The 144,179-nt window shown below is 42.0% G+C and overlaps 1 protein-coding gene across 1 annotated transcript; it reads left to right on the top strand.

Annotated features, from left to right (window-relative positions):
• The first annotated feature begins 57,705 nt into the window (after positions 1-57,705).
• Positions 57,706-140,287, top strand: LOC126278881 (putative carbonic anhydrase 3). Its single transcript, XM_049979156.1, has 4 exons — positions 57,706-57,898; positions 88,792-89,024; positions 114,384-114,608; positions 140,156-140,287. Exons 1-4 carry the CDS (start codon positions 57,706-57,708, stop codon positions 140,285-140,287), a joined length of 783 nt encoding a protein of 260 aa, XP_049835113.1.
• Positions 140,288-144,179: the final 3,892 nt, after the last annotated feature.

The raw sequence follows: 144,179 nt of genomic DNA, 5'->3' as shown, positions 1-144,179 counted from the left end.
CAGAGAACCACTAAGCCTACTTACTTGAGTAAACACTTTCGAATATCCCAATTATAGATCAGCAGTGTAGAACCTCATCAACTCACCCATTCACATTTCTCAACAGTTCCTTAAAACCCAAGCTTTTTGTACAATTCTAATTTATTTCTTGAAAATAGGCCTATAAGGGAGCTTCCTATGGCAAGGATGGGCGCGGCGTAATATCATTCTGAATCAGTGATGCGGGCAGCTGCATGATTTCTGCATGGCATCGAAAATATTCACGCCATCGCCAACGTTAATTCGTTATGTGTATCCCGGTGGCATAAATACTTGATACACTATGCTATGTGAAATTATGAATTACCAGGATCAGGGAAATGGCATGGAAGGACTAGGTCCCTTTAATTAACGTAATTTATCCATGAACAACAACATTTATTTTTATATATTGTTTTGCAACATATAGTTTTCTGTAACAACTATACAGGTTCGTTTGAAAAAAAGTTGAGACAACTAAAGCTGATTTTACATCACGGACATGAGGAAGTTCAAAGTGGTGAATGAGACAGCAGATGAATTACATTAATAACAACCAAGTCAAACCAATTCAAGAAAGGACGCCTTCACAATATTGGTCTTTTTAAAAATTTTAAATTAAACATTTGAAACGAACCATGCAATTAAAATAATTGAAAGAGTTTTAGATAAACTTCATCAAAACATTAGGCACGTCACCAATAAACTTAGAACAAGGATACGATATGTATTAATCGTCAAAGGGAAAACCTTTTGTTCGAAGCCAGTTAAACAAATGTCTCTTGGACGACAATAGAATTCCATTTACAGTGCAAGTCAGGTAATATAAGATACAGCACATACAGTTAGGGCGCGCGACTTCAAATAAACAGCAAGACCTGCCAATAAACTGTCGAGAATCGTGCAAATTGCCGCAAGTAAGCAAAGCTAACGCAGCGAGAAGCTTCCGACACGGAACGCTCTCCCAGTAACTTAGTAAGTGCTGTTAACAACAAGAAAGATAAATGTCTCTGTTGGATATACTGCAACTAATGTTATGGTTTAACCGTGATTATACCTGTAAAGCCTTTCAAATAAGTTGATGCGCCCTAGGAAACAACTTCGCTAACAGAGAACGACAGAAAGGGAGCTGTAATTTTTTTCAGGAAGGAATATAATAACCAAACCAACTCATTTGGTCTTACCATTAACTGGAGCTCATAACATGCTTCAAAGGGATGGAACAGGAGTGATACCACATGCCTCCAGATTCGAAAACATGTGAAAACAAATATTAAAACTTAGAAACAGTTGGTTTTCTTGCATTAGAATTTCAAATTAAGAACCAAAAAATTTTTCAGAATGCTAGATAAGGAGTAGGCCCCTGATAGAGCTATGCGTGATAAATGGGCACATTACATAACCATAACAACATTAATCATGACAAATTTCTTAGCCAGCCTCGGTGGCCGAGCGGTTCTAGGCGCTTCAGTCCAGAGAGGCGCCACTGATACGATCGCAGGTTCGAAACCTGCCTCGGGCATGGATGTGTGTGATCTCCTTAGGTTAGTTAGGTTTAAGTAGGTCTATGTTGTGGGGGACTGATGACTTCAGATCTTAAGGCCCATAGTAATCATAGCCATGTGAACCATTTTCTGAACAAATTTCTTGAACGATAACATTGGCCAGCAGATTTAAGACAAGTTACTTAAAAATCACACAGAGCAGACAGGACGATGCACTATTCCCAGATCACAGAACCAAATAAAAAGACGTCATGACGACTAAATGAATATTCATGTACATCTACATGGATACTCTGCAGACCACATAAGTGACTGGGAGATGGTTCATCGAAACACCTTCACAATTCTCTATTTTCCCAATCTTGTATATCGTGCAGAAAGAACGAACATCTACATCTTTCTGTAGGACCTCGGATTTTCCTTGTTTTCTCGTGGTAATCGTGTCTTCCTGTGTGGGTCGGTGTCAAAAAAATATTTTCGCACTGAGAGGAGAAAGTTGGTGATTGGAATTTCGTGAGAAGATTCCGTCACAACTAAAAACGCCTTTGTTTTATTGATGTCTAGCCCAAATCCTTTATCATTTCAGTGACACTCTCTCCCATATTTCGAGATAATACAAAAAGTACTGCCCTTCTTTGAACTTTTTGTATCTACTCCGTCAATCCTATCTGCTAAGAATCCCACACCGCGCAGCAGTATTGTCAAAGAGGACGTACAAGCGTAGTGTAGGCAGTCTCCTCAGTACATCTGTTACATTTTCTAAGTGTTCTGCCAATAAAACGCAATCTTTGGTTAGCCTTACAAACAACATTTTCTATATGTGCCTTTCAATTCAAGTTTTCCTAATTGTAATTTCTAGGGATTTGCTTCAATTTACGGCCTTTAGGTATGACTGATTTATCCTGCAACCGAATTTTAACGAATTCCTTTTAGCACTCATGTGTATGACCTCACATGTTCTGTCATTTAGCGTCAACTGCCAATTTTCGCACCATTCAGATACTTTTCTAAATCGTTTTGCAATTTGTTTCTATGTTCTGATAAATTTATTAGTCAATAAACGACATCATCATCGGCAAGCAACCTAAGACGGCTGCTCAGATTGTCCCCCAAATCGTTAATATATAGATAAGGAACAGCAAAGGGCCTATAACATTACCTTGGGGAATGCCAGAAATCGCTTCTGTTTTTCTCGGTTACTATCCGTCACTTACTACAAAGTGTGACCTCTCTGACAGAAAATCACAAATCCTATCACATAACGGAGACGACATTCCATAAGCACGCAATTTCGCTACAAGCCGCTTGTGTGGTACAGTGTCCAAAGCCTTCCAGAAATCCAGAAATACAGAATCAATTTGGAATCCCTTGTCAATAGCCCTCGCCACTTCATGCGATAAAGCGCTAGTTGTGTTTCACAGGAATGATGTTTCCTAAACCAATGTTGACTGTATGTCGGGGTAACTCATAATGTTCGAACACAATATATGTTCCAAAATCCTGTTGCATATCAACGTTAAATGGATTATTCCTACTACCTTTCTTGAATATTCATATACACATGAGCAATTGCTCAAAGAGCTTGTCGGCTGTTGGAGCCGAGCGGTTCTAGGCGCTTCAGTCCGGAACCACGCTGGTGCTACGTTCGCAGGTTCGAATCCTGCCTCGGGCATGGATGTGTGTGATGTCCTTAGGTTAGTTAGGTTTAAGTAGTTCTAACTCTATGGGACTGATGACCTCAGATGATAAGTCCCATAGTGCTCAGAGCCGTTTGAACCATTTTCAAAGAATGAGATTTTCACTCTGCAGCGGAGTGTGCGCTGATATGAAATTTCCTGGCAGATTAAAACTGTGTGCTGGACCGATACTCAAACTAGGGACCTTTGCCTTTTGCGGGCAAGTGCTCCATGTGCTTTATGTGCTCTATGTGAAAATCGCATTCTGCAAACGTCCCCCAGGCTGTGGCTAAGCCATATCTCCGCAATATCCTTTCTTTCAGGAGTGCTAGTTCTGCAAGGTTCGCAGGAGAGTTTCTGCAAAGTTTGGAAGGTAGGAGACGAGGTACTGGCAGAAGCAAAGCTGTGAGGTCGGGGCGTGAGTCTTGCTTGAGTAGCTCAGCTGGTAGAGCACTTGCCCGCGAAAGGCAAAGGTCCCGAGTTCGAGTCTCGGTCTGGCACACAGTTTTAATCTGCCAGGACGTTTCATTTTCAAATAGCTTTCGGGGTGCAAAATCGGTGCACAGAGCTGAACAACTAGTTCCGCAAAACAGAACCGAACCAGACCTCTGTCTTCTGCCCAATCCTGGTGAAGAAGAGTGATCGGTCATACGGAAAAGTCATCTTGCTAATCTCACCACGTGTCCGTTGCTCCCGGCGCTCATTGCTGCTGTCCGTTGCTCCAGACTGTACGAAAACTACCCGTCAACTGCCTGTGCAGCGCTTTTCGGAGCCCCCCTCCCCCCCTCTCTGTCTAGGCACGTGTCTAGGGGCCGCGTTTGAAGACAAGGCGATGCAGCTATAATCGCACAAGGGAGTAATACACACCCGCTGGAGAGACGCCAGCTAACAGTTGTCCATAGTGAAATCAGCCTCCACGTCTCACTGTGAGCAGTCTGAGACAATATTGTTGGCTTATTTTCTTTACAACTGTGATAAGCTATATGTGAGCAAACATGGACGTGTTGATCTTGACAGTGTCGCAAAGCGACACTAGCATACTGCTCTCCTTGACGTCATCTGAAAGAAAGTTTTGAAGCTACAGTTCTTACAACCAAATAAATAACCTATTTTGTCATTAATAATTTGGCATATTTGAAGAAGGTATTTGTAAGAGAACTGTGAAACTGACAGTTTACTTAGTACATACTACAGTTTTGCGGTATTAAGTAACTCTACTCGCAATAAAACGCGTCGAGTTTTGATAACAGTGTTTCTAAGAGGCTGGGTAGCATTTCATTTCAAATGATGTTCAGGAAACAGTAAATATGAAAATTTAACTGTAATATATTAATGTTTTGAAAGTATTTAAATTATGGTTCACTTCACTTACCAGCTCTTCACAGGGAGAGATGCTAATACACCATGTTAAATACTAGAACAGATATATTTTGAGATGTCTGGCGAATGCATGTTTCTATTCTGCTTTCATTAGGATCCGTTTTAGACGTGGTTTCTATGGTGGTGGAAAACTGAACTGTTATTATGTGTCCTTTTTTAAAAGTTTGTCAGTCATGGGTCATTTCACTTTCTACCTTTTCACCAGAGAAGATGATAACGCCTCATGACCTACAACAGAGAAACGCTACTTGTATGTCATATATGTGTTGTTGTTCCTCTTTCCATACTTGTGACTGTGAGGGACCTTGTAATGTTTGTAAACTTTCTGCAAAAATGTATCTATAAATGAAAACATTGAATATTTTTTCGTCAAAAACTTTCTACTCGTATAACTTTTTCTGTTGGTATCATATGCATGTGCTGAGCAGTACTGACTGTTGGTTGGCCCTGTGTTGTACGAGTGAACAGTATCGTGAAACAAAACTTAAGAATTAATGAGGTAAGGAATTTAAAATAATGGGAACTACCCTAATTAAATGTCAAAAATAACTAACCGTGTAATCAGTGAAAACTATTTAACTGAAACTCAATATTGAAGTACATTATGGATGTTGAGTGACATGAAGTCCTATTCCTGACTTGAGATGTTAACACAAATTAAATTTTGCTCTACTCAGAAGAAAAATAACTGTTTGAAATTATCTACACTGTTCCCTGTAAATTAATCTGATTTCTTATTATAATACCTGATAATTCTGACTATGAGCTGTTTACTCTTATTTGCGAACATCAGATCTCCTCTAAAATCTCAGCTGCTCGTTACTATGCCTCCAGTAAGAATGCACCAGCGCTGCGCAATTGACTGGTGACCGAATGCACCTCCCATTACATTCAAGCACCTTATCGGCCACTCATGCAGTGCGCTCACTCATCTTTGTTGCAGTGCAGTGAAGAGGAATTAATTACAGTGGCAGAAAATATGAGAATACAACAGGTTGAACATCATATTACAACCTTTCGACGCGACATTACTGACTTATTTTTGCTAGGTTTTCTGTTTTAGTTATAGCTGTTGACAGCAATACGAGCCCAAAAATAGACGTGTTCAACCTGTATGTTTCGCAGACATACGCGAACATAATACTCTAGTTGGCTTTCTTTCGTATTCTAACGTTCTGCGAGATGCAATTTTGAAGTTATGACCATTTCCGCATCTATTTGTTGAAAGTGACGCTTTATATCAAGCCATCTGTGAGCAAAATATAAAATTGTTTATTTTCTTACTATATACAAGAGTTTTGTGGTGTTAATATATTCTGACGAAAAGATTCCCAGTTACGCTGATAGTGTGGTCTGTAATAAGTAACGGCGTGTGGCATTGGAGATAATGTTCAAGAGAACTTGAGTAGAGGAAACGATCTTTCGTCACCTGACAATTTAGGATGTTTTTCAGGAAGATACACTCACTAACCACTACTTCCGGGGAAGAGTCGATAATACATTTGTACTACAGTAGGAAAATGTATCTGCCTCATGTAACCATTTAATATACACTCATGGTTTTGATTTGAGGCTCAGTGCAGGCTGTGTTACACTGGGGCAAATAACATTTGTTCTTATCGACATGAAAAATATGACTGAATTATCGACTCAGGAGAAATGGTAATAAATGTTGACAATAATATTCCTAACTGACAAGCATATCCATCGCAAACAAGATGGCCTTCGTCCAACAATACAGCACACGAAACTATTTGAAAACCAACAAAAAATGTTATTAACATTTTTTGATTCCGGATATGCTATCTGTGACAGGGAAGGTGTTGGAGGTTGAGGAAGGAAGGCATTGGGCATTGTCATGTCACAGGGGCTTTGTTGTTATGGTATGTATTCACAGTCTGTAAGGAGAGAAGTCGAGATTGTTGAACTTGTGAGGTCATAGGGAGGGTGTTAAGAACATTACATAATCACACTTAGTCAGTGAGATCTCGAACACGTCGAGACTCACTGAAGAGCTCCAACTTCCCATGCCACATGTTGAACACAATATTTCCCTTTATTCGAAAATCTATTACCATGAAACCCACGTTTCTTAAAACTCTTCGTTTTGGCGTCATTATTTACTTTTGAGGGATTTACCAATCTATTCGTCACTTTTCCTTGGGAAAATTTAATACTTCAACGTACAACGCATGTTTATACTATGAAACCATACGATACTCTTTTTGACAGTGCTACCAATACAAACACATAATTTAACCTTTATAACACAGCAGTTCACAGCCTTCCACATCAAAAATTACCGATTTTACTAGATCTTGAAATAATACAGGTAAAAATTTTAAAATTTTCAACCAGCGTAGATTATATCAAAAGAAATAAAATAAAATGCTTCCCATGTGAATTTATAAGTGATATACATATCATTTTATTCGGACAATAACAAATTTTATAGTGAGATAAAAATCCAAAAATGTGCCAAAAATCTCCGTTCTAACTCCCCTTAAGAGATGAAATAGTGATGGCAGTAAAGAATAAAGTAGGTAAAGAGACTGAACGATTGAGGATCTTTGGACACAAGAGATACTGAATAAAACTGATGGATTAAGAAAATATAAAAGTACTGCAAGTGAACCAGGCGAAAGGGAACAGAAACATTAAAGAAAATGGGATTTATACGAAGTGCAAAGCAATTAAGCATAAATGGCTAGAGGACGAATGTAAGGATTTGGCATACATTCTTGGGGTAAAGACAGGCTGCCTACAAGAAAATTAAAGAGGCCTTTGGGAAATCAAAAGCAGTTGTATGAATATCAAGAGACCAGATGAAAAACCAATCCAAAGCAAAGACGAGAAAGCTGAAAGTTGGAAGGCGTTCACAGAGGGCCTATCCAAGGGAGATAAACTTGAAGACAATATTATAGAAAGTGAACTGGATATAGATGCAGATGAGATATTATACATGATAAATCGAGAAGAATTTGACAGAGCTCTTAAAGATCTAAGTCGAAACAAGGCACCAAGTTCAGACGATACTCCATTAGAATTATTGATAGCCTTGGGAGAGACAGCCATGACAAAACACTTCCATCTGATATGCAGGGTATATGAGAAAATGGGAAATACCATCACATTTTAAGAAGAATGTAATAATACTCAATCCAAAGAAGCAGTTGGTGGCAGATGTGAAAATTCCGGAACTATCAGTTTAATAAGTCATGGATCTAATATACTAACATATTTTCTTTACAGAAGAATGGGAAAAAAGACAGAAGCTGATCTCGGTGAAGATCAGTTTGGATTTCGGAGAAATATAGGAACACGCGAGATAATGCTGACCATACGACATATCGTCAAAAATAGGTTAAAGAAAGGCAAACCTACGTTCATAGCAGTTGTAGACTTAGAGAAAGATTTTAACAATGTTGACGGGAATGCTCTCTTTCAAATTCTGAACGTAGCAGTTGTAAAATGCAGGGACCGAATGGCCGTTTACAACTTGCACAGAACCAGCCGGCAGTTACAAGAGTGGAGGTGTATGAAAGAGAAACAGTATTGGAGAATGGAGTGAGACAGAGTTGTAGCCTACCCCAGATGTTATTCAGTATGTATTTTGAACACGGATTAATGGAGGCCAAAGAAAAGTTAGGAGTAAGAATCAAAGTTCAAGGAGAAGAAATACAAATATTTGAGTTTTGCCGATGACATTGTAACTGCATCAGAGACAGCAAAGGCGCTGGAAGAGCAGTTAACCGGTATGGACATTATGTCGAAAGGAGGGTATAGAATGAACATCAATAAAAGCAAAACAAGGATCATGAAATTTAGTCAAATTACTTCAGATGATGGTGAAGGAATTACATCAGGAAAAAAAAAATGGAAATTTGTGGTAAAGCGTTATGGGACCAAACTGCTGAGGTTATCGGTCCCTAAGCTTAGGCACTACTTAATCTAACCTACGCTAAGGACAACATACACACCCAGGACTGAGGGAGGACTCGAATCTCCGACGGGGATAACCGCCCGGACCGTGACAAGACGCCCTAGACTGCACGGCTGCCCGGCGCGGCAATTACATTAGGGAATGAGACACTTTTAAGTAGTAGATGAGTTGTGCTATTTGGGCAGTAAAATAACTAACGATGGCAGATAAAGAAGATATAAAAAACAGACACGTAAATGGCAAGAAAATAATTTCTGAAGAACTAAATTTTGTTAACATCATATATAGATTTAAGTGTCAGTACGTATTTGTCTGGAGTATAGTAATGTAGGAGATCCGTTCAAAAAATTCCTGAACTTTCTCCACAACATGTTTTTTCGCTTACCTTTTACTTATTGTGCATGTCCTCCTTGGAAATACTCTCCTCCACGATTGATACACCGCTCCCAACACTATTTCCACTTCCGGAAGCAGCCTTGGTAAGCCTCTAGCTACATATCGCAAAGCGCCGTCTGCGAATTTTCTTTTATCTCGTATATCCTTGTAAATATTCGTCCTTCCACATGGGTTTTCAAATTTGGAAATAAAAAAAGTCCACAGGGGCCAGGTCTGGAGAGTACGGAGGATGAAGCAACACAGTGATTTCGTTTTTTGTGCAATAGCCACGCATCAACATGGATTGATGTACGAGTGCGTTACCGTGATGCAAGAGGCATGAATTGTCTCGCCACATTTCAGGCCGTTGACGTCTCACAATTTCTCGCAGGCACTGCAACACGTCGTCTCTAGAGTATCAATAATTAACAGTTAGTACCCGCACCACGAATTCATGTTTAACTAGTCCTCCAAAGTCAAAGAAAACCATCCGCATAGCTATGACATTTGACCTGACCTGGCGAGCTTCTTTTGGTCTGGGAGAACTTTTGCTGACCCACTGTGAACAATGAACTTTAATCTGAATATCATAACCGCATACCAACGTCTATGATTCTGTTAAGGAACATATCGTTCTCGTTTGCGCGATCCAAAAGCTCGTCACAGATTGTGAGGCGAAGGTCTTCCTGGCCTTGACTCATGAGCCGTGGGACGAACTTGGCGGCAACAACATGCATTACAAGATGCTGTTTCAGGATTTCATGAAATGATTCAACTGAAATTTTGCTCTCTTCTGCATTCTCTCGGACAGTCAGTTTTCGACTGGCACGCACAATTTCGTCGACGTTCCTGGCATGAGCGTCGTCGTTAGACGTCGAAGGGCGTCCTGAACGAGGGTAATCTTTAACTTCCGTCCGGTCATTTTCAAACCGTGTGAACCATTAGTAACACCGAGTACGGCTTGAACACTCATAACCGTTGGTTTCCTGCATCATTTTGTTGTCTCTGCAAATGTTTTCTTGAGTTTCACGGAAATTTTAATGCAGACGCGTTGCTCCTCTTTCTCTGCTGTCTCGAATTCGTAATCTTTGAGTCAAAACGTTCTATTCAATACAATTCTGAACAATAACTAACAAAACTACAACAATGAAACTTCCAGCAGTTACACATTAAACACAGGCGCGTGCAAGGATGCCAGCCACATTTCGGTCTAGCACACTATCGGCGTGAAATTACGAATGCTCCAGAATTTTTTGAAGATGCGTCGTATGGAACCGAAACATAGACAATTAACAGTTTAGACAAGAAAAGAATAGAAGCTCTTGAAAGGAGGTGCTACAGTATAATGCTGAAGATTATGTGAGAATATCGTGTAACTAATGAGGAGGTACTGAATAGAACTGTTGAGACAAGATATTAGGAGTACAGCTTGACTAAAAGGAGGCGTCATAGGACACGTTCTGAGACATCAAGGGATCACCAGTTGAGCTTGGGTAGGGGGAGGGGGGGGGGAGCGTAAAAATCGCTGTTGGAGACAAAGAGATGAATACCGTAAGAAGATTCAGAGAGATGTAGGCTGCATTAGTTACTCTGAGATGAAGAGGCTTGTACAGAATATAGCAGCACGGAACGCTACATGAAACTAGGCTCCGTACTGAAGACCGAAAAAACAATGTTAATGGGGTTTGGGTTTTATTTGTGGGAAGAGACCAAACAGCAAGATCATCGGTCTCATCGGGTTAGGTAAGGATGGGGAAGGAAGTCGACCGTGCCCTGCCAAAGGAACCATCCCGGAATTTGCCTGGGCGATTTAGGGAAATCACGCAAAAACCTGAATCAGGATATTCGGAGGTTGGATTAAACCGTCGTCCTCCCGAATGCGAGTGCAGTGTGCTAACCATTGCGCCACCTCGGTGGGTCAATGACAACTGGATGAATCAGAACTCTGCCGACAAACTATCAGAGGTGGTAGTGTGGAAGTATACAAACACAAATGTCTGCTAAACATGGGCTCTAAAGTGGTACCTTTAGGCCTACGAATGCTTGTTCATCTTCGATTCTGTGAAACTCATTTCTTCTATTGTAAGCTCTTTATTTTCTGTACGTTGGGATGAGACCATATGGGCCAAATCAATAAAAACATGTCCAGCGAATGTGAACTCCAAAATGCATACATTAAGAGCTAAGAGTACTTGTTCAGTAGAAAAGTTCTGTTTAACAATAGCGAAAATGAGCAACTGCTAATATGTCTTAAAAATGGACATTAGAGTCCATGTCTGACGTTTTTTTCATTTGTTTGGTCCATAGGAGCACCACTTAAGGTTTTTTGTTACAGTTATGTGGTCAACCCGTTTACTGGCTAAAAGTAAGGAAATAAAAACGTAAATTGAAGGAAAATTTGTAGACAGGAATAATTAAACAGTTATAGGCATTTTAATCATGGTTCAAAATAAGAACGAACGAGAGAAATAGAGGGAATATCACTACATCTACATCTACATCTACATGACTACTCTGCAATTCACATTTAAGTGCTTGGCAGAGGGTTCATCGAACCACAATCATACTATCTCTCTCCTGTTCCACTCCCGAACAGCGAGCGGGAAAAACGAACACCTAAACCTTTCTGTTCGAGCTCTGATTTCTCTTATTTTATTTTGATGATCATTCCTACCTATGTACGTTGGGCTCAACAAAATATTTTCGCATTCGGAAGAGAAAGTTGGTGACTGAAATTTCGTAAAAAGGTTTGCTGTAATGACATCCATCCCAACTCGTGTATCATATCTGCCACACTCTCTCCCCTATAACGTGATAATACAAAACGAGCTGCCCTTTTTTGCACCCTTTCGATGTCCTCCGTCAATCCCACCTGGTAAGGATCCCACACCGCGCAGCAATATTCTAACAGAGGACGAACGAGTGTAGTGTAAGCTGTCTCTTTAGTGGACTTGTTGCATCTTGTAAGTGTCCTGCCAATGAAACGCAACCTTTGGCTCGTCTTCCCGACAATATTATCTATGTGGTCCTTCCAACTGAAGTTGTTCGTAATTTTAACACCCAGGTACTTAGTTGAATTGACAGCCTTGATAATTGTACTATTTATCGAGTAATCGAATTCCAACGGATTTCTTTTGGAACTCATGTGGATCATCTCACACTTTTCGTTATTTAGCGTCAACTGCCACCTGACACACCATACAGCAATCTTTTCTAAATCGCTTTGCAACTGATACTGGTCTTCAGATGACCTTACTAGACGGTAAATTACAGCATCATCTGCGAACAGTCTAAGAGAACTGCTCAGATTGTCACCCAGGTCATTTATATAGATCAGGAACAGTAGAGGTCCCAGGACGCTTCCCTGGGGAACACCTGATATCACTTTAGTTTTACTCGATGATTTGCCGTCTATTACTACGAACTGCGACCTTCCTGACAGGAAATCACGAATCCAGTCGCACAACTGAGACGATACCCCATAGCTCCGCAGCTTGATTAGAAGTCGCTTGTGAGGAACGGTGTCAAAAGCTTTCCGGAAATCTAGAAATACGGAATCAACTTGAGATCCCCTGTCGATAGCGGCCATTACTTCGTGCGAATAAAGAGCTAGCTGCGTTGCACAAGAACGATGTTTTCTGAAGCCATGCTGATTACGTGTCAATAGATCGTTCCCTTCGAGATGATTCATAATGTTTGAATACAGTATATGCTCCAAAACCCTACTGCAAACCGACGTCAATGATTCAGGTCTGTAGTTAAATGGATTACTCCTACTACCCTTCTTGAACACTGGTGCGACCTGCGCAATTTTCCAATCTGTAGGTACAGATCTATCGGTGAGCGAGCGGTTGTATATGAGTGCTAAGTAGGGAGCTATAGTATCAGCGTAATCTGAAAGGAACCTAATCGGTATACAATCTCGACCTGAAGATTTGCCCGTATCAAGCGATTTGAGTTGCTTTGCAACCCCTAAGGTATCTACTTCTAAGAGACTCATGCTAGCAGATGTTCGTGTATCAAATTCTGGAATATTCCATTCGTCTTCCCAGGTGAAGGAATTTCGGAAAACTGCGTTCAATAACTCCGCTTTAGCGGCACAGTCGTCAATAACAGTACCATCGGCACTGCGCAGCGAAGGTATTGACTGCGTCTTGCCGCTTGTGTACTTTACATACGACCAGAATTTCTTCGGATTTTCTACCAAATTTCGAGACAATGTTTCATTGTGGAACCTATTAAAGGTATCTCGCATCGAAGTACGTGCCAAATTTCGCGCGTTTGTAAATTTTAGCCCATCTTTGGGATTTCGAGTTCTTTTGAACTTCGCATGCTTTTTCCGTTGCCTCTGCAACAGCGTTCGGGCCTTTTTTGTGTACCACGGGGATCCGTTCCATCTCTTACCAATTTATGAGGTATGAATCTCCCAAATGCTGTTGCTACTATATCTTTGAATTTGAGCCACATCTCGTCTACATTTGCATAGTCAGTTCGGAAGGAATAGAGATGGTCTCTTAGGAAGGCTTCTAGTGATACTCTATCCGATTTTTTAAATAAAAATATTTTGCGTTTGTTTCTGGTGGATTTGGAAGAAACGGTATTTAGCCTAGCTACAACGACCTTGTGATTACTAATCCCTGTATCAGTCATGATGCTCTCTATCAGCTCTGGATTGTTTGTGGCTAAGAGGTCAAGTGTGTTTTCGCAACCATTTATAATTCGCGTGGGTTCGTGGAATAACTGCTCGAAATAATTTTCGGAGAAAGCATTTATGACAATCTCGGAAGACGTTTTCTGCCTACCACCGGTTTTGAACAAATATTTTTGCCAACGTACCGAGGGTAGGTTGAAGTCTCCACCAACTATAACCGTATGAGTGGGGTATTTATTTGTTACGAGACTCAAACTTTCTCTGAACTGTTCCGCAACTGTCTCATCGGAGTCTGGGGGTCGGTAGAAGGAGCCAATTATTAACTTAATTCGGCTGTTAAGTATAACCTCCACCCACACCAATTCGCACGGAGTATCTACTTCGACTTCACTACAAGATAAACCACTACTGACAGACACAAACACTCCACCACCAATTCTGCCTAATCTATCTTTCCTGAACACTTCGCAAAAATTTCTGCAGAACTTATTTCAGGCTTTAGCCAGCTTTCTGTACCTATAACGATATCAGCCTCTGTGCATTCTGTTAGCGCTTGAAGCTCAGGGACTTTTCCAGCGCAACTACAACAATTTACAACTATAATTCCGACTGTTCCTTGATCCAAGCACGTCCTGTAATTGCCAAGCACCCTTTGACATTGCAGCCCATCTCGCACTTTCCCGAGGCCTTCTAACCTAAAAAACCGCCCAGTCCACGCCACACAGTCTCCGCTACCCGCGTGTAGCCGCTAGCGGAGTGTAGTGAACTCCTGACCTATTCAGCGGAACCCGAAACCCCACCACCCTATGGCGCAAGTCAAGGAATCTGCAGCCAATACGGTCGCAAAACCGTCTGAGCCTCTGATTCAGACCTTCCAACCGGCTCTGCACCAAAGGTCCGCAGTCGGTTCTGTCAACGATGCTGCAGACGGTGAGCTCTGCCTTCATCTCGTAAGCAAGACCGGCAGCCTTCACCAAATCAGATAGCCGCTGGAATCCAGAGAGAATTTCCTCAGATCCAAAGCGACACACGTCATTAGTGCCGACATGTGCCACCACCTGCAGCTGGCTGCACCCTGTGCTCTTCATGGCATCCGGAAGGACCCTTTCCACATCAGGAATGACTCCTCCCGGAATGCACACGGGGTGCACACTGGATTTCTTCCCCTCCTTAGCCGCGGTATCTCTAAGGGGCCCCATTACGCGCCTAACATTGGAACTCCCAACTACCAGTAAGCCCACCCTCTGCGATTGCCCGGACCTTGAAGGCTGAGAATGATCCTCTGAAACAGGGCAGGCAGCTGCATCTGGCTCAGCCAGAGACAGTGCCTGAAACCGGTTTGTCAGACGCACCGAGGAGGCTTTCTGATCAGCCTCCGGGGACGCCTTTCGCTGCCTGCCACGCCTTGGAACTACCTCCCAATCAACCACAGGCGAGGGCTCAGCCCCACTGCGGGCAGCAACCGGGGCAACCACAGCGGCAGACCGATCTGGGGACAGAAGTGACGAGGTTGACATCCCCGTGATACCCAAGTCCGGTTCCCCACAGTGGTGCCCTTTGGCAACAGCCTCAAGCTGCGCGACCTAAGTCAGCGCCGATTGCAGCTGTGAGCGAAGGGATGCCAAGTCAGCCCTCATCCGAACACAGCAATCGCAGTCCCTGTCCATTCTACCTTGTAATGTTATGAATTCATTTTAATAGATACATGCTCTGGAGCAGGGTCCAAACACCTTACCATTGTACCTCGGCTGTATCGATAGGTCGGTGCATTGTCTTGCTTAAGAAACCGGTCTCCTGCTGATACACTTCTCGGTACAGTAGAAGGAGAGTGAGCAGGTCCTGTAACAATACCACTGAGATACATTACCACAAGCTCTTTATTTTGTGGGTTGTCACTGTAAATGTTGTGTTGCCGGAACCAGCAGAGAGATATGTGAACAGCGGTGAATTCTATAACGGACGAAAAAGAAAAAAAGAAAGACTGGGAAGTGCACTCGAAATGAATGTATAGTGTCTTGGCTCAAATGGCTCTGAGCACTATGCGACTTAACTTCTCAGGTCATCAGTTTCCTAGAACTTAGAACTAATTAAACCTAACTAACCTACGGACATCACACACACCCGTGCCCAAGGCAGGATTCGAACCTGCGAGCGTAGCGGTCGCTCGGCCCCAGACTGTAGCGCCTAGAACTGCACGGCCACTCTTGTAACAGGTTATAAGATGAATGTCAACAGAAGTGAAAGAGATGTAAAGCAGTGTGGACTATTTACATTAGATGATTCTAAGGGATTAGGAAATGAGCAGCAAAATAATTGACAGTTGATAGAGTACAGAGGATATAAAACACAGACTGGGAATGGAAAACGAATTTCTGAAAATACGACTGACAATGTAATACATAACATAACTACTTATAATGTGGGAAGTATTTTAGGGAAGAATTTGTTTGAAGGTAAGCTTATATGGCAATGAAACTTGGACTATTAACCGCTCTGAGAGAATACATTGATCGGCCAGAACTTTATGACCACCGATTTATTGTCGATATATACCCGTCCAGGCGACGGCAGCGTCAAGTGGCGGGTAATGATTGCTCGTCAGACGCACTGACGATGACCAGTGAGCTGTTCGTGTGTTAAGTGGGGAAGGTGCGAGATATATTTGAGTGTGGCCGAGGGCACCTTGTGATGACCCGGAGTTTGGGCATAAGCATTTAGCAGATAGCACGACTTGTCGAGTGTTTGAAGAGTGCTGTGGTGAGCATCTTCAACATTACATTACATTAAAGGTATTCTCAATCGAGAATATGTACAACGACAAGCTGTAGAATAGAATGACGACACTGAAAATTTGTGCCAAACCGGGACTGGAATCCGTATTTCCCACTTATAGCGAGCAGTAGCCATACCATTCGGCAGTCTTTGCGCGACTCACGGCCAGACAAAAACTTCCGTCTGTCGTCAACCATCTGTCTACAACCTGTACACGCACATCCATTATGTGTTTATTCTCGAATGGTGAGATATTTTTCTAGAAAGTCGGTTGCTCGATGTCGGTGGGTAAATACGATATTACAGTGACTGTGTTACTCTGAATTATGGCGCAAAGTTCCTTTGGGCATGCAGGCACGTCCAAAGGGACAGGCACGGGGTCAACTAAAGACGTTATGAAATTCATTAAATGTATTCGCAGTTGGTGCACATCCAAAAGAACTTTGAGCCGTAATTCAGAATAACACAGGCACTTCTACATCATATTTATCCGCTGATACTGGTCAATCGACTTTTTAGTGAAGTGTGTCACCTATAACGGATGTACTTGTACAGGTTGTATGTAGATAGTTGACGACGTCTGGAAGTTTGGATCTGCCCGTGAGTCGTGCACCGATAGCCAAGTGGTAAGGCCATTCCAGCGATAAGCAGGATATCCGGGTTCAAGTCCCAGTCGGGCATAAGTCTTCATTGGCGCCATTCCAATCTATAGCTAATGGTTGTCCATATTTGCAAATGCGAATGCATTTCATGTATTTCATATCGGCTGCAGCCACTGAAGTGCCTGTTCCCTTGGACATGCAAGGTACTTTACATTGTAATTCAGCTCAACACAGGAACTGCAATATCGTGATGTGAAACCACGTCCAGACGTCATTGAGTTCGACGACCACCCCTCATTACTGATGCCGTACATCGTAAGCTGGGCTGACTGGTAAAACAAGACATGCGGAAGCTGTAGCGGAACTAACATCGGACTTTAATGCTGGGCAGAGAACAAGTGTGTCTGAACACACAGTGCAACGAACACTCCTAAAGATGTGCCATAGCAGCCGACAACCTATGCAGGTGCCAATGTTAACACAAGGACATCGGCAACTGCGACTGAAATGGGCACGTGACCATCAACACAACGAGTTGCTACACTAGCAGAGTGTTCGGTGGTCTTACGAATCCCGGTGCCTTCTTCATTATGCCGATGGGGGGACGCGAATCCATCCTCTTCCAAGGGAACAGCTCCTTGACACTTGATGAAGACAAGCTGGCGGTGGGTCTACAATAGTCGGGGGAACATTGATGTCGACATCCACGGATCCAGTGGATCTCGTGAAAGGCACCATGACGGCCAAGGAGTGCCGAACAGACCACATGGTTGCAGACCACATGAGGACCATGTTTCCCGAAGTCAGTGGCACTTTTCAACAAGGTAATGCGTCATGTCTCAAGGCCACAAGTGTGATGGAGTGGGTCGAGGAACACAGTAGGAGGTTCCCGTTGATGTGCTGGTCCCCAACTCGGAGATCTGAACACGGAAATTCACATCTGAGTTGTGAATGAGCGTGGTGTCAGATCTCATCACCCCTCCCCATAATTTACGGAAATTGTGTGATATGTGTGTGCCGACTGTCTCCAGCAAACTACATAGGACTTGTAGCTTCCATGCCATGACGCGTCGCCGCTGTATCCGTGACAAATGTGGACATACCGACTGTCAGTTAGGACGCCATAGTACTCTGCCTGTTCATTATGTATGAGTACGAAACCTGGTACCACAGGATAGTTTTTAAAATTGAATGCATGTGTGGAATGAAAACTTCGTAAATCAAACTGCGGAAAAAAGACAATTAGCTACAACTTGGACTAAAATAAGGGATACGCCATGAAACAACAGGGACTGAAGTGGGAATATTCCATGATTTCCTACAATATATTCTGCATTTTTCAACCCAAACTGGTTCAGAGAAATGTGTTGCATTATTTACACTACTGGCCATTAAAATTGCTACAACAAGAAGAAATGCAAAATTTGACATATATATTATACTAGAACTGACATGTGATTACATTTTCATGCAATCTGGGTGCATAGATCCTGAGAAATCAGTACCCACAAAAACCTCATCTGGCCGTAATAGGCCGGCCTATGTGGCCGAGCGGTTCTAGGCGCTTCAGTCTGGAACCGCGCGACTGCTACGGTCACAGGTTCGAATCCTGCCTCGGGCATAGATGTGTGTGGTGTACTTAGGTTAGTTAGCTTTAAGTAGTGCTAAGTGCTAGGGGAGTGATGGCCTTAGAAGTGAATTCCCATAGTGCTCAATGCCATTTGAACCATTTTTTTGGCCGTAATAACGGACTTCGTACGTCTGGCAATTGAGTCAAACACAGCTTGGATAGCGCGTATCGGTACAACTGCCCATGCAGCTTCAACACGATACAACAGTTCATCAAAAGTAGTGACTGGCGTATTGTGAGTGCCCAGTTGTTCAGCTACCATTGGGCAGACGTTTTCAGTTGGTGAGAGATTTGGATAATGTGCTGGCCATGGTAGCAGTCGAACATTTTATGTATCCAGAAAGGCTCGTACAGGACCTGCAACACACGGTCGTGCATTATCCTACTGAAATGTAGGGTTTCGCAGGGATCGAATGGAGGGTACAGCCACGGGTCGTAACACATTTGAAATTTAACGTTCACTTTTCAAAGTGCCGTCAGTGCGAACAAGAGGTTGCCATTCGTGTACCCAGGTTCGTCAGTGAGTATACCATCGCAGGCGCTCCTGTCTGTGGTGCAGCGTCAAGGGTAACCGCAGCCATGGTATCCGAGCTGATAGACCAAGGTGCTGCCAACGTCGTCGAACTGTTCGTGCAGACGTTTGTTGTCTTGCAAACGTCCCCATCTGTTGACTCAGGGATCGAGGCGTGGCTGCACGATCCGTTACAGCCATGCGGATAAGATGCCTGTCATCTTGACTCCTAGTGATACGAGGCACTGGGATCCAGCACGGCGTTCCGTATTACCCTCCTGAACCCACCGAGTGCATATTCTGCTAACAGTCATTTTAATCTCGAACAACGAGAGCAGCATTGTCGCGATACGATAAACCGCAATCGCGATAGGCTATAATTCGTCCTTTATCAAAACCGGAAACGTGATGATACGCATTTCTCCTCCTTACACGAGGCATCACAACGACGTTTCACCGGGCATCGCCGGTCAACTGCTGTTTGTGTATGAGAAATCGGTTGGAAAGTTTCCTCAAGTCAGCACGTTGTATGTGTCGCCACCGGCTCCAACTTTGTGTGACTCCTCAGGAAAGTTAATCATTTGCATATCACAGAATCTTCCTCTTGTCCGTTACATTTTGCGTCTGTAGCTTGTCATCTTCGTGGTGTAGCAATTTTAATGGCCAGTAGTGTATTAAACGCCCCTTGTAGTTCTAACAACGTCCTACGCACTTGAGGCGCCGAACTATACGGTTCGTGGCATCATGAGCGATATTTCTCCGACACATTAGTAATATCCAATACAATGGCTCATGAGTGTATAATGTATTCGTGGCTGCATAACCTTAATTGGTTAAATAATTGTGTTCGAACAGGCCTCGTAGCGTCCAACGGAACACACCTACAGCCGCTTCATCCTAATCGATAGGCATCAATGGATGCAGACAGAGAAGGGCATGTCGTCAGCAGAACGCGCTTTCTGCCTTTCTCAGTTTTCGTGACCGGAGCTGCTGCTTCACAAACAAGAAGTTCCTCAATTCGCTTCACAAGAACAAAGTGCGCCCAGCTAACCAACAGCTCTGGACGGTCACACACCCAAGTGCTAGACAACCCCGACGGCGCTTACCTTCTAAAACATATTATATGATCAAAAGTATCCGGAGCACGCCAAAAAATATAGTTTTTCATATTAGGAGCAGTGTGCTGCCACCTGCCGCCAGGTGCCACATTTTAGCGACCTTAGTAGTCATCAGACATCGTGAAAATGCAGAATGCGGCACTCCATGGAAATCACAATCATCGGACGTTGTCAGGTGATTCGTTGTCACTTGAGCCTTACGTCTGTTCTCGGTATTTCCACATCCCTGAACATCCCTAGGTCCACTGTTTCCGATGTGTTAGTGAAGTGGAGACATGAACAGACGCGTACAGCACAAAAGCATACATGCCGCCCTCGTCTCTTGACTGACAGTGATCGCCGACAGTTGAAAAGGTCGTAATTTGTAATAGGCAAACATAAATCCAGACCATCACACAGGAATTCCAAACTGCATCAGGATCCCCTGCAAGTACTATGACAAATAGGCGGCAGGTGAGAAAGCTTCGATTTCATGGTCGAACGGCTGCTCATAAGCCACACATCACGCTGGTACAAGCCAAGACACCTCGCTTTGTGTAAGGAGCGTAAACGTTGGACGACTAAATAGTGGAGAAACGCTGTGTGGAGTGCGAATAGCGGTACACAATGTGGTGATCCGATGGCAACGTGTGGGTATGGCGAATGCCCGGTAAACGTCATCTGCCAGCGTGTATAGTGCCAACAGTAAAATTCCGAGACGGTGGTGTTATGGTGTGCTAACTTTTCTCATGGAGGAGGCTTGCACCTCTTATTGTTTTACGTGCCACTGTCACAGTACAGGGCTACGTTGATGTTTTAAGCACCTTTTTGTTTCCCATTGTTGAAGAGCGGTTCGGGGATAGCGACTGCGTCGTTCAACACGATCGCTCACTTGTCATAACTCTCGGCCTGTGGCGGAGTGGTTACATGACAATAACACCCATGTAATGGACTGACGTGCACATAGTCCTGACCTTAATCCAATATAAGGCCTTTGGTATATTTTGCAACGCCGACTTCGTGCCAGCTCTCACCGATCAACATCGATTGCTCTCCTCAGTGCAGCACTCCGTGATGAATGGGCTGTCATTGCCCAAGAAACCTTCCAGCACCGGATGGAACGTATGCCTGCGAGAGTGGGAGCTGTCATCAAGACTAAGGGTGGGCCAACACCATACTGAATTCCGGCATTACCGATGGAGGGCGTCGCGAACTTGTAAGTCATTGTCAGATCTGAGTTTGGATCACATAGTGTATGACGTGAACCTATCTCACCAATACGGAAGCGCCGTTGACTCATTAATGAAATGGTTAAATAGCTACTAAATACTGTACGTACTTTTAAAATTTCCGCTAAGAATTTTGGTCAATTCACATAATCAGAGCCACTTCATTAAGATACAAAATAATTACTAAATAGATCCTATTCTAAGAACATAAACTGTAATATGGCTTGTTTATCTTTCATTACAGAATGTTGTAAACCTAATGCCACGCCAGCGCCAATTTTCAGCATATGGTCCTTTAATGATGCTGTTCTCGCCGCTTGCTGCGTGGTGATCATACGTAAGTAAATTTCCGACCTTCTATGGTATTACAGGTACAGTGAGAGGTTACAAAAGTAGCTGACTTAGCATGTCTAGCATCTCGCCTGGAAATAGCTTACTTTCCACTATCGTTACACTATTTCAAATTAGTTACTTTTCAACATTACTTATACTAACACTTCAAATCCACCAAAGTGACGAGAGTCATAGGATACCTCCTAAAATCAGTTCTCATCCCCTTTGCTCCTTCATAGTGCAGCAACTCGACGTCACATGGGCTTTGTAAGTTGCTGCAAGTCCCCTGTAAAAATACTGAGCCATGTGGCCTCAATAGGAATCCACAACTGCGAAACTGTAGCCGGTGCTGCATTTTGTACATACATTGATATCTCGAATATGTCCAAATCATTTGCTCGAATTATCTAGAATGTCCTTCAAACTAATCGCGAACAATTGTGACGCGGGGAGACGGCAGATGGTCATCCACAAGCATTCCATCCTTCTATGGGAACATGAATTCCGGCAGCCGTGGGGGCCGAGCGGTACTAGGCGCTTCAGTCTGGAACCACGCGACCGCTACAGTCGCAGGTTCGGATCCTGCCTCTGGCATGGATGTGTATGATGTCCTTAGGTTAGTTAGGTTAAAGTAGTTCTAAGTTCTAGGGGACTGATGACCTCAGATGTTAAGCCTCATAGTGCTCAGAGCCATTTGAACCATTTTTTTGAACATGAATTCCTTAAGTGGCTCAGATAGCCCCCAAGTAGCCGAACATAGCCATTTCCAGTCAATGATTGGTTCAGTAGGACCAGATGACCCAGTCCACTCATTGCAAGCACGGTCCGCACTACTATACCTTCACCACCAGCTTGCACAGTGCCTTGTTGACAACTTGGGTCCATGGCTTCGTGGGGTCTGCGCCACACTCGAACCCTACTATTAGCTCTTGCAAACTGGAATAGGGACTCATCTGACAAGATCACAGTTCTCCAGTCCTCTAGGGTCCAAACGATATGGTCACGAGCCCGGTAGACGTGCCACAGGCGATTTCGTATTGTTAGCAAAGGGACTCACGGCGGCCGTCTACTGCCATAGTCCATTAACGCCAAATTGCTCCTCACTGTCCTTACGGATCCGTTCGTCACACGTCCCACACTTATTTCTGCAGTTATTTCGAACAGTGCTGCTTGTCTGTTAGCACTGACAGTTCTACGGAAACGCCACTCTTCTCTGTCGTTTCGCATGTGGTGAGAGGTAATTCCTGAAATTTGGTGTTCTCGGAGCACTTTTGACACTGTGCATCTGAGTATATTGATTTCCTTACCCAATTCCGAAGTGGTATGTCCCACGCATCTAGCACCAGCTACCATGCCTCATTCAATGTCTGTTAACTCCAATCGTGCATTCAGAATGACGTCGGAAACCTTTTCACATGAATCACATGAGTAGAAATGACAGATCCACCAATGCACTCCACTTTTATAAAAAATGGTTCAAATGGCTCTGAGCACTATGGGACTTAACATCTGTGGTCATCAGTCCCCTAGAACTTAGAACTACTTAAACCTAACTAACCTAAGAACATCACACACATCCATGCCCGAGGCAGGATTCGAACCTGCGACCGTAGCAGTCCCGCGGTTCCGGACTGAGCGCCTGAACTCCACTTTTATACCTCGAGCGCGCGATACTATAGGTATCAGTACACATACACCTCGCTATACTGTGACTACTGTCACTTCCGAGTATAAACACAATTTGTGTATACTGACTGTAGAACCAGAACTACACTCATTAAGTTTCTACGGTTCTTCAACGACACTTTCTGAATATTTAGGAATAACTGATATGTGGGCTCTGGTGGGGGTGGTAATTTAACTTCATTTGATCTCTCACATGAATTTTTGTTGAGTGTATAACATTTATAAACTGAACTAAACTATGACCGAACAGGCCATGGAAGGCCCAACGGTACCGACCGGCCGCCGCGTCATCGTCACCATAGGCGTCATTGGATGTGGATACGGAGGGGTCAGCACACCACTCCCCCGGCCGTATATCAGTTTACTGGACTGGAGCCGCCACGTCTTTATCGAGTAGTTCCTCAGTTTGCCTCACAAGGGCTGAGTGCATCCCACTGCCGACACCGCTCGGCAGACCCGTCCTAGTGCAAGCCTACCCCGACAGCACTTAACTTCGCTGATCTGACGGGAACCGGTGTTACCACTGCAGCAAGGCCGTTCCAAAATGCAGAGGAAGAGCAGGAGACGACTCTATACTGAGCCTTCTCCACAGCGATGGCAGTCACATCATAGTAATCTTGCGTCTGAGCGTTATTGCATTATTTGGTGTTTCCTGCTGTACATTTTTGCTATTGGATAATGAAGGCTGTCTCTGTGGTATAGCTTACCGTTCCCCCTCCATAGGTGTCACAGTTGACATGAAAATGCAGGTTTCCGTCTGACACCGATTGCAATTGCGCCGTATCTGGCACACACAATAGTGAGCTCCCACTGAGCCACACCTCCAAGGACTCTGTACCACGAGCGTCCCCTGACACCGCGATGTAGGACAGACCATGGCAGTGACCCAGCCTACTCGCAATTTCAACATCTTGGCCACGAAACGATTGTCCATGATTAGATTAGTTCACCCTTGTTGATACTGTGAAAGTGGGACTGCGTTTCTTGCTATATTATTTGTAATGAACCATTGCACACTTTGAGAGACGCATCTTAAGTGTATCTTTTGTCTGTTTTGTTTATTTGTTCGCTAATTATTTCTTCTCCTCTCCAGTTTTCCTACAACGACAGTTGCTGCACCTCTATGTAGCCCACCTCCTCTTAGAATTACATACAAAGTCATACACACTCTCTCAATGATGCGGAGATATTTTCACAGAAGCAACGATAACTGAAGTAACAATAGAATTAATCCTAATGAATTTCTAATGAGCCACTGGAAACTATTTTTCCAGTACACCAAAATACTCTGAAACATTCACCACCGACTTCTAAAACTTTATCTACGGAAATCGGGTCCACCCTGCAAACAGATACAAATACAAATTTAAATGTTGTGAAGTATTATTCTCAAAACATTTCTCTTGGGTTTAGCCTTATATATAAAATGAAAGATGAATTACCAGTTCAGACGAGCGGAGAATTAAAACTTCTGCAGTAGAATGCTGAGGTTTATATGTATAGATCGAGTAAGAAACAGGTACTGCTCCAAATTACAGAGAGAAGAGGTTTATGTCGAATTTGACTAAAAGAGGACGTACAATGAAAACCCACAGCACTGCGATTTCAAGACCAAGTCAGTTTCAAGCGATTATTTTGCTATTGTTTATAACGAACTTGAACAACTCTCACTTGATGCTGAGACCTCGAATGAAGAGATCTACACACAGCTGAGGTAGTAGTAAAGGGTTGATAAAGTGGGGTTTGGGAGTTCAAATATTTCTGGGTTTCCGCGATTTTATCGTGCTCTCATTGACTGAGTGAAATGTGACAGTTTTCCCACCATTTTAAAGTGCTCGGAGAAAGAGAGAGATACAGATAGGAGCGCTTTCCTGCCATTTCATTGTAGTCTCATTATTCCAGGGGTGTCCCACCCATTTTATGTCGTATGACCACTGTAGACTTATCTGTCCACTTGATGAAGGCATGTGGCTAGGGCCACGTGATCGGTAACCAACTATGCCATGATCTTGAGTACAACTCGCACAATCGCATACGGTGTATGAGGTTCCCTGGATCACTTTAATCAAGTACTGGTGGTTCCCTGGGGGAGGGGGGGGGGGGGGGGGAGTAAGAGAAGAGTGAGGGTGACCTTGAATATAAGTTAGCCAAGTGTGTGACCTCACACTAGATGTTTTACCTGACAATCAATGTCCGAAGTGCATAGTCTCGGCCTTTATGCATAAGAGATAACTAATCTTGCAGAGTTTACGGTGGTGCCTTTACGTATGACTTTCAAATGGATCACACTTTGAACGTCTCAGAGCACTGTAAACATGATTTTGCCTGCTTATGGCAAGGTTTTGGACATTTTTAGTGTTCGTGAACTTTGGTGTGGGAACTTCATTTGTGCTTTCATGTATCTAGGCTTAAATTGTGAACCCAGCTTTGATCACCTTTCACAGTGTTGTTAAAGAAACTTTCACCGTCATTCTCGAAAGGCAAAAGAAATTATTGTCGGTAATCAATGTCCTCTGATTCATGAGACGCCTGAATATTCTAGGCAAGCATTCCACACGTAAATTTAGTGTACTGTAGTTCTGAAATGAAGGGCTGTAAGTGCACCCATTAATTGCCACACTTACTTGAGAGTGTGTCTGATGACTTTCTCTGATGAGTCCATCTACACGATTCCGGTGAGTCTCGTCTTTCGCTGTACGCGGTCGTCGACTTAGAGCTCTGTCACATACGTTCACATCAGAACAACAATGCCCTTCATTTACAGCATGAACAACACTACGTTGGCCATTGCGGACGTCGATACAATCCTCAATGCAGACAGCGTTTCTCACACACCGACCAATTTACGTTCTGTAGTGCAATATTACACGCTACAATTGGGAGCTGGTAGTAACTTCTGTCACTATAGCGGGAAAGGCGAACGAGTTATATGCATGGCACGTAATACTTGAAACGATTTTGAGAAAAGAATAAAAAATTTAGGAGGCATTAGTTCTCAGTACGATTTCACAGATCATGCGTGTGACTTACTGGCAGCCGTTTAGTATTAAAGGTGCCTATCTAGAAGTCAATAATGTCAACATAGGTAGGCAGTTATCGTACATCCGTGGCATGACGATGGTCTCACACCGTGCAAACTTCTCTTCTTAGTGTTATTTACATGATGTTAATATGGGCTAAGAGCTTATTGTCGTTTTGGATCTGACGCCGAAAGAAAAATTAAGGTGTCGGGTTTAGTGATTCACATGTTTAACTCAGTCTCCCGCGTCTTGAGTACAAGGCACAGATAGTTCATAGAAGCATGCGATACTGTCACAAAAGTTTTTCTTTGAGACGTTGTTCAAATCACATGTCACATTCCCGCCTTCCCTTGAATATAAGTTAGCCAAGTGTGTGACCTCACACTAGATGTTTTACCTGACAATCAATGTCCGAAGTGCATAGTCTCGGCCTTTATGCATAAGAGATAACTAATCTTGCAGAGTTTACGGTGGTGCCTTTACGTATGACTTTCAAATGGATCACACTTTGAATGTCTCAGAGCACTGTAAACATGATTTTGCCTGCTTATGGCAAGGTTTTGGACATTTTTAGTGTTCGTGAACTTTGGTGTGGGAACTTCATTTGTGCTTTCATGTATCTAGGCTTAAATTGTGAACCCAGCTTTGATCACCTTTCACAGTGTTGTTAAAGAAACTTTCACCGTCATTCTCGAAAGGCAAAAGAAATTATTGTCGGTAATCAATGTCCTCTGATTCATGAGACGCCTGAATATTCTAGGCAAGCATTCCACACGTAAATTTAGTGTACTGTAGTTCTGAAATGAAGGGCTGTAAGTGCACCCATTAATTGCCACACTTACTTGAGAGTGTGTCTGATGACTTTCTCTGATGAGTCCATCTACACGATTCCGGTGAGTCTCGTCTTTCGCTGTACGCGGTCGTCGACTTAGAGCTCTGTCACATACGTTCACATCAGAACAACAATGCCCTTCATTTACAGCATGAACAACACTACGTTGGCCATTGCGGACGTCGATACAATCCTCAATGCAGACAGCGTTTCTCACACACCGACCAATTTACGTTCTGTAGTGCAATATTACACGCTACAATTGGGAGCTGGTAGTAACTTCTGTCACTATAGCGGGAAAGGCGAACGAGTTATATGCATGGCACGTAATACTTGAAACGATTTTGAGAAAAGAATAAAAAATTTAGGAGGCATTAGTTCTCAGTACGATTTCACAGATCATGCGTGTGACTTACTGGCAGCCGTTTAGTATTAAAGGTGCCTATCTAGAAGTCAATAATGTCAACATAGGTAGGCAGTTATCGTACATCCGTGGCATGACGATGGTCTCACACCGTGCAAACTTCTCTTCTTAGTGTTATTTACATGATGTTAATATGGGCTAAGAGCTTATTGTCGTTTTGGATCTGACGCCGAAAGAAAAATTAAGGTGTCGGGTTTAGTGATTCACATGTTTAACTCAGTCTCCCGCGTCTTGAGTACAAGGCACAGATAGTTCATAGAAGCATACGATACTGTCACAAAAGTTTTTCTTTGAGACGTTGTTCAAATCACATGTCACATTCCCGCCTTCTTCAATCTTGCAGAACGATCAGAAGCCCATTCTAGACTCCATCGTTTTTGGGTAGGTTCGTATTGATGACATCAGATCCCATCATGACGATAGCTTCTTGCGGAATACCAGTTTCTTGCTAGTTGAATGACAAATTCAATGTCTTTCTGCACAGATAATGTGATGATTTAGCGATTTCGATGACAAATTTACTGCTGGATTATTTTATGTAGCCTACCTTTCTATTTCTTGATGATCGGAAGTTCTAAAACTCTCGGAATTCTTTACCAGATCCTGTAGTAGTAGCTAGTTTTCTCAGATGTGCTATTCCTTAAGTAAATACCACACTTCTCCAATTAAACATTTCTTCAAAAGAAACATACAATAGTATTTGAAGTCTTCGCCTCAATATGGAATATCAAACTGACGGCTCGAGATATCAAATCATCGTACACGGTTAGTGATAGATTCCTCTAAATGTCTTTTTTTGTCTGTGACATCACTAGCATAATCACGGTGCTCTTCTTTACTCGACGGTGCACCAAGCTTCTTTAGACTGGGACGTCGAAGCATAAAACAAACGCTTTGCCCGGCAGTGCAGCTCGTGGTAAACTGTAATAGCGTCGCCCCATCTTGAAGATGTGCGGCGTCCATATGTATTTGTTCACAAGCACAAACACTCAAATCTAACTTCAAACACCTTGCGACTCTAAACTACTTAACTAATAAAAAAAGCTTTCAACAGGCCCGTTGGGAATGTACACGTGGGGAAACAAATCACTTTAACGAAGTGATATGTTACCCCATGCCCATCGTATTAGCCACCCGTACCCATACCTCTAATATATGCATGAACAGTGTGATGTTTTCAACTGGAATGCATCGTCTCATCTGGTTTCCGATTGTAGCCGTGACCTGCCATTTGCGTGTACTGTTATTCATCAGTCAAGGCGACATTTATTGGGCGTCTAATAGCAGTGTTCCTGTGATCGATCTAATTTATGTCCTCTGTGACATACTGTACACACGAGAAGCTGTCATACGCTTATAGAGCGATGGCTCCTGTTACCCGTAGTAATGAGGTAACTCGGATGATATGGTTGTTTGCGAAGACACTAGACTGAGGTGCCCCACTAATCTTCATTCTTCCACTGACATAAACGTTTTCCCCCCTTATTTCTGGTGTCTTTAGATACGTGATAAGTAAACTGTGTAATAGTGACATCTCCATTTCACATCTGTTATGTTACTTTACCTAATTCATTATAAGGAAGAAGAGAATCACATTGAAATGGGATTTTTCTGTATTTTTATATTTATCCTTCGTGAAGTTCAGTTCTACTTGTTGTATCAGTTTATTATTGAGAACTGCTCTCGTTCGCACTGGGTGAATACGTGAAAAGGCCACGTCCTGTCCTGTATGACACCTTGATCAACGAAAAAACATCGTGTTTATATTTTTTATTCCTACCAATATTTATGCCTGATGGAGTCTTATCTCCTTCCCATTCCCTGATCATGTCATTTGTATAGATGTTGAATGATGTTAGTGACTAGCTACACTCTTGTTTTACTCCTTTAGTTATTTTTATCTCAGGTATAATATCTTTACCAGTGTCAATTCCACTTCTGGAGTTCATATATAGGCTTTTCGGTGTTGGATCAGATGGTTAGGGGATCCTCTTTTCTCCATCACTGCCATAACTAGTTTCTGTGAATTCAGTCAAATGATTTCTCATAATCCACAAATGCTAGGTGAGTTCCCAGATCACATTGCCGTTTATTTTCAATTATCTGTTTCATTCCAAAAACATTATCTATGCATGATCTTCAACCGGCTTGTTCCTCCATTAATTTACATCCGAGATGTTTCATAGTCTCCCTTTTATTATTTTGCTGTAGATTTTACAAGAAATATTCTGAATACTTATGCCTCTGTAGTTACATGTATCACCTCTTTTGCCTTTTTATATAATGAAATTACCTTAGCTATTTTTCAGTCCTATGATATTTCATATTTTATCCAGCACATGTTAAAGAGGTGCAGCACTCTCAATTGTAAGATAATTTCTCCGTGTTTAATCAGCTTCGTATTCATTCCATCTAGTGCTGGCCATTTTTCAGGTTTTTAACTGTCTTTAACTCCATCATTTCACTGTTCTTTGTACCATCCTTCTTCGATATATGTAAACCAGTTAGATGGTAGTATTCAGAATTTATGATTGCAGCGACAACTGGAATCTTATGTGCGACTGTTAATTGTAAATAAAAAGACATGCATTTTTCATAACAAAATCTATTAGACGTCTGTTACTTCGCATATATTAAATGAATCTTATATTTAAACGAGGTAGGCATTCCAACTGTACGAAACAAAAACGAAAAAGAACGACACGAGACTCCAATCAGCTATTAACAGTTTAGAATGCTACTGATTTATTCCCACCTTTATGTGTTTTAAACTTCGCGGAATTATTAGAGAAAATCAAAATTTATTTAAAAAATCGCATGAGTTGGGAATTGACACTAAAACCCCCACTGCGCTGGCGACCTCTCTGCACGAAGCCACGTGGCCCATCGAAAAATACTGACGTTGATCCAGCACATTATCGACGGTAGAAAAACTTAAAAGTAGATTTTGTGACGAATTTTTGAGAATTTCATTCAACAGTTTTGTGGGATTGATATGTAAGTTCCGAACCTGCTCTAACACAAACACAGAAAAAATTACAAAATATGATTGGAGAGTGATCACCTTCTAAGTAATTAACATGCCACTGACATTAACAGGTCATTTTATTCTAAGATATTTTCAACACTGCGGGAAAGCACAAGGTAGGGGCACTTCTTCAGGGTGACATACCTTGTTTGAAAAATAAAGGCGTAATATTTGAAAAGTTATTGGTATCTGAAAGTGATCTAGAGTGTTCGAGTACATAAATGCTATTCTTCCAACGATTCAGTGAAGTAGTATTGTTGCCCCGATTTCTGAATCCGAAAATGTGTCATTTCACCAACATAGCATGTTGGTTTATGATTATTGAAATTAGCAAATTCAGTTTCCCAAAACAGTTTTCGCCGGCTCTTTTGGTCAAATTATACATTCAGAATTACACCCTTAGATATTATGGTACGAGCAGTTTTTCCCATTTTCGCATTATATATTCTTTAGTTATTCGAATAGCTGCAATCTCTAATGCACATTTGTGTTACTTATTTTTCATATCTTTTATATTCGTATTGAAAGTTATAATTTGAATTTTTACAATAATTGCCAACTTGAGTAAACACAGGATGTCTCAGAAATATTGTGACAAGCTTCTAGGGGAGATGGAAGACGTCATAAGGATTGGTAACTGTGTAGCAACCCATGGTTGCAAGCCTCAGGGGTAAGCAGTTACAGAGGTCCGTTATTCGAAAGGTAATCGATTCCTTTCAAACATTTATTGTATACAATGAGTACACATGGTGTACAGCGTGAATACAGCTCCAGTGTTATATTATATCCTCTAAGTTTGCTTCATCAGAAGTCACCCATTCATTACGCCGACCGAACATCGACACCGTCCATGTACAATACACACACAAGGCCAGAGGCATTCGACGTTTAACAATAATAGTTACAATGTGGGTCCGAGTTTTGGATATAATGAAGACAGTCACTATTACGATTTTTAACTGCCACTTGCATAATTCTTAGGCTATGTGAAGTCTATATAAGATTATAACCTGGTGGCAAAAGCCTTGCATATTTAAAAGCATACACAAACCGATAGTTGTAAATAAGCTTTAGATACACTAAATTTAAATGGGATAAAACTTAAATGCGGCTGCGTTGTTGCAAGTTAGTTAGTAAGCATAAAGATCATTTACTTACAATGCTTACCAGGCATCGGAAAAGAAACAGGTCAGCAACCTATAACGTTCAGCAGTTGTTCATTTGAATTAACGAGCGGTTTGCTACACTGAGTTCCATGGCATCAACGTTCCAATTCTAAACATTGAGCAGGGTCCCCTCATAACAGCATATTGCTGCCCAAAGCAGCTTCCTAGAGCCTGGATGTTCCCCGTGTTCACAATACCCAATATACGTTCTTAACACGGTGGCATGTGAGATGCTCAGTACATACACAGGTGTCCCACGTACTGATCTCCCAAAAAGTGACCACTGCTAAGAGGAGAGATTAGCGATCGACCGCCACGCTGACGGGCTGTACCAGTTGCGATATGATGACGTTACACTCAGGCTCTCTTTGATTTTCTTCATGCTTAATAGAACTTGGAGGTCAGTGCCTGGGTATAAATTTCCTAAGCCTTACGATGTCATTATAAAACTTCGAATACATCCAGGTTGAAGATTAGGAGATTTAGAAGCATAGCTCATCAAAGTTACCACCGGTAACCGATCTCAGTAAAAGATTTAGTGAATAGAAAACAAGTGCACAGCTTACAGAGCTCATAAACTTAGTAGTGTTCGTCTGAAACAGAGCTGTTGCATTTTCATTTTTAGTTAAATCTTACATTTATTTTCAAAGCGAAACGTTAACTAACAAATATTGAGTCATATTTTAACTAAAAATAACATTTTTTTAAAATTTTTAATGACTCGTCATATGAAAATAAATTAAAATTTTATATTTGTTTATCCGACATCACTAACACTGATAGTTAGTTCACCCTGTTGACGTAGCAACGTCTAGACATGATTATAATGAGTCGTGGACAAAAGCAGTGAATATTTCTATGATTTAGCCCAGATGGTGCGAGCAGCGACCACTCCATTTCGTTACACCACTCACTACCGCCAGTTGCGCACAAGAAGTCACCCCGATAGGGGGGCACTAAGTGCGACACATGTTACCGCCTGGAATACCAGAATAATCTGATTTATAACGCACGACCCTGCGAGTCAGTGACAGTCTGTCAGCGACGTTCGTAGGCACAGTTCATTGGAAGGACAGCAGAGTTCATCATCAATAGAGCCAAACATTCAAGATTCCTCAACAACCAGCAGTTTATCATGGGCAGCCGGGATTCGCCTTCAGAGGTTCTCTGTCGGAAGGCATCAGTTACACATTTCACACTAGCAGTGATCAAAAGAGAGCTGCCACCAACCAGGAAACTGCCATCTTCATTGAAGAGTGTCGAAGACAGAAACTGCCAATGTATCAGCTGCGACATCGTACCTGACCTTGTCTCTGCATGGTTGTTTACTTCTGGAAGTGAATGTCTACGGGTCTTAGTTCTCATTCTGAACAGACTAGTATGTGTTTTATCCGACCTGGAGGTACGTCTAGCGAAGCGATGCAATAAACAAGATATGTTAATCAATTTGTTCTAACTGTTTTTATATAGTATGTTGAGAACACATACAGCAGATACACATTCGAAATTCTTTACTGTTAACTGAAAAACATGATACACATCAACTACACTATTTAGACCTTTTAAATAACAAAGTATTTTACTGTCTGTTAGAGATTCCTTATTTGCGCTCTAACTGTTAGCATTTTTGTGCGGTTAGTACCTACAAATAAAAGTATATTATATGATTTAAAATTTGTTAACCAGCATTTCCATTTCAGTAAAAACGTGATATAAATGTAAGTATACACAAATTGCTCTTAAAGAGTTCCCAAACGAAGACATCATAATTGGATGGCTTCCACACTTCACATTTCCTTTGCAGCAATAGGAGACAGCGTTAATGAGGTAATGAGTACTAAATAACAACCATAAATCTTAATTTTTTGAGTAGTGACTTGTTCCCATTCGTCTTCTAGTTATGTCGTGTAGCTTTAGGTAACTAATGTCAGGGCACTCAAATCGAAATGCTCTATAAATGAAGAAAATTGAAGAGGGCTAGTACATAACGTCGTCTAGTGAGGTCGATGAGATCAACATAAGGTTAAATTTCTCATTGGCCCTTCGATATGGAGCTTACTACTTGGATAATGAACGGGGGGAAGCGGCAGTGGATTTTAAGGTGAATAATTTTAAACAGCTGACATGATTGTATAATTGTAACACACAGAGAGTTTCTGAATGTGGTTCGAGATTATTTTAATTAAATAGGATGAAAATCAGTTAGCAGCTAGGACTTAAATAGGGTAATAATTTCTTTCTATAAGAGACCTGTGTGCCCTGTACAAAGAAATATTTTTGAAAATTTGCAGAACTTGCTAATTAGTAATATTTCCCTGATTAAATATTGTCTAATCTTATTCGTAAACTGAGATGTAGAATGGTCTATGAGAATACATTTTGCAATCCAAGCGTCCCTCCCTCCATGAACCATGGACCTTGCCGTTGGTGGGGAGGCTTGCGTGCCTCAGCGATACAGATGGCCGTACCGTAGGTGCAACCACAACGGAGGGGTATCTGTTGAGAGGCCAGACAAACGTGTGGTTCCTGAAGAGGGGCAGCAGCCTTTTCAGTAGTTGCAGGGGCAACAGTCTGGATGATTGACTGATCTGGCCTTGCAACATTAACCAAAACAGCCTTGCTGTGCTGGTACTGCGAACGGCTGAAAGCAAGGGGAAACTACAGCCGTAATTTTTCCCGAGGACATGCAGCTTTACTGTATGATTAAATGATGATGGCATCCTCTTGGGTAAAATATTCCGGAGGTAAAATAGTCCCCCATTCGGATCTCCGGGCGGGGACTACTCAGGAGGATGTCGTTATCAGGAGAAAGAAAACTGGCGTTCTACGGATCGGAGCGTGGAATGTCAGATCCCTTAATCGGGCAGGTAGGTTAGAAAATTTAAAAAGGGAAATGGATAGGTTAAAGTTAGATATAGTGGGAATTAGTGAAGTTCGGTGGCAGGAGGAACAAGACTTCTGGTCAGGTGACTACAGGGTTATAAACACAAAATCAAATAGGGGTAATGCAGGAGTAGGTTTAATAATGAATAGGAAAATAGGAATGCGGGTAAGCTACTACAAACAGTATAGTGAACGCATTATTGTGGCCAAGATAGATACGAAGCCCACACCTACTACAGTAGTACAAGTTTATATGCCAACTAGCTCTGCAGATGATGAAGAAATTGAAGAAATGTACGATGAAATAAAAGAAATTATTCAGATAGTGAAGGGAGACGAAAATTTAATAGTAATGGGTGACTGGAATTCGAGTGTAGGAAAAGGGAGAGAAGGAAACATAGTAGGTGAATATGGATTGGGGCTAAGAAATGAAAGAGGAAGCCGCCTAGTAGAATTTTGCACAGAGCACAACTTAATCATAGCTAACACTTGGTTTAAGAATCATGAAAGAAGGTTGTATACGTGGAAGAACCCTGGAGATACTAAAAGGTATCAGATAGATTATATAATGGTAAGACAGAGATTTAGGAACCAGGTTTTAAGTTGTAAGACATTTCCAGGGGCAGATGTGGACTCTGACCACAATCTATTGGTTATGACCTGTAGATTAAAACTGAAGAAACTGCAAAAATGTGAGAAATTAAGGAGATGGGACCTGGATAAACTGAAAGAACCAGAGGTTGTACAGAGTTTCAGAGAGAGCATAAGGGAACAATTGACAGGAATAGGGGAAAGAAATACAGTAGAAGAAGAATGGGTAGCTCTGAGGGATGTAGTAGTGAAGGCAGCAGAGGATAAAGTAGGTACAAAGACGAGGGCTGCTAGAAATCCTTGGGTAACAGAAGAAATATTGAATTTAATTGATGAAAGGAGAAAATATAAAAATGCAGTAAATGAAGCAGGCAAAAAGGAATACAAACGTCTCAAAAATGAGATCGACAGGAAGTGCAAAATGGCTAAACAGGGATGGCTAGAGGACAAATGTAAGGATGTAGAGGCTTATCTCACTAGGGGTAAGATAGATACTGCCTACAGGAAAATTAAAGAGACCTTTGGAGAGAAGAGAACCACGTGTATGAATATCAAGAGCTCAGATGGCAGCCCAGTTCTAAGCAAAGAAGGGAAGGCAGAAAGGTGGATGGAGTATATAGAAGGTTTATACAAGGGCGATGTACTTGAGGACAATATTATGGAAATAGAAGAGGATGTAGATGAAGACGAAATGGGAGATACGATACTGCGTGAAGAGTTTGACAGAGCACTGAAAGACCTGAGTCGAAACAAGGCCCCCGGAGTAGACAACATTCCATTAGAACTACTGACGGCCTTGGGAGAGCCAGTCATGACAAAACTCTACCAGCTGGTGAGCAAGATGTATGAGACAGGCGAAATACCCTCAGACTTCAAGAAGAATATAATAATTCCAATCCCAAAGAAAGCAGGTGCTGACAGATGTGAAAATTACCGAACTATCAGTTTAATAAGCCACGGCTGCAAAATACTAACGCGAATTCTTTACAGACGAATGGAAAAACTGGTAGATGCAGACCTCGGGGAGGATCAGTTTGGATTCCGTCGAAATGTTGGAACACGTGAGGCAACACTGACTTTACGACTTATCTTAGAAGAAAGATTAAGAAAAGGCAAACCTACGTTTCTAGCATTTGTAGACTTAGAGAAAGCTTTTGACAATGTTGACTGGAATACTCTTTTTCAAATTCTAAAGGTGGCAGGGGTAAAATACAGGGAGCGAAAGGCTATTTATAATTTGTACAGAAACCAGATGGCAGTAATAAGAGTCGAGGGGCATGAAAGGGAAGCAGTGGTTGGGAAAGGAGTGAGACAGGGTTGTAGCCTCTCCCCGATGTTATTCAATCTATATATTGAGCAAGCAGTAAAGGAAACAAAAGAAAAATTTGGAGTAGGTATTAAAATTCATGGAGACGAAGTAAAAACTTTGAGGTTCGCCGATGACATTGTAATTCTGTCAGAGAAGGCAAAGGACTTGGAAGAGCAGTTGAACGGAATGGACAGTGTCTTGAAAGGAGGATATAAGATGAACATTAACAAAAGCAAAACGAGGATAATGGAATGTAGTCAAATTAAATCGGGTGATGCTGAGGGAATTAGATTAGGAAATGAGACACTTAAAGTAGTAAAGGAGTTTTGCTATTTAGGAAGTAAAATAACTGATGATGGTCGAAGTAGAGAGGATATAAAATGTAGACTGGCAATGGCAAGGAAAGCGTTTCTGAAGAAGAGAAATTTGTTAACATCGAATATAGATCTATGTATCAGGAAGTCGTTTCTGAAAGTATTTGTTTGGAGTGTAGCCATGTATGGAAGTGAAACATGGACGATTACTAGTTTGGACAAGAAGAGAATAGAAGCTTTCGAAATGTGGTGCTACAGAAGAATACTGAAGATAAGGTGGATAGATCACGTAACTAATGAGGAGGTATTGAATAGGATTGGGGAGAAGAGAAGTTTGTGGCACAACTTGACTAGAAGAAGGGATCGGTTGGTAGGACATGTTTTGAGGCATCAAGGGATCACAAATTTAGCATTGGAGGGCAGCGTGGAGGGTAAAAATCGTAGAGGGAGACCGAGAGATGAGTACACTAAGCAGATTCAGAAGGATGTAGGTTGCAGTAGGTACTGGGAGATGAAGCAGCTTGCACAGGATAGAGTAGCATGGAGAGCTGCATCAAACCAGTCTCAGGACTGAAGACAACAACAACAACAACATCCAAGCGTCTAATAGAGGCATATATTACAGTTTCCAGAAACAGGGTAAAATAAGTAGTGCAATAAATAAAAGCAATAAATATCAGTACCAGTACTTTAATTCTGAGTGGTCCTGACAACAACGTGCTAAAAATACGCTGTGATAGTGGTGCAATGCATTATATATGAAGAGAATGATGTTAATAATTTACTTGAGATATTATAACAAGTGGGAGGTTTTACTTTTGGAAAAACAGCTAAAATGTATAATTTCTTTGGTAGAGGATAGAATAACGGACATTATTGTATGTATCCATCACTGATTTTTACGTGTATTCGAAGTTGAGGGAATTACATCGCAACATATATTAAATTCCGCACAAAGTACAAAGTAAAACGTATCCAGGCTGTAAGTTGTTTCCATTATGATTTCTTCCATGTTTTCATCGTCCATCGAATTAGCTAGGCCTCACACAACCTAAGGCATGCAGAAGACGCTCGTGGTCCAGCATCTACATTTACATCTACATGATTACTCCGCAATTTACATTTAAGCGCTTGGCAGAGCGATCATCTAACCACAATCATACTATCTCTTCACCATTCCCCTCCCGAACAGCGAGAGGGAAAAACGAGCACCTAAACCTTTCTGTTCGAGCTCTGATTTCTCTCATTTTATTTTGATGATCATTTCTACCTATGTAGGTTGGGCTCAACAAAATGTTTTCGCATTCGGCAGAGAAAGTTGGCGACTGAAATTTCGTCAATAGATCTCGCCGCGACGAGAAACGTCTTTCCTTTAATGACTTCCATCCCAACTCGGGTATCATATCTGCCACACTCTGTCCCCTATTACGTGATAATACAAAACGAGTTGCCCTTTTTTGCACCCTTTCGATGTCCTCCGTCAATCCCACCTGGTACGGATCCCACACGGGGCAGCAATATTCTAACAGAGGACGAGTCAGTGTAGTGTATGTAAGCTGTCTCTTTAGTGGACTTGTTACATCTTCTAAGTATCCTGGCAATGAAACGCAACCTTTAGCTCGGCTTCCCCACAATATTATCTGTGTGGTCTTTTCAACTGAAGTTGTTCGCAATTTTAACACCCAGGTGCTTAGTTGAATTGACAGCCTTTAGAATTGTACTATTTATCGAGAAATCGAATTCCAACGGATTTCTTTTGGAACTCATGTGGATCACGTCACACTTTTCGTTATTTATCGTCGACTGCCACCTGCCACACCATACAGCAATCTCTTCTAAATCGCTTTTAAACTGATACTGGTCTTCGGAGGGCCTTACTAGATGGTAAATTACAGCATCATCTGCGAACAACCTAAGAGAACTGCTCAGATTGTCACCCAGATCATTTATATAGATCAGGAACAGCAGAGGTCCCCGGACGCTTCCCTGGGGAACACCTGATATCACTTCAGTTTTACTCGATGATTTTCCGTCTATTACTAGGAACTGTGACCTTCCTGACAGGAAATGACGAATCCCGTCGCACAACTGAGACGATACCCCATATTGCAAACCGACGTCAATGATATAAGTCTGTAGTTCGATGGATTACTCTACTACCCTTCTTAAACACTACTGTGACCTGTGCAATTTTCCAATCTGTAGGTACAGATCTATCGGTGAACGAGCGATTGTGTATGATTGCTAAGTAGGGAGCTATTGTATCAGCGTAATCTGAAAGGAACCTAATCGGTATACAATCTCGACCTGAAGACTTACCCATATCAAGCGATTTGAGTTGCTTCGCCACCCCTAAGGTATCTGCTTTTAAGAAACTCATGCTAGCACCTGTTCGTGTTTCAAATTCTGGAATATTCCATTCGTCTTCCCTGGTGAAGGAATTTCGGAAAACTGCGTTCAATAACTCCGCTTTAGCGGTACAGTCGTCGGTAACAGTACCATCAGCACTGCGCAGCGAAGGTATTGACTGCGTCTTGCCGCTTGTGTACTTTATATACGACCAGAATTTCTTCGGATTTTCTACTAAATTTCGAGACAATGTTTCGTTGTGGAAACTATTAAAGGCATCTCGCATTGAAGTCCGTGCCAAATTTCGCGCGTCTGTAAATTTTAGCCAATCTTCGGGATTTCGCGTTCTTCTGAACTTCGCATGCTTTTTCCGTTGCCTCTGCAACAGCGTTCGGATCTGTTTTGTGTACCATGGGGGATCAGTCCCATCTCTTACCAATTTATGAGGTTTGAATCTCCCAAATGCTGTTGCTACTATATCTTTGAATTTGAGCCACATCTCGTCTACATTTGCATAGTCAGTTCGGAAGGAATGGAGATTGTCTCTTAGGAAGGCTTCTAGTGGCACTTTATCCGCTTTTTTAAATAAAATTATTTTGCGTTTGTTTCTGATGGATTTGGAAGAAACGGTATTGAGCCTAGCTACAATGACCTTGTGATCACTAATCCCTGTATCAGTCATGATGCTCTCTATCAGCTCTGGATTGTTTGTGGCCAAGAGGTCAAGTGTGTTTTGGCAACCATTTACAATTCGCGTGGGTTCGTGGACTAACTGCTCGAAATAATTTTCGGAGAATGCATTTAGGACAATCTCGGAAGACGTTTTCTGCCTACAACCGGTTTTGAACAAGTATTTTTGCCAACATACCGAGGGTAGGTTGAAGTCCCCACCAACTATAACCGTATGAATGGGGTATTTATTTGTTACCAGACTCAAACTTTCTCTCAACTATTCCGCAACTATATCATCGGTGTCAGTGGGTCGGTACAAGGAGCCAATTATTAACTTAGTTCAGCTGTTAAGTATAACCTGCACCCATACCATTTCGCACTGAGTATCTACTTCGACTTCACTACAAGATAAACCACTACTGACAGACACAAACACTCCACCACCAATTCTACCTAATCTATCTTTCCTGAACACCGTCTGAGACTTCATAAAAATTTCTGCAGAACTTATTTCAGGCTTTAGGCAGCTTTCTGTACCTATAACGATTTCAGCTTCTGTGCTTTCTATTAGCGCTTGAAGCTAAGGGACTTTCCCAGCACAGCTACAACAATTTACAACTACAATTCCGACTGTTCCTTGTTCCAAGCACGTCCTGTATTTGCCATGCACCTTTTGAGACTGCAGCCCACCCCGTACTTTCCCAAGGCCTCCTAACCTAAAGAACCGCCCAGTCCACGCCACACAGCCTCCGAGAACCGTGTAGCCGCCAGATGAGTGTAGTGAACTCCTGACCCATTCAGCGGAACCCGAAACCCCACCACCCTACGGAGCAAGTCAAGGAATCTGCAGCCAACACTGTCGCAAAACCGTCTGAACCTCTGATTCAGACCCTCCACCCTTCTCTACACCAAAAGTCCGCAGTCGGTTCTGTCAACGATGCTGCAGATGGTGAGATCTGCCTTCATCTCGTAAGCAGGACCGGCAGCCTTCCCCAAATCAGATAGCCGCTGGAATCCAGAGGGAATTTCCTGAGATCAAAAGCGACATACTTCTTTTGTGCCGACATGTGCCACCACCTGCAGCTGGCTGCACCATGTGCTCTTCATAGCATCCGGAAGGACCCTTTTCACATCAGGAATGACTCCACCCGGAATGCAGACGGAGTGCACACTGGATTTCTTCCCCTCCTTAGCCGCCATATCCCTAAGGGGCCCCATTACGCTCCTAATGTCTGATGGAAACGGAAATGATCGTATGGCAATTGCATCATATGCTACGAAGGAGAGAGGAGGTTCATAAATTGGAAGTAGAGTTTCCAGATATACTTCTGACGTAATCAAGTGATTTTGATAATACATTAGTACTGTCTATACAATATCTTTTTATTACAGCTCTGAATGTTGGGTGAAGAGATGTAATACATAACATGGAAATAGTTAAGTGTGCTATTTGCAAACATTGAAACTCCTATCATTGAAGACGCGAACTAAAAATAAAGAAATAATTCTACTTCTTTCTCCACAGTGTACCTGACAAAAGAAGTACTGGATATTGACAACGTCTTCCCATGGATGTTTTACAATCGGATTAAGAAATTTGGATATTCTTATTGTGATGGTAAGTAGCCAAAATAAAGTTATTTTATGCTTCATTATGAAATTTTAGGAAGCAAATCTGAATACGTACTTAAAAATATAAAACTCGCTTAGATCTCGAAATAACCATAGCAAGTGGTCCTTCACATGTAGTGGACGATGGGACTCCTGAGACTGTGATATGACTCGTGCCCCTCCTAGCAACTAATGTTCGGGTTATTTAACTGCTGTTGATCACGTTTAAAAATGGCTGCCATAACACGGAGCCTTGTAGTATCACAACGTTTGTTATAACGGTGAAAATTAAATTTATCAACCATCTTAATATTTTTTCCTAGTTAATTTTACTGGTTGTTGTAGAATAATATGTTATATATTTGAGAGTAAAACTAACCTCAGTATAAACACAGGTACGATTAACTTTCGTCAACAAGTTACTACGTAGCGAAATGATTTTGATTTCCCCAGCGCATGGAGCTCACCGAAACATGAAACAACGGGGAACAGTCAGCTATTTTAGTACACCCCACAATAAAAAAAAGTAAGTGGAATTACGTCTGTTCTATATTACACTACGACCACTAACGTTTTCTTAAAAAAAAATGTGGTAAATGGTTTGTCATTCTGGAGGGATCACAGATACAGATTCATTCCAAAATATTCAGTCAAAGAAGACATCAAACTAGTTGACAGTGAAATGAGGCTTCGTAAAGTACGAAAATGATAGGAATGAAGGATCCAACCATCTTCAGATATATCTAAAAAGTATAAGTGTCTCGTGACGAGCATGTTCATTATGGGTGCACGATGATCCCCAATATGCAGCAGGAGAAGAAGCTAACAAATTACATTTTACAAAATTTAACAGTAATTTGTGGCTTCTCAGTTTAAAAATATTAGAAGGTAGCATATGAGACCGTGGCTGTTAATCAAATACTTCATTCTTTAAATTGGAATGAGCAGAAAAATCCAGGGATTGAGTAATTTAGAGACTTTACGGCAAGGAACTCAAGATTCTTTACTCTAAGAATTGAGAGTGCTATTATGACCGATAACGTTTGTAACTTGTTCTTATGTAAATATTACGGAATTATGAGGTCATTATAGCTAAACATTACTTGCGTCATTGTGCTTCATTAATGGTCTTAGTATACCCCATTTGTGTGGCACGCTGAACTGGCACATTTAGAATAGAAACAAAAGTACAGTTAGTGAAAGTAATTTATAAGCTATGTAAACAGTCTTCCATGATCTGTTACGAACTGCTTAGTTTAACTATATAGTGGCACAATACTACAATTTTTAGTTTCACTGTGCTCCAGTCTCTCCTACAACACAGAGGGGAAGACTTTGGAGTTTCAGAGGCTGCTACTAATGAAATACAGAAATAAACCCATAAATAAGGGAACGAATATACAACGAGGAAGGGACGTAATGAACGAAGACGAAAAGAGCTGCATAAGAGGGTTACCCAGATATCGCAGTCCTAGCACGCAGCAATCCACGTGCAACACTACCTCTAGATGACCGGAAATCAAATGAGGCAGCCCGTTGATTAAGCAGACTATTGTGTAGTAACCTGGTTTTCTGTATTTAAAGGGAAATTTCGCTGTAACATTACATGCCGGATTATGGGAAGGGATAGGGCAACAATGCACCATCACGTGCCACAGTGGTCCCGCAGACGCTTCCTGCGTGGTCAGACAAGTTTGAATGACGAAGAAGAGAGCGACAGATCAGTAAAGAATAGGAATTCGCCAAAGAAGTGTTTGTGTTAGAAAAAGCAAATAAGTAGTTCTTAGCATCTCACTTAGATAATGAAATGCAGTCATTTAGTTCCAGATGGACATAGAGGAATTATAGGGAAAGTTTAAACAGATGTAAATCCTGCTACAGACAAGTACGTGCCTAGCAAGTGCATTAAAAACAGTAAAGACCCATCATGGTTTAATAACGAAAACTCATAGGAAGCAAAGGCTGCTGCACTATCGGTTCAAAAGCTGACGCACAAATAACGGCAGGCAAAGACTAGTAGAGATTCGTGTCTCTGTGAAAAGATCTATGCACGAAGAATACAGCAGTTACCTTGACTAAAGATCTGGCGGATAACTGGAAAAAATTATGGTCCTACTTAAAACCTCTGGGGAGGTTAAGGGCTTCCATCCATTCGTTCGATGATCAGTTTGGTTTGGCAGCAGGGGATAGCAAAAGGAAGACCAAAGTTTTAAATTTCACGTTTAAGAAATCGTTCGCGCAAAAGAATGGCACAAACGTACCGTCCTTTGACCATCGCGCAGAGTACCGAATGAATGAATTACTAATGAGCATTCTTATAGTAGAGAAACAACTGAAAGAGCTGAAAAGAAATAAGTGGCCAGATCCGGATGGAATCTCAATTCGCTTTTAAAAAGAATACTATACTTCATTGGCCTCTTAATTAGTTTTCATTTATCGCGAATCTTTCAATCAGTGAAAAGTGTCAAGCGACTGGAAAAAGCGCAGGTGACTCCTGTATGTAAGAAGGGTAAAAAAAAAAACGCAAAATTACATACCAATCTCCTTAACATCAGTTCTCTGCAGAATTCTAAAGCATATTCTGAGATCGAATAAAATAAATTTCCTGGAGTCCGAAAAGCTCTCGTCCACGAATCAGCACAACTTTAAAAGGTATCCCTCATGGGAAACCCAGCTTGCCCTTTTATCACATCATATACTGCGAACTACGATGAGGGCAACAGGCAGATACTATATTTCTAGATTTCAGAGAACCGTTCAACAAGGTATTCCACTGCAGACCGTTATCGAGGGTACGATCATACGGAATAGGCTCCCAGATATGTGACTGGCTCGAAGGCTTCTTATGTAATAGAACCCAGTATGTTGTCGTCGACGCCGAGTGTTCATTCAAGACAGGGGTAATATCAGGGGTAACCCATTGAAATGTGTTAGGACGGTTGCTATTTTCTGTACACGTAAATGAAGTGGTCAACAGGGTCGGCAGCAATCTGCCGTTGTTCGCTGATGACGTTGCGATGGCCAGGAAGGTGTCGAAAATCAGTGAGTGTAGGATGATACAAGATGAACGAGACTAAATTTCTATTTGATGTGATGGATCGAAGCCAGCTCTAAGTGTAGAAAAATGTAAGGTGATGCGGATAAGTAGCAAAAACATAGCCGATGTTCAAAAATCTGAGCGTAACGTTGCGAAGCGATATGAAATGGAATGAACATGTGAAGATTGTGGTGGGGAAGGTGAATGGACAACTTCATTTTATAGGGAGAAGTGTGGTACAACTGTATAGCAGACCGCGTATAGGACGTTAGTGCGACCTATTCTTGAGTACTGCTAGAGTCTGCGGTATCCACACCAAGCCTAATTGAAAGAGCACATCGAAGCAGTTCAGAAGCGAGCTGTTAGATTAGTTACCGGTAGGTTCGATCAACATTTAGGTGTTACGGGTATGTTTCGAGAACTCAAGTGGGAGTCCCTGGAGTGATGAAGACATTCATTTCGAAGAACACTACTGAGAATGTTTAGAGAACCGACGTTTGAAGCTGATTTCAGAACGACCTTACTGCCGTTAACATGCATTTCGCACAGGAACCACGAAGGTAACATACGAAAATTAGAGCTCACACGAAGGCAGTCGTTTTTCCCTCGATATTTCTGCGAGTGGAACAGTAAAGGAAACTATTAGTAGTGGTAGAGCGTACCCTCCACCACGGACAGTGCGTTGGCTTGCGGAATGTCTACGTAGATGGAGATTTAGAAGTGGAGGACGTGATGCACTACAAACGGCCTATCACAATCAAACCGATATTCGAGTAACTGAAAATCAATAATGAATCAGTTTACAAAATCTCACACAACTATTAGACACTATGTGATAAAAGGTATCTGGACACACTCAAAAACATTAGTTTTTCATATTAGATGCATTTTGCTGCCACCTACTGCCAAGTACTCCATATCAGCGATCTCAGTAGTCATAAGACACCGCGAGAGAGCAGAATGAGGCGTTCCGCGGAACTCACGGACTTCGAATGTCGTCAGGTGATTAGTTGTCACTTGTGTACTACATCTGTCCACGAGATTTGCACACTCCTTAACATCCCTAGGTCCATTGTTTCCGAAGTGATAGTGAAGTGGAAACATGAAGGGACACGTACAGCACAAAAGCATACAGACTGCCCTCGTCTGTTGACTGACAGAGACCGCCGAAAGTTGAAGAGGGTCGGAATTCGTAATAGGCAGACATCAATCCAGACCGTGACACACGAATTCCAAACTGCATCAGGATCCACTGCAAGTACTATGACACTTAGGTTGGAGGTGAGAAAGCTTGGATTTCATGGTTGAGCGGCTGCTCATAAGCCACACATCACGCCGGTAAATGCCAAACGATACCTCGCTTTGTGTAAGAAGCGTAAACATTGGACAATTGAACAGTGGAAAAACGTTGTGTGGAGTGACGAATCCCCGCACACATTGTAACGATCCGATGGCAGGATGTGGGTATGGCGAATGCCCGGTTAACGTCATCTACCAGCATGTGTAATGATCAGAGTAAAATTCGGGGGCGGTGGTTTCATGATTTGGTCGTGTTTTTCATGGAGGAAGCTTGCACCCCTTTTTGTTTTGCGTAGCACTATCACAACACCGGCCTACATTGATGTTTTAAGCACCTTCTTCCCTCCCACTGTTGAAGAGTTCAACAGTATCGAGCACCTGTTCGTAATGCACGGCCTGTGGTGGAGTGGTTACACGACAATAACATCCCTGTAATGGACTGCCTGCTCAGAATCCTGAACTGAATCCTACAGAACACTTTTGGTATGTTTTGGAACGCCGATTCCGTGACAGGCCTCACCGACCGACATCGATACGTCTTCTCAGTGGAGCACTTCGTGAAGGATGGGCGGCCAATCCTCAAGAAACCTTCCAGCATCTGAATGAATGTATGCCTGCGTGAGTGGAAGCTGTCATCATGGCTAAGGGTGGGCCAACACGATACTGAATCCTACTATTAAGGACTGAGGGCGTCACAAACGTGTAAGTCATTTTCAGCAAGGTGTCCGGATACTTTTGATCACATAGTGTATGATTAAAGTATCCGCCAGCTCGGTGCTAGGACTACACAAGCCTGATGAAAATCACCGACGGATCGAACCAACAGCAGTAACGTTGTAGCTGTGTCAGTCGAATCCAGGTGTCTACCATAGCCGCCTTATCAAGAATGCTGGGTATTTAGGTATGTCCCCGAGACAGAGAAGCAAAGATAGCAGTGAGGACATCTGGCCTCACCACAGCAGAAAAGAGGAACCGTCCCAACAAGTTTTTGGTGGTGTTTATAAAACGGCCTAGTAAACACCTTCACACATTTGTTTTATGCATGATTCTCTTTCTTTCCTTAATTTTCTCACAAGACAGAAGAGTCGTGACTCAGAATACGGGAACAATGCACTATGGTGGCACCATGGACAAGACATACTTTAATTCTAAGAATTCTTACGCCACGTCGTCGTGCATGAAGTTGTAAAATAACAGATAATTATTACAAAGAGATGAACATAATTCTTCGAAGTGTGGAAAACGAATACTTCTTACAAAACGAACTAGCAGTTGTTTCGTGATAGAGAACTAATTTATCATTTTCAGATACTGTTCTGTAATGAACAGCATGAATAACGAAATCAGCTTGGTTGTGGTACTTCAGTACCTGTTGATGGATGTGTGAGCTAACTCGAGTTTAAACGACATGCACTGTTATCTGATATACTGTATGTACATTGCCGCCTTACGAGACAAAAAAAGAAGCCTTATGATTCTTATTTCAGATATCTTCGAAGTGCAACGTAATAAACACAGCTCTTTGGATATAGGAATAAAAAAGGAATATGCTATATTTCTTTTTTCTTTCTTTGAAAACCTCACTTGTTCACCCATCATTTCTTCCATCACCATTCCAGCTGCCAAATTAAATTAAATACATGAATTACTCTTTAAAATCGTAGGTCAGGAATGAGACAAGTACCCGTTACTAATTTTGTAACATTACTGCAAGCATTCAGTTATATTAGAAATACATTAATCTGAAGTTTCTGACGCCAACATTGTAAACGTGGTCTGCTACACAGTAAGCCAGCTGTTCTCAGCCTGTGTAGTGCTCCCAGCTTGTTGGCGCGGTGACCGCGGAAGGGGAGGGGAGGAGGGGGAGCCTGATAACACTGCGTAGCGGGCGCGAGCTTATCGAAAATGTACGTGAATTCAAAAATGATCAGTTTACTCCAAGAGGGCAAAGGAAAGTGCATTCTGACATGACAAAAAATTAGAATTTACGTTTACATTGATATGATGCGCATGTAAATAGGGCAGTATCAGTAACGTACATTTACAGAAAGACAGGAAGACAATAGTATCAGGCACTTTCGAAAAAAAAAATCTGTAGAAATGCAGGAAAGCGGAAAAGGTACGGCTGGAGAAGGAAACGAATAAATCCAAAAAGAGAGGTTTGTCGGAATGAGTGACTGTGCATACAGAAAATTAAAATACGCTTTCGGTGAAATTAAAAACTAAGACGAAACAGTAAGAATGCATTTCCATTGTTAAATACACAGGAGCGAACTCTTAGATAGAAACAGTATATTTAATTCAATTTGGTTTGTAGAATCTGTGTTTGGAGACATATTGTCAGTCCTTCGGGAAAATATCACCCGCACAACGCCGAAGGTAGCAAGGGCAGAAAAGTGCAAGAACTGTCGCACAATCAGTTTAACAGTTTCTGGACCGAAGTTGCTGACAAAAATAATTCAGAGGAGTAGAAAAGAAAAACTGAGGACATGTTAGCTGACCACATATTACGCTTTAGGAAAGGCAGAGGCACTAAACAGATAGCTATCAAGCCGCTCTACATATTGGAAGCAAGACTTAAGAGATGGCAAAACACGTACATAGGATCTGCCGACGTAGTGAAAGCGGCCGATAAGGTAAAATACTGTAAGAGGTAAAATATAGAGGAATATGGGTGAAAACTATTTTGAAAGACGGATAAAATAGGTCTTAGAACCAAGAGGGATAGATGTGAATCGCAGGACAATAACCAAGTACACAGATAAAAAAGTACGTATGACACGGATACATTCGTTTGCCAGTACTGTTCATTCTACTCATATACATCGAAGACGCAACAACTGATGTAAGAAATAGGTCAAGGAGCCGAATTGAACTTCAGGGTGAAGACATATCAGTGATAAGATCCACATTGCTGTTCTTAGTGACAGGGATGAAGAATTGAAAAGGAAGGAGAATGAGAGCCTAACGTTTGGTCGGTAACAGTGTCATTAGAGACGGAGTACAAGCCCAGATTATGGAAGGATGGGGAATCAAATTTGGCGTGCGTTTTCAAAAGGACCGTCCAGACATTTGCCTTGTGAGGTTTAGGAACATCACGAAACACCGGGGATTTGGTACGTCGTCCTCCCGAATGTGTGTCCAGTGCGCTAATCACTGTGTCTAAATAACAGTTAATGGACCTCTTAAATCGAATGAAATGACTAGTGAGCACACGATATGGGTTGATAATAAACCGAAAAATATCGAAAGTAACAAGGAATATTAGAAATGAGATTAGCGATGAAATTATTACCAAAATTTGGGACCACAAAGGAGATGAACAAAAATGGAATTCTGCTACCGAAGAAGCAAAACAACACATTACGGACGAATCAAAGAGGAGATAAAAGCAAACTAGCACAGGCATACGAGGCATTCCCGATTAGAAGAAACCTGTTAGCCTCTATCATATGCCTTAATTGGAGGAACAAACTTCTGAGACTCTACATTTGGAACACAGCATCGCACGAAAATGAACCTTGGACGGTGGCACAGAGGGAAGATGAGTGAATGGATGTGTTTGATGTGTTGTCCTATAGCATTAGCTAGATATCAAAGGTAAGAAATTAGGAGGTTGTCAGCAGAATATACGAGGAGAACAACATCTGTGACACACGGAGACAGGATGTAGGAAGATATGAATAAATAACTTCCATGACACTTCAGGGAACTGTAGACGGTATATTGAAATAAATCCAATCAATAAGGACGTTCAGGGCAAGTACTACTCTGAGAAGAAGTGGTTGTCACAGGAGAGGAATTCATGGTGAGCCACGTCAAACGAGTCAGAAGACTGATGACCAAGATAGTAGTAAGGCAGCGTAACGTTGTACGACACCTGAGACCATATGCTTAAGGAAGAACACTGTTTCGGTGTTGTCAGCTTTAGAAGAATGATTAAGAGGCGGAGTGCCACTGTAGAGGTAAGACCTTGTCTCTGGTAATAACAAGCCACTATCAATCACGATTTTGTAGAAAATATAAAAAATAGATGCTACGTGGCTAGAGTGAGATCAGATCCTTATATGGGACTAGTGATCTCTGGTATCTCATAACGTCGCAGTAATGTAATGTATCGATTCATTCGAAACTGTATCTTAGTCATCTCTGTATGAAAATACATTCTCAAGAGTGAAAAAATCTGTAATACAAAATCACTAAAAGGTACAGCCGAAAGTACAATGCGAAGCAGCATCCCTCAGACGGAAGTCTTTTATTATACTGTGTCGAATCAGTTCTCTCAGTGCACTGTGCACGAGATGCATATTGGCCATCTTTTCAACAGAGTCTCCGTTGACTTACAACTAACTCTGCCGGAAAATCAAAACCGAAACAAAAGCGAACGGTAGTGAACGCAGTCTTGAACACAAAGAGTAAGGCGGCCATTTCAATGGTCAAGAGCAAATAACCTCTGTGAATTGAACAAACTTTTACCGGACAAGACGTTCCAAGCACATCATCGACATTTGCACTGTTGAGCTGAATTCTTCATGGCATTCTAGAGAGAAGGATGACTGGGAAAAGCAATCTAGAGCGAGCCAACTCTACTCACGTGCACCTTATACCAAAATGCTCAGAAAATATTTCTGAACAACATCCGAAACTCTTTTGGTGAAGTTCAGCTTCACTCTTTGTAAGAAAATGCGTTAAACAATGAATCACTCTAAGATTTACTTGTACTTTATTTTAAATGGCATTAATACGTGCCCCAATAATACTGTGGATTTCCAAATCAAAAGCTCCCCAGTAGTTGCTTATTGTTCAGGATGGCAGGGCTACAGCTTCACGTGTTGTTAGTTGGGAAGAGCCCGCATCTCGTGGTCGGGCGGTAGCGTTCTCGCTTCCCACACCCGGGTTCCCGGGTGCGATTCCCGGCGGGGTCAGGGATTTTCTCTGCCTCGTGATAACTGGGTGTTGTGTGATGTCCTTAGGTTAGTTAGGTTTAAGTAGTTCTAAGTTCTAGGGGACTGATGACCATAGATGTTAAGTCTCATAGTGCTCAGAGCCATTTGAACCATTTAGTTGGGAAGAATTTAAATTCTATTAATAAGGAATAAATCATTGCAAAATTTATGTGTTATTTTGCTTCCAAAAGGGGAATGAGAAGACGAGTCAGATGCGCCCAACTATTTCACTCCATGAGCGTTGCCACCTCCAAGCAAGGCAGGAAACGTACGCTCGTCTGCAGGTAATAAAGCGTCTGCCTTCTACGCCCGGGGCAAGATTCTTACTACCACTGCTCCCACTCACCTAGTGCCGACTCTCCGCTCAGATTTCCGTTTTATTGGATTGGCTTCTGAAACCGTTCCTATGCCATACCTCAGATTTAAAGCGTGGCTTACGAATTACATTAGGTTTCGTGTAGTTTTAAGTTATATTCACTGCAATTATAACCGGAATTCAGTATATCTAAAAGATATTGAGAGTCTTTCACTAATGAAAATCGTGTTTCTAACATGAAGGCCAGTCAAATGGAAACCGAATACCCGCCACGATGGAGCCTTGGATTCGTTGCATTCAATAGTAAGCACCACAAGCGTTATGACGTCTATCGCACTGGAAGACGAGACGATCAATTCGTGTCTCACAGGACGCTGCCGGCAGCCGACTGGTCCACAACCGCATTCACTCCTCCACTTCTTCGACCGACTGATACCGACGTCGAAGTGTTTCTTAAGGTCGCCAAAGATGTGGAACTCGAGCGGTGAAAGATCCGAGCCGAGCTTTACGGAGAACATTGTAGTGTTCCCAACCAAATCGCTGGGACATAGCTTCCGTCGGATTGGCAGTTGTGGGATGGGAGTTATCGTGCAACAGGGTTATTCTGCCCAGCAGCATTCGAACCCGGGAGCAAATAGCAAGGCCAGCGGAGGAAATATCCCACATCTTCCCAGCCAAACAAATCTCAAGCCACCGTCGCAGGTGCGAGTCCTCCCTCGGGCATGGGTATGCGTGTTATTCTTAGCGTAATTTATATTAAGTAGTGTGTAAGCTTCGGGACCGATGACCAAAGCAGTTTGGTCCCATAAGACCTTACCACAAATTTCCAAAAAAATCTCAAGCTGTTCACAAAAGTTCCGGTCAGGTTATGATGTCCTCCTTCGACTGAAGGGGCCCTCTACTCGTCGAGCTCTTCCAAGATGGAAATACAATCAATGCGTAGCGCTACGAAGACACTTTGCAGAAATTTCGAGGAGCCTTCAAGTCAAAACGCCGGGGAATGCTGTTTGATGAAAGCATCCTGTTGCACATATAAGCCCGCCCCAACACTGCCAATTGGATGAAGACTACACTTCGGCTTCTTGGTTGGGAAACGGTGCAACACCCTCCACACAACCCGGATCATTCACCATGTGATTTACACATTTTTGGTGGCCTGAAGAAAGGCATGCGTAGGCTTCAGTTTGAGCAGGACAAGGAAGTACAAGAATGATTGCAGCTGTGGATCTGTCAGCAGTCGATTGCGTTGAACGAAACAGGAGTTGATCGTCTTGTCTTTAAGTGCGATAAAAGTCTTGATGAAAGAGGTCATCACTTTTGAATGAAACCAGTCCATGGTCCCGTTGTAGCGTGTGTTCAGTTTTCATTTCCCTGCCCCTGATATATTGACTGAACAGGGTTGAAAGGGAGCGGGTGACCTAAAAGTACACAAAAAGAAATATCACTGCAAATATTCTAAAATAAAAATGAAACGAAATGACGTTGTGCTATACAGAGTGGTCCATTGATAGTGACTGAGCCAAATATCTCACGAAATAAGCATAAAACGAAAAAGCTACAAAGGACGAAACTCGTATAGCTTCAAGGGGAAAATGGCGCTATGGTTGGCCCGCTAGATGGCACAGCCATAGGTCAAACGGATATCAACTGTGATTATTCAAAATAGCAACCCCCATTTTTTATTACATATTCGTGTCGTACGTAAAGAAATATGAATGTTTTAGTTGAACCACTGTTTCGCTTTGTGATAGATGGTGCTGTAATATGAACGTGATATCACGTAACATTCCGCCAGTGCGGACGGTATTTGCTTCGTGATACATTACCCGTGTTAAAATGGACCGCTTACCAATTGCGGAAAAGGTCGATATCGTCTTGATGTATGATTATTGTGATCAAAATGTCCAGCGGGCGTGTGCTATGCATGCTGCTCGGTATCCTGGACGATATCAACCAAGTGTCCGGACCATTCCCCAGATAGTTACTTTATTTAAGGAAACAGGAAGTGTTCAGCCACATGTGAAACGTCAATCACGACCTGCAACAAATGATGATGCCCATGTATGTGTTTTAGCTGCTGTCGCGGATAATCCGCACAACAGCAGCAAACAAATTGTGCGAGAATCGGGAATCTCAAAAACGTCGGTGTTGAGAATACTACATCAACATCAATTACACCCGTACCATATTTCTATGAACCAGAGTTGCATGCCGACTTCTTTGAACGTCGTGTACAGTTCTGCCACTGGGTACCAGAGAAATTACAGGACGATGACAGATTTTTTGCACGCGTTCTATTTAGCGACGAAGTGTCATTCACCAACAGCGGTAACGTAAATCTGCATAATATGCACTATCGGCCAACGGAAAATCCACGATGGTTGCGACAAGTGGAACATCAGCGACCTTGGCGGGTTAATGTATGGTGCGGCATAATGGGAGGAAGGATAATTGGTCCCCATTTTATCGATAGCAATCTAAATGGTGCAATGTATGCTGATTTCCTACGTAATGTTCCATCGATGTTACTAAAAGATGTATCACTGCATGACAGAATGGCGATGTACTTCCAACATGATGGATGTCCGACACATAGCTCTCGTGGGGTTGAAGCGGTATTGAATAGCATATTTCCTGAGAAGTTGATTGGTCGTCGAATCACCATACCATGGCCCGCACGTTCACTGGATCTGACGTCCCTGAATTTGTTTCTGTTTAGAAAGTTGAAGGATATTCGCTATCGTGATCCACCGACAACGCATGACAACATGCGTCAGAGCGTTGTCAATGCATGTGCGCACTTTACGGAAGGCGAACTACTCGCTGTTGAGAGGGATGTCGTTACACGTATTTACGTATTGCCAAATGCACTGAGGTTGACGGACATCATTTTGAGCACTTATTGCATTAATGTGGTATTTACAATTAATCACGCGGTAACAGTATGCGTTCTGAGAAATGATATGTTCACAAAGGTACATGTATCACATTGGAACAACTGAAATAAAATGTTCAAACGTACCTACATTCTGTATTTTAATTTAAAAAACCTACCTGTTACCAGCTGTTCCTCTAAAATTGTGAGCCATATGTTTGTGACTATTACAGTGCTATCTGTCACAAAGCGGAAAAAGTTGTCTAACTAAAACATTCATATTTCTTTACGTACTACACGAATATGTAATGAAAAAGGGGTGTTCCTATTTTAAAATAAAACGCAGATTATATCCGTTTGACCTATGTCAGCACCATCCAGAGGGCCAACCATAGCGCCAACTTATTTCCCCCTTGAAGATAGACAAGTTTCGTTCTTTGTAGCTTTTTCGTTTGACGCTTATTTCGTGAGAGATTTGGCCCGGTCACGATGGACCACTCTGTATATCAAAGTATTCCGGTTCATCAAAGGTCTCTGAAACAGAAACTGGATATTTTCCCCAAGCAAATTGTTACAACAGTCACTGGGATAACCGTAACAGCGTATTAGTTAATTAATAGTACTTAAGATATTACCTTGCCAGTAAAACTAATTGTTAATAATGTGGTATTATAACTTCGTGCTTCGACTGAAATACCGTAGTTGCCTCAAACGACTGCTCTAAGCAAGTGCCAAATAAAAATGTGAAACGTTCTCTTATCAGACTTGGCGGGCTAGTTCGTTGATGTTAACTCCCAAAAAGAGCTCTTTTGTCAATGTCAGAAAGAACCTATTTTTAATTCCAGCAAATATTTGCAAAGATACGAATAGTTTGTGAAACGACAAACCTAGCATCACGACTATAACAAAATGACAGAAGTTGATCGAGTACAGGGATTAGAAATAACTATGGAAGCATCGCGAGGAACTTATGGTTAAACAAGTTATCCATAGTGTTTGATGTTTAAAGAGTCACCGTACAGCATATTTGTATTGAATATAGGGGAAAAACAACATCCGCCAATTGACAACGCAAACGAAAGCGGGTGTGTTGAGTGATCGTTGCAAACCAACAGCTGAGGTCAAGAAGTGAACGTCGCAGAAAAATAGCGACTGGAGCACCACAACGAGGAAATACCAGGCCGAGCTCGAATTATAAGTGCACGCATCAGTGATGCAACTGCCAGTAACAGATAAACGTGGCTCCAAAGGCATAGAACCTGGACTATTGGGCACTAGGAGATAGTCATGTGGTCGTATGTTTCCACCGTCACCGTATTTACCTCCCAAGACTAAAACATTGGGGGAGGGGGTTCGGCGATGATTTGAACAGCCATATCGCGGTGCTCCATAATTGCTCTGTAAGGTGGTATTACACTCACGGATCGTACACCAATACGGCAGATCACGTCCATGGTACAATGATTGTTGCTGAATGGTAAACCTGTGTTCTAAGAAGACATGACCATGTTTACAGAGCAGTGTCGTCTAGAACTGGTTTTCTGAGAACGAGGATGCCACAACGGTTGCCAGATTTCAATATAATTGAGGCTTCGTGGTCTACTTTGGTGAGAAGATCGTATGGTCGCTGTACGCCTCTATCGTCGTTACGTGATTTCATTTTGTTGGAAGAAATCTATAAGATTCACTTGAACACCACACAGGAACTGAAGCTTTTTACTCCTTGGCAATTGGAAGCTCGTTTTGATAGCTGGTTTCCTAGAGCATGTAACGCACGATAATTTGTTGTGGTTTTTTATGTTTCCGTATATTTGACAACGCGGCGTAAACACATATAAGAAAATCAGTATGTAAATAGGTATATAACTTCAAGCGGAAGTGTCTTTCATGTTACGACGTACTTATTTATTATTATGTTGAATTTTTCTACACTTATGTTCTTAAATAAAGGATAATGCTGATACATGGTGAAACAAAGTTCTGGTAGACAGTTTGCGGGTTTAGATCACCTCGGGGTATGGCCATGCGATGCATTTCACCTGCGGTAGTCGAACGGTGGCGCTGGCAGCAGTCCACATACGCAGAGGTGTGTTGGTGTATGTCAGAGTACGGCGCAGCCAGTAAGTGTGCAGACGTTTTTAGACGTGCTAATGGTGACTGTGCGTTGAAAATAGCTCAAAGAACACATATTAATGACGTAATGACGTTGAGATGGGTAGAATACTAAGGCGACTGGAGGCTGGTCAAGCACAGAAGGTCTTAGCAAGGGCCCCCCGTGGGCCACAATGTGTGATCTCAAGATAATGGCAACGATTACCGCAGAAAGAAACGAGTGCAGGCGCTATAGTACGAGACGTCCACAGTGACAACACCATAAGAAGACCTATATCTCACCATCAGTGCCGGCAGACGGCCACGGAGTAATGCAGGTAGCCTTGCTCAAGACTTAACCACAACCACTGAAACATTTGTCTCCAGACACACAGTCTACAGACGACTGAACATACATGATTTATTCGCCCGGAGACCTAAAAGGTGCATTCCACTGACCCCTGGTCACAGGAGAGCCCCGTAAAGCCTGGTGTTTAAAACACAGTACATGTTCATCGGAACAGTGGTCCCGCGTTATGCTCACAGAGGAGTCCAGGTATAGTCTGTACAGTGATTCTCGCCGGGTGTTCATCTGGCGTGATCCAGGAACCAAATATAAAATTTTTAATGTCCTTTAAAGGGACTTGTATGTAGATCGTGTTTTGATGGTGTGGGGTGGGATTGTGACTAGGGCACGTACACCCCTGCATGTTTTTGACAGAGGTGCTGTAAAAGGTCATGTGTGCCGGGACGTCATTTTACACCAGAATGTCCGGCTTTTTAGGGGTGGAGTGGGTCCCACCTTCCTCCTGATGGATGGTAACGCACGGCCCCACCGAGCTGCCAAGGTGGAGGAGTACCTTGAAACAGAACATATCAGGCGAATGGAGTGACCTGCCTGGTAACCTGGTAACCAAATCTAAACCTCACCGAGCACGCCTGGGATGCTCTCGCTCACGTGCCGCTGCACGTCTTCAAACCTCTACGACAATTCAGGAGCTCCGACAAGGACTGGTGCAAGAATGTGATGCTATACCCCAGCAGCTGCTCTACCACCTGATCCAGAGTATGCCAACCCGTTGTGCTGCCTCTGTACGTTTGCATGGTGATCATGTCCCATACTGATGTCTGGGCACAAGCTCTGGGAACAGTGGCGTTTTGTAGCACATGTGCTTCGGGATGGTTTTCTCAACGTATCACCAATACCGTGGACTTACAGGTCTGTGTCGTGTGTGGACCCTATGTGCCTATGCTATTAGCGCCTGTTTTGTGTAGTGCCACGTTGTGTGGCACCACATTCTGCAGTTATCCTTAATTTTTGAGCATGAGTGTGGTTTACAAAGCAGATCTCATCAGAAACAATCGATCTGGAGTAAATAGTTTGGTTGTAATCGATCCTGAATTATCACCAAAGTAAAGTTAGAAACTTAAGTCAGAATATTGGTGTGTTCGCTGGTATTCCTCATTGTTTCCTAACTTGTCCATGCTGACCTATATTTAATTACAACAATCTCTTCGGTGGCTACCTAGGGTGATGTGTCGGTGTCCGGTCGTTCCTCACTCTGCAGGTCCACACACGTGGCCCTCGGGTGCGGCCGGCCGGCGCCAGTCCCCAGTGAACGTTCGGTCGGAGTTCGTGCAGCAGGTGGACGGCTGCCCGCCGCTGCTCTGGCCGGGATACGACGTCCTGCCCTGCAAGCTCAGCCTCAGCAACGACGGAACAGCAGGTGCCGAAATGACTGTGCTGTGTCGAGGCCATTCAGCACCTCGCCACCGGTGACGCCACTCTCTCAGTTCAGCCGGGCTTGGAGTAGCTCTTTACATTCCTTACCTGTAGAACCTATCCTCCGATTTAGAGAAATCATGGAAACCTGAAGCGTGATAGCCAGATGGGAATTTAAACAGGACTGCTCTATACCTAGTATTACGTTATTACCAGTCTGCTTCTGGTGGTTCGTGTTAAAACGTACATGCAATTTTGTGCATTTGAACCACATTGTTGTGTGGCCGAGCGGTTCTAGGTGCTTCAGTCTGGAACCGGGCGACCGCTACGGTTGCAGGTTCGAATCCTGCCTCGGACATGTATGTGTGTGATGTCCTTAGGTTAGTTAGGTTTAAGTAGTTCTAAGTTTTAGGGCGTCGATGACCACAGATGTTAAGTCCCTTAGTGCTCAGAACCATTTGAACCATTAGAACCACTTTATTGCAAAGTATGTTAGAGAGGTTAGTAGTTACCGAGTCTCTGTAGACGTTCATGCTCCGGCCTCGCTGCTCGCTGCTTGCAAGTCAGATCTCGCTGCTCGCCGAGCGACATGTTATCTTTACGCTGCATCTTCAATGGTGGCCCATCGCAAGTTGCACAGACACCTCGCATCTCGCCGGGGTCTTAAGTCCGCGGCTTGTCACATATCCAGCTCGGTAGAGCGTTACTTGCTGTATTTGAATCAAAACGGTCTGAATGCATCATATGAGGACAGTGATAGGGCTTTCTTCATGACTAAAATATGGTTCTGAGAAGGAGGAGGAAGAGCCTTTGGAAGTAAACCGTGCACAATTCAAATACTTTCACCAATTCCACCACAGCTATGAAATTATTCACAGATCCTTTTCAAATAGTTACAAATATCGTTACAAATTTTGCATGTTATTTTAAACATTATCGAGCTACAGACAGTGCAACATCTGAAGATTGGACTTACATTATTGTTAATACAGTTTCTGTAAAAGAGCGACTGAGATTGGCTAGAACTACTTACTCCGAGATAATATTTTGTCAGTTTTGATCCACATCTACCTCAAGTACTATCCCGCATCTTGCTCGTTTTGATCCTCACATTTTGTCCGAAAACAGAAAACGATGAATTAAGTGACAGAGAGTAATTTCCAAAAATTGTACCCCGAAGCGGCTCTGATGATTTTTATGCCTCGGGTCTCACCAGGAAATCGTCCAATCTAAGATGTCGAAACCTATCATTAAATTTTTCATTAACGTATAATACGCTGAAAGGAATGCAGTGTTCCAATTTTATCTTCTGAGGCGTACTACAAGTATTTTTTTAATGTTAAGGTTACTCGTTTTCGCTGCACGAACAACAGCTTATAACAGAGGTCGGGAAACAGCGGCTCGCAGACTACATACGGTTCTTTGCCCCCCTGAGTGTGGCTCTTCCACTAAGTGTCACTTCTGGGAGCACTCGTACATTTCCAGAAAGGTAAAATATCAACGCGTATCGCCAGTTCGTATCTTTGCATCACGTTATATAATGTACTACGTCTGAGCTCGTGCGCCCGCAGGAAAGACAACTGTAGTTACAATCCGCGCCCCTGCGACTGGAAATTCCACCTCGTTCTATCCGAAGCACAGTGGCTTCGTTCCACTGTTCCCCCACCAGCGCTACTTTCTTCTCCACTGGCTGTCTTTCTGCACATTTACTGTGGCACGGAGTTTCAAACGGCCTGTACGTGCGGGGGAGGGGTAAACGATATATGCACGAGTGGAGTGAGACCGACAGCCAGCAGTGTGGTTACCGCCAGTCGCGTACGCAAATTGCACGTGGACGAGAAAAGCTCTTACTCGAAGCATAAAGTGACTGTATTTTTCGAACAAGCTGCTAATCCTTTTAGGTATTCTAGTATTGTGTATTCTGTAATTGTGTTGGTGCCTTTGTTGTTTAAGAAATGAAACATTTTTAGGTACTCCATTTGACTTGGTTACAAAAAAGAACTAAAGAAAAACGTAAGATGAAAACCGTTAATTTAAGACTGAATAAACAGAAACTTACACGAGACTTCCTGGCTGATTAAAACTGTGTGCCGCACCGAGATTCGAGCTCCTTGCCTTCCGCGGTCAAGTGCTCTACCATCTGAGCTACCCAAGCACGACTCAGAACCTGTCCCCACACCTTCAATTCTGCCAGTACCTCGTCTCCTACCTTCCAAACTTTACAGAAGCTCTCCTGCGAACCTTGCAGAACTAGCACTCCTGAAAGAAAGGATATTGCGGAGAAATGGCTTAGCCACAACCAGGGGGATGTTTCCAGAACGAGATTTTCACTCTGCAGTGGAATGTGCGCTGATATGAAACTTCCTGGCAGATTGAAACTGTGTGCCCGACCGGGACTGGACCTCGGGAACTTTGCCTTTCGCGGGCAAGTGCTCAGTTGTGGGGACGGGTCGTGAGGCGTGCTTGGGTAGCTCAGATGGTAGAGCACTTGCCCGAGAAAGACAAAGATATTCCGAGTTCGAGACTCAGTCCGGCACACAGTTTTAATCTGCCCGGAAGTATCATATTAGCGCACACTCCGCGGCAGAGTGAATATCGCATTCTAGACACTTTCATGTATATCGAAAATTCAAATGATCTTCCAACCTGTGAAATTTTGAGAGTCATTTCACAACTAAACGCGCGTCGTTTAATATCAAATAGTCTGTACGTGATGCAAGGAGCAAAGCAGTTGAACTTCAGAAGACTCAAGAAAAATCAAGCCCTTTAGTTAATTACTTGATGCAATCTTCGAATAATACTAATATCGCAGATTTTGTGTTCGGTCAAGAGACGGCTAAGAGAAGAAAACCATATACAAGAGAGTGAATGACATAAATAGTAGTTTTATAAATACATCGCAGGAGTTATTTCGGGATTTTACTAACAAATCAAATACTCTAAAAATATTGAAGACGTACCATTGTAAGCTAAAATTGTTTAAGGTAAATCAGACAAAAATGTCTTTTAATATAACCAAAGACATAGTAGAAGACCTGAAATTATTTTCAGCTCTATCGAATATTGTCCACGAGACTTGTGACAAACGATACAGATCAAATTTCACTTTTTGTTGTATTTATTTCAAAGAACAACTTTTCCGATTTCATCCACTGAAAGATTAAATTCGCGGAGAGGATATAGTAAACGCTGTAATTGGATGCATTGAAAATCATCATATTTCATTCGGTTAACTCATCTCAGTTCCAACAGAGGGGGAAAAACTATGAGTGGCATCAGAAACGGGTTTGTCGCTGTTTCGAAGGAAAAAAATTAATCATGAAATACTTACTCAGTCATCAAGAAGCGCTTTCTGCGTCGATGTTTCCAGAAGAAATATGCAAAGATACGCATTTGGTGATTACGATTACTAAGTAGTTTACAGTTAAGGCTTTTAATCATTTAAAGAATTTTGCTGAAATGGACAGAAAATACACAGATCTTATGCCGCATAACGAGCACTTTCGTTTAACAAGACGAAACGTTTAGAGAGGTTTCGCTTCCTTAATATCAGAAACTAAAACACCTCTCATGGAGAAGGGTACCCTTAACCCAGACGTAACGAACGATCAGTCAGTCAAAAACTTTCTTTCGTGCCATTTGTCACGTCTCATTTAAACTTGGGTAATTGTAAATTAAACGGGAAAGGAAACACAATCTTTTACATGGCAGAAAAAAGTATTTCATTTGAAAATACTCAGTTGTTGAAAAATAAATTTTGGTTCAGTTTCGAAGCCTACTGAAACATATTGTAGCGAGTCGAGAAATTGTTGTGATGACACACAGCATGGCAATTAAGATTTAAATCGCCCCACGGTTGTCGCCAAAAATGTAGCGAACTCTACGAATTGTTTGTGACTTTAGAAACATGTAAATTACAATGTGACGGCCCAAAGCTGGGAGCCAGTAATAAAGTGACATAGGTAACGCAAAGGGTACGAAATAAAGGGGCTGATGTATGAATGAATGCTATGATCCAAACATAAAAGACATGAATTTCTTTCAGTTTTTTTACACAAACCAAAACAAAAATTTCAGGGCCGATCTGACTGGACGTTGACATGGCTCAAGGTATTGAAGGGAAGTTGGAGGGGAAGAATCATCTCACCATTACTCGTTATCATTCGTCTTGTACCGCTGTCGGCGGCAGTCGCCGGTCGGTACGGCACGAAAGATACGATAACAGTGCTGGAAGGCAGATTTTGGCGATGCATGGAAGGATACTTGTGTCCTCTTGCTTCCATCTTGTCTGAGGGACTATCCTCTTGCTTCCTCATCCATTTCTCAGCCCAACGATATCTCGAAATTTGTCTCCTCTCGAGGCTGTCAGTCTAGGAAAACATTTTCTGTGCCAGCCAATGACTGATCGCCATTTCATGACCGCGCCTGAAATTTTTTATCTTGCATGGGCTGGTGTATGACTCGAGACTTAGCGTCTGTCCTACGAGTTTACTTTCTTACGATGTTTTTCTGCATTGCGAAGTTGTTGCGAGAGCAGTCACTTAACACTTCGTTGTTATCGATATCTTGGCACGAGTCCTGGCCAGACTAATATTTGGTCTTTTATCAGAGTTTGCTGGCGTCTGCGATTTGTAAGAAATATCCTTACTGTTAAGAAAATGTCTTTTTACGAAGGTTGACTTCTTCCACATGCCTCCCAGTGACAATACGTTGCGCTTAGTGTACCTTCCTCCCAATCCTGTGGAGTACCTTAGTTGTCGCAAGTTTTCGATTTTAAGTTAGGCAAAACGACTGTTCCTAAGACGAAAGAATTCATCCTTATTATCCACCAGGCTCTTTGCAATGTGTTCTTTCTTGAGCCCGAGCGGTTGTAGGCGCTTCAGTCTGGAACCGCACGACCGCTAAGGTCGCAGGTTCGAATCCTGCCTCGGGCATGGATGTGTGTGTTGCCCTTAGGTTAGTTAGGTTTAAGTAGTTGTAAGTTCTAGGGGACTGATGACCTCCGCTTTTAAGCCGCATAGTCCTCAGAGCCATTTTGAACCACTCTTGAGCGAGGCGAAGTTGTCAGAGCGGTTATCCCCTGTGTGGCTGCAGAATGGCTCCAGTGTCCGTTTCCCGGGTCCTCACCGCATGGGTTTCGGCTGGCCTTCTCCAAGGGCGCAGGCAGAGTGAGTAGGCCAAGGAGGCCACAGACGGAGGTATCAAAACCTCCAGCAAAATAATCCTGATAATGACTTTCGCTATTTAAAAGCTACACACTTAAATGTGATGGAAGCTTTCCTCAATGTGTTTCAAGATTTCAGAAACAACTTGATACTGCTGTTACCAGATTCGTTTTTCTCTCAAATACTGGCACTGGCAACTCTGAATCGCAAATGCTGGATATGGAACGTGAAGAATTATTGAGATCTAGATTTTGCATGTCTTGGACCAAACAATGTGAACTTATTTCACAGGACAAGTAGTCTGCTTTGAAATACTTGACGAAGGGAGATATGCTTGACTATGACAGCTGGAATAATTGTTCTGAGTCATTTAACCAGGTGAAAAAACTAGCGTTTCCTGTTCGAATTATGCAGGCCGACAGCCAATTTCAAGCATGAGCCTTATCAAGAGCAAACTGAAAAGTAGTCTTACTGACGACAACCTAGAATCGTACCTAAAATTAAAAACGAAAATATACAAACTTGACGTATCCAAAATTTCCAAGAAGATGCAACGCTATTGTTCACATTAATGTCTGTCGTTCTAGTGATTTAAACTTTTGGATATCTTACCATTCAATTTTGTCAATGAATAACATCGTTGATTAGGATTACACCACGTTTCATTCAACCTACTGTGAAACATACTAAGTACCGCTTAATAACTTTAGTCAGCGTTGCAGAGTGAAGAGAGATGAAGTTTCGATTATTGGGAAACATGGGTTGAGGTGGTTTGGATGTGTAGATGATGAATGAAGGTAGGTAAACGAGACATATCTCCAAGGATAGCATTGATGGGAGTGTTGGAAAAGGTCAACCTTTCGGAAGTACCTCAATTATACTGAGGGCGTTTTTAACAAGTGCAGTCATGTTAGTAGCAATCAACGTCCATATGCAGTTCAAGTATAAAAAATTTGGCTAAAAATAATTCAGTCATTATACTGTTGATATCTGTCTCTCCTGACTAATACGTCTGCTTATCATTAGCTTGCAACAACTGTTTGTACAGCCCTTCCTGCCTACCCCTTGAATCGGTGAATAAGGAGACGTAGCGGTGACAAGAGGTGTAGTGCTGTAAAGCGCAAAGTCCAAAGTGTACACACATGAATTTTAAGCATTTAAACCATAAAAAATTGTCTCACTTCATTAATTTTTTAATAACTAGCAGTTCATATTTGCAGTTAAAACTATTGCAGATGCTATCGTTACACAAGTTACTAGCAGGGGAAAAAATCAAGGCCGTGTATGATGCTCCAAGCTATCCTATGGTAGCGGTAGTTCTCTGTCTGCTAAACGACTAAACGTTGTAACCACGACACTCAACAGGTGCCACATATATCAATAGTGCAAGTAAATCTGACTAGTGGCCGTAGTGAGGACACCCTTGAGTTGGCTAACTAGTCATAAAATTAATTTAATTTTTCAAACCAGCAACAAAATAAATGACATCCTAGGGGATGAGAACTGGTGTCATTGAAAAATTGATAACAAGGATAACAATGGTATCACAAAGAGATTTAGTAAGTAAAATCAAGGTCTAGAGAGAACACATATAACCAGAAACTTCAACTGAATAACATTTCATTAACATGAACTCACGTTGGTTGGCTATAGACTTTGTGGAAACCAACTGGAAATCCGCTACTGGGAGCGGAAGGATGACAATCTAGGGAAGCACATTCTGCTGTATCGTTCCACTGATTGGTCTCTCACGTCAAGATACAATTAAGCAAATTATGGACACTGTCGAATTAACTCGGGTGATGCTGAGGGAATTAGATTAGAAAATGAGATACTTAAAGTAGTAAAGGAGTTTTGCTATTTGGGGAGCAAAATAACTGATGATGGTCGAAGTAGAGAGGATATAAAATGTAGACTGGCAATGGCAAGGAAAGCGTTTCTGAAGAAGAAAAATTTGTTAACATCAAGTATAGATTTAAACGTCAGGAAGTAGTTTCTGAAAGTATTTGTATGGAGTGTAGCCATGTATGGAAGTGAAACGTGGACGATAGATAGTTTAGACAAGAAGAGAATAGAAGCTTTCGAAATGTGGTGCTACAGAAGGATGCTGAAGATTAGGTGGGTAGATCACATAACTGATGAGGAGGTATGGAGTAGAATTGGGGAGAAGAGGAGCTTGTGGCACAACTTGATTAGAAGAAGGAATTGTTGGTAGGACATGTTCTGAGACATCGAGGGAACACCAATTTAGTATTGGAGGGCAGCTTGGAGGGTAAAAATCGTAGAGGGAGGCCAACAGAAGAATACACTAAGCAGATTCCGAAGGATGTAGGCTGCAGTAGGTACTGGGAGATGAAGAAGCTTGCATAGGATAGAGTAGCATGGAGAGCTGCATCAAACCATTCTCAGGACTGAAGACCACAACAACAGCATGGACACTGGGAGTGACCGCTGCAAGTACAAGGCTGCTATGAATATAGATAGTTGTGGAAACGATTGAGAGGTTTCTGAATTTGCCGAAGTTGCGCGACATTACCGATATAGCCGATGAAAGACGAGATGCAGTAGTCTGTGTGAGGATGCTGCCAAAGCATTGCACTGCGAGAGATGACCCCCATGTCCACTGGTGATGGTCTCACATCTGCAAAAATATATAGTTTCGCCCGGATGTCCAGACGTCTTTACAACTAACTGTTCTCTCGATAGAATACGGAAGAGCTCTAGCGACTGTACTCTGCGATGGTCTAGAAGCAAGTCACTGGCTCTCCCTTTTGTCCAGAACCTTCCAAAAAACCGCCGTTCTCCCAGTGTTGTCAAATGAGCCTATCATGGCATACCAATGGTTACTGTGCGATTCATGTTTTCTAGCAAGGAGACCCAGTCTTCCTCAACCAATGCCTGGAAGTCCTGCAGCCAAACCCCGCCGCATTTCACAAGATGAGGGAAGCTTCCTAGTTAAAACAAGCACCATCTCGTCAATAAAACGATTGAGAGGGAGTTGTTTTGGCGGGGCGCGGTGGCATCTGACAAACGCGGCATCCGGAAAAATTCTTCATCCCATCTAACAAAGTACGCTGTTCTTGTAATAATTACGTTAGCCGGGTGCCAGCCTGACGACGCTTTACCTGGACCTGCACATGGGATAAGGAGACCAGACTCCCACAGGATGACCTCTTGCTAATAAAGCTATTAGGCCGGTGCCAGGATGCCCGGCGCCGCCAGTTTCTTCTTTTCGCATTCAGCCACTGAGTTCATACCCTCATGCTTGGCCGCTAGTGGAAGAAGGCCGGCAGTCAGAATGGCGGCCCATAAACCACTGCCCTGCCGTGCCCACGGCCTGCTTTGCTAATCACAAAGGAATTCGTGAGCTTGCTTGCTGCTCTGGGAAAGTTCTAAAGCTGCCCCTAATGCAGTGGTTACCTCCAGTGTCCATAAATCTGTCTCTATAGCTTGGTTTAATTCTACTACTGCAACTCAAGTCATGCAAGTACTGTAAGATCAATCAGTGGTTTACCCTAACCCTAATAGTCCATCAGATTAATATCTATAAGGGAAAATTTTTGTAAACTAAAGGCGAATGAGATTATACAATTACCATCGAAACAAAATGAAAGGGAAGGTACATGATGTGTATTACCACGACAGTGGCCAGCCGGGAAGGCAGCGCCATCTTTCATTATCGCCCCCCCCCCCCCCCCCATCACAATACATTACTTTTCGGCGTTTGTGGCTCACTTAAGGCAAAAGATAGTATGAGACAACATAAGGTAAGTGTCTTAAAACATCGTAACAGCCACTTGTCGAGGTGAAGCAAAGCAAGAAAGGGCAGAGATCATGGAGGCGAATACTGCCAATCTCATGGCCAATTTTACTCTCATACCTAAAGGGATGCTCAGTCATTCACAGAGATGCCCACATGCACTCACACATCCTCTCCTCCACTTGCAAGAAGGTTGAGCGCTACTTAATGAAAGATGGCGGTGCCTTCCATAGAAGGCCACTGCCGTGGTAATACCTATCAGGCACCCCTTCCAGTGCTACATTACAGATGACTTCCAGCAATCGACATTTTAATTTGTTGATATTAAATGTTTCATAATAATTCCATACCACATTTCTTCTGATAATTTTTCAATAATGTATACAGTATTTTGCTAATTATGAAACAATTCCTTGTGTATAACCTTCAGTCTTCAAAAAACAAACACTTTTATTAGATCAGGCACAATTAATAATAGAAAACTGACTCGTTCGGGCATTTCGCGGAAGTAACTTGTTCATTTAAACAGAAATGGAGTGGACTAATAGATGGTCATGACCGTTGTTCTGCATGTTGTGCTACGTACCAGGTAACCTTGATCAAATTCATAACATGTAATGACACAGACTTACAGTGCAGAAATGACTGTAGTTTGACAATGCTGTTCTGCTGATAAACCTGAAATGCAAAGAACTATCGGAAATTATATTATCTAACAATTATCTGAAACCTACTTCACAATACAAAAATTTTTATTGAGAGGCTGAAACACAGTATTAGTTCCGGCAGGAATTCGTCTTACATTAAGTCTTTTCGTCCTTCCCCTGAAGACAGAGCAGTCGTTATATCCACGCCAAGAGACCAAAAAAAAAAAAGCAATGAATCATTTTCTGCAGATAGTAAGAAGACATTTCTGATACAACATTCATAATTATTTTCCCCGATTTTTCTAGATTTTGATATGTGAATTACAAGTCTTCTGCAAGCAAACAATCCTGTTTTCTTCTATCTTTTTAATTTTTGGTCTTAATTTGCCTTTTATGTTCCTGAAGACAGAGACAAAATTGCAGGAACAATTATCCACGTAAACGTACCACTGGCGTTGTCGTACACGATTGTGTCTTGACGTTCATTGACTGCACAAGCAACTCTGTCATTTTTTCGCTCGAATTGATGAAGTCCAGGTTCCACGAAACCTGACTGACTGGTTTTGTACTGCGCTTTTGAGGCATAACAAGAAGCTCCAACTCCACGTCAGCTACGAAATCCTCTACAGTATTACCGACTAATGATGCCTCCTCTACACGTTTGCTTGAGGTAAACTTCATAATTTTCCTACATCCTGTTCCGTGTAACTTCCTGAATCTGTTTAACCAGGTCGATTAAGGCGGAAATCTGTAGTGTTCATCTCACATGCAATTCAGAGCTCCCAGTGTCGTAAATATTCCTGAGGAATTGTGCATTGACTCTCACGAGCAATTCTAAATCTTTCGAAAAGTTTCTCTTTCAAATTTATGCGAATTTAATTTTGGTGCATATTTCGTACATCATGTATATCTTTTCTCCATATTTAAAACTCATGCTGAGATTTTACGGGACACAACCGGTGATGGACACGGCTAAGGTTTCAGTGTTTCGTTCTTTCTCCGTTTGACAAAAAAAATCTACAGCCTTTTCTTTGTCACTGAAAGCTATTACCGGATACGTTTTGTTTGGGCTTAAAGGTACTCAAGTTTTGTCCTGAACCTTAATTAGTACAAGAATCGTCGGTCGAACCACAATTAACGAAACTGTCAGAGTTATTTCCTGTTTCTTCGAAATGTACTATCATTTCTACGAAATGTCGATATCGTTGAAATGGATGTTCTAGAAATTACCTAATAAATAAAACATATGTAGGTCTTCAGAAGAAGTAGGTAATGGCGATTGCATACCATGTTCTTCATATTTTATGCTTGCTGGAATGAAATCATTAACTGAATCTCACATTACTGTGAAACTCTGGGACCTGCAGAAAGACAGATGCTATTAGCAAGCATATGTCATGAAATCACATAGGAAATTAATTCAGTTTTGCTCCATTGTTAACACTTAGCAATACCTCAAAGATAACGGTAATTATTATGGATATTAAATGAATTGCAAATTCGGGGGCAACAGCAACTGAACAATTGTGTCAGAGAAACTAGCGACGGAAACTGAAATTTGCCTTACAAATTACGATCGTATTGTGCCGTGTTATCTGTTTACCGATGAGCTGTCAATGAAAGATATGTGTCCGCTGTGTTCAGAGTGCTGTGTCTGCCACTGCTACGGCCGTCTGTCGAGCAAGGGATCTGACCAATTTCAACATTTATTTTAAATACTTGCAGTGTTCCTCTTCAGCTAAATATATGTCACTATATTCCTTACGGACTGCTCTTAGTGTATAAATAAAAATTCAGGGCTGATTTCACATGTCGGATTCGACAATACCTTTGTCAATGCATTCAAAATCTGCTGAAGTAATTGCCTGCTTAAAATCAGGACTTGCAGTTGTCACTCATGAAATTACCTCATAGTATAAATTTCCTTTACTTCTCGTCTATGGTCAAAAGTTTTTATGACCTCAGACTACTGGTTTCGGTCTATAATGACCATTTCAGATATGCTGCAAAATTTAGGAAAATACACAAATACAACTAGATGATTGTCTACAGCTTAAAATAATATAACAAATCATGATAAAAGTATTAGTGACATACATGTGCATTTGCGTGCTTTACATTTACTTTTCCTTATATACTGGAACCACAGAGGTATCGTAAAATGCTAAACACAAAATCAGCACGGTCAAAAAAAAATGGTTCAAATGGCTCTGAGCACTATGGGACTTAACATCTGCGGTCATGAGTCCCCTAGAACTTAGAACTACTTAAACCTAACTAACCTTAGGACATCACACACATCCATGCCCGAGGCAGGATTCGAACCCGCGATCGTGGCAGTCGCGCGCTTCCGGACTGAGCGCCTAGAACCGCGAGACAGCACGGTCATCACCAAACACAAGTAAATAATATTATACACAAGACATCTTGTCAGCAGCACTACCGTTCAAAACAAACTACTGTTCAGTAGCCAAAAAATTTTTGTGTTGCAAGTTCACCAGATGTCGCTACTATAGGAGAACAGATATCGTTCACTGATAATTGTATGATGTCAAATAAAGGGGGATACAATCCGTAAAGTCTGTAATGGGCTTGTAAGTTGTTCAAGGCACTACAGTAAGAAAAAGCGATGAAATAAAACACAATAAAAGTTACATTGTTAAAAAGGAAAAAGTTGATAGACAGTAATGGACATACACTCAGGTTGTAATTTTTGACATACACTCAGGTTGTAATTTTTATACGATGACATAAATAATAAATAACTTTCCGAGTAGACTGAGTAATATAAAAATTACAAAATAAATAACTAAGGAAACCCAAGGAATGGAATCAGACTGTCGCATATAAGCAGCGGCCTCTGCTGGCGATAACGCTAGTTCACCGCATGGGCGACAAATGGTTAGAGGTGCGTGACCACCATTGCAACCCTGGCACTCTGCGGTACGCTTTTCCAAGAAAAGAAGGATAAAACCCCGTACCAGTACATGAGGCAGATTATCTAGTTAGTGAAGTATATTATAAAAACAGAGGGCGAACAAGGAAACACTAGAGTTACGCGCACACCGTGACAAAACAAAGTAAATATGTAAGGCACTCTGTACTAGGTAAAACTATCAGCAAGACATGTAAAACAGAGGCGTTCAATAATTAAGACAATTCCATTCCGCTGGCACCGATATCTGGTTCCTGCAACCATCATAGAGGAATCGGATACCGACCTTGGCTAACGATAGTCTATCCCGGCTAGATCCTTCGAAGGGATTATCTCCCGATTCTACGACCAATAATTTCCCAACCTACCTGCACATGTCAGACTAAGTTTTTATGCCTGACCAATGAGTACTGTCACCGTTGGAGAATGGTAACCGTACCAAGTCCCACATCCACACCTCCAAAGTGTACTAGAGGGACACAGCTACACTGCCCTGTAATGTAATTTACTGCCGCACCAACACACTTAGACCGCGAACGACCGGTGATGCTGTACTGTATCACACCACATGAAAAAAAAGCAATAATTAAAGTAGAACGTTATAAAATAAAACACAGGAGGTTTTGGGCACGAAATCGCTTTGCCAGTGGGTGTGGCCGAGCGGTTCTAAGCGCTTCAGTCTGGAACTGCGTGACCGCTACGGTCGCAGGTTCAAATCCTGCCTCGAGCATGAATGTGTGTGATGTCCTTACGTTAGTTAGGTTTAAGTAGTTCAAAGTTCTAGGGGACTGATGACCTCAGATGTTAAGTCCCATAGTGCTCGAAGCCATTTGAACCATGTTGATCCGCTTTGCCAATTAAGCTGTTTTATTGGCTCTTGTTTGGTCGGTTTATAAATTTCAAGCAGCTGTAAGAAAATAGGAGCGCCGCATTTTTCCGTCATACTATTCTCAATATTCGATACAGAATGACCACTTTCAGAGAAATGCTGTCCCAAAGCGACATTTTTCCACGGCTATGAATGTTCTTTAAACCTTACGTTACAGGAGCGGCCGTTTGACTGATACAATATTTGTCACGAATACTTCAAAAATTTGTGTTCATAGGCGTGAAGTAAAGGAAACTTACTGTATTTTGGGGTCACAGTTCAATTTGTGACCATGTCGCAGCTCGTGAAATTACCTCATACGCTCAAAACTAACACTACTGTCTGCGTACTCAGAAAATGTAGCCAGTCTACAGAGAAGCTTGCTAATAAGTCATTTCTACAATACATCCTAGAATATAGCTGAAATGTGTGATGTCGGCAGATATTGAACGTATACAAATAAAACCATCAGCAGTTTTCACGTGCTTGTTTCGCCCAAGGGAGAGAGCCACGGAAAGGCAGAATAAATGTGCGTTGACAGATGTTTGAACATAGTCGAAAACTTCCGAAAAACTACATACAGTATTGATTGAGAAATCTAGGATTTTAAGCAGTCATTTCTCCCGCGATCAAAATGCGTATGGAACGGGAAGAAACCTTAACGTGTTATATAAAGCGAATAAGGCCTACCGTCCGACATCTATCTGACAGTATGGATGAAGATGGAGATGAATACGAAGACACATGTTGTTGATAAACGGTGTACATAAGGAGCAGTTCGCTAAACGAAAGCGCTACTAAAGCAACCTCGAAGGAGGAAATCACAGATCAAGTTTCAGGACGAGCGGCGATGGTAGCAGCATGAAATACAAATAGTTTTATATCCTCGCCTGGCCAGGATCAAAGCGAGGAGAGCAGTGCGGAGCGATGGCGCACTTGGTGGACGTTTTGATTAGCACTGCGCTACGGCCGTGAGCTGCGAGCAGCGAGTTACAGAATAAGTGCACCCTGGTAGTACAGGGCGCGAGCAGGCTGCAGTTGAGAGGCTACGCAGAAAGTGGCAGTGTACAAGTTAGCCAGGTATAGGAATCATCTGTTTCAAAAGGTGTGAAAGACATCAACCAACCCGCTTCTCATTTAATTTTGTGATTTCACTGTATCAAGTTCGGCTGAGTATCTTTCCTCTGCCTGCATTTCCTCATATTATTCACTCTCATATTTTCCATGCCACCGAGGAAGAAACGTATTTATGTTTGTTTAGACTCCTCTTAATTACACGGATATGGATCCTCTACACCTCCCGTAAACTCGATCCTCCTCAGCCGTTTGTCTCACCCATCCTCTCCCACCCCTACCCTCTGCCGCACCTGTATTCCCACGTCCCATCTGCTCCCAATCTCTCCACACTCCTTATCGTCTCCCATGGTGGCTTGCGCCAGCTCCCCCTCCCTGATGATGCCCTCCTCCCCTCCATCTACCCCTCCTACCAACTTTGATCCTCCCTCCCTCTTCCTGTGTTTGTTCCTTTAGGCACCCTCCCTCCCTTCTCTCCTCCATCCTTCCCTCCTCCCTTTCTCCCCACTCCTCCCCTGGGCTTCCCCTGTCCCCGTCCCTCTACTCCTCCTCCCATCTCCTCTGCCATTGGCATCTTTGTTCTCCCATCTCCCTCCCCTTCACCCTTCTCCATCTCTTGGCAAGTCCCCGGAGTCACACACATTACGTGACCATTCGCGCGCTGGAGATCATCGCCATCCGTTTCTCGTGTGTGCCGTAGTGTTTAGTGTTCACCATCACACTCCATCGTTCATATGTGCCATCGATATCATCAGTGTTTGTGCGTCGTGTCATCAGCTTGTCGTGTGGATTAACGTCGAGTGTGAACGACTTCATGTTTTTTTCTGTTACTGTGTCTACTGTTTTTTACTCGTCGATTGTTCAAACTTAAGTGTCTTCTATACTTTTATCGTTGTTAACTCTTGGGCTGAAGAGCGGCGTAAGGTGCTGCTTCCAGCCTACCTGTTGTTGTACGGGTATCAAAATCACAATAGAGAAAAAAGATATATCTCTTAATTACAATTGATAGACAACATAACATATACCTATAATCAGCTTTCCCTAAGAAGAATGTTAGATTGTGTTGAATGAATGTGGGGTGTAATTAAAAATACGTGCAAATAGGCTAAATCAGGTAGAAGCTGTTGGTGCAACTTGCAATAGTTGCCTGAAAAGGCAGCTAATTTTATTTTGGAAGCCACACGGAGATTTGCGACCACAGACATGGGGACTCAAGGTTGACCCTTCCGAGTTCAAGCCCTGGGACATCGTCTACAAAATTTAAGGCGTTCAACGGAGTAAAAAATGTTAGGCCGAAAGGACCAGGAGGTTCTTCTTTCTGGAAAAAGCACCATGGTGATTAACCAGTGCTCCCTCATCAAGTTTGTCGAGCTCTGTACGCAGAGTCAGGTCAGCTGAGATTTTGGACATAACTTCCCGGTGAGCGCATGAGGCGACGCAGCAAACAGTATCTGCTACGTGAGCTACTAATAAGTAATATTTGGATGGAAGTTAGTTCCATTTTGAGTACTGAGTCTCTATAACGAGTAGACTCAATCGTTAAGAACAGTGCGGTAGTTTTGCGACTGGATTCGTACCGTTTTAAGTAAATTTAGATAGAACAGAAATCGGCCACGATCCACTCCATGCATCGTATGCCCAGTTGAATTCCACGATTCTTTTCGCCGTGAGTCACGAGCTGGCTTTGATGATTCACTTACTAATGGAGACTGGTGAACTGTGCTTTCGAATCTTTGTGCGTGAGTAATTTGGTATACGTGATGTGTTCAGTTAGTTTAACTAATCCTTTGCCGACAAATGTTTGGTACGTGGTTGTCGTTTGCTCGTAAGGAAACATATGATTAGTATTTTGGATTACACGCCTTGTAAATGTGTTTTCAGGTGTATACTCCACGTTTCAAATAATTGGTCATAATTCAGCTAATGTTCGTCCCGTCGTGCACGCCAGGACGCTTTTCTTTTCCTGCAGTCTCCATCCACACGTACTTTGTGAGAGGAAATTACTTTAAATGCTCAGAAAAGTTCAAACTGCAGCCGGCCGCGGTGGTCTCGCGGTTCTAGGCGCGCAGTCCGGAACCGTGCGACTGCTACGGTCACAGGTTCGAATTCTACCTCGGGCTTGGATGTGTGTGATGTCCTTAGGTTAGTTAGGTTTAAGTAGTTCTAAGTTCTAGGGGACTGATGAGCAAAGCAGTTGAGTCCCATAGGTCTCAGAGCCATTTGAACCATTTTTCAAACGGCACTCTGTCGTTCAGGAGTACCCTAAATAAAATTCCGTCGTGTAGTTTTGTCCTACGGATAGAGACTAGAGCTAAGAATCAATTAATATTCATCGAACTTCACACGCTTGGGCACTCAGGGCAGCGCAGATAACGTTAACCACGATATTTATGCAGCAGCTAGCTCCCAGCTGGCCATATCCCTTGCTGCAAGGATAACTTTTAAGTGTTGCGGAGATGCTGTGTAATATATGTCATTGCCAGTGGTCGACGTGAGAAGGAATACTGTTGAGTCAAAATATGAAGACCGCCTATTTAACAGCGATTTGAAACATTTATGGAACGCAAAACAGTAATGGTCCTGCGTGGCGTGAATTCGACAAGTCTGCGGTAGATTTGCAGTGGTGGCACGAATTTAATATGTCCGTGGAAGGTTTTCGGGGCACGTTGCACCAGATATCTAAGCTGTTCAGCTAACAAGCCGACCGCGAGTAGTCGTCATCACCGATTTCGTCCAAATTTTTCACGTTTGGAGGGCCTAGCCAGAAATGAAAGTGACAGAAATTGGAGGTCAATGCATTAAGAAGAAAATAGTGTTTCTGTTTTTTGGGCCGAGAGTGGCATGAGCCGTTTATTTCAACGTAACTTAGTGGCAGCGGGTGGCGCAACCGAAATAGTACGAAACGGTAATGTGAGAGTTGTAGGTTCGATTGTTTCAGCGGGAACCTCCCCTTTTATTTACATTGTTTACGTTCCTTACACTGGAAATAAACCGAAATAATATTCAATATTTTATTTTTGACAGCATTTTATAAAAAGTATGAAAAGGAATGGTATATGAAAATTAAGCAGAGGAGTATATGTCACTAGTTAGTCAAAACCGGTAAAACTTACAAAAACCATATATATATATAAATATATAACGACCCCCCCCCCCCCCCGGAGTGCGGCACTTCGGTGTCTGCTTCCTTCACCGAAAGTAAAAAAGAAACCACATATCGAGAAGACTGCATCAAAACACATTCCAACACTCCGCTTCCAACGCTCGATGAAATTCTGTCTTACGCGCGGTTTACTAGTAGACTGTATGAATGTATAGCACGTTTGTTTCGCTGTAGAAACTTGATAGAATTACCACATTGTGGAAATATGCCGTTTATAACATGTGCAGGACACCTAGAAAATTACTGATTCTCCTGTTTTTACCTCAGAACGTGCAAATCATCAACTGCAAAACAACCAAAGTATATAATTTTATATACGTAATTCTTAAAAATGTCTTTGGAATCCAAGACTTTAATTTAAGTTCCATTTTCATGTCTTCACTAAAATGTCAGTAAACACATATATTATTTACATTGTGCTTAAAACAATTAAATTTAGAAATTAGTTTCCACAGAAGGAATCAAACCTCGAGCCGTTTTCTACTCTTTCCGCAGCACCAACCATCGCCTATACGTCACATTAACGTTAAAGCCACAAGCCTGACTCGATCTATACCAAAGACGTTACATATTTTTATAAAATCTTTGTCATCTGAGCTCCAACTTCCGTCAGTTCCATTTCTAGCCCAGCGCTGGGTTGTTGTTGGTGATGTGGTCTTCTCCCTGCGAATGGTTTGATGCAGCTCTTCATGCTACTCTATCCTGTGCTAGCTTCTTCATCTCCCAATAACTACTGCAGCCTACAACCTTCTGAATCTGCTTACTGAATTCAACGCTTGATCTCTCTCTACGATTTTTACCTTCCCTTGATGCCTCAGAACATATCCTACCATCCGATCCCTTCTTCTAGTCAAGTTGTGCCACAAGCTTCTCTTCACCCCAATCCTCTTCAATACCCCCTCATAAGTTATGTGATCTACCCATCTAATCTGTAGCTTTCTTCTTTAGCACCACATTTGAAAAGGTTCTATTCTCTTCTTATCCAAACTATTTATCGTCCATGTTTCACTTCCATACATGACTACACTCCATGCAAATACTTTCAGGAACGACTTCCTTACACTTAACTCTATCCCCTATGTTAACAAATCTCTCTTCTTCAGAAACGCTTTCCCTGCCATTGCCAGTCTACATTTTATACCCTCTCTACTTCGAACATTATCAGTTACTTTGCTCCCCAAATAGCATAGCTCCTTTCCTACGTTAAGTGTCTCATTTCGTAATCTAATTCCCTCAGCATCACCCGACTTAATTCGACTACATTCCATTATCCTCGTTTTGCTTTTGTTGATATTCATCTTATATCCTCCTTTCAAGACAGTATCCATTCCGTTCAACTGCTCTTCCAAGTCCTTTGCTGTCTCTGACAGAATTACGATGTCATCGGCGAACCTCAAAGTTTTTATTTCTTCTCCATGGGCTTTAATACGTACTTCGAATTTTTCTTTTGTTTCCTTCATTGCTTGCTCAATATACAGATTGAATAACATCGGGGAGAGGCTACAAACCTGTCTCACTCCCTTCCCAACCACTACGTCCCTTTAGTGTCCCTCGACTCTTATATCTGCCATCTGATTTCTGTACAAATTGTTAATACCCTTTCGCTCACTGTATTTTACCCCTGCCACCTTGAGAATTTGAAAGAGAGTATTCCAGTCAACGTAGTCAAAAGCTTTCTCTAAGTCAACAAATGCTAGAAACGTAGGGTTGCCTTTCCTTAATCTAGCTTCTAAGATAAGTCATATGGTCAGTATTGCCTGACGTGTTCTAATATTTCTACGGAAACCAAACTAATCTTCCCCAAGGTCGGCTTCTACTAGTTTTTCCATTCGTCTGTTAAGAATTCGCGTTATTATTTTGCTGCTGTGACTTATTAAACTGATAGTTCGGTAATTTTCACATCTGTCAACACCTGCTTTCTTTGGGAATGGAATTATTATATTCTTCTTGAAGTCTGAGGGTATTTCGCCTGTCTCATACATCTTGCTCTCCAGATGGTAGAGTTTTGTCAGGACTGGTTCTCCCAAGGCCGTTAGTAGTTCTAAAGGAATGTTGTCTAATACTGGAGCCTTGTTTCGTCTCAGGTCTTTCAGTGCTCTGTCAAACTCTTCATGCAGTAACATATCTCCCATTTCATCTTCATCTTCTTCCATTTCCGTAATATTCCCCTCAAGCGCATCGCACTTGTAGAGACCCTTTATATACTCCTTCCACCTTTCTACTTTCCCTTCTTTGCTTATAATTGGGTTTCCATCTGAGCTCCTGATAGTCATACAAGTGGTTGTCTTTTCTCCAAAGGTGTCTTTAATTTTCTTGTAGGCAGTATCTATCTTACCCCTAGTGAGATAAGCCTCTACATCCTTACATTTGTCCTCTAGCCATCCCTGCTTAGCCATTTTGCACCTCCTGTCGATCTCGATTTCACGAAGTTTGTATTCCTTTTTGCCTGCTTCATTTACTGCATTTTTATATTTTCTCGTTTCATCAGTTAAATTCAATATTTATTCTGTTACCCAAGGATTTCTACCTGCCCTCGTATTTTTACCTACTTGATCCTCTGCTGCCTTCACCACTTCATCCCTCAAAGCTACCCATTCTTATTCTACTGTATTTCTTTCCCTCATTCCTGTCAATCGTTCCCTTATGCTCTCCCTGAAACTCCGTACAACTTCTGGTTTAGTCAGTTTATCCAGGTCCCATCTCCTTGAATTTCCACCTTTTTACAGTTCCTTCAGTTTTAATCTACAGTTCATAAGCAATATATTGGGTCAGAGTCCACATCTGCCCATGAAATGTGTTACAATTTAATATCTGGTTCCTAAATCTCTGGCTTACCATTATGTAATCTATCTGAAACCCTTTAGTATCTCCACGGTTCTTCCATGTATACAACCTTCTTTCATGATTCTTGAACCAAGTGTTAGCTATGAATAAGTTATGGTCTGTACAAAATTCTACCAGGCGGCTTCCTCTTTCATTTCTTAGCCCCAATCCATATTCACCTACTACGTTTCCTTCTCCTCCTTTTCCTACTGTTGAATTCCAGTCACCCATTACTATTAAATTTTCATCTCCCTTCACTACCTGAATAATTTCTTTTATCTCATCATACATTTCATCAACTTAATCATCATAGGCAGAGCTAGTTGGCATATAAACTACTACTCTAGTAGGCGTGGGCTTCATGTCTATCTTGGCCATAATTATGCGTTCACTATGCTGTTTGTAGTAGCTTACCCGCACTGGTATTTTTTTATCAATATTAAACCTACTCTGGCATTACCCCTATTTGATTTTGTATTTATAAGCCTGTATTCACTTGACCAAAAGTCTTGTTCGTCCTGCTACAGAACTTCACTAATTACCACTATATCTAACTTTAAGCTGTCCATTTCCCTTTTTAAATTTTCTAACATACCTGCCCGATTAAGGGATCTGACATTCCACGCTTCGATCCGTAGAACGCCAGTTTCCTTTCTCCTGATGACGACGTCCTCTTGAGTAATCCCCGCCTGGAGATCCGAATGGGGCACTATTTTAACTCCGGAATATTTTGCCCAAGAGGACGCCATCATCTTTTAATCATAGAGTAAAGCTGCATGCCCTAGCGAAAATTTACGGCTGTAGTTTCCCTTGCTTTCAGCCGTTCGCAATACCAGCACAGCAAGGCCATTTTGGTTAGTGTTACAAGGCCAGATCAGTCAGTCATCCAGACAACTGTCGCTGCAACTACTGAGAAGGATGCTGCCCCTCTTCAGGACCCACACGTTGGTCTGGCCTGTCAACAGATACCCCTCCGTTGTGGTTGAACCTACGGTATGGCTCTCTGTATCGCTGATGCACGCAAGCCTTCCAACCAACGGCAAGGTCCGTGGTTTATGGGCCCTGGGTACACCATAAATATGGTTAAAATCGTGGATGACTAGTAGGCGTGTTCCCCTTAAGTTACGGAGCGATGTTTTGCGAGTGCAGAGCTGGTGTCCTATAGTGTCCTAAATGTGTCCCATCGGGTTCAGATAGCGGAAATTTGGTGGCGGACTCATCAGCGTGATTTATTGCCATGCTCTCAAAACCATTTGAACATGGTTCAAGACTTTTGACACAGGAAGTTTTACTGCTGCAAAATGTCATCTCTTTCGGGGAAGTATGAAGCATTAATTCATGCAGGTGTCCAGAAACAGTGTTAATGCACACTTCAGCTGTCGTGTAGCCTTTGATAACTACCACAGCTTCCATGGATGCCAAGGCGAATGCCCCCACAAGATAGTACCACTCTCTCTCCCTCCGTCGTCCGTGATGCACGGCATGTTTCGTGCTGATGTTCGCGTTGATGACGGTGTATCCGGACATAACCTTGGACCTAATGAAATAATGAACGTGACTCATCCGACAAGGCGCCAAGTTTCCGTTGATCTACATCAGATCTCATGCCTGCTGCAGTCGTAAATGACACTGCTGTTTGGTCAACAGGACAATAATAGGTTCTGTCTGCGGCAGATTCCATGTTCAGTGATATGCCCTGAACAGTGTGTTCCGAAATGATTGTGCCCTCACCAGTATTGTAGTCTGTCTTGAGACATGCCACACGTTTCCGCCTAACCTGCTTTAATAAGACGGTGAGCTTTCGATCATCTCGTTATGTGATGAGGTGTAGACACCCAAAAACTCGTAGCCTTTACATGATTTCACTGTCATTCAACGATTTTCCAAAGATTTTAACTTCAGCAGTATGCTCTACTTCAGAGATTGTCGTTACCAGGTTGTGGATTTCCCCATTTGTGGAGCACGTCTCCATTTGATGATTTTCCTTTAGCCCATCGCACGGTGTGCAGTGGTGTCTGAAAATAAAAACGAGACGGTGAAAAACGCTTGCCCTTTGAGGGCCAAGAATAAAATACTAAACAAATATTAATGAAAGTGGACGAGAACCACAGATATGTACTAAGGGGTTAATCTTCTATGGTATTTCGTGTGCTAATTCTGTGTTCAATTACCTAAAAAGTGAAAGTCTTCTATAAGAATTTCTACCAGTTTGTTGAGCCCAAACCAGCTGAAATTGGCACGAATGTTGTCGAAATGTGACTGAAATTTAGACCGGTAGTCGCATATAAGAGGCTCACATTTGTTCTGAAGACATTACATGTCAGCAGTCTGAAACTTGGGATTACGTCTTGACATTCTGTGTCGCTAAGTCGGTCGATACACACGAGAGGGAATATGGACTTTGGAATAATGTGCTATCTAAAGAGGCCGTCACACGAAAATGAGGCAAGTAAGTAAACCGTTTATTATGTCAAAAGTAATCAGCATAATTGTTAAAACATTTATCTGGCAGTGAGACAAGCCCATCTTTGCCACCATGGGGAAATTTTTTCTTTTGCCTGCAGAATAATGACTATAGCCAAATGTGCACCTTTCCGTCAGTAGCCCAGCGACGACCGTGGATGTCTTTCTTCAGAGCTCCAAAAATATGGAAATCGCATAGGGAGAGGTCGTGACTGTACAGAGGGTATATAAGGACTTCTCGCTCCCTGCGAAATTTTTGCAGTGCTATACCAGAAACAATTTTGCAAAATGTGTGTGCGAGTGGGAGGAGGAATAAATGTATTAACATATTTGGTGATTATTTCTGAAGTAATAAATAGCTTATTTAATTTTTCTTCCACCGGTGTGGTTTTAATTTGACTGCCCCTCATATGTAGCAGGAGTAATTAAATGTACAGGATAAATAAAGAGAATTTGGTCCATATTTTTCAGTTGTCAGATGGCAGTGTATTTATCAGCCTGAACTAAATATTAATAAATGGCATACCTTTTTATAGTTCAAACCGTCTGTACCACAACCCATAGTCATGTAGGAAACGTCATAAAAGGAACGTACTTTAAAATGGGAAAGTGCCTTACGCAATGTCAGTACAGCCTATTGGTACAGTGTTGAGACGGATTATAACCGACAGATGAGATAGCTTCTATAATATAATGAGATAGCTTCAACATTTAGTGCACTGCTTTTCTAACTTTTTGACTGCTTAAAACTAAAGGCAAGAAACTTCCCTTACGAGGAAAATGATCTTATCCACTGACATATCTAGACACAACCCCACGAGCCTCTCTCAGAGCTTAGATTCTGGCACGAGTCTTAACCCTCAGCCACTGCTCTCCATTCTCCCGGCCTCCTATTCACCTTTTCCGCTCTACACGATAGCGAAACATGAACTTCATTCTATTCGCTTCTAATAGTGAAAATATTCTAAGATATTACTGAATACACATAGCAGGTATATGGTATTTGCAAGTAGTTAGAACTCATATTACTATTGTACCGAATACTTCAGTTTGTTTCACAGGTTTCTCTCACCTACCTCTAAACAGTAGAAAGGCTTTATATAGGACAGATGAGTTAGTTAGGAATACTGCACATTCATGTATTGTACAATAGAAAGGTTGGACCAAAGTAAGTTTTATTTCTGGTGGATGACATAAATTCTGTAATTAATAGCCTTAAAGAGACAGAAGCTTCCTAGAAGTGTCGAAATGACATTGTAAAAACGAAGCGCATCCTGTTATGTGCAATGAACAGAAAGACACCAACGATTAATGTATCAAGAAACAACCAATAATGAAGAGGTTCCAAATTGTTGGTAGCATGTATTGATATATGAACTGGATTAAACATACTGTAGAGCTTTTCAATGTGTGTTGTTGAGAAAGGTCTGCTTTTCGTATCATCGAGAGCTTCGTTAGTAAATCAACTTCTGAAAATATTTCAGATATTTCCAGTCGTTATTGCCTTATGGCGCAATTTTCAGGGATTAGTGATTACGCAACTTCGAGCGTAGGGAATAATATTTGACGTTCACAGTAAAGGAGCCATTACCGCAGAGAAAACATCGCTGTGAGGGACTCCTTTTTTAAAAAAATTATAGTGTGTTCAAGAAGGTCAGAAGTATGTGCTAATTGTAGCCATCGGGAGAGTGCGTGCGCATTTGTATCGTGAGATTGTTACTCGGTGAAGAGTGTTCGAGGTGGTTGGTTTTAGAGCACTGCATCCGCATGGTGTATCCGTTTGAGTACCGCTCACTTGTGCCACTCGCTATGCACGCGCCTCACGAGAGCACGCAGCTTGCAGTTCACTCATTCGCTATCACGCGGCACTCACTCACCGAGTGATGTGTAACAGCCGCGTCGCCTTGAAAAACTACACAGCTTCATCGCAACGTTGTGGCAGTAATGGGAGCTGCAAGCGAACAAAATTGACATTCGAGTATTGAATGTTGTTGACGGTCATTGTTTTGGATATGGAACGTTATAGTTCCGTGAAGGAAAAGCTAATGACATTATGCTCGCTTTCAGTCAGCTACTAAAATTGTACTAACATACTAACATACACGTATTCTAAACAGAACAAATAAAAAAATTATATTAAGGAGCATAACAATAGAGTGTAATTCTTAAATGTGTTTGTAATTTGCAAACAAAATTCATTTTAGCTACACCGACGGATTTCGTGTGTACATAGAGCAAATGAGGTAAATGGACTCGTTATGGTTGATAATAAGGACGGAACGAGGAAGGAAGAGTAAGGTGCAGTGGTGAGAACAGGTGGATATCCACCTGGCTGCGTCAAGCCCTCACGTGGCTATGCTATCTGTGTGGCTGGTTGTACATCCGCTCATGCGCCTGTAATTAGCACACTGCAGGCACATGCGGGCCACGCGTATAGGCCATGCTCTTGCAGAGCTCTAATTAGTTGGCTGGGTTGACGCACAGAGGCTGGGACAAAAGCTTAATCGTAAAGTACATTCAGTGTTAAAGGGAAAAAGAAGAAGTATATTTAGAGAAAGTAGTTTTTGGAGAAAAATTGAGAGAGTCGGTGGCTAAGTAGGCTGAGCGTTACTCGACTAAGAGAATCTAACGAGGAACTGTGAGACATCTGCGAGTCAACTGATAAACTGAGAGATACCAAGAAAATAATGAATTATTATTTCCTACATATAGAGTAAGCAGTGCATGGGTTGGTCTGGGCACATAGCTGAAACAACTGACACAGTAAGTGATACATCGAACCAGTTTTAGACTCATCCGATAGCCGTAAAATTGAGTAAAAATTTTCATGTAAGCAAAATAGTGGGTGATTACGTCACCTACAGAATTCTTATGGTGGGGGGGGGGGGGGTTTCCACAGGCGGTTGTACACTGGAACTACTGCTACAGATTGGATATATTTCTTAACGAAATTTGTGACAAATACCTGATTACAATATAATTATATTAGTTATACAAATGATCCGGTACAGTTTGACTTTAATAGACATATCCATAATTTCAATACTAAATTAAAATCATTCAAGTTAAGCGCTAATGTAACTAACAGTGAAATAAGCAAGTTACCAAGCCATCGCGAAGATTTTTCTCTATAGGTGAGTCTTTAATTAACAGCTATGCATGTTCAGTTACTTTATTGTCCGTAATACTCATGAGATAGATACTACGATTTGGCCGGGAATGATAAGCACACTCGAAGATAAGTCATATTAATCCATGTAACACAAACTCAGTACAATACGTTTACCTCATTTTGGAGAAGACGAGAGTCAAAAAATTTCATTGAGTATGCCGTACCCATATTAACTGTTGAATAAATGATATGGAGCTATGAATTTCGCTGATGTTGATTACCTGATTGCAAATGCATTTGTCAACAGCCCAAACATTTTCTGTGGGCTTAATATGTGCTTGCTTAGCGGAGCAGCAGAAGAGCGATGATGCGATGGAGCAGTTCTCCTCAAAACAGGAACGTATGTGTGCAGTCGTAATAAAATGGCCGTTGTCACCTTGCGTGGAACGTACACAGACTACTGATCATGAAGACATAGAAGACTGAGCTGCACTTAACGAACAACATATCACCCAGTAGAACGCAGAAACGGCTCTGACCTGAACCAAAGTCTCCCACATTGCAAGTTAAACGACTCATTACGTCGTAAAGCACTCGATATTTTCCACAGTTTAAAAAGAGACCAAATGTCGACTCTTGAGGCCACACAACTTATTTCCGGTCGCCTAATTTTGAGTTCTTGTTGGGCTTGTTGGAGACGTGCAGCATTATATTTCGCTATGAGCACTCACTGGGTACAGCATCTCTTGTCGGATTGAGACCTGATTGTCTCTGGAAAGGAAAGACACTTGTCTTTGTCCCTGTCAGGATCTAACGTGGTGTCACACTGATGACAGATGTACACAGTTACTTGTAGACACACAGTAGGGTTCGAGTTCAAATCAAATCTGGTAGCTTCATTCACGAACTGATCACTGGCACGTCCCACAGCGGTAAGCCCTTACCGACATTCTTTTACGTCTCCACGTCCTCCATCAGCCGGTTGCGACATGCACACTTCTTGACTGCCATGTGGCAAACCACGACTTACTTTCCCTTGCCAATCACTTCACCTCAAAATAGCATTTACACCAACTGTCCTAAATTATATGTTAGATGTGTTCCAGACCCTGCCTTCCTCCACACATTTTACATTCTACAGTTCCCTTTTGTAACATGGAGTTTATTCCCTTATGTATTAGAACATCTAACATCTTACTTCCCTTTTCTGGTCATTTTTCTACGATTGTTCCTCTCATTCTCTTCTTCTCCATTTTCCTAATAGTCCACGATTACTTCTATGCAATGCTTCATACATCTACATCCACACCTCCGTCCTCGTGTCCACTCGGCTATTCACAATAAAGTGACCTGCAATGGGTTCAATGAACCACCTCCAAGCTGTCAATCTACCGTTCCGCTCTCGAAAGGCGCGCGGGAAAAACGAGCACTTGAATTTTTCTGTGCGAGCCATGATTTCTCTTATTTGATGATCATTCGTCCATACGTAGGTGAGTGTTTTCGCACTCGGAGGAGAAAAATTGAAATATCATGAGAAGACCCCGTCGCAACGTTAAACGCCTTTGTTTTAATGATTGCCGCTCCACTTCACGTATCATGTCTGTGGCACTATCTCCCATAATTCGGGATAATACAAAACGAGCTGCCCTTCTCTGTACTGTTTCGATGTCATCCGTCTGCCAAATCAGATGCGGATTCCACACCGCATTGCAATACTCCAGAATAGGGACAAGCATGGTGTAAGAAGTCTCTTTAGTAGACCTTTTGCACCGGCTAAGTGCTCTGCCAGTCAATCGCAGTGTTTTGTTGGCTCTACCCACAACAGTATCTATGTGATCGTTCCAATTTAGGGTATTTGTAATTGTAATCCCTAAGTATTTAATTGAATTTACAGCCTTCAAATTTGTGTGACTTATCGCGTAACAGAAATTTAGCGCATTTCTTTCAGTACTCATGTGGTTAACTTCGCATTTTTCTTTATTCAGAGTCAACTGCCACTTTTCGCACCATACAGATATATTATCTAAATCATTTTGCAAGTCGTTTTGATCATCTGATGACTTTACAAGACGGTAAATGACAGAATCATCTGCAAACTATCTTAGACGCCTGCTGAGACTGTCTTCTATGTCGTTAACAGGGATTAGTAACAATAGAGGGCCTATAACACTTCCTTGGGGAACGTCGGATATTATTTCTTTTTTACTCGATGACTTTCCACCTGTTTCTACGAAATGTGACCTTTCTGACAGGAAAACACGAATCCAGTCGCACAACTGAGGTGACATTTCATAGGTACGCAGTTCGGTCAGAAGACGCTTGTGTGGAACGGTATCGAAATCCTTCTCCAAATCTAAAAATATGGAATCAATTTGACATCTCCTGTCGATAGTACGTATTACTTCATGAGCGTAAAGGGCTAGTTGTGTTTCGCAAGAACGATATTTTCTGAATCCATGCTGACTACGTGTCAATAAATCGTACCTTCTGAAAAATTAATTTCTGAAACTAAGACCAATGTTTTTGCTACTAACAGGGTTATTTTGGCGAGAGATGATCTCTTTGCCTATGTCAGTAAGGTTTCTACATCTTCCCTGCGGCCCTGTCATGCGATTATTTGCTTCCAAGGCAGCAGAATTCAATCGCATCATCTAGCCCATGGTCCTCTGTAATGATGTTAATTTTACCGCTAATTTCTTTTCATTTTTGTTTGGTTTCCTCTCAGTCCATGCACTTTACACATTCCATTCGACAGGCTCTGTAATTCTTCTTGACTTTCGCTGTTCATAGCAACGTCATTAGCCAACCTTATCATCGATAACCTTTATTTTACGAGGGTTGTCCAGAAAGTAGATTCCGATCGGTCGGGAGATAGAAACCACTGGGAAAATCCGGTAAAGCTTTATACATTTCTGTTGGGAAGTGTCTCTAGTATGCGTGTCTATCGTGTCGTGTCGCTCTTTTCAGTTTTGACTGAAAAGTGAGCACGTAAAGATGCGAAGGGAATAGCGTCTCCCACCATGTAGAAGGGTCTGGTTAGAGATTTCGCCTGTGTCATGCAGCCCACATAACACAACTGTCGAGCAGCTCCTTGTTCATGCTGATTCTTGGCCTCATCCTGCAGGGGCAATACAGACGCTCCTGCAGCGTTTCCGATGAGAAGTGTTTGATCACCCACTATACAGTCCGTAATTGGCTCGCCTTGAATCTCATCTCTGCTCACAAGAACCTCTCACTATGAAGACAACATTTTTCCATAGACAACGAGCTACAGGCCAGTGCAGATAACTTGTCTAAAGCACATGCGGCTGCTTTCTATGACGAGAATATTGGAAAGTTGATACAACACTACGACAAAACTCGAAGTGGGAACGGCGACTATGTAGAGAAGTAGGTGGAAGGTGTACCTAACAGTTGCAAATAAAACGTTTCTGGTTTTCAATTTGGTTTCGATTTTGCGACCTATCGGAACTTACTTTCTGGACAATTCTCGTATTACTCACTTTATTTTATTTCAATCATTGCTTCCTCGTTCTATAGACTGAAAGGTAGGAGCAAAAGACTGGATTCCTGCTTAATCTTTTCCGTTTCAGAACTTCAATCTTGCTCTTCCATTAATCGATGCTTTCTACGCAAATTGTGTACTATCCGTCTTTATCTATATGTCACACCAATTTTTCATATTATTTCCAAATTTTTAATACTTTTCACGTTGTCGAAACATTTTTATAGGGTGACAAATCCCATCATCGTGTCTTGACTTCTCGTATGTCTTGCTTCCATCATCAAGCACCACGTCAGAACCACTTTTACTAAAAGTAAAGCCAGACTGATAGTCTCCTGTCAGATAATAAATTTTATTTTCCATCTACAGCACCCAAAAGCGAGTAGTGTGCTCTTTTAGGTGGATCTTTTTCTATAGTGTTCCAATCTCTTCCTCACTTCCTTCATATGTGCCTCAACCAATCGTTGTTATTTGTTATTGCGTGCTTCATATCGAGACTTAGAGATGGTGAACCAATATATATAAAGATTACAAACACAACACGTCACCATGCCTAATACGGTGTAGGAAACCGTCGTCATCTAAACAGCTTCTAGTCATCTCGGAATGCATATCACAGGTTCCGTATTGTTTTCAAGGTTCATGCGTACTTCTCTCCCAAATGCACCTCAAATGTTCAATAACACTGATATCGGGTGACTCTGGTGACCAGGGCAACTGCAATAATTCATCCTAGAGCTCACGACACCAGGTCTGGGCGGTGCTACCTACATGAACGCACGGAGCCTGTCGTCTTGGAACGTAGAGTCACCATTGGGCAAAAGCATTTTACCTTGGAATAGACCAGATCAGCCAAAATAGTCACATAAACCTAGACAGTATTGCGACCTTCCAGAGTAACCATGGAGCCCATGGAATACCACGAAATGGCTTCGCAAATCTTCTACTAACCACACTGTGTTTCATCCTTGTGACGTAAACTCGGCCTGAAGTGTATAACAGTGTGAGACAGCACTTATCTGAAAAAATGACTAGCTTCCAATCCTCCATAGTCCACGTTTTACGTGCTTCGATACGGTGGCCCCTGAAACACCAAAATCTTCATCTACCTTCTCCTTGCAGAAGCTACTAGGAACAATTTGCCCACTCTTAAATTCACTTAGCTGTAAAATAACGCACTCACAATTACTCGGAACATTGTACTGACCATGACTAACACGACTTATTGAGGACTTTTTGCAGGTGCCGTTCTTGAGCAAATAACAACAGCGCTACTTGCAGACTTGGGTAGCGTATGCACTTATTTTGAAGCAAGCATTTCTCGCTGTGTTTTCACGTATTTGTCCAACCACTGTACATGACTCTGTGCCTGTGGCCTGCAGCTGTGCTGCGTGGTTGCTGGGGCGGCAGGGGCTGCGCGCCAGCCCTCAGCGGCGGCCCTCTGGGCGAGGGCTGCTGGCCCTTCGCGTGGGCCGAGTTCCACTGGGGGCCCAGCGACGACGAAGGCTCGGAACACACCCTCGACTACTGCCGGTACGCCCTCGAGCTGCAGGTCGTGCACGGGCCCTGCGAGGGTGCGCAGTACGAGTACGTCTGCGTCGCCGTGCTCTTCGAGGTGAGGCAGTATCGAGACATTTTATCCTGTAGCTTCTTTATTCACTTGCAGAAGTAATAATCGGTTCTAATCCACTCACTCTGCGCTTCAGTGAGAGATGTTAGAGGGTCGTTCTGAAGCAATTTATGTGCATTCAATTTGTAATAGACTGATTCACCATGATGCTCAATTAATGTAAAAAAATATAGAACCTTTCAGCTCTTGGACATGTTCATAAAAAGCAGAGATTCTAATTTATGCACCGTGCTATAGTGCGAGATGTTAATGGTCATGCTGAAACACTAAATTTGTACCCAATTTTTAATGGATTGTCTGATCATGATGCACATTTAATGGAAATAATAATTATAGCACCTTACAGTTCTTAGGCATGTTCATACAAAGCAGTGAAGCATATTAATGTTACATGAATGCGCTGTTTTAAAAACTAGGTAGAAGAGGTAGGAGGAGCTAAAAGTAAACTGAAAGTAATGTTAATGTGTATATCAATATGTAGTATTATAAATTTATGTCAATATTGGAAAGTGGTTCAACCAGAAAGTGCATTAAAAAGTCAATCAAGCCGTGGATAACTAAAGCGCTCAAAGTATCGTCTAAGAATAAATGGAAAATTTGCATAAAAACCAGGAAATTTCCAGGTCGGTTGTTCCTTACAGTAGAGAGAAAGAATTATAATTTTTGTGGAAAGTCATTGAAATTTAGAGAAGAATGCACATCGTGATATAAGTTAATAATACAGAAAATATGATGGCAACTGTATGAGATTTTGTTAAACAAGAGACAGGACAACCCTTCTGTGTTCAAAATACTATTAAAGTGAATGACAATGTAGTGACTGATAGTTCACAAGTGGTAGGGATATTCAATTATTTCTTCCCAAATTTATTAGCAAAGAGAGGACTAAACGACCTAGTATAAGAAACTGGAGAATATATGGAAAATGTCATTGCATGAAACTTTAACCTAGTAGAAGTAGCAGCAACATTCTTGATTGTAGTTAACAGAATTATAGAAGCCCTCTAAATCAGAAGCTCATATGATGCTGAAGGAATTTCAAAGCGAAATCTGAACAGTTGTCCTGACTTAAAAAATAATGTCATCAGTGATACATAGAATACACAGGGGATATATTCAAACATGGAGATACGTCACTGCTCAACTTCCTCATCAGAGAAATGACAAGAAAAAATTAATAGTTTACTGACTTCTTTTTTTTCAAAATATTGGGAAAGGTAATGTAGTTATGAGTAATCTCACGGTAGAAACAATTTACTTAGCTGTGAACAGTTTGGTTTCCAGAAACGTTCCTGTTCACACATTCTGTCACCAATATTACAAGATTTGAAGAATACAATGAAGCAAATTAGAATTCTTTGTAATCTGTTCAAAGTATTTGATTGTACAGATCATGTTACTCTCACTCTAAAACAAATACGTTTCGTACAACTGAGCGCTTTGCAGACCACTAATTTGATTCATGTTTAGGAAAGCAATGCCAAATAATTAACACAGTGTTGAAAGGAGAGAAAATTTTAGTGACGGTGAAAAAATCATGAAGGGACATACGAAAATTCAATTTTCGGTCCATTCCTATTCCTTGTGTATGCGAATGTTCTTCGACTTGCCTTTAATCAGGGGAAGCTGGTGCTTCGTGTACAAGAATTAGAGCCATATCAAAATTTCTCTAGCCCAAGAACAGGAGTCGATAAACAGGGTATAATGCTCATAATCATGGGTGTACCTACAGATAAAAACTTCAGCTGGAAGAAACAGTTACATTCAGCTATTTTGCCACTTCGTATATTGCTAGTCTAGGAAACCAACGAATCAGCCTTCTGACATATGTTACACATATCCACTCAATTGTGTCATCTGAAATGTTTTTTTGCAGTAACTCATCACTCAGGAAGGTGGAACTGATAACACAAATGCAAACACTTATTATAATATGTTGTGTTGACCTACATTTATCTTGTAGAGAATTCTTCAAGGAATTAGGCATTTTAATTGCACCATAATAATTAAATTTACTAATTAAATCCATGATACACAATCCACCACACCTGGAAAGAATAGCCATATCCATACCTACCTTTATTGATCACTATTATAGCTTCAGTTACTCATAAATGTGCTCAGTATGTCTCTTCCAAATTGACTAAAAATTTGGTTAGTAAGATGAGACTTCTGACAGATTGTAAAGCAAGTATAAAATCTAACCTAAAATCATTTCTTCTGGACAACTCTTTCTGGTCCGTGGACAAATATACACTAAAAACCTGTTAATCAATATCAAAAAACGTCTAATTTTTAAGTGTAGGTGTCTGAGTAGGAATGAATGTTCGATCATGGTTTACCATTACTTAGCTCAGAACCTTTAGGGCGGGTTACAATTTGGGGTAAACAAGTAATGTAACAAAGTTTACAAATGAAGCAAATGAACAAATGACTGGTAGCCATAAAGCGTCATCCTAAATCGTACTTAATACCTTCCCAGCAAATTATTTTGAACAACGATTTCAGGAACGCACTCGAAGTGTAAATGGTTCCGATAGCGTACTTGACCTCTTAGCATCAAATAATTCTGGCCAGGAGCATCATGACAGATACAGGTATTAGTGACCGCAAGATTGTTTTAGCTAGACTGAATGCCATAACTCCGTGCGGGATTAGCCGAGCGGTCTGGGGCACTGCAGTCATGGACTGTGCAGTTGATCCCGGCAGAGGTTCGAGTTCTCCCTCGGGCATGGGTGTGTGTGTTTCCCCTTAGGATAATTTAGGTTAAGTAATGTGTAAGCTTAGGGACTGATGACCTTAGCAGTTAAGTCCTATAAGATTCCACACACATTTGAACATTTGTATACCATAAAGTACAAACCCACCAGAAATAAACTTAAAATCAATCTGTTTAGAAAAGCAGATGAAAATTCGCTTGACACCTTCCTAAGACACAGGGGACATCAAACTCATTCCATATTTTTAAATTTTCTGAAAACTTTACACACCGTTTCTCACAAGCCAGTTCGAAGTGATCTGCGTGCCTATGGAGTATCTACTCAGTTGTGTTACTGGGTTAGTGATTCCTGTCAGGAAGATTACAGCTCGAAATACCAGCGTAAAGTCATAGAGTAAAACATAAGTAATATCTGGCGTTTGCTAAGGAACTGCTATACACCTTTAGCGGGAATCCACTAAATTTCGGTTACAGTATAAATCACACGAACCTAACTGAATTAAATACTTACGGATTACAATTACCAATAACTTAAACAGGAACGATCACATAGACAATGCAGTGAGGAAAGCAAACCATAGACATCGTCTGTTATTACAACACTTAATTTAGCAAGTCTACTAAAGAGTCTGCTTACACTACACTAGTCCACCCTCTTGTAGAGTGTTAGTATGTGGTGTGGGATCCGTATCAGATACAGTTGACAGAGTTAGCGAAACAATTCAAAGAACGGCAGCTCGTTTTGTATTATCGGGAAAAAGGGGAGAGAGGGCCTAGGATTTGATACATTAATTGGAGTGTCAGTCACTAATGTAAAGGCGTTTATTGTTTGTGGTAGAACCTGCTCATGAAATTTGACTCCCAAACTTTTTCCTTAGGGTATAAAAATATTTTCTTGGCGCCAACGTACATAGAGAGAAATGATCATATTAGTAAAATAAGAGAAATCAGAGCTTGCACGGAAAAAGTTATGAGTTAGTTCTTCCCGGGCCCTGTTCAAGAGTGGAACGGCAGAGAAGTATCTGAAAGGTGGTTCGATGAACCGTCTGCCAGGCTCCTAACTGTGAATCGCAGAGTAATCATGTAGACGTAGATGAGATTGTAATATGAAGTAGTATAGTTTCGGAACCGCGCGACTGCTGCGGTCGCAGGTTCGAATCCTGCCTGGGGCATGTATGTGTGTGATGTCCTTAGGTTAGTAGGGTTTAAGTAATTCTAAGTTCTAGGGGACTGATGACCACAGCTACTAAGTCCCATTGTGCTCAGAGCCATTTTAACCAAGTATAGTTTCGTATATAGTGTTTTTAGTATTATAAAAACAACTATTAAGAATACGAAAACTGTTAGCTGTGGCGTACCACAGATATTGGTGTCACAGATATGGATTGATTATGTCCGTAATGGATATCAGAGACCTTTTCTCCATTTAATAAAATTTTAATCAAATTTGTGCAGCCATGTATAGAAGTAATAATATGGAAATTCAGGGCGTTAGGTCTGTGTTGGGCGTTAGGCGGCTTCCAAAACCTGAGGGTGGGCTGCGAATCCGAATTCGCTCCAGCCCGTTCGTCTAACTGAACAAGACAAAAATGTCTAGAATAGGTGCTCGAAAAAATGACTGAGACATTTAGCGCTTTAAGCTGGCATGTCAGCAACATTTGCTCAAAGAGCTCTACAAAAACTCAAGTTAAAAAACTAGCAAGGTAATGGCAGTGTGTCAAAGGACCCACTGAGGTATTGCTGTGCAACATCAGTACTGCAGCTGTGTGTCGTAGTCTTTGTATGATGGTCTGGTTAGCCCTGTGTCACAGTTTTTCCTGATGAAGAGTAATTACATTTACGTAAACTCGTAGAACAGATAAATTTGGAGTTCTTAAAATCCACTTTAATTACTTCAGAATCCTGTGGGTGATATGAGCATAGGAGTGTGATTGAGCATTTGTCCATCATAAATTGTTCGACCAGTCTTTTTGCAGCAAACTAAAGCTTCTGATAGGCATGAGAACAATATACTGTAACTATTGTTTAGGGAAATCAAAACTACGAAAAGTGGACAGGGAGCACAAGATTTGTGACCCGACTTATTTATAAGATGAGCATCAACGTCTATGGTCGAAATTCTAGATGAATTCTTATTCGAACAAAGAAACAGATCGATAACTTCGCCATAGGGTGTGAATGAGGATCAGTGAGGAATAACGACCGCCAAGAGGGAAAGTTTTCCTTCCGTTCGTCAGTGCGGTTACAGACCGCACTGGGAAAGTGTTGAGCAAGTAAGGCGTGGAAACTGTTTTGAGACCCCCTAGGAAGATAAATGAATGTTTTAAGATTAGTGAAACATATACGACATCCTATGGCTACACCGAGTGTATATAAAATTTCTTGTAATTGTGGTCTTGTTTATATGGGTACCATAAAAAAGGGTGTCAACACCAGTCTCATTGAACACAAGAGGAACTGCCGCCTGCGACATATGGATGAATCGACCGAAGCGGAACATCTTTACAAATCGGATGATTCTGAAACAAAATTCACTGAGACGAGTGTTATATCGAAAACATCGCATTATCATGTCCGTATGTGTAGAGAGGCTATTGTGATTTACAAACGCCGTAAGAATTTTAATATAAAAGAGGAAGGTGTTAAAGTAAGTAAAATTTGGATGTCGACACTACAACCTAAGAATGGTGGTCAATTAAATTCAGTTCAGAATGTTGGCACTAACAGAGATAATCTTGTAGCCGACGTCACGTGATTGACTGTGGTGCCTTCTACACTGATCATTCGGTGCTACCTCTATTTCTGGTTTTAGTTCGCTACTTTATCTCTGAAGATGTCTCCCGCAGTCGGAGAGGAAACGTTAGGAGGAAGTTTTATACACTGACCACGGATTATTAGCCTGGAAGCTTTAAGTGATAACGAAAATTGTTTCCTACAGTTTTTTCATATTTCATGCATGAAAAACAAGAACACACGCACCACTAGTGAGGTGTCTATAACAGTACGACGAGGTAACTGGTATAATCGAAAACATCCAACCAAGTGACGGATGGGAGATAAACCAACAGAACTTCTTTGTTGGATTCCAATAAATAAGAAGCTACGGGCTAATTAACGAAACGTATATGGCGCTAGAAAACATTCAGAACAAACACAAATACACACGCGATAAATGTCACATATTTCACAATATCTGATTCCATGTTCTGATGGACTAAATACTCTGGAAAATAGGTTTAGAGTCTCGAAATCTTTCAGATACAGTTTTTATTCGGTAAGCAATGGTACAGAATATATTTTGCTATCTTATTTCAATTTTCCTCTTCCTTTCGGAAATGTTGCGCGGCTAGAGTTACCCGAAGAAGGCCTAACACCTTCTCTTTTATCATGGCCGTCGTGATGTGAGACGAAATGTGTGAGGGAGGGTGTAACATATTACTTCGCATTTCCTGGAGGCACGCTATGCAAAGCTAAGTCTCTCTGTGATGCACAACATCTGTCTTACAATGGTATCTACTGAATTTGAACGAGCGCTTGTGTGATGCTCTTTCACTTGTCAAACAAACCCGTCACGGAATGTGCTACTCTTCATGCGTTCATTTTTTTTTTATTGATATGTCATAAAGACCTGCCCTCTTGGATTTCTATTGCGGGTCGTTTGACACAGACATTACACTGTTTTTGTTTACAACAAATTAGAAACGGACTTTATAAACACCATTGACTCCCCACTAGTATGATTGTATTCCACAAACACTCAACTTTCCTTACCTCAGCAACTACAAATGTAGTCACAAAATTTTAAGTGTCACGAAAGAACGAAGTTACGTAATTAAATTGTTGTTGATATGAAGGTACATGTCTGAAGTCCCTATAAACAATGACATGTACGCGTCAAAATACTGTAGTACGGTGCTAAAAGAACTTATACAAAATGGCGCAGCCCACTCTGAGTGACGTATCACGCGTAATCCGTTCTCGGAGCCATCGAAAATGTTGCAGTTGAGTCAAACAGGTTTAAGAGACATCTTCAGGTCACATAAGAATTCTTACCATAGTTACCAAGGATTTAAGTATGCTACAAAGTAAGCAAGTACTATTTATAGTTGTAAAGGTACCACAACAGATGCAATTACCTATTTTTTAAGACTGGCTGCAGAAGGCTGTTTTATCCACTGTCACTAAAAGTGTCTCAACATGTGTCAACTCGACGTTCGTGCGACTATTAACCGGGAACAACACAGTCTGATTTCTGTCAGTGAACAATTTCGAAAGATGGACTTCGCTGTGTCGACTTTCCCTGTGTCATTCTGCATTACGGTACGAGTATATACTAGTATAATCTTTGATGATGATGAGGATGATGTTTGGTTTGTGGGGCGCTGAACTGCGCGGTTATCAGCGCCAGCACAAATTCCCAACCTTTGCTCAGTCAAAACTCGCCACTTTCATGAATTATGATGAAATTATCAGGACAACATAAACTCCCCAGTCATCTCGAGGCAGGTGAAAATCCCTGACCCCATCGGGAATTTAACCCAGGACCTCGTGCTCGGGAAGTGAAAACGCGTCCGAGAGACAATGAGCTGCGGACTATAATCTTTGAATGACTGTATAAAATATCTTCATCGGTTTACTGATTTACTATGAGTGTTCAGTAAGTACTGCAACGCTTTTTCTTTCTTGGCCAATTTCGGTTGAAAACGTAGAATTTGTTGAGACGTCATGGGATATTCCCGCTTCAGCCCTTGTAGTTTCATGGAGTTCCGATATGTAACTGCGTTAAACATAGCTTTGAAAATGTCATCTGTAACTGAGATGCGTTCTAAGCAAATGGCTGTCTTTGAGTTTCTTTTGGCGAAAAACTGAAGCATCGCAGATATTCATAGGTACTTGCTGAATGTCTACTGAGACCCTGCAATCAACAAAAGCACGGTAAGTTGGGCGAGGAGTGTGTCGTCATTTCAACAAAGCCACACAAACCTGTCACATCTCCGGCATACCGGCCGACAACAGACAACTGTGACTCCCGCGATGTGGTCGTCGTCACAAAAATGACAATGAGCTTCTCTTTCTCCATGACATCGTAAGGGCTTACGCAAGTCTGTGCACGAGAGAAGAGCTCACAAAACTTCATTGGACTGTTGTTGCTCATCAACCCTACAGCCCTGACCTTGCACCTTCTTACTTCTATACGTTTGGCACAATGCAAGAAGCAGTACGTGGATAATGGGGAGGTTATTGGTGCAACAAGACGTTGGCTCCAACTTCGACCTGGTGATTGGTACCATACGGGCATACAAGCACTCCGAGTAATGTGGCGTAAGACAGTCGCACTTAACGGAGATTATTATGATGATTAGGGTTTTGTGACCTGAAGAGTAAGGAATAATAAGGTGTACTAAAATCCTGAATAAATACAATCTGCTTTCAGGGAAACATGTGTTGCATTAGCTGCTAAACATCCCTCGTACCTTTGATCCAAACGTCTTAGAAGATCTCTTCGGTTCAGGATACAGTACCTTACTTTAGAAGTATCGTACCTTTCTCCCACTGTTCATTTTGGCTTCGTTCAGATTCTGTGCGCCAACCATGTTTGGGCTCGTTTAAATCTGTGATGAAACTCTACTTCGCAGCAAGTTGACGACAAGGCTGTTGAACTATGGTGTCGTTGTAACTGCCGTCTGCTTCACGTCTGCTGTGCAGCGAGCTTCCTTAATTTAAGTATTAAGCGTATTTTTCTTACTTCTTCTTCGGTGTATTTTTGCTTTTAGGAAGCTTTAATTGTCGAGTGCTAGTAATAGTGTTCCATAGATTTCGTGTTTGTTTAGAATACAGTCAGAGAGAGTCCCTTTAGTCAGCCATAGTGCCAGTAGTGCTAGTGTTTGTTTTGAATAAGGTCCAGAGACAGGTAGTGCTATTTTCATTGTTTTATACAAGAAGTGTCTAGTAACTACAGTTTAGTCAACTACCAGCCGGCTTTAGTGAATTAGCAGTCTAGTTAAAATTTGATTAACTCTCTACAGTAAATTGATTTCTTAGGATGGATAGGATGTGTGACTGCAGTGTACGGACACAGGAGGAGCTGGCCACTGTTCGCGAACAGCTGAACGTGTTGATGGCCGCGGTCAGCCGTCTTCCAGCTGCTGTATCGGAGTGTAGCGGCAGTGGGGAGTCTGGTGCGTCGCATGGTACACCCCAGGTGTTATATGCCTCACCCACTGTCTCTGCTGTCGAGACATCTTCGCGGGTACCGGGCGCGGTTGCGCCACCCTCTCCCCAATGGGAGTGGCGGATTCAGCGACGATCGCGGCGGAGGGGCAATGTAGAAGCTGGCCGTGTGGCATCGCCCGCTCTGCCTGTGAGTGGACATGTGGCCAATCCTTCAGCAAGGTCCGAGCAGGCACACGGAGGGAGGGGTTTATTACTTATTGGGAGCTCCAACGGCAGGCGGCTGGTGGAGCACCTTAAGGAAATAGCGGAAATGTCGGGGAAGAAGGCCAGTGTTCACTCTTCTTGCCGGGGGGTTTCATCCGAGATGTGGAGGAGGCCCTGCCGACGGCGATAGAGAGCACTCGGTGCACCCGACTGCAAATTGTTGCTAATGTCGGCACCAATAACTCCTGCCGTCTGCGTTCAGAGGTCATCCTCAGTTCGTACAGGCGGTTGGAGGAATTGGTGAAGGCGGAAAGCCTCGCTCGCGGGGTGGAATCTGAGCTAACTACTTGTAGTATCGTTCCAAGAACCGATCGCGGTCCTCTGGTTTGGAGCCGAGTAGAAGGCTTAAACCAGAGGCTCAGAGATTCTGCGGAGATCTGGGGTGCAAATTTCTCGACCTCCGCTATCAGGTGGAGAAATGTAGGGTCCCCCTGAATAGGTCAGTTGTGCACTACACGCCGGAAGTGGCTACAAGTGTAGCGGAGTACGTGTGGAGTGCACATGTAAGTTTTTTAGGTTAGAGAATTCCCTCCCTAGGCCCGTCAAGACACCTCCTGAGACGCGGCAAGGTAGGAGTAGGAAAAATTCAATAGGGAATAACAATATTAATGTGCTAATAGCAAACTGCAGGAGCGTCTTTAGAAAGGCCCCAGAACTGCTCTCATCAATAAACGGTCACAATGCCCATATAGTACTAGGGACAGAAAGTTGGCTGAAACCAGACGTAAACATTAATGAAATCTTAAACTCTGATTGGAATGTATACCGCAGAGACAGGCTGGACAGTGAAGGTGGAGGCGTGTTTATAGCGATAAGACGTACAATAGTATCGAAGAAAATTGGCGGAGATCCGAAATGTGAAAAAATTTGCGTGAAGCTCACGGTTAAAGCAGACTCAGACATAGTAATTTGATGTCTCTATAGGCCCCCTGGCTCAGCAGCTGTTGTGGCTGAGCATCTGAAGGATAATTTGAAAAATATTTCGAGTAGATTTCCTCACCATGTTGTGGTTCTGGGTGGAGATTTTAATTTGCCGGATATAGACTGGGAGACTCAAACGTTCATAACGGGTGGCAGGGACAAAGAATCCAGTGACATTTTTTTAAGTGCTCTATCTGAAAACTACCTTGAGTAGTTAAACAGAGGACCGACTCGTGGCGGCAACATATTAGACCTTCTGGTGACAAACAGACGCCCGCATCTCGTGGTAGTGCGGTAGCGTTCTCGCTTCCCACGCCCGGGTTCCCGGTTTCGATTCCCGGTGGTGTCAGGGATTTTCTCTGCCTCGTGATGGCTGAGTGTTGTGTGCTGTCCTTAGGTTAGTTACGTTTAAGTAGATCTAAGTTCTAGGTGACTGATGACCATAGATGTTAAGTCCCATAGTGCTCAGAGCCATTTTTTTTTTTACAAACAGACCCGAACTATTTGAAACAGTTAACGCAGAACAGGGAATCAGCGATCATTAAGCGGTTACTGCATTGATGATTTCAGAAATATTGAAAAAGGTAGGAAGATATTTCTGTTTAGCAAAAGTGACAAAAAGCTGATTACAGAGTACCTGACGTCTCAACACAAAAATTTTGTCTCAAGTACAGATAGTGTTGAGGATCAGTGGACTAAGTTCAGAACCATCGTACAATATGCGTTAGATTAGTATGTGAAAAGCAAGATCGTAAGAGATGGAAACGAGCCACCATGGTACAACAACCGAGTTAGAAAACTGCTGCGGAAGCAAAGGGGACTTCACAGCAAACATAAACATAGTCAAAGCCTTTCAGACAAACCAAAATTGCGCGAAGCGAAATGTAGTGTGAGGAGGGCTTTGCTAGAGGCGTTCAATGAATTCGAAAGTAAAGTTCTATGTACTGACTTGGCAGAAAATCCTAAGAAATTTGGGTCTTATGCCATAGCGGTAGGTGGATCAAAACCAAATGTCCAGACACTCTGTGACCAAAATGGTACTGAAACAGAGGATGACAGACTAAAGACCGAAATACTAAATGTCTTTCTCCAAAGCTGTTTTACAGCGGAAGACTGCACTGTAGTTCCTTCTCTAGATTGTCGCACAGATCGCAAAATGGTAGATATTGAAATAGACGATAGAGAGATAGAGAAACAATTAAAATCACTCAAAAGAGGAAAGGCTGCTAGACCTGATGGAATACCAGTTCGATTTTACACAGAGTACGCGAAGGAACTTGCCCCCGTTCTTGCAGTGGTGTACCGTAGGTCTCTAGAAGTGCGTAGTGTTCGAATGGATTGGAAAAGGGGCACAGGTCATCCCCGTTTTCAAGAAGGGACGTCGAACAGAAGTGCAGAACTAAAGACCTATATCTCTATCGTTGATCAGTTGTAGAATGTCGGAACACGTATTATGTACGAGTATAATGACTTTTTCTGTAGACTAGAAATCTACTCTATAGGAATCAGCATGGTTTTCGAAAAAGACGGTCGTGTGAAACCCAGCTCGCGCTATTCGTCCACGAGACTCAGAGGGCCATAGACACGGGTTCACAGATAGATGCCGTGTTTCTTGACTTCCGCAAGGCTTTCGATACGGTTTCCCACAGTCGTTTAATGAACAAAGTAAGAGCATATGGACTATCAGATCAATTGTGTGATTGGATTGAAGAGTTCCTAGATAACAGAACGCAGCATGTCATTCTCAATGGAGAGAAGTCTTCCCAAGTAACAGTGATTTCAGGTGTGACTTAGGGGAGTGTCGTAGGACCGTTGCTATTCACAATATACATAAATGACCTTGTGGATGACATCGGAAGTTCATTGAGGCTTTTTGCGGATGATGCTGTGGTACAGCGAGAGGTTGTAACAATGGAAAATTTTACTGAAATGCAGGAGGATCTGCAGCGAATTAACGCACAGTGCAGGGAATGGCAATTGAATCTCAGTGTAGAAGAGTGTAATGTGCTGCGAATACATAGAAAGGTAGATCCCTTATCATTTAGCTACAAAATAGCAGGTCAGCAACTGGAAGCAGTTAATGCCATAAATTATCTGGGAGTACGCATTAGGAGTGATTTAAAAAGGAATGATCATATAAAGTTGATCGTTGGTAAAGCAGATGCCAGACTGAGGTTCATTGGAAGAATCCTAAGGAAATGCAATCCGAAAACAAAGGAGGTAGGTTACAGTACGCTTATTCGCCCACTGCTTGAATACTGCTCGGCAGTGTGGGATCCGTACCAGATAGGGTTGATAGAAGAGATAAAGAATATACAACGGAGAGCAACGCGCTTCGTTACAGGTTCATTTAGTAATCGCGAAAGCGTTACAGAGATGATAGATAAACTCCAGTGGAAGACTCTCCAGGAGAGACGCTCATTAGCTCGGTACGGGCTTTTGTTGAAGTTTCGAGAACATACCTTCACCGAAGAGTCAAGCAGTATATTGCTCCCTCCTACGTATATCTCGCGAAGAGACCATGAGGATAAAATGAGAGAGATTAGCGCCCACACAGAAACATACCGGCAATCCTTCTTTCCACCAACAATACGAGACTGGAATGGAAGGGAGAACCGATAGAGGTACCCTCCGCCACACGCCGTCAGGTGGCTTGCGGAGTATGGATGTAGATGTAGATGTAGATCTTTCTATCCCACATCTAAATCGACATATATTTATGTAAAATTGTTTGCACGATGTTCTTCAATTACAGCCATAACACTCTACATTTGAAACTCCCAGGAAGGATATTTATCGATGATTTCTGTGGTAATCTGCAGTCTCCTCCATGTCGTATTTGTTAAGCAAATAAATAGTCTTCAGTTTTTTAGTATACCTTTTAACATTTGCAGCCTCTGATTCTTAAATACTTGTGTGGTCACTAATCCACTTTTCTGTGTGTACTCAATTTCTAAATCTGTGCTTTGGCTAGCAACGCGTCTAATTCAGCATGTCGCATCTTCAAAATGATAAAGGCCCTAGATGATTCCAAATGGAGTATTTGGAGATAACGAAATAACAGTCACGGTAAGGTGTGGGAACAGTACGCACTTAAGCAAAAGTTATTGTTTGGAATTATTTAAGAAATGTAATTTAAGAACAAGTGTATCTAATACTACTTTTACTACACAAAATCAGTTTACAAATAGAAGACAATACACTGAAATTTAACAGCGATAGCACGCAATTCCCCAACCACTTCCGTAATTACACATTGCGGTTGGGGAACTGTGCCCTTGACAGGGGAGGTTATGTTAAGCATTGATGAGTGAAAATTATAGCCATTTAAATTATCTACCATTTCTGTTACGAAATTACTGAACTGAAACATATTTCGGTATTAACATGGAGTATGTAATCGCTTTCATTATTACATTCCAACAAATTTTATAATACTTATTTCTTGGATAAGTACTCATCACGAACACAGTCTTACGGTCTATTCTGCAGTGCACAGAGTACGATTCCTGTCACAGAATGCAAGATAACTGTAGCGCAAATTCTTGTCTTTACCTACACCTACAGGGATGTAGCGTACCTCATTACATTCTTGAGTTACGTAATATAGACAGTGGTTCCGAAACATCAGTAAATTGTCTTACGGTCGTCTTCGTCATCATAAAAAATACTGGTAACGTCTGCTACATCCGATGACTCTGGTATTTCCACATTAATTCTGGTTTTCTTCTTAGTTTTTCTGGCTGCTCTGTAAAACAAACTTGTACAACTTTCCCTCCTGTGCTCTTCCATTGCACAATTACGCACAGTTTGCTATTACGCACTGGCGAAATCACATTCTGTATCTCAATATGGTACCTTTAGGAAACAACTCCGTCTATATGAAATGAATTACAGGTGGTAACAACACATTCATAGAAAAGGTCAACTTTAATATCTGCTATCTAACTTTTTTACTTTCTGCCTGCTGAATATAGCTAGCAATTACCGTGTTTGTTACGTACAGAAATCACAAGAGTGCAGCAGTTATCAGAGGTCATTATGTGTTCAAAAATGGCTCTGAGCACTATGGCACTTAACGTCTGAGGTCATCAGTCCCCTATAACTTAGAACTACTTAAACCTAACTAACCTAAGGACATCACACACATCCATGCCCGAGGCAGGATTCAAAACTGCGACCGTAGCGGTCTCGCGCTTCCAGACTGTAGCGCCTAGAACCGGACGGCCACTCCGGCCGGCTCATTATGTGTCACACGAGCTTCAAGTACTGAATGCTCAGGATAACTTGTTTTATACAATTACCCTATACCGCCAATTCGTGTGGTTTGTAACCCTAAATCAGCAGAAACTGTGTGGGATGCATTTAAAAGCGGAATAGTTTTCTGCATTGCTGTCCGTGTCACGCCCTGCAATAACAATAAAAAAATCATCTCTGATGTGAACATGGCACATTATTCCGTATGAATTTATAAGAATTTGTTGTTGTGTCGAAGTCCAGTATAGAAAGGAGACGAAATGGATCGTAATGACTGGGATATATTTTCTATTTTGTATGATAAATGCTCTCTTGCTATAAGTGCGGATGAATGTACGTGTATGTCAATAAACAATCACGTAGATTAAAACTCTACGTGTGGTATGACACTCCGTCTTCAGGCCACGAGTGGCCTACCGGGACCATCCGACCGCCGTGTCATCCTCCGAAGAGGATGCGGATAGTAGGGGCGTGGGGTCAGCACACCTCTCTCCCGGTCGTTATGATGCTATTCTTGACCGGAGCCGCTACTATTCGGTTGAGTAGCTAGTCAATTGGCATCACGAGGCTGAGTGCACTCCGAAAAATGGCAACAGCGCATGGCGGCTGGATGGTCAATCATCCAAGTGCCGGCCACACCCAACAGCGCTTAAAAATATCTAGGTGTAAGGATGCAAAAAACGACGTGAAATGGAACTGTCGTGTAAGGACGTTAGTAGGGACGGTGGATGGTTCCGTTTCATGGGAAATTTCTAGGTAAGTGTAACTCACTTATAAGGAAAACAGCGTACAGAAGACTTGTGCGACACATTCTTGAGCTATGATGGAGTGTTTGGGATCGCCACCACGTCGAATTAAACGAACAAATCGAAGCAACTCAGAATCGACCTACTTTATTTGTCGCTAATAGGTTCGATCAACAGGTAATGCTCCTTGAACACAAATTAGAATCTCTGGATGTAACCCTGCCACTACTATTGTAATTTAGTATGCATTTACATGAATAACTTTTATCTTGTCTCTATGTTGCCACTTGCATAGCCCTCTTACTAAAATTTAGTTTAATTTACAAGTTAAGTACACTAAGGGAGGATAGTCCTGTTAACAAGAAAAGCTAATGAATAGAGCTACCCATTTTACAGGATTTGACAGTGTGTTGTGTCTAATGGATAAATAAATTACACTTTTCACTTCTTTTCCTAAGGTCTTACCCAACGGTTAGAAAGAAATGTAGTATGAATATTATTATACTGAATCTAGGACAACTCTATTCCTGGTTTATTTAGTGGTTTAAATATGTAAACGGAGAAACATTTTAAAAGCAGAAGTATGAATTTCACCTACTTTCTTGAACTGTTTAATTGGTTTTTCAAATAAATGTTACTCCACTTAAAGAATGTTGGACTACACCCTTATACAGTATGTTTCTAAAAGACAAAAGCCCAGTAGATAAATTCAAGGAAGCTAAATAAATTTGGCCAGCGGGAACGTTTCGAAAAGCACGTTTTGTAATCAACAAGCTTAAATGCTAAAATACTTAGATACTAAAGCAGACACTTTTTATGCTGAACCTTTCACTTCAATAAATTCTCTTTCCTACTGAATTTTACTTTCAAAAGGTATTACTCTCCGAACTAAGTCTGTATATTCTTTTAATTGATTTTAATAACTTCGATCACTCTGACTGAATTTTACGTAATTTAAGTTTTACTAAAACACTTTGCAATAGTTAAGAAAACTTTCTCATTATTTCCACAAAAACAATTTAAATGGTGAATCAGGATACTCGGGTTAATCAAACACCAGGAATGAACCCTTCACAGATGTATGATTAGGATGAAATAACAGTGTGAACCAGATTCTTCAAATTTCAAGAATTATTATTAAAACACAGTTTAATTTATTACTTCACGATGTAAAAAGTAAAATACAAATAAATCTCATCTAAAAGCTGTAGGCTTGGGTGTGGTGAACAATAGTGGCTACACTCCCATACTACGGCCTCCAAGTATATTGCAGTATGGGCTTAGTTTCTCCTCAGGGCGTCGTTCAGTTTTACATACAGTAGCCCAACAACTCGCAGCTATGTCGTAAGCACTTTGTAGTCTTCTTCCGAGGCTTTTTTGTGCAAATTTGCGGGCAAAGTTTCTCCTGCTCCACAAAGGTGTTGCCTCAAACACTGGTTCCTACAGACTGTGTAGCTTACCTCCCGTGCTTGCAACGGGTAGCGCGCCCATTCGACGCTGCCACCTTTTCCACTCATCAGAGCCGCTTTCGTTTTAAACAAAAGCACTAAGGCTATTACATAACACCTATTTCTTACATTGTTCCTAAGCGTGATCATTTCTTACAGTTGTCATTTTTACATCTACGTGAGTATTTTATACATGCAAATATTTTTAAATACAAGTATCATCAGAAAATTAATGAACCTAATAAACAATTTACATAGTATTTTACATACCTTACTGACATACAATGCAAAGAACTTCAGTCTCCAGTATAGTACACTTTACATTACATATACAGAAAATGTAGTACCAATATTCGAAAATTTTAAAGCAAAAAATTATAAAAAAATACAGATGAACTAGAAACAAATAGAAAGTTTAGAGAACAGGGATTTGCGGCTGACTACAGGACGTTTAACCCGCTGCCAACATATATATCGGCGTAAAGACTGCAAAATCAAGATAAGAGCGAAGGAAGCATATGAACAGTAGCGTTTCAATCACTCTCATTGCTATTGGAACAGGACAGGAAATTGCCAATAAGGGTATAGGAGACCCCCCCGCCATTCACCGCATGGTGACTTGAGGAGTATGATGATGGAAACGTTGTTCATAACACTAAATGTAAATCAATTCAATTTACATGATCTGACATGTCTTTCAATTTTCTTTTAATATGGGAGATTAGCGAAGAACTATCTACAGTATAAGAAAAAATTACCCAAGATCGTTGTACATCAAAAGGAAAAATTAGCCAAGAACGTTGTATATCAAAAGGAAAAGAATGTGAAAGGAAACGTATATATTTACTTTCATATCATTTGCCATGCAGACACAGTTTACTGTCTTAAAGAAAATTTAGATGTGTCATTGGTATCAAGCGGTTATTCGATGTCAAAAGTGGCCCCATGTTATCGTTGACGCTGTGTTGTTATCATCATTATTGCTAATTGATCTTCGGTGTCTCATTTTCGTTCGTATTAGTATAGACGGTGAACATTAATAAAATCGACACACTTCAAGGACGGATCCCTGACTGGACAGGAAGGAAAAAAGTTCCTATGATCATGTGTCTGGAATTTCGTAATTGTCAGGGTAGCTGATGCTGACAAGTGAAAACTCCGCTGACCATGTATTGCATTCCATGGGCGTCGCAGGATGTGTGAGTGACGCAGCGTACTGCAAGGATCAGAATGGTCCGGTATTCATGTCGGGAACAAGCCGAGGTGGTGTTCGTGCACGGCCAAGCACATAAAACAGTAGCGGGCCAGCACGGCTGTACCAAAGCAAGTATCCTTACAAACACCAACATCATCACACAACATCCGGAGCCCATCTTGAGCGTTTGTGTGATCATGTGTCCTTTCAGACAGACGAATCTTTTTGTCGTTTTGCGGTCATTCATCCGTGTCGTCACTTTCATCTGAGCTGAGTTTGTTTGCAAACAAGCTGCTGTGACTTGCCATGTGTATCGCCAGTCTTCAAAAATTATGTACCCTAATCTTCGTATTTCATTGCTTAAACTATTTCTTCTTTGCCCGGACATCTGAACTTCACCCTCTTATTAGTAGTTGAAGATCAGATTTGTGCACAAAGAAGAAGTAGTTTAAACGATGAAATACGAAGGTTAGGGTACACAATTTTTGAAGACTGGTGATATACATGACAAGTTGCAACTTGTTCGCAAACAATCTAACGCTCAGATTAAAATGATAATACGGCGGCATGAACGCAAAACGACAAGAAGTAAATTAATTAAAAAATCATGTAGGTGCAATCATAACAAAAATAGGAAAATCGTTAACCCAATAAATCACGAACAAAGGAGATGCTAGCTCTGCCTTACTACCCTGACACGTCATTCTGTTCCGAGAGGCTGCTCAATCACCCTACGCCAAAGGCAATACTCGAATGTGAAACGGAGTAAGCAGAATGCTCTAGCAGCCGCTGTCAGCTCCCCAGAGTTTGGAGTCACAACTTCTCACTCAAACAGTTACCCATCTAGCGTCATGAGTATGAGAGCATCCTGTTCCAGTTCTCACGACGAGCAGAAAGCACTACGGAGAATTTAATCTGGACCTTCCCAATGACAGTCAGATACTCCGAACACTCAGCTACGAAGAGGGACGTACAACAGAAAAATAAGGAACATGAATGCACCACTTACACAAAACATGATCATAGGTATTTTTCTAGTTAAAAAATGGTATTCCATTTTTGTGACACTGAGTGAGGTACATGACACATGTCTGCTACCGCTAAAAACGATGAATTGTATGAATACATTATTATCCATTGGTCTATGGTAGATGTGTTATTTTGTTCCGTAATTTCACTTAAGACTCTTACAGTCCCAGACGCTTTTTGATCTATCTGTCATTGAAGAGCGATTGATAAAGCAAAGTTACATGTGGGTGGTGAGGCTGAAGAATCATCATTAATTATGTGACTTCGTGGAGACTGTTCTTTCGGACAGCCATTCATGGACTTCATGTTCCAAAACAACGATGCAATTTTTATGCATGACAGTGCGGCATGTCCGAACATTCTAGACAGTTCGAGCGGATCATTTGACCACTCAGCTCGTCCGACATGAGTCCCATTGTACAAATATGGGGCATAATCGAGAGATCAGTAGAAAATCCTGCAACGGAAACACTTTCGCAATTACGGGCGTCTATAGAGAAAGCGTGGCTTAGTATTTCAGCAGGGGAATTACCACTCTAGAAGTTGAGTCCATGACTCATCGCACTACGCCCGGCAAAAGGAAGCCAGACATGATATTAGGAAATACCCCATGAGTTTTTTTCACCTCAGTGTATGTAAAATTACCCGCAGATTTTAGGGAGAAAATAATTGCTTTTCAGACAATCGGCCCTACATGCTGTCTCCAACAGACCAACATCCAGTCTCTTGGCCTCAGATAATGTTTTATTCGTTTGTGATACTGCTTTTTGTTCACTACTTTACTCTGTGTGTGCTAAAGCTTGCCGTGGCCTTTACTTCTATATCTACACGTCAATCCAAATCTACATCCAGATCTATACTCTACAAACCACCTTATGGTGTGTAAGGGAGGGAACTTCTGGTGTTTTTTATCTTTTCGCCACCTCTGCGTTGCATTCACGAATGATACTCAAGAATCACCTCTGTCGATACAACCTCGTGTGAGCTCTAATATATCTCATCTTTTCATCAAATCATGTAGCTAGATGAACATGGAAATTATTAAATTATTTCCTGACTCCTCTTGGAGCATAAGTTCTAAGAATTTCAGTAGTAAACTTCTCTGTGATGCACATCATCACACTTGTAGCGTCCACTACTAAAGATTGTTGAGCATTTCCGTAACGCACTTTCCACGAAACTAAACGGCCCAGTGACGAAAGGAAGCCTCAGACCGATGAACTCTGGACTCGGTTGAATAAGAGTTTTGTAAGCCACTTCTATCGTGATTCAGTTTGTTTTTTATTTTTATTTAATCCAATAATATCATACATAAAAACCCATCACCCTATACATTAGTGGGTCTTAACATGTACAATACAGTTCAATGATATTTAGCAGCATTTCCTAATTCTGGTTTTAATCTCCTTTCATGCTACAGGAAGTGAAGAGCTAGTTGTTCAATGGGTAAGAACTAATCTCTCCTCTAATCTAACTATTCTAGAAGCTACTTCCTGCAGCCTTACAGGGTTGCCAGTTATTTTATAAACCTACTTTTTTGGCCGTGCCCACCGAGCTATTCCCAGTGGGCGTGCCCCTGGCACCGGGCTGGCCTTTACAAAATCACTGCAGGTTCTGTTTGGTGATATCCTAATCTATTTCCTACTGAGAATTATCTATCTACTTGGTCACTATCGGTGTGTAGTTGTCACGTTGGGGTGTTTGCGCACCTTCCCCCTGTTCTAGGACGTGGCGGTTCCTACCATCACGGCGATTGGCCAGTCCACGCCCTGGCGGAATGGGATAGGTCGCATTGAATCGGGTCGTGATTAATTGTTCATGTGAATTCCCTACGTTATTCTCTCAGGGCTTCTGCCTATACCTCGCTGGCAAGGCATTTTATGATATCAAATGTGGTCAGGTTTCTAATTAAGTGATAGGTGTCATTGTTTGGTAGCTGGTTTCTTAGGTCGCTGGCTACGTGATCTAAGATAGGACACTCCTAGATCATGTGAGCCGGAGTATCCGGTTCGGCTCCGCAGTCACACGAGGGGGTAGCCCTTTTCCCGAACCGGCGAAGATATGCCGGGTATGGTCCATGACCTGTGAGGAAGTGCAGCAGTCCCGTACTTGGCAGGAAATGCGAGAGGTGGAGACGTTCGTTGAAGTCCTTCTGCCTGTTTCCTCTCTGTCCCAGAGTTCCTGCCATAGCACCTCCCAAATGCTCTCAGTTTTTTTCTATTTCTCCCCTTCTTACTCAATACCATGCCGCCTGCTCCCGAATTTTAATATCCAGGGGCACATCCCCACGAGTATCAGTAGTGGCCCTCCCGGAGATGTTCTGTATGCTCCGATGGAGCGTAGAAGCACGTTGCGCTGCGCCCTCATCACGGCCATATCAAGTACGACCCTCGTGATCCTGTGTGCCCAGACTCCGGAACCGTAACCCACGATGAATGCAAGAATGGTGTTATGGTATAACTTTATGAGTTCTGGTGGAAGGTGATATCTTCTGTGTCTTGTGATGATGAGGTTGTTCTGAGCTTCTAATGATCTTTGGATTGCCGTTTCGATGTGCTTAGCAAAACTCCATCTTTCATCAATTACCACTCCCAGACACCTGGCCTCGCGACGCCGAATTACTGGTGAGCCCTCGATCCTCACTGTTGGATTCGTGGCCAATTGCCCTTTCAGTAATAAGTATGTCGACTTGTTAGGCACTATAGTCATTTTAGTTTTGTGGGACCAATCGGTTAGTTCACCTTAAATTCTCGCAATGGATCTCTATGTGTTACGAGATTTTCCTCGTATCTGTTTCAAACTGTCATTCCAGTTTTAGTCGCCGCGAATGGTTACCCCTATGTTTTTACAGTAGCTGATGTTGCCTGTGACCCGTCACCAAAAGTGTAAACGAAGAGTTGTGGATTTCTTGGCCTATTTATGCGCTACCGGCTATGCGCTACATTTATTTACGTTTAGGATCATGTTCCACTCCTTACAAAATGGTTCAAATGGTTCTGAGCACTATGGGACTCAACTGCTGTGGTCATTAGTCCCCTAGAACTTAGAACTACTTAAACCTAACTAACCTAAGGACATCACACACATCCATGCCCGAGGCAGGATTCGAACCTGCGACCGTGGCAGTCTCACGGTTCCGGACTGCGCGCCTAGAACCGCGAGACCACCGCGGCCGGCCACTCCTTACACCAATAAATGATCTTCTGCAGGTCTTCCTGCAGTTCGCTACAGTTTTTTCGCACTGCTCTCTTCCTACAGCCAACAGCATCTTCCGCAAGGAGTCTTACTGAGAATCCAACGTTACTGACTAAATCGTTGATACATATTGTGAACAATAACGTCCCTGCAACATTCCACGTTCCCGAGAAGTTAGCTCCATATCTGTCGATTACATCAGTTAAGCATGGTGTCTTCGGTCTCCAAGGGAGTCATGAATCCAATCGACTTTTAAGATGACCATCGGCAGTGACCATGTTCGCGGATTTCCACCATAACTGCTGCCTTACGGATAAAAGCGTGCGCGTTTGCAGGAATCTGTGGGTTATTTGCGGGTCTCCACAATCGTTTCTCTGTACTTAAAAATTATAGGACAACACCAAGTTTATTATACACTTTTGGTAAAACTGCGTTACGTGCGGCCGGTGAACGAAATTACATCAATCGGCTTAACACGTCTACTGTAATGTTGGCTGAAAACTAGAACGCTATGAGGATTCTTGAGATATTGGCTCGGTGCAGATAAAGCGGAAACCTGTTTCCTCTGGCGATCACGTGAGGCACATGAGGCAGATTGCAAGGCTCCACCGTGCCGGCACATTTTGATTGTTCATAACAAGCCACAGTGCTCAGCGGTATCCCTGCCCATTTGATTGTTTATCACCAGACGTCTACTTTTCTAAAGAAGCATGAATTGCTGAAAGACATTTCATTGGAGTTTCCAACAGCTATTTTTATTGTTTCTGATTGTGGAGTGCCACTTCGAAAGTCGGACTGTGTAGCGCACTGGAAAATGCTTTATTTACTGTTAAAAAAGATTTCGGGCTTGCAGCCGGTCGTCGTAAACTTCATTGCACGATATTTCGGCTGGACAACTGCCAGCCATCTTCAGGTGAACTGAACAAGGACTTTATTTGTTGTTAACATGCGCTGGGACAAAATATGGCTACATGTTTTTGATCCTGGTTTTTAAATACGCATTCTATTTCCATCCTCCATGTACCTGCCTTAAATCTAATCCATGTTACATTTGCCGTAACGGAATTCAGTTTTGCAAATTTTGGAAATCCAGTACAACGTAATAAGTAGCGTTACGAATTTTTGCAATTTTCTTTGCCTAATCTCACTGCTGTTTGTTAATCACATACCCCAAAAATAATGTTCGGTACGAAAGCTGTGTATCTGTCAAAGTTTTTATCAGTATACTGAAAATTGTACGATACGGTACTTGCGACAATGAAAAGAGTAAAAGGTCCACACAATTTAGTACTATCGTATTTGATGTAGGTACACTGAAATGACAAAGAAACTGTTATAGGCATGCCTATTCAAATACAGAGATATATAAACAGGCAGAATACGGTGCGGCAGTCGGCAACGTCTATATAAGACAATAAGTATCTGGGGCAGTTGTTAGATCGATTACTGCTGCAACGGCGGTGGTTTATCAACAATTAAGTAAGTTTGAACGTGGTGTTATAGTCGGCGCACGAACGATGGCACATAGCATCTCTGATGTAGCGATAAAGTGGAGACTTTTGCTGTAGGTCCATTTATCGAGTAAACCGTGAATATCAGGAATCAGGTAAAACATCAAATCTCTGACATCGCTGCGGCTGGAAAAAGATCCTGCAAAAATGCGACCACCGACGACCGAAGAGAATAGTTCAGTGTGATAGAGTTCAAGCGTTCTGCAAATTGCTGCAGATTTGTAAGCTGGGCCATCAACAAGAGTCAGCGTGCGAACTATTCAACGAAACATCATAGATACGGTAATAGTGTACCCTTGAAGACCGCACAACACAAAGTTTTACGCCTCGCCTGGGCCCATCAGCCTTGACGTTGCTATGTTGATTGGAAACATGTTGCCTGGTCGGACGAGTCTCGTTTCAAACTGTACCGAGTGGATGGACGTGTACGGGTATGGAGACATCCTCACAAATCCATGAACCCTGCATGTCAGCAGGGGACTGTTCAAGCGGCTGGAGGCTCTGTAATGGTGTGGGGCGTGTGCAGCTGGAGTAATATGGGACCCCTTACAAGTGTATATACGACTTTGATATGTAACACGTACTTAACCATCCTGTCTCAACACCTGCATCCATTCATGTCCATTATACATTCTGACGGACTTGGGCAGTTCCAGCAGGACAATGCGACATCCCACACTTAGAGAATTGCTACAGAGTGGCTCTAGAAACACTCTTCTGAGTTTAAACACTTCCTCTGGCCAGCAGTGTGCCAGACATGAACATTATTGAGCATAACTGGGATGTCTTGCAATGTGCTGTTCGCAAGAGATTTCCACCCCCTCGTACTCTTAACGGATTTATGGACTGCCCTGCAGGACTCAAGGTGTCAGTTCCCACCAACACTGCTTCAGACATTAGTCGTGACCATGCCACGTCGTACTGCGGCACTTCTGCCTGCTAGCGGGGGCCCTACACGATATTAGGCAAATGTACCAGTTTCTTTGGCTCTTTAGTGTATGATAAACCAACTTTGCTACTAACATTTAACAGTTTGCAAAATAGGACAACTAGTACCACGACTTCATTTGACTTCTTATTGCCTGCGAATATGTTCCAGGGAAATATTCGCAAACTCTGCTTCGGTAGATGCGACAGTATGTTATTATCTGCTGTCTGTATCAAGAAAATAGTAGTAAACGTTGTATTAAAATACGGTTCTCTAAATTGCGAGACCCATGCGCAAAATGCTTGAAATCAAATACGAAATTTCTTCTCATCAGATTGTTTTCGACGTAAATAATAAATGGCTGGTTCAAATGACTCTGAGCACTATGGGATTTAACTTCTGAGGTCATCAGTCCCCTAGAACTTAGAACTACTTAAACCTAACTAACCTAAGGATATCACACACATCCATGCCCGATGCAGGATTCGAACCTGCGACCACAGCGGTATTGCGGTTCCAGACTGTAGCACCTAGAACCGCTCGGACACCCCGGCCGGCAAATAAGAAATAAATACGTTTCGTGCCACTATCATATGAAAAAAAAAGTTTTCATGAGGTACAACATTACTGTCGTTGAAGGACGTTCACCATTAATCCGCATCACGTCCTATTAGAGACTTCAGCAGACGAAAATTCGGGCAGGTATAGGCCTTTTCTCAGAGCAGTGGTGGTTTATGTGGCTTCACAAAACTTTAATACCTCCTGATGCGGAGCCGGATAAGAAATTTGCTGATGCGGGTAATGGAATTGCGGATGAGGATATCACTTTTCTTATGTGCGCAAACGTGTATGGTCCATCCTGAGGATGCCATTGTTATAAGGAAATAGCACCAGAATCTAAGCCTTTATTATACTCCAGCAACAAGTGGAACCAGAGCCGTGCCTTGTGGTGTATAGGCGGTGATGGAGGACAACCCGTACCTGGACCCGGTGGTGCAGGCGCTGCACCAGGTGAGGCGACCCGGCTGCTGCACGCAGCTCATGCCCTTCCCGCTGGACTGGCTGTCACCGCCCATGGAGCAGTCTTACCTCTCCTACAGCGGCTCGCTCACCAGGCCGCCCTGCAGTGAAGGCGTCCTCTGGATCCTCCGCCCGCACCCGCTCACTATCTCCAGTCGGCAGGTACCTACACGTAAAAGTTGTATTTACACTGGACGAGTCTCTCATCGTGAAGCACTCCACGTCTCGTCTCCGATGGGGCTGGTGCAGAAAGGAGCTGGGACACGACACGCAAAGTGCTGCTTAACGTAAATTACGATTGCATCGCCCTCCAGCCTTGGTTGCAAATACGCTAATCACGAAGTTACTGGGTTACAGCATACAAGGTGGCGCACGAAATGTGTTACTATTTTGTTTTTGGATATAAACTTTATTATCAATACAATCTGAAAGTAAGATATACTACAATGAAGAGCCGTCCATGGAGATTTGTTCTAACTCAGCACATGCTCAAAATGTCCAAAATTTCGTTTCCTAACTTCCTTCAAACGAAAACTGAAGTTAGTAATAAGCCTACGGCTCATGTCTTCCGTAATTTTACTGCAACCTTGAAGAATAAGTCCTCTGAGCTCCATTAAATCACCTGGACGTTTCGCAAAAAATTTTTCCTTTAGGTACCCCCAAAGGAAAAAGTCACATGGATTGAGGTCTGGACTATTGGGGGGCCAGTTTTGTCCGTCATTGAAGCGACCTTGAAACCTGATCCGCATGTCGAAATGCTCGTGTAAAAACTCCAACACAGTGTTTGCCGTATGTGGCCCTGCTCCATCTTGCATGAACCACTGCGTGTTGGGCCAGGCAGTAGCAAGAAGCTGTGGAATGAAGCTATTGCGAAGCATGCTCTAATAACGCTCGCTGTATACAGTTTTTTCAAAGAAAAAGGGCCCAATAAGTCCGTGACTGGAAATTGCTGCCCACGCTGTAATTATCGGAGCATAATGTTGTCGTTCATGAAGCACTTGTTCGTTTTCAGTGGCTGGAAAGCGTACTTTTTTTTTGTTAACCACACCGTCTAAAAGAAAATGCGCCTCGTCTGAAAACCAAGCGTTGTTGAGACTTTCTTCCCTATCCTCCGCCCACTGAGCAAACAGTACTCTCTGCTGTTGTGTTTTTCAGTGAGCTTCTGTGCACAGGTCATCTTGTATAGGTACATATGGAAGTCAGTTTTAAGAATACGTTGAACGGAGCGTCTGGATATTCCCAGTTGCACTGCTGCCATTCTACTCGATTTCCCGGGACTTCTCTGTGCAGCAACTCGTACCGCTTCAATATTCTCCAGCGAACAAACAGGCTTAGGCCGAGGTCGCTTCGCTTCCCATACTGTTAATTCTAGTACAAATGTATCGTACAGCCTGTCGATGGTCTTCTTGCAAAGGACCCATCGTGTGTTAAACTGTTGCGGAAAACGCCTCTGCGTCACGAGAAGGCTTTTCGTTTCATGAAAAAGTAACACAATTGCCGATCGTTGCTGTGTGTCTTCCATTGTCAGCCATTGCTCCTTACTAGTCTCCTAGCAACAGTATAGTAAATTAGAGGTTATTTCGTAACTCATTAGTTTTTCCAAGCTCTGCTGGTACTGCTGTAGATATCCGAGTGGGATATATAATCTGCTTCGTAAATTGTGAAAGAAACAACTGGTAACACATTTCGTGCGTCACCCTATAACTAGGTTGCGTTTTGCCGTAATTTTAATAAGCACAACTGATACACATAACAGAGACTTCAGTCATCAATGTTGTATTCTCCTTCACTATTTAGAACAGTCTTCCAACGCTACGGTAACTTGTCGATTCCGCGACTGTAGAAACCACATGCTTTTGAGGCGAGGAACTCGTCCAGTCATATCTGAGCGCATTCACCTCCAGAAAGGAAGTTTCTTGGAGGTTCTTTGACAGGGAGTGTAAAAGATAAAAATCTGAGGATACAAGATGAGATGCATAAAGTGGGTACGAAATTACTTTCCAGTCCAACTCGTGTATAACGTCTTTATCAATCTGGCAGATTACTGGCGGTCGTTATCATACCGTAGAATAGTTTCACGCAGTCTTTGCTGTTCGCAGTTCTTGGACTGCACCAGTAAAGTGTCTCAGCTGTTCACAATAAACGTCAACCACGATAGTTATACCTCGGGGAATCAATTCGTACAACACCACAACGTAGCTCTTCCAGCACACACATAACATTATCTTTTGTGGATGCTTGCAGGTTTTTGTATGGGGAGCTGCTGCGTTATTTGCTCTCAGCCAGTCATTCCTTTTCATTATGTTCTAAATCTACATCTAGGTCAATACGCTGCAAATCACATTTAAGTGGGTGGCAGATGCTTCATCAAACCACCTTCACAGTTTTCTTTATTCCAATCTCGTTTAGAGCTCGGACAGAACGAACACCTACATCTTTCCGTACGAGCTCTGATTTCCCTCATTTTATCATGGTGATCTTTTCTCCGTATATAGTTCGCTGTCAACAAAATATTTTGGCATTCGGAGGAGAAATTTCGTGATAGAAATTTCGTGAGAAGATTCCATCGCAAGGAAAACCGCCTTTCTTTTATTGACGTCCAGTCCAAATTCTGTATCATTTCAGAGACACTCTCTCCCATTTTTCGCGATAATACAATACGTGCCACCCTTCTTTGGAGTTTTTCGATGTACTCCGTCAGTCCTATCTGGTAAGGATCCCACACTGCACAGCATTATTCCAAAAGAGGACGGAAAAGAACATAAAGACACAATTTCTCGTCACCTGTTACTAAACAGCATAGGAATGGTCGGTTTTATTTATGAGTCAATTGACGACGAGCAAGCAAAGATTCATGTATGGCCAAGCGGAGATATTTTAGATTTTAGCTTAGAGCACACTTGATTTTTAACCTTCCCCATTCCATGAAAGTGTCGTACGATGACGCAAGGATCACAGATGATCACATCTGCCAGTTCTAGAGTGCAGTGAAGGAGAAAATTGTGGATTAATGCGTTTAAACGATCTTAATCAAACCCCGAAGGTCTTCCTGAAAGTGGAGAGTCACTAGTGACAAAGCGAACCTTCTTAAAACGAAAAAAAGATTTTCTTACCTTGCTGTGTTCAGTGACATTATCTCTTTCACCACTCGGCACTCCATTTTGTAGGCTTCGCGGCTCCACTCACTCTGTCCACATGACAAAATTACAACTTGTAAACTTAAGGAGGGATGTAATGGAAAATGTAAACATTTATTTAAATAATCACTACAGTCATATTTATTAATGTGTAAATTTAAAATTTTGCATGTGATGTGTAAAGCAAAAGAGCTTTGTTTCAACGGAAAAATATAATAAAATATGCAGGAATAATATTTTGTTAAGAAATTAAAATTTTTAGTTCTTTTATTGTGTTTTATATAAAAAGCCAGGACTCAAATTTTAATCATGCAATTAATCTGAAAATTTTATTGTAGTGTCTTGAGAAGTTTATATGACCACTGAACTACAGTTATTAATTTATGGTACAAACAGTACCACTAACACAGTTTTTAATTTTGCTCATCGAAAATTAACTTTTTTTCTACATACAATCGCCCAAATATCAAAGTATAATTGCAGGATCTCGTATTTTTTAGTTTCAAGGCAGCATGTTGAAAACAGTTCCTGCAAATTTCGTAGCATTAGCGCATATAATTTTTACAAAAGGCTTCTAATAACGAAAAAAATAGAAACAGAGAAAATGGGGTTTAAAGGATTTATTCTCATACATCTACATGTAATAAGCGTACCTAATTTGAAAATCGTTCATTCTGATATTCTTCATCCTCCAGGTTTCTCTTCTCTCCTCTTCGAATCTGCCTGGCTTGTATTTGCACGTAAGGCACTGATCTGTTGGCTTTCTTGACCCTGCTCTCGTCGATAGGGTAAGATGCTTCTGTTATAAAACAACCAGGATCTATACCAACTCTCTTCAGCATTTTAATTCTGCCATTGTTTCCGTTATTGTAACATAAAACTGCATCATAGACACCTATTTTCAGTACTTCAAGTGCACAGAATGTCCTTTTCGAGCATGTCATCCAAATAAAATTATTGAGGCTTCCATTTTCATTATGCGTCTATCCGTAAAGACACTTCCGCAATAAATCAAGGTTTGCAAGAAACCTGAATGTCGGCTTCGTTGCCCTAATGACAATCGTCTTTCGGACACAGATTGTGTATAGGTGTTTGGTCGGTGGGTAGTTTGTGGAAAAAAATTGGCCACGCAGCAAGCCTCTTTTAGATGTGGCCAACATGTTTCTAAGCATGCTACTGCGTGCTATTCGTGCCGCAATTTCTCACTCTCTTCATTGTTGGCCATTTTCCTCGTTGCACACTGGTGGCGGTATTTAGACATAATTTCTATATCTAAGATTTTACCTGAGCCAATGCCAATAGCAGATACAGCTCCATACAGAGACGTGTGATCTTTTCATCCATGTCTCATCTACAGACACACACAGGTCAGTAACATTTGTAGGAAATTCAGTGTCATGAATATCAACCCCATGATCTACTTCTTTTTGGTTTATTTCCACCAATTTCTCCACTCCTTCCTTAATAGATACTTTGGTGTACACATAAGACATTGCTTTATTTATTTTTTCATACCTTCACAATGTGGAGACGTGTTCTGAAAACCACACAATAAATGACCTCCTTTCCTGCCCTGTCCAAGGCATCTCAGTGCGTATGCTAACCTAAAATTGCTTTCGTAGGTACCAGTGTCAGTTTTCTTGGAGGAGGAAAATGAAAATTCATAGCCACACGAACTACAAATTAACTAAAAATTACAAGCTATTCCCATTCCTCTTTCTTCAACAACAATCATACAGTACGTAGTTTTACAGGTAAAACATGAACATGAAAACTTTATAGCCCGGCAGAGAAGCTCTAATTCAACAAATCTGAACCCAGTGGAATCCATACAAACATCATTCACTCACCTGTACAGTTCTCCTGTCCCAAGTTTCGATGCTGAAGCTGAGAGTTTATGTTCTTCATTTCGAGCTGCTTCCTATTTTTTCTTGGTAAGCCCATTTCCATGAAACCTCCATTCCCTAAACACAGTTTCTCCACCACCCTTTACGCATAAATCTTGACTTCCACGTAAAGGTTTGCGAATTCCATATTCTACCTACTAATATGTGTTAGTGTTGTCAAAACGTAAATAAACCACATGCAAGAAAGTTTTCAGGCAAATATATAGATGTCGGCCAGAAATATAGATGTCAGCAAAGATATCGAAAGAAAATAGGCACTGACAAAAATTCCGCTGAAGGAAGCAGATTCGCAAATGTCGGGAAAGATGTAAGTGACCTCCCGTGCAGAGTTAATCAGTTTAACAATTAAAAGGCGTTTCTAAAGCTGCCATCAGAATAAAATTCCCACACAACATAGATTAAACTGTGTAGATCAAGAAAATAATCTGTTTGAAAAATCGATTTTTTGGACGAAAATCCATTACATCCCCCCTTAAATAGCAACAATGAACCAAAAATAAAAATGACAATCGGTAAATAAACCCATAGCAACCGGAATGAGAACATCAAAAAGGAAAACGCTACGAATTTATGCACCAACCTAATAGTATACGAAAACCGACGCGATACATCTAACACCGATCGTCTAAGATGAGCGGAGAAATTTGCGAAGTAGGTTCTGGTCACTTTGATGGATTGAGCGACAATTTGTTACATACATTTAAAAATTTCCTCTGGCGTTCTTTGGGACTCATTAACAAAGGCCTGACACATCTAATAAAACAAATGTTTCAAATGGCACTATGCACTATGGGACTTAAGATCTGAGGTCATCAGTCCCCTAGACTTAGAACTGTTTAATCCTAACTAACCTAAGGACAACACACACACATCCATGCCCGAGACAGGACGCTAACCTGCGACCATAGCAGCAGTGCGGTTCCGGACTGAAGCGCTTAGAACCACACGGTCACAACGACCGGCCACATCTAATCTTTCCAAATACAAGTGGTGGGCATAACTGGGATAACACCACAAGCACGGTATATTATGAAGCGTAATACGATGCAGGAATACCATTGGCATTCAAACCTGCTTCCAGTGGTCACGGAATTGATAATTATAGATCCTGTATGGTTTTCAGTGAAGTCTTGTGCCATGATTCCTGCAAGGAGTGGGAAGTTAAGGTTGCTATGATGGAAATGGACAAAGGTCAATCACCCTTCTGTCCAAGGCAGACTAATATTGAGGTCTGATGACTTCGATGGCCAGTGGCACACGACAGTTCGTCCTCGTGTTGAAAAAACAATTCTTGGACGATTCGAGCTTTGTGAACAGGGGCCGTCATCTCGGAACATAGCCACGTCCTGTTTCACTCTTGGCAGCAAGCAATCAGTATTGTAGACTTGGGACGTCGTGAGACAGACGTAGGCTAGGCCATAATTTTTAACTGTATGAAACAAGACTCATCCAACGAAGAGACTTTCTTCCATTGCTCATTAGTGCACGTTTCATGGCTTTTATACCAAGTTCTCCTGTTACGTGCATTTCCATCATTGATGAATGGGTTTCAAGTTACAACTCACCCAGCAGTTCCCTGATTCTGCAGCTCTATACGAATTGTTGTGGTGCTCATAGGGTCCGCGAGTGCATAACTTAGTTCTGCAGTACCTTTGCCTCAGTCGTCCTCTTATTTCGGCTCAATTCTCTTCAGTGGCGGTCTGTTACGATCACTGAACACACACTTTTGGCCGCGTTGTGGTTTACCGGACGATATTCCGATTTCCCTGTACCCGTTATAAATTTTTTTTATGGCGCCTTGTGAAACACCAAACACTTATGCTAGCTTCGTTACGGAAGCACTCACCATATATGCATCAAAAATTCGCCCATTTTCAAATTCACTTAGCTCCGATACGATGCAATCACAACTAAACAGAACACTATTATGCCACGACGGACATTTTTAAGTATTGAAAGCACTGCACAGGTGCCTTTCGTGGTCAAATGCAGTCGCACAACCTGCTGGCTTGGCTAGGATCTACATTTATGTTGAATTATGTGGGTTTCCTGCACTTTTTCCGCGTTTTTATTCAACCCCCACTATGTGTGGTAAAGTGCCAGGGATAGGCAACCTTTGTTGTGCTGATGCTTTTAACACTATATAAACTGATGGCTCTTGATTTTCCACCATAACCGAGTCCAGCAACATGAGGTAGAAAATATGAGGTAGCCAAGGTGGTGGAAACGTGGGTTCCACAGTGCCAAGACAGCTTGGTAGCTACAACAGGAAAACACAATTAATTATCAGGAGTACAAAATAAGAAAGTATTTGTTACTTAACATTGTTATAGTCCATGATCTGTTGATTGACAGTTATAGAAGACGCGACTAGACTAAGCTTCTGCAGAATAACATAATTTTCAAGTCACAAGTCTTGCAATGACCAATTAATCTCTCGTAATCTTGAATGTCGAATCCAGTGAATCTAAAGACTAACTTGGCACTGGGCTACAAAGACTTGATGGCAGAAATGACTGTGCTGCAGACGATGACTGACTAATATCGGCGCTGGATACGGCTGACCACGGATACGAACTGTAGACTGGTACAACTACACTACACTCCTGCTACACATGAAGTAGCCTCGCGGCGAGCATAAGTACTGCCACTGACTGCGTACTCTTTGGCCAGCAAAGCCGTTCTGTTCTGTTTACTGAGAGAATCGTATCCGGCGGATCGATCTCTCAGGCAGCGGGTTGGTCGTATGATTGACGACATCGCATAAACATTGCCCCTCCGTTACTGCGTCTATAAAAGCGAATGTTTTCTCCCTCCTCCCTGTGCTAGCTACATTATTCGGTTTGTAGGATTACTACATTGCGTAGCGAAGCATCAGTCACTGACAAATAACAATATTGCACTTAGTTAGCCTATATTTCTTAGCATTTTCACAGAATCTAACGGACTTATTTCAGTACGGAGAGCGCTTTTATTCATATAGAACATCCAATGTTCCGGAACATGCACCTATGAAGCTAATGACTAAGTCCCAGAAGCTTTTAGAAAGGTCACTTCATGTACGTTCTTTTAAAGCTTGTGTATGATTTTTCTGTGTCCTGAAGGCTTTAACATTGACTGAAATTTAAATATAACAAATCTTGCAAGAACGACGCGGTTTTGACAATCTTCACTGCATTGATGCCTAGGAACGGCGTACTTCATAACACGCAGTATTAACAATACGAAAAGCGGTAAATACATATAGTCTTAAACCATCATTGTGTAGTATCTTACAATTTTTGTTACCAAATTCCAACAAACAAGAGGCCTTAAACCATCATTGTGTAGTATCCCACAATTTTTGTTGGCAAATTCTAGCAAAACCGAGGCGTTGTCGAGATATTTTCAATGTACCGGTGCTTTCAATCAGCATATGCTTGCATCACCTAAGTTACAACACAAAAGCCGCCACAAATGGGCTTGAGTTGCAATCGACTTAATCCAGTACACTAATGTGACATTATGGCCATCTGCGTATTGGTATGAAATGATGTGATGGTCGAATTTTAGGGCGCTATATCCCAGCGAAAGTGAATGGAGCGCAATCGACAAGTCATTGGTAGGTCTGCGGCGGTGTGTGGTAGCAGATGTCTACGCATATGTCACGCATTTGTTCCAAATTACGGACCAGTGGTCATTTGGGGATGGAACTGGCAGTCGATAGCGTCCCATATGTCTTCCATGGGGCTCAAGGTGAATTTGGTGGTCAAGGCACCGACATGAGTTTATTACAATGCACCTCAAATCAGTGATGCATGCTTCTTCTTTTTGACATCTATAGTTATCCTACTGAATGATGCCATCTTGGTGGAGGACACTAAGGGGTAAGGGATTCAGATGGTTCGAAATAACATTGCCATAGGTCATAGTGGTCATGTTATCTTCGTTTACTACCAAAGGTCCTCTAGAAGACCTCATGAATGGCCCATAGCAACCTCCACCGGTGGGCATTCTTGGTATGTTACATGTTGCCAGCAGCCGATCATCAGGACGACGGCTAATCGGGGCATGACCATCCATCTGAAGTAGCTAAAAGCGAGATTCATTAAACACGTTGACACATCTCCATAGATCTACAATTCAGTTTTGAAATTCCCGTGCCTACTGCAGTCGCAACACACGATGTCGCTAGGTGAACAATGGGGACCCGTGTAGTCGTATGCTGCAGAATCCCATTTCACCAATATATGCCTAACGGTGTGCTCCGAGACACTTGCCCCTGTTTCTGCACTGTACCCAGTCTTCTTGTCTTCCTATCCTGGTCTACAGAACCGACAAGCTACTGACCTCCACGTTCTGTGATGGGGAGGAGATTCCAACACCCTGACGCCTAGATGCTCGCGACAGTAACACGCGACCACTCGGCCACTTTCGCCTTTTCAGAGACGCTCGTTTCGGAGCCCTGAATCATAACTCTCTGCCCTTCGTTCAAGTCGCTTATGCCAGCTGAATTCCCAATATGCGGCCCGAGTTTCTGCTATACTGGTTCCCCATTCGTTTTGCACAGCTTGTAAACTTTCCTTACACCTTCACATGCCCGCAGCGTCAACAAGAGGCATTCAGTCTTTGTGCTAAGCAATAGTCAAAGTGTTTTGGTCCAAATGCAACCGTTGTTTCCTAAGTGCAGTTTCCGTCGCAGAAGGCGATCTTGAATCCCAAAGGCGGACACATCTCCAGAAAGCAATAATGTGACATTCGGAATCTGTCTCTCATGTTTGGTAAAGCACCAAAAATGCAATTCCATGTTGTGAGGGGAGAAAACGCAACTATCTCCATGTTCACATTCGTTTAAGGTCCCGTGAGAGGACGGCTTTAGGTTACTATTACACTGTTCGTCAAGGGAACATCTCTCTCAAATGGAGTTTTATTATTATTTCTACAGGGTGGTTAGGAACAGTCTGAAAAGCTTGTATGAGTGTGACAGGGTACGTTGCGCTAAGAAATAAATGTTCAGAAGAAACTTCGATACGTTGTACCTAAGATAGCCAATAAGGACGATGCGTGTGCAAATTCAAGAGGACTGCCAGAGACGGTGTCGACAAACGTGTTCTTCGTTTGTTTTCCTAAAATCAAAGAAGAGAGCTATACAAAATTCTACATGGGACAGTAGTAAGGATCGGACTCTGGCCAAAGGTTGACCTGCGTCATGTGCTATCATCTACGCTTTGAATACAACTGACACGGACTGTATGTGGGGCTCCACTGTAGTTTGTGCGCGCAGTGGCCTGTTGGGCTAACTTCGATGCTAATTAATCCGGGAACAGCGAAACCTTCCCAGCAACACCCTTACCAGCTTTTCAGACTTTTTTCTGGCCGCCCTTTGTACAGAAGGCCTAACACCACCACCAAACTTTCATGATCACGGTTTAATGTGTTTGACGCTATAATGAAAACTCAATTATTAGCTCCCATATACAGAAACGTCCTTAGAAAAATGACCTCTATTTCAACAAGTTAATAAACCTAACTCCTCCATGCCCGGTATGTGAATTACAGAGCATATATGGAGCTATGTAATTCTCAAATTTTTTGAACACCCTTCGCAGTAGTTGATAAACGTTTTATATGTAGCAGGTGCTGTGTTAAAAAAAATTAAGGACTTAAGATTATGAAGAAAGCCTTTACTGCTTAATATGTGGAAAAACTAGCTAGTTACATTTTGTAGATTTGTGAGATGAATCGTCCAACACTTCCTAGTAAACAGGATCTACGAGGTGCATTCAAGTTCTAAGGCCTCCGATTTTATTTCTCCGGACTGGAAAGAGATAGAAACATGCGCATTGTTCTAAAATCAGGCCGCGTTCATTGTCAATACGTCCCAGAGATGGCAGCACAGTACGGCAGATGGAATTTTAGCGCCAGTGGCGAGAATGAGAACTGTTTTAAATACTTAAAATGGCGACGTTTTCCTTACTTGAAAAGCGTGCAATCATTCGTTTTCTGAATTTGCGTGGTGTGAAACCAATTGAAATTTTCGACAGTTGTAGGAGACATGTGGTGATGGAGTTATGGATGTGTCGAAAGTGCGTTCGTGGGTGCGACAGTTAAATGAAGGCAGAACATCGTGTGACAACAAACCGAAACAACCTCGGGCTCGCACAAGCCGGTCTGACGACATGATCGAGAAAATGGAGAGAATTGTTTTGGGGGATCGCCGAATGACTGTTGAACAGATCGCCTCCACAGTTGGCATTTCTGTGGGTTCTGTGCACACAATCCTGCATGATGACCTGAAAATGCGAAAAGTGTCATCCAGGTGGGTGCCACGAATGCTGATGGACGACCACATGGCTGCCTGTGTGGCATGTTGCCAAGCAATATTGATGCGCAACGACAGCATAAATGGGACTTTCATTTCGTCGGTTGTGACAATGGATGAGACGTGGATGTCTTTTTTCAATCCAGAAGCAAAGCGCCAGTCAGCTCAATGGAAGCACACAGATTCACAGCCACCAAAAAAATAAAGGGTAACCGCCAGTGCTGAAAAAATGATGGTGTCCATGTTCTGGGACAGCGAGGGCGTAATCCTTACCCATTGCGTTCCAAAGAGCACTACGGTAACAGATGCATCCTACGAAAATGTTTTGAAGAACAAATTCCTTCCTGCACTGCAACAAAAACGTCCGGGAAGGGCTGCGCGTGTGCTGTTTCACCAAGACAACGCAACCGCACATCGAGCTAACGTTACACAACAGTTTCTTCGTGATAACAACTTTGAAGTGATTCCTCATGCTCCCTACTCACCTGACCTGGCTGCTAGTGACTTTTGGCTTTATCCAACAATGAAAGACACTCTCCGTGGGCGCACATTCACCAGCCGTGCTGCTTTGCCTCAGCGATTTTCCAGCAATCAAAACAGACTCGTAAAGAAGCCTTCGCCACTGCCATGGAATCATGGCGTCAGCGTTGTGAAAAATGTGTATTCAGGGCGATTACATCGAGAAGTAACGCTAGTTTTATCGATTCCGGGTGAGTAGTTAATTAGAAAAGAAATCGGAGGCCATAGAACTTGAATGCACTTCGTACTAGCGTCAATAGCAACGGCATCTGAAAGCATCGTCTGCCGATTACTCTTTCGAAGAGTGATGACGAGTGGACACAAAATCTGGGTGAGGCTTGTCATTAGAGTCAACAAGTGCACACAAAAGGCGGAAGAACCATCAATGACCAACGGCATGAACATGCAGAAGGTAATTGAAACCACTGTATTGAAGACACTTTACATGTATCCATATAACGTGTGGACTGTACGTGAGAAAGTTTGTTTCTGACACTCTGTATACGTCAAAACAGAGCAACATTTCATCGAATATAACATACGTTACTCGAAGTATGGCAGTTTCATATTAGATTTCGGGTGCTTGCACCGTCAACCACTTAATGACATAATCGGTCGCTTAATTCAGGTCTCTCCTCGCTCCTGAATACCTTATGGGCCAACTAGCAGTATGTGTTCTGCAGTTAGATCAGCTTCCCCACCCCCCTTCCCCACCTCGTCACACGTACAGAATTCGATATACTTCTTCTGTGTTCCAAGAGGTTCTACCTCGGATGTCAACCCCTTATTCTTCCCATCCTCGTTCATCCGTTCCAATGGAGATTCATTCCCTGACGTTCTTGGATAACATATGCGATATCTAAGTGTTAGGCAGTAGTTGTTCATTTTGTCATTCAGTCTACACCCACTGGAGGTTGTGTAACATGACTTTTATTGCATTTCGGAAACCTACAGCAGGCTATGCTGTAGTTATCGTAATAATAAAAAAGATAATTGCCATCAGAAGTTTGTACAATTCCGCGCAAGTGGTATTACAACTTCCTCCTACGTGTCACTTAGTAGGTGAATTTGGATTATAAATCCTTAGTTTCGTTACAGGTTGTTGTGGTGTCACCGCCAGACACCACTCTTGCTAGGTGGTAGCCTTTAAATCGGCCGCGGTCCGGTAGTATAAGTCGGACCCGCGTGTCGCCACTATCAGTGATTGCAGACCGAGCGCCGCAACACGGCAGGTCTAGAGAGACTTCCTAGCACTCGCCCCAGTTGTACAGCCGACTTTGCTAGTGATGGTTCACTGACTTCTACGCTCTCATTTGCCGAGACAATAGTTAGCATAGCCTTCAGCTACGTTATTTGCTGCGACCTAGCAAGGCACCAGTATCCGTACTATTGATATTGTGAATCATGTACCATAAAGAGCGACGTTCTCCATTAATGGATTAAAGTTAAGTATTCCACCAGCTACGTCCGTTTTTCTCACTTATAATTCCCTTGTCATGTTCCAGACCTCACCCCAGCCTGCGTGAGCTGAAACGCGTGCATTTCGGCTTCCTTTACTAACACGGTTGGCTCTCCTGCCAACCACAACATTTGTCTCTTCAGATCAATATCTAGTTACAATGAATTGCATTTGTAATTTAATCTTTGTATCCTGATGAACTACGGTTTCTCCACTATATTAAAACACCCCACCGTACTCTCGGACAGCTTGTCTTCAGTTACGGTTTTCAGAATTCGTTTTACTCGGAAGGAGCTGTACTCTAAATCCTATATGACCGCCCAGACTTGGTTTTTTGTGGTTACCCTAGGTCGATTAAAGCGAATTCTGGCTTGGTTTGCCGGCCGATGTGGCCGAGTGGTTCTAGGCTCTTCTGTCTGGAACCGCGCGACCGCTATGGTCGCAGATTCGAATCCTGCCTCGGGGGAGGATGTGTGTGATGTCCTTAGTTTAGTTAGGTTTAAGCTCTAGGAGATTGATGACCTCAGCTGTTAAGTCCCTTAGGGCTCAGAGCCATTTGGCTTGGTTTCGTTGGGAAGGATATGCCCTAGCTCCTTTCCTGCCGTTTCCCTTTCTGAGGTTAGGAGTATTTCTGAACCTCTCCTCGTCAACGGAGCGTTGAAACCTAGTTCTACATCCATGTCTAAATAGTATAGAACAGTAACAAGGATGAAAATACTGAATCGTATTAATGTGGCTGACGAATTACTCATGAAGTAATAATGAATCAGCTAGACTGATCTCACATTAAAAAGATTTTCCCTGAATATTATCCTAGATTTGATAAAACAAGGTCTCGAAAATTTGTCTTGTAGTAAACTGTCTCGCAAAAGTTTAGTGAAATGTAATTCATCCACGAAAGAAGTGGTTCATATGACAGGTTTTCGATAGTTGTTCAACTGTCTGGGACGATTACAGATTGACTTAATAGAAAATAAGGAGAAGCTCTGTATCGTCACCGTCGTTTAGTAACGTGAGGTCGCTGCAAGAGAGGCGTTGTGTAGCACATAGAGGTTTACTCCCTAAACTCCGAAAGCGTATACCCCAACATATTACTTACAGCGCACGTAGGTCTCGCAAAATGAGCACTACGAGAAAATCAAAGCTTATAGGAAGATCTATTGATAGCCGTTCTTCACACCCTCTAAGACTCTGGTAGTCTGATTCTATCTCCTCCTAATATACTTGTTACACTACCAGTTCTGATATGACAACTAATGTAAAGCTTATTCCAGCTGAACGAATAACTTACCTATCCTCTCTGGTGTATAAAAAGGATTTTTGTAACACGTGTACCAAGTTCCATAATTAATGGAAACACGGTACCGTATCTGAAGATCAATACTGCCCGTTAGAATGTCGATAGCCACCACCAGATCGTTACTGTACGAGTGTTTACTGAGTATAACAATCATCAAAATGTTAATGAACTAAAGATTCATTGTAGTTAGTCGTAGTAGTTTTATACCAAAATTGCTAATTGAGTTTACATTTCAGAAATAAACGATCACCAGCTCCTAATCGTGTTTAATATTATAAATAACTCAAGTAATGGGCAAGAATCGTTATGTAATAACTGATCAAAACACACCCACAGGTGCTTGGATGTTGAAAACAAATGTAACGTGAACAGTAAGAACCCTAATTCAAAGTGCAGGTATATTCATTGCAATTATGACAAGCAATAATATGCAACGACTTCAGAAAGAAAGTACGGTGCTACGTAACTTCCTGGATGTTTGCGTAATCACGACTAAATTTTATTGCTGTTCTCTGCTGATTGCTTTTGTAATGACACCGAAAAAACTTTGATCTATGGCAAGACCATCTGTCAATACCAATGTTACTTAGGCATATGCACGTAATATTTTTTACAGAAGACAACATAAAATCATAAATTACTTTGACTACAAGAGAACCAGCATACTTTTGTCACTGAAATATGAACTGCGTTTGGATCATTTTCAGTCTGACTTGATTGTCTCCAATGGTAGATAACGATATATTAACAATTATAGTTACGCTGGCCTGCGTATTACAGAGCGACAATAATACTGGCTGGATTTTTGCAATAAGTTGCTTGTGTTGCAGTGCAACGCTTATTATGAAATTCATTTTTGTTTTTGGCAATAGTCTCCTTTTGATTAACGAGCAGCTTGGATAAATTTAGGCCACGCGGTATTCTTCAATGATTTCAAAGTCTTCTTGCGACAATGTACTGTGTCCATACACGTGCTCGCTTACTTATGCTTTGTCTTTCCACATACTGTGACATAATTTCATGTGGATTAGGGAGGGTGGGATATACACTCCTGGAAATTGAAATAAGAACACCGTGAATTCATTGTCCCAGGAAGGGGAAACTTTATTGACACATTCCTGGGGTCAGATACATCACATGATCACACTGACATAACCACAGGCACATAGACACAGGCAACAGAGCATGCACAATGTCGGCACTAGTACAATGTATATCCACCTTTCGCAGCAATGCAGCCTGCTATTCTCCCATGGAGACGATCGTAGAGATGCTGGATGTAGTCCTGTGGAACGGCTTGCCATGCCATTTCCACCTGGCGCCTCAGTTGGACCAGCGTTCGTGCTGGACGTGCAGACCGCGTGAGACGACGCTCTATCCAGTCCCAAACATGCACAATGGGGGACAGATCTGGAGATCTTGCTGGCCAGGGTAGTTGACTTACACCTTCTAGAGCACGTTGGGTGGCACGGGATACATACGGACGTGCATTGTCCGGTTGAAACAGCAAGTTGCCTTGCCGTCTAGGAATGGTAGAACGATGGGTTCGATGACGGTTTGGATGTACTGTGCACTATTCAGTGTTCCCTCGACGATCACCAGAGGTGTACGGCCAGTGTAGGAGATCGCTCCCCACACCATGATGCCGGGTGTTGGCCCTGTGTGCCTCGGTCGTATGCAGTCCTGATTGTGGCGCTCACCTGCACGGCGCCAAACACGCATACGACCATCATTGGCACCAAGGCAGAAGCGACTCTCATCGCTGAAGACGACACGTCTCCATTCGTCCCTCCATTCACGCCTGTCGCGACACCACTGGAGGCGGGCTGCACGATGTTGGGGCGTGAGCGGAAGACGGCGTAACGGTGTGCGGGACCGTAGCCCAGCTTCATGGAGACGGTTGCGAATGGTCCTCGCCGATACCCCAGGAGCAACAGTGTCCCTAATTTGCTGGGAAGTGGCGGTGCGGTCCCCTACGGCACTGCGTAGGATCCTACGGTCTTGGCGTGCATCCGTGCGTAGCTGCGGTCCGGTCCCAGGTCGACGGGCACGTGCACCTTGCGCCGACCACTGGCGACAACATCGATGTACTGTGGAGATTTCACGCCCAACGTGTTGAGCAATTCGGCGGTACGTCCACCCGGCCTCCCGCATGCCCACTATACGCCCTCGCTCAAAGTCAATCAACTGCACATACGGTTCACGTCCACGCTGTCGCGGCATGGTACCAGTGTTAAAGACTGTGATGAAGGTCCGTATGCCACGGCAAACTGGCTGACACTGACGGCGGCGGTGCACAAATGCTGCGCAGCTAGCGCCATTCGACGGCCGACACCCCGGTTCCTGGTGTGTCCGCTGTGCCGTGCGTGTGATCATTGCTTGTACAGCCGCGCAGTGTCCGGAGCAAGTATGGTGGGTCTGTCACACCGATGTCAATGTGTTCTTTTTTCCATTTACAGGAGTGTAATACATTTAATCAGGTATACCCTCCTCGACACACAGTGACTCGACATACGGAGTTCAAATTTAGACTATAACAGTAGATATGAGGAGCACGGATAATGGTGTCACAAAAGAGGTCAGTTGCCAAGATGCTAGAAGCTTCTAGAAATGTTAGCACTAGGCCAGGCACGTCTAGGAAATGCATCGGTCAATGGTACGCAGGAATTAGGGATGTTACTGTTTTGGAGGAGGTATGCGTCTACGACACTTATTGCGGTTTTTTTCGTTTCCTCTTTGCTTCAACTTGATTAATAATAAATTTTATGTCAGGTCTGTCGTGTATATTTACTCAAATCTGGTAGGTTGTTTAAATTATAACTGTGTAAATATGTGGTTTATGTTATGTTTAAGAAAGCTACTGACTTCGTTAACCTCTAATTTTTTGTGGATCGCAAATGACAGCCATATTCTTCGTGGTGAGAGTGGCGTTGCTCAAATAATACATGATGACTTCATATCTTGGTCCCTGAAGCACTCTTAGACGAGATTTTTGGACATGGGTATTTGTTATCTAAATATTCCTCTGCGAAACATCTGCGACACATCAAAAATTTGCATTGTTTTTGTTAAGAATTTTTAAGGAGTTTCGCTGGTCAGTTGAAGAATGAAGTACTGAGCTAAGTCGCTTCCAAAAAGAAGATAGATGTTGCACTGTTTCTACGACCTTATTCTCAATAAAATTCATAAGGCTGAGGTTTCGTGATGAATTAAAGTTGTGTACAGCAAGAGTACTTCAACCCAAGTTCCTAACTTCAATTGATGGCATTATACCGGCTCCACTATGCGCGCCAGCCACGTGGATAAAACCAAACATACTTCAAATCATGGTAAAAATATGGACTGTGGTTCAAATCTCAGTTTTAAAAAACGTCACAAGTATCTAGAGCAAAGGGTATGCCGCTAAGGAATAGGTACATATCATCTCATCCATAATATTTTTATAGAACTGAAAATAATATCAAAAGGATTATTGTGACGAACTGTTTCAGAAACAAGACATACAGAAAACACCACTAACTGATTTATGGCGTAAAATAAACATGTTTTCTCTCCAAGCAATATATTTTTCTGAATGAAGTTTCACAACTATGAGTAAGGTTACGGTCATCAGCATTATTGATTAGATGTTTTGTAGATGCTATATAACGGACGTATAAAATGAAAGATATTGTAATACAGGTATTTCAAAGGTTCGTTGGTTCTTGTCCTTCGATACTTCCTGTAAAAATTGAAGGAACGTCATAAGTGCTTAACAACCCCGATACAATGAGGACCCTAGAATTGCAAAACAAATTTAGTTGGACAACGATTGGAAAGGAATCAGACGTTTAGATCTTAGCAATAGCCAGAAGTTTTGAGAATTTACCGAAAATCTGTACATTTCATAGAAGCTTTTATAAGGTTATGTTGTTGGTTTTCTCATGTTAGGCCCACATGAAGAAATGGACCACACCTGGAATAACATCATGGTTGCCATACAGTGTGTGTGTGTGTGTGTGTGTGTGTGTGTGTGTGTGTGTGTGTGTGTGTGTGTAAGTGAGTCAGCGGTTACCATTTCTTCACTGTCCTATTAATTATGACTGTTACCAGTAAATTACAGTATGGACCCTAAGTGACAATATGAAGGTCGTCGACAGTGTTACATTATCTGATTGTCACTATGTAGATGAAATATCACCAGCGTAAGGAAAGGCTTTACGCAGTCTGTGATGCCCTCAATTTATTCTGAAGGCCAGATCTGTGGAAAACCCATACTGTGTTGTTTGATTACACCAGAGGCTCAGTGTGAGCGGAATTCCTCTTTATATTACACGATCCTTGCAGTCTCTTGCTGTAGCCAGCATCGAAGCACATGACACGACTCAAGGGAAATCACGCTTCGTATTCCCTCGCAGACTGCGCTGGAGTTGAAACGTGCTGAAAAATCTGAGAAATGCAGCTTATTGCTGCTTGATTCTGACATATACTGCATCACACTGTTTCATGACATTATCTCACTGAGTCATTTGCTCTGTTTCATAGTAACCAGGGTACCCACGCGAAACTTCCGCATTTTTGTAGTTTTAAATAACGACAGTATTTGAAATAAGAATAGCCGTTGGGGGTAGTCGTTCAGATAAGGGAAGCTGTGAGAATAAAGAGAAAACATCTATAAAAATGAACGAAACGACATGAAATAGTAATTACTAATTTGTGATACGTCCTTTTATACAAATTTCCACGTATGCAGAAATGTCTTTTGCATTCGGGATGTTTGTCCCGGCACGTACAACGGGCAGAGTTCAGGGACTGCCAATAGAGCCACATAACCTATAACATTAACTCGACAAAGATTTTCAGTTACAGCAAGCACATTAGATCGTAGCAGCAAAAGGTAAATCACAATTCAAGGAGGCAATGACAAACATGTTTGTTGTTTCGGAAAGTATATCCGTTTAGAAAAGTTAGCTTTAATTATCCAGTAAATAAGTACTTTAAAACAAAATTGTATTTGGAATCAGGTATTATGAAAAGGGAATCTCTTATCCTTGATTAATATTTCAGCCTCTTAAAATATAGGTTTGAAGTTGGGCATCTCTTTTATTCTGCAAATAGCACGTTTTAGTGCAAAATCGCTATGAGGTGTCACAAGCCGATTAAAACACATTTATAGCTATATCTCCGTCATCCTGTACGATTAGTGTGTGTTGAGAAAAAGGGATGTCGACTTGAAGGAAAGAAGATTGGTTTTAACATCCCATAGACCACGAGGCATTTACAGACTGAGCAGAAGCTCGTATTGTGTCAAGGATGGGGAAGGAATTCGGCCGTGCCCTTTCAGAGGAACATTCTTGATTGCCTGGAGCGATTTAGGGAAATCACGGAAAGCCTAAATTCGGATGGACGGACGAGGGTTTGAACCGTCGTCCTCCGGAATCTGAGTCCAGGGTGCCAGCAGCGGCGTCATCTTGGTCGGTGGGTGCTGACTTGATTAATGATATATATATGACCATGAATAGTAAATTATTTCCGCATATTTGTAGAAGCGGTATGATATTCGTTTTAAGAAATTCTATATTTATTGGTGTCCACTATTCTCGTTAAAAAGTACGGCAATCTAATAATAGTCACTTAATTTCAGCCACAACAGCGGGTTTCTTAAATTTCATATTGCCTAGAATAAAACACTGGCAGTCAGATACTATGCTATTTCCATTAATTATATGCATGAAATGATAACGAAGTTGCTTTTAAGGAATTTTACCTTATGCCGTCTCACACTAGAGGTCGTTCGAGGCTTTTGTGGAGTAGAAATATCCATGAGTTTCAGCAAAAACTGAAATGATTTGTACCTAGAAGTTGCCATTTTATTGTTACTACTCCAAGAATGTGGAGAAGTGTATGTGCATCAAAAATACACGACACGTTGTCCGTGTCCACACCACTCGATAGTCTTCATTACTTAGTTATAAAAACTGTTCATACATATATGCCATTCGTAAGTCTCCTCGTGGTGTGTGGTGCACGGTACCTTATATATCACTGTTGTAGACCCCCCCCCCCCCCCCACCTACCACCTTCTCCCTCCTCCTGTTCACCCTCTTCCAACTGGGAAATATGCGTTCGAAGAACGACTACTAGTAAGCTTTGGTATGAGTTTTAATATTATATTCATAGATTTCTGTAGAGTTATACATAAGAGAAAGCAATGTTTTGTTTCACTCTTCTAGGACCATAATTGAACAGCAAACAACAACGTGATAAAGAGTGCCTCTCCGGTAACATCTAGAAATAGAATTCGATGAGCACTTAAGAGAATTATTCGAGCTGGCTAAGCGAACGTGATCAATGTGCCTTTGAAGACTGTAGCTCAAATCGTTTACATTTGTGATAGCATGTGATCCAGGTCAGTGCCCTACCCAGATATCACAAGCCATGCTCGCCCTACAAGTGACGTCATCACACTTGTCAATGACCTCGGCCTTAAAAGTAGCTTCATCATCATCGTGTGACAGGCCCCTCTCCTGCTCCTCCGTCTCACATCATCTCGTCTCTTCTTCACTCACATTACAGCATTTTACAGTCCATTTAAATGAAACAACCAGTCAAAGAGAAAATAGCTTGTCTGTATTCAAAAGTACCTGAAAGACCTTGTAACTTACGTGACGGGTGTGATTTGCTGCAGTACTTTCACTTCTAAAATACAACAATACGCACGCACACTCACACACCCACACACACAAACACACACACACACACACACACACACACACACTGTACCTTCTCCATAATTGCTTGAAGTGGCTATATTTTAAAAATGGCAACTACGTTTTCATTCCCCTATAAAAAACTGTTTATTTCAAATACTGTAGTTGCTTGACAGTAAATTTCCATCTGGCATCTGGTACATTATTTGGAGACTTTATAAAATTCACTATGAAATATGGAAATGAGTATAAAACACAATCTCCATAAACAGTTTAAAACTGACGTTCACTTACACAATGTAACTAAAAAATTAAAAAGATACAATAGTCAAAGATGAGCTTTACTTCAAACATGCTTCCTCAGTACTTAAAAATGAGAAATAAAATCAGTTGCTGCTTTATGCTTCTGTTGTTTGTCTTCAACAACAAACGGCAGCGTTCATAATTGAGTTATGATACCACACATAGTGTGAGGCACAATACACCATCAAATCGATTGTTTCTCTCATCTAAATTGTTCTATGATGATTGCAACTGTCGCGGTGTTTTTTTCCAAATCTAAGGAGCCAGTAAACATACGACAGCAGTACAAAAATATGACATTTTTACAACAATCATAATTTTATTTTACACACACACACACACAAACACATCTCAAAATGACAACTAAAACCTGAATAATAACTCTCAAATTTAGTGCATCAGTACTATTTTTATGACTAATCACAGACGGTCTAAAAACAACGTGCTACACAGTTAACCATTCAACTTCAGGCTTAGTCAGACGATTTAGCAAAAATAGCTCTGCTGAGTTTATAGTTGTAGAATATATGTGTTATATAAAATAGTACAGAAGCAGGAAAGCACATAAAATTACCTAGTTTCAGTTATTGTCACCTACTGGACGAATGTAACTAATTCCATTCTTTAGCTCTACTCTTGGTATAAGGCACAATACATTGTCAAATTAAATACAAGAGACGTTCAATAAGTACTGCAATACTTTTTTTGTTCAAAGCAAGCCAGTTTTTATAGATCTTACAATTATATTTTTCCCTGAGACATTTAAGTCTCTTTTTTATCTACAATAATGATTGAAGCAGAATAAATGAATTAAAGTCCGTGCTGCGGCCGGGAATCGAACCCGGGGTTTCTTGCTTGCTAGGCAGAAATGCTAACCCTTTTTTTCGACTTTTTTAGAATGACCTCAGAGAAGGGTCAAGGACAGATAGGGCAGGGGTAGTCTTCCGAGGCATGGCCTCAATGTCCCATTCCCGCCCTCCCAGAGCTAAGGAAGGAAAGGGGTTCCACAGGATTAAGAGAACTTCATTGTATCTAATTCATATATATATCTGGATCCTACAACCGCAACCAGAAGCTTCCGAGTCGTCTTCCTGTAATAACTGTAAGTGGGACTCCCTCTCAGTCGTTTTCTCAGAGGATCAGTCGTGTGCCGTAAATCATTTTCCAGTGTGCCTTCTAGTACTCGGAACGTCCGAGAGGGCAGGAGGATCCTCGAACTATGCGCCTAAATAATTCGATTTATTTTATTATTTATCGTATGGCTTTACCAGAGCAATTGCGGTATTGACATCGTAAATTTACATAACATAACATATAAATACAAATATAGATATACACACATACATAATAATACAAACAGACCAAACACCTGTCATTATTAAATCTGAGCAAAGTTGAAATATAATCACAGCTGCGATTCGCCAAAAAGTTATGTCCAAATGTGACAGCCATTTAATGGCAGCAGGGTTGGCCTCCACCACGTCTCTCCAGTCACCACAGAATCTTGCACTAGATGTTGTAATGTTTGTTCATCAGTTTCACAGTCGTGTGCGATACAATACATGGTGGTGGAATGCCTCATGAGTCGTCGTCAGGGGGATCCACAAGTCCAGAGCACTTTCGGGTATTGCTTGCAAAATATAATACAGCACCATGCCCTTCGGCCTGTTCACGGCGTTCGTTCTGATAGTGGGAAAGTAAACGGTGTCTGAGTGTAGGAGTTTGTACGGCGTGATAGACTCTGGCTGTCCTCGCAGCAGGAGCGCCAGCATACGTTGTACAAGATCCCAGCAGCTGCCTGTCACAGCACGGGTCAAACGGTGCGAGTCCGAATCAACGACTGCGCAGTTCGGACACAAAGGGTTTCCAGTAAGATGGATGGAATGGAGGCGCTGGCATGTCGCTAGTTTGCCATCCACCACCACATGGAACGAACGTACGTGGGCAGGTATGGTGTGTCGACGGTACGCCACAGCCTGGTTCAGCGGATGTTGTTGTTCGACGTTGTTACGGTGTTGTCGTGCCTGATAGATGCGGTGGTAATCGCTCGTGCTCCGCGCCCTCAGTTCGATCAGGAGATCACGGATGTGGTCATGAGACGGAGCTATGTGTCCCACGGCGACCGGTGGACGAAGATCTTGCTGCACGACGATCTGTAGCAGCGTCCCTGTCAATCTGTTATTGGCAGCTGTCCATTCGAGCCGCTTTGTACAGAGGTCCAACGCCCACCCGCGGTTCTGACGTGAGTCAACCCCACGCCCCCTACCAATGGAGGCCTCGTTAAAGTAGAGTATCGAACTTCGAATATATGACCTGCACTCACAAATTCTCCTTACGCCGTCTGAAAACAGTCGGCCATGGTGACTGTTAGTGGAAGAATGTGCGCAAAATAATTAAGTTTGGACGCTAGGTAAGTGTTGACATAACGCGTTCGGAGAACCATATCCATATTGCGGAATCTGCTTTCACATAGCAGTGCCCGTGTCCTTTGTATTAGGCGGGGATATGTGGCTGTCGCAAATTGGTGAACTGTATTTGAGAACTGCACTCCGAATGCGTTCACCGAGGGAACCTTTTGCAAGGGGATCGTTGTCAGCTAGAGAAGACCTCTCCCGACAGCCATGTACGTCGTCTTGCGCATGTTGACGTACGCGTACATGGAGAACTTGTTTGCGCACCAATCGCCGACATAGTGTAGCTGAGGCGAAATAAGGGGAACCAGCCCGCATTCGCAGAGGCACCTAAAAACCATCCACAAACTGGCCAACTCACCGGACATCGACACAAGTCCGCCGGGTGGAATCGTGCCGGAGACCAGGCGCTCCTTCCCAACACGGAAAACCTTGAGTTAGACCACACGGTTAACCGGGCGGGCGTCTTATGGATATTTTATCGAGATTTCCATCAAACCTGACGAGTTTTTTTTTTTTTATATCAATCATTAGACACAGCTGGAGTAGCTTGTAAAATTGCGTTCTCTCCCCTTTACGTCATCGTCTCACAAAAACGATTGACTGCCACTTTTATGTAATGTAAGCTTAACGATGTGGGTACATTTTGAGAAGTATCAAGCCATTGCCGATCTCACACTTCTCGTTCTTTTAATAAGCTTATTCAGTTGATCATCGATTAAAGTCATGTTAGTGTCTTAATCGAACTATGACATTAATAATAATTAACGAAAGAATCAAATCCTTTTGAATCCTCCTTTATATACTGCAATTCTGTTTCTGCACATGCAATGGAAGATGTTTCGCTTGTGTCAGCAGAAGTCCCCGAACGTCATGAGAGCAGCCTGGAGGTCCCACTGTGTAATTCTCTCGAGAATTTGAGTGACTTGAGGAGAACTCACTTCCTTGTGATATGAGGTACTGATCCAACCAGATACGTCAGATACAAGGATGGTTGCTATTGTTCTATCCCAAACGTTGTTCAGGCACCTGCAGCCGACTTTTTCCGCATCGTCTAGAAAACAGGACACAATACGACTGTCAAGCATTCTCAGCAAAGGGCACTGTATCCAGCCCGGTAACCTCTCAGAAGACAGATTAAAAGAGAATCCATTCGAAAAGATTGCTAATTGCGTGCTACTCCCAAAAGCAGCTCAACAGTTTCGATTCTGCCTTTTTCACCGTTCGGTCAAAGTGTAACACGAAACACATACGAAGGAGCTGTGGAATATGTGATTCTTTCTTCACTCACAGGCAAGGAAGAAACACTAGCCAGGGAGACCAGGAATCTTTTTCCGAAAGTTTCTACTCGAAAGGACCGTGCACTGGCGGGACAAAGAAACGACACGATGACGCAGTCTCCCGAGTCCAGTATTCTGAGACTGCCGATGAAGAGCTGGCCAATTGGAGCGTGACTCTTACACAGTTTTTGATAAAAGGAAAACAGTAACATAGTAACGGCGCTATTTTTGAAAGCTAGAAGACCTGTTTTTCTCACTGATTTTCGACTTTGGTACAGACGGTTCACTTAGCAGACACCTACTTGTTTGCAGATCTTCTGACTACACGGTTCAGCAGCGAGATTTAATGACGAAGAGATGAAGAGCACCGATTCTCTTCATATGGGCCGTGTGATACTTGCAGTTAGATTTCTCGCTGCTTGTTAGACAGTCTGAATTGGCAGATGAAACCCAGTTGCATCCACCTACACCATCCACAGTCTACTCATCAGCACACAAGTTATATTCAGAGCATCTGGCTCTGTCAACTGGTTAGGAGGAAACGAAGTCAGCGGCATACCAGTAATACAGTAAATTCAAGCAACTCTCCCCCATGACCAGGTGGACAGTCATCTTTGTATGTTTAAGTTCATTTCTGCTTATGACATGAGTGCGCGATCACAGCTGTCAACCTGCGGCTATGTGTGCTAAGTAAATACTGAATACCACTGACTTCTTTCCTTGAGAAATAACAATGGCAAGCTTATCAATGTTGACTGAAACTTAATGTCATATTTCAGTTAGATATCTAGATGTTCCTTGTTGTGTGTTCAACTGAATTCTATGCAGTGTCCTTCATTAATCTGTGTGCGCTGAATATTCCCCTTATAATAAATTTAGTTCCACTTGGATCAAGTCTTTCATTTTGCAGGTACCAAATCCTTCTCATTTTGTCTATTATTACTGAATTATGGCCATGTCAGTATCCGAGACTCAATGCGGGACTCACTCTATTTGTTAATAACATTAGTTAAAATCTGTTGGACTACATTTTTATCGAATTTCTGAGTTCTTAGTGGAGCGATCTGCCCATCACCAGCACATCTGACGCTGGTCCTTGTAGAATAGCAGAAGGAAGGGTCAGCTGGTGGCCAATTCGAAATTTACAGCCTCTGCTGAAATTTGTTTGTAGGAGAGATATTTGTGTTTATGGACATTGGTATCTCTAAGAAATTTACCGTAGTTTTTAAGACCCCATCATATTTAACATATTTGAGGAAGTTTAATTTTAAACGGAAGATTATGTAATCCTCATTTCCCTTGGTAGCTTCGACCGTGAACTATTAAATCATCTCCATTAACAACTACTGGTGAGTCACCAGTCATCACCATTTTTCTATTAATTCAAATTTGATGCCCTGCAAAATATCAAGAGCTTTGTCTCTTGGCTTAACAGTACACAATACTGCCAGTTTAGCCATTGTCAAATTTACAATTTTCTTTCATGACGTTTCTTGATCTCTCTACCATCATACACTTTGTATTCACATTTCCTTTGTCTTCTTCTTCTTCTTAGTCTTCCTCACCTTCATAACCTCAGCCTCTGCTCTCATAATGTATTGCTTACTTTGGCTTCAGCTTCTTTGCTTTGACTGAAAAAACGAAAACTGCACCAATTACTTTCTTTTCCATGCTTGCACAAAGCATTGGAGAAATTACTCCTATTTTCAGTTGCATATTTGTTCATATGAATGTTTGCGGTGATGTTTTCATTTGTGATTTTCTGGCCCTCTTGAATCTTTATGGTGTTTGGTGGACAAAGTGAATATCTGAGTGTTTTCAAATGCTGACGTTGGCAGTAGTATTTTTATTTGTCTGCTTACAAGTATTGTGCCTCTTCCTTTATATAAAATATGGACGCAAATTATCAGTTATTTTGTTAGTTTTAGTAATCGAACCATGCTACAAAGATATTACGATATTACGGTTTCACGGCGAGTTTGTATACAGTCAGTGGTGTTACACTGTTTTTACATTACATTATATATTCGACTATCAATTATAAAATGTATTTTTACAACTATTGGTTAATGCATTATCGATCATATTTTTAATGAGGGAATGGAAATATTTATGGAAATCACTGCAATTATCATGTGCAGGACAAGCATTTGAAAAAGTTAACTGATTCCCTATCTGGTTTTGACATTGAGAATGTTTTCCCCTTGCGTTAGGTGTACAAGAATTTCAAGCTGCTCCATTAAATCCATGATATGTGATTTTTTGAAGTGGTGTGATATTTTAAGTTCTTCTTCTGTGTTTTAGAATTTATGTACAGTTTTTTATGTTTGTTGGCAATGCTGACTTTGTAAATTGGAAGCATTTGTAACAATTCATGTACTGAGTGTATCTAATTTGAAAATTCCTACCACTTTGTCCTAAGTAGCAGCTTGAAAGAGTTTTACAAGTTATGTTGTGTATTCTTCAGTTTGAAAGTTTGTCTTTTTCATTGTTTAATGTCTGGAACGAAATTAAGTTCTTTGTCTTGGTGTCTCTCCTTCGAGAATATTTTAAGAATCACTGTAGAATTTCAGAAAAGGGTTTGAATACATTTTATATTATAGTGTAAGCTTCAGCTAGCGTTTCTTTCAGCATCACCAGCAATCTGCGGGTAACTGAAATTCTGACTTTTGAAACTAATGTTCTGTACAACGGAATCGACAGGGATGTTGATAACCGCAATGCTTAATCAACAACTAAAGAAATTGAAAGCAAATGTCTATTTATACTACAATAGAAAACTGATCATATGTAAAAAATGACGTCATATACAACTGTAGTTATCGACATTCAGATGGTGTCGTTCACACAGTGGAATTTTGAGAAACGAAACAGGTCAAAGCTGAATACATTATAACAGAATGGATTGAAAGCAGACCAACATCTTACAAAGCGTAGGGAATCATTAATGAAAAAAAAATACTTATTTAGATCTCGAAGCAAAGTATCCATTTTATGGGGTCTTATCCGTTTGGGGTCATTTACGTTAATCGCAGTTATATCATTCCACAGTGCTGGAAGATTTATAAAAAAATATATATGGTTTCTTTACCTTGTAAACTGACATTACTGGCCACACACTGAATGACACATCACCGACAAGATTTCAAAACGAGAAGATGTGTAAGCTACTCTGAAACTAATGCACTGACAATCTAATGGAACAAGAACTCCGTTCTCCATGGACATACAACTCTATGCAGTTCTGTTTCTCTGACATTTCAATAGTCGTACACTTTGCTGGTATACAAAAGATACGAAACCGTGCCTTGTTTCTTTTCGCATTGTACGTGTTTATGGGCTAACGAAGAACATATAGTTAAATATTTTGCCAACGTGAACATTAATAATGTGCATATGAGTCGAAAGCTAATAATGTCACTAACAAGAAGCAGTATCGGTAGGCAAATAATCATTAGTTTCGCATTACTAGCTTCATTTGCTATCGATACAAATATAGCAAAAGTAGAATAAAATGCGTTAGGAAAGCAACCTGTTCACGTCACAGCCTTCTCTTCTTCGTTATTCGAAATGCATCAATTAAAACAAGTTAGATTAACGAGGCTAAATTTGTCATCTTACTGTAGCAAAGACGAAGTTAACAACAGAAAAACGTTCGAAACGGCCTTCCAAACTCTGTTATTCAAGCAAGCACTATAAGTTTCAGTATTTAAAACAGTTATTGCACGCACATTATTAACGAGCAAGAATGAATCGTAACAGTAATCTGCTAATGTTTTGGACTACTTAAAATGGCGACAGGCCCCGCCCAGTCTGTTTTCAAAACAAAGTACAGCGTAAGTCTATAGTGCCATCTCCCTTCTCTCCTTACCTCCACGATGACACTACGCTATAAATTTCGTATTCGATCATATCGTATTAAACTACATCTCTGAAGTCTTCTTACAATATGTAAGCAAATGGTCGCATGGAGTGTTGTGCTGTGAGACACCAGAATGAATAAACCAACACATGCCGCCCTGAAACGCTTAAAAATATTGTTCCTTCATTGTTCGATAAGTTTTTCACAGTTTTTACCAATTTCTCTCGCGTGTTTTCTGCCGTGGATTGACTATATACGAAACGTAACATCTTTCACATTACAGGAGAACATATTTATATCACTCTGGAGCAAATTTAATTTATGTGTTAGACGATGATGGACCCAATGGGTCTGAAATACATCATGTACTCTAATAAAACACGAAAATCATGTGTCTAAAGGCGAGGCGTTTTTATTTATACTTCATGTGTGTCTGTAATTATATAGGGGTTCAAAAAAAAGTGTCGAGTACTCTGTGCGGTGGTAGTACTCAAATAAACGAGAAAAATGAGTACAATAAACATGTATTTGGAAATGCATACTTTCTGAGGTACGTCCAATAAAC

The sequence above is a fragment of the Schistocerca gregaria genome, chromosome 6 (genome assembly GCF_023897955.1).
Source record: "Schistocerca gregaria isolate iqSchGreg1 chromosome 6, iqSchGreg1.2, whole genome shotgun sequence".
NCBI classification, from domain to species: Eukaryota; Metazoa; Arthropoda; class Insecta; order Orthoptera; family Acrididae; genus Schistocerca; species Schistocerca gregaria.
This window is presented reverse-complemented; position numbering and strand designations above follow the sequence as displayed.

What these genes read in the sequence shown, in the direction of transcription:
- LOC126278881 (XM_049979156.1), top strand. Translation starts at nt 57,706, where the DNA reads ATGTGTCGGTGTCCGGTCGTTCCTCACTCTGCAGGTCCACACACGTGG. An exon ending in GCGTCGCCGTGCTCTTCGAG is followed by an intron (nt 89,025 to 114,383) that starts GTGAGGCAGTAT and finishes TGTGGTGTATAG; the next exon opens with GCGGTGATGGAGGACAACCC. An exon ending in TCACTATCTCCAGTCGGCAG is followed by an intron (nt 114,609 to 140,155) that starts GTACCTACACGT and finishes TGATACTTGCAG; the next exon opens with TTAGATTTCTCGCTGCTTGT.